Source organism: Myotis yumanensis, unplaced genomic scaffold, assembly GCF_028538775.1.
Source record: "Myotis yumanensis isolate MYYU_CA2020_CCGP unplaced genomic scaffold, mMyoYum1.0.hap1 SCAF_15, whole genome shotgun sequence".
Classification (NCBI taxonomy): Eukaryota; Metazoa; Chordata; class Mammalia; order Chiroptera; family Vespertilionidae; genus Myotis; species Myotis yumanensis.
The window spans coordinates 50,818,521-50,924,599 of record NW_027223766.1 but is presented as its reverse complement, the minus strand read 5'-3'; the positions used below and the strand labels follow the sequence as shown (position 1 = coordinate 50,924,599).

The following is a 106,079-nucleotide window of genomic DNA, read 5'->3' as shown; positions in this document are numbered from 1 at the left end:
GACGGGGCCTGGTCCCCCGCAGGTGCTCAGCACACATGACAAGTTGAACTTCTGATCACCAGAAGTGCCAACGGAGTGTAGGAGGAAGTGAATGCTTGGGCAACACAGGGAAGTCTTCTGCAGGGCCAGGCCTGGGTAGTGATGCATGCTCTGCCTGTTTCCCTGCCTGAAAATTGAGGTGCCTAGGACCTTTACGTTCCAATAAGATAAATGCATAACATCACGTAGGTCATCGATGTGTCTCTTCTCATCCCTGCTCATGGGAAGTCCTGTGGGTCTGGAGGGAAGGGGCTCACTGGGGGCCCAGGGGCGATTCCCCACTCCCGCCCTGCTCCAGGCTCCCTCTCAGCGCCTTGCTGGTCCCTCTGATCACCATGAATTTTGTGACTATTTTTCTCATCTCCTTGTTCTTCCACTTTGTGGTCTGGGTCCAAGTTCCCTGAAAGCTGAGACGCCACGTCTTTTTGTTCATGAGCGTATCCCTGCTGCCTGGCATGGCGCCAGGCCCCCAGTCGTGCCCACAGGTATTTCTTGAACAAGCGAAGGAACCATGCTTTTCCCAGAGGTCAGGGAGCTGAAGAGAACTTGCTAGAAGGGGAACTAAAGTAGGTCAAATATACAAGGACGTGTAAGAAGACCCGGGACAAAGCTGGGAATGTAATTCACTTGCACGAACTATTTCTTCATATTTATGAAGGGCCTACGATGTGCCCGTCACGTGCCAGCGAAGGGCAATTAGTTCAACAGCCCGGCCTTCTCTTTGGCCAGGACACGCCTACAGTGGGCTGCATATTTTGAGTATTGGCCCTGATACCCTTCTCCTTATGCAGTTAAACAAGACAAAGTCCTCGATCGATAGTCAAATGAAGAGCAATCCACACGGCCATGAATTACCACTTATCAGGGAGGTGGCGATAAGGTATTCTGGGGACAAAGTGTGACAGAGACCTGGGGAGGGCAGGCGGATTTGGAGGCTTCCGGGTTGGGGACGGTTAGTTCTAGGTGGACTTTGGCAGAGCCTGGAGCTGGCTGGGGTGGGGGGTGGGGTGGGAGGGGAGCCACAGCACGTGGGCAGGTAGGCCATGGCCCAGAGCTCAGAGAGGTTCCAGGCTGGGTGGGTGGAGATCGGTCTGTGATTTGGGAGGTAAACTGAGACGCACTTTCTCCTCCTGGTTGGCCAGGTCTTTCCGGCCGAGTGTCCGAGAGCCCGGGAGGCACAGGGCAGGGAATGGCTGTGCTCCACGTGGCCGTCAGAAGGACCCTGTGCAGGATGGGTTAGCCACGGGAGAGGCCAGCCCAGCCCAGCCCCACAGCAGGGGGGGGAGGAGAGGACCAATTCAGGGGACAGGCACAGACAGATGGGACAGGATGTGACCTCTGGTTGGATGGTAAGGAGGCGGCAAGAGGGGGAGACAGGTCTTAGCGCAAAAGAACGTGGGGCGAGGGCGGTCCCGTAGTGCGAAGCTTGGTGAGGAGGCGAGGCTGAGGGGCCCTTCGGGACCAGCTGGGTTTGCAGCCGCACCCGCAGAACATGCCAGAAGGGGATGTCCACCCACCCGGGCCCAACACTCAAGAAAGCAGAGGCGGCTCCTTCCAGGGGGAGCTTCGGGGCTGCCTTTGCCCCGGCTTCTTGGCCAGGACATGGCCTGGGAGCTCCGCTCCGTGGGCAGCCTCTCTCCCCTCGCGATTGCATCTGTCCAATCACCTCGGGGCCCCCAGCCCGCAGTCAGCCAAATGTCGGGCAGGAGAACAGACCGGTGCCCACACCCATTGGCTGGGTAACTTCCCGGGCCATCTATGCATCCTCGGACTTACACAAAGGCACCCTAGCTACACCCCGGGGCTGTGTGAAGCCCTCGGCCTTTTCTGACCCACTCTCCTCACGGCTCACCCTCTGGAGATTACACATGTCCTCAGCCACCCAGCAAGAACAGGGCATGTTCCGGGTGCCCCGCCAAGTGAAATGCAGATAGAGAGCCGGCCATAGGCACTGACTCCCGCCCGTGGGCCGAGCACTTGACAGAGATTATTTTATTGACTTTATTGTATTTGCTTTCTTGCAGCCTTCTTTTGTGTCGTTCCAGTCTCTTCTTATTCCACCCTCCGGAAATGAAACTAGAAGTGATATGGCCCTGTCCCCCGGCCAAGAGCGACAGGTAGGACTACAGTTCAAGGCCTGTTGGCTTTAGACCCCATGGTCTTTCTACTCTGAAGGGCGGTCTGTCCTGTTATTGTCTAAACTTTAATTCCCATCGGTTTCAACAATTAGTCTTTTGTATTTTTTTTAATTCTCACCTGATGATATTTTTTCCATTGATTTTTTTAGAGAGAGTAGAGGGAGAGAGGGGAGAGAGAGAAAGAGGGAGAAACACCAATGAGTGAGACACACAAGTATTAGTCGGACCAGGAGGGGTGGCAAGGTTACCTGTTATCATTAGAGCCAGGTGCCAGGCCCATGCAATGGAAAACTCACACAAGCAGTGGCTTAAGTAAATAGGAGATTTCGTTTCCCCTCACAAAGGAACAGAGCTAATGAGGCTCGATAGTCATCAGCTCGCGCTGTCTCTCTTTCTGCTTCACCGTCCTTGACCAATGGCCTCTGGCCTCAAGGTCACCTGTGGTCAAAGACGATGGCTGGTGTTCTGGGAATCGGGTCCTGACCTTGCCTCTGAAGTCCCACCAACCATACCTAATTGCAAAGGAGGCTGGGAAATGTAGTTTTTTAGCTGGCTACAAGAATTGTATTATATTGCATCGTATTATATTTTAATCTATTGGGCAGCCCCAATAATATAAGGGCTTTATGACTAAGGAAGAAATGGAGAATGGAAATTGAGTGACCAAGTAGTGGTCCCTGCCACAGGAAGATTAACTTTTTGTTAAGACTTTAAAAAAAAAAGTGTTGTTTTTTTTTGTTTTTTGGGGGGGGGGCGGGGGGGGTTTAGAGAGAGAGGGAGAGAGAGAGAGAGAGAGAGAGAGAGATTGATTTGGTGTCCCACTTATTTATGCACTCATGGCTTGCCTCTTGTATGTTCCCTGATTAGGGACTGAACCTTGGCATATCGGGACAACGCTGTAACCAACTGGGCTACCCGGCCAGGGCTTACCTGATTTTTGGAAATAGAGTTTCCTATTATCTGGCTCACTAACAACGCATGGCTTACGCTTTGAAAACCCCAGGTGGGCAAAGCGTTTCCCAGAGAAGAAAGGAACTCACTTTTCTTGGCACACAGCGCGAGCCCACAGGCATTTCACATGTTTTACCTCACGTCACCCTCACGCCAACCCCGAGGGGTACAGGACCACGCCTTCCCCTTGGCAAGAAGAGGAGTCCCAGAGGCGGAGGAATGACACCGAGGTCCAAATGTGCCCTTGTCACCAAGGGCAGAGCCAGGATCCTGATCCAGGTGTGTGTGGCTACAAATTCTAAGCCGCAGGCTCTGCGACCCTTTTCAGGATGGACGAAAAAATACACACATGCACACGAGTACATACACACACGCACGCACACACAACTCCCCCTCGTAGGATTCTCGAGTCCCTCATCTGGAAGGGGCTGTATTCCCTCACCCATTGATGAGGCTGAGAACCGCAAGCAAATTCCAGTTCTCCCTTCGCTTCCTGATCCCGGACAGCGGCCCTTCCCCAGTGGGCAGGCTCCCCACCCCAGGCTGCTCTTCCCCTCTAGAATGTCTTCGTTTCCCGGCAACAGGAATCTTATCTTTTCTTTTTTGTTCCTTTTGTTCATGTTCATGCCAACAGTCAGACAAAGACAAGAAGATAAACAATAAAGGAAATATTTTCTCCCCGCAGCCCCCCTTTCCTAACTTAAGTCTAATTCCAAAAGAGTGAGGACAAGATCAGAGCCTTCCAGAAACACTGGCTCCCTGGGATTTATGAGGGAACCTCGGAGGGGCCTACGGGGAGCTGTGCTCGCAGCCACGCTGCTGTCAGCGGCCAGCTGCGTGGGAAAACACGAGCGCCCGCCGCGGGCGTGTTCCTTGAAGCACTTTCGATCCCAGACGGGATGGAAAAAAACACGGGGAGAAGACACGCCTTCCGGTCCTCGCCAGCGGGGGCTGCATTCCCGGCCTCTCTGTGGTACCAAGATACAGTTTCATCCCTGAAATGCAAGCGTTCCTTAGAGGAATAGGAACTTTATTCCATGGTCCGTATGCAGTTGTTCACTTAAAAAATACATATATTATTGATTTCAGAGAGGAAAGAGAGGGAGAGAGAGACTGAAACATCAATGATGAGAGAGAATCATGGATCGGCTGCCTCCTGCACGCCCCACACTGGGGTCGAGCCTGCAACCCAGGCGTGTGCCCTGACCGGGAATCGAACCGCGACCTCCTGGTTCATAGGCCCACGCTCAACCACTGAGCCACGCCTGCTGGGCTTTTAAATTTTTTATGTTTTTATTTATTTTAGAGAGAGAGCAAGGGAGAGGGAGAGAGAGAAACATTGATTGGCTGCCTCATGTACGCCCCCGGGCATGTGCCCTGACCAGGAATCAAACCGTGACCTCCTGGCTCCTGAGCCGCACTGGCCGGCCGGCTGTCTGTACACATTTTATTACGGGATGGGTCCTCCCTCGGGAAGCCAGGGCTCAGGCCGAGCTTCCTGCCCGCGAGGGCCCGCTGAGTGCTGGCGCATGGCGGTGTTTCTCCACTTGCTCCGAGTGTGGAAGGAGTCAGCCTGACCCTGCGGTGGAATTCCTCCCGGCTGTGGGAACTCGGCCAGCCACTCCATTCCCGGCTGGACTTCATTATCCGAAATATGGAGAGGGTGAGGCTGTGTCTTCGCCTTTCCTGTCCCTGGAGACTCTAAGTCCTTAAGGGTGGGAGACAGGATCTCACTCATCTCTGGGCCAATCCGCAGTTGCTGTGAAAATCAGAGGGAAAAAAATGGAACAAAAACATTCTCCTTTTAGCTCCACGAAAGACTACTACACCCTCAGCCGTGGGGAACAGGGCGAGAGGCTGGCTCAGAGGCAGCGGGATGAGAACACGTTACTCCGACACGCACTCTGAAACCCCAAAGCCCGCGTTCCAACCCCAGCATCATCACCCACCTGCTGTGTGACCTTCAGCAGGTGAACTGACTTCTCTGTGCCGTGGTGTTCTCATCTATCGGTGGAAGTAAGGTTAGTGATGATCTCATCTATGAGTTGACTCATGAAAGGGCTTAGGACAGTCCTCATACAGACTCCATAAACACTGACAGATGTCCGTTACTCTTATTCATGAAGGGGCTCAGGGCGGATGAGGGCTCCTCCCGCACCCCATTCCCTCGGGGCAATGGCCACTTCCAGAGAAGGTGGCTGTTTCGCTGGCCAAAGCACCGAGTCCCAAGACCCATGCTGGGTCCCCACCCACCCAGGCGGGGGGTCCAGGAGGTGGCATGCTAACGGACCAGTGGCTCATTGGAAGACGGCTCGTTGGGAACACGGGAGTGGTGCCAGGACCCACCTTCACCTCCCTGTGCTCATGGTGCAACCTTAGGCTCAGACAAAATATCCACCGAGCGAGGCAAACGCCGTTCTCTCAGCAGGGAGGGTGTTGTTGGACGGAACTCGAGGTCCCAGGGCTAACTCAGGACACGGGAACTCGGGGCATTTACGGAGCAGCCTGCAGCCTCTCTCTCGAGCAAATCTGACTCACTGAGCTCCCCTGAGCACCGGGCCCCGGCAGCGACTTCCATATTTGATCCTCTCGGCAGCAACAGCCTAGGTGAACGTTCCGGTCAGTCCCGCATCAGTTAGTTACGGAGCACGCTGGCCCGGATGGAGCCTGGTGCTTCAGCTGGAAGGTTCTGGAAGCAGTCGGCTGGGTGTGAGCAGTGCCGGGGCGCCAACCTGCCCTCGGTGAGCCTTGGCTTTCTCCTCCATAAAGTGGAGATGAGACTGTGCCCGTGAGGATCAAATAAGAACATCCCTGCAGCGTGCTTGGCACACATCCAGTACCCCACGATGCCAGCGAATGCGGCCCTCACAGGACCGTGCCTGGATGGCCAGGCCCTGGGGATGAGAGGTGACAGAGGCCCAGCGCCTAGCCCCCAGAGGGTGGTCTGGGCAAAGGGGACAGAGGGAGCCTGCCTCCTCCCACAGGGCACACCGGGCCCCACAAGGCCTAGGACCCGCCCAGGGACCCCCAGGACACCAAGCAGAGGTCCTAGGGCCGCCCCCCAGTCAGGGCCCCTCCTCACACATATCCTCCACCCGCTCCGCCCCTCCCCCACTCCAGATCTCTCGGCATTTGGGGGAGACCCTGCCTGGTTGAAGGTTTGCTTCCAGCACCATCTCTGAGTCTGGGGAGCCCTCAGGGCGTGGCCAAGGACGTGGCCACCTGGGCTGGGGGGAGTCTGCCTTTAGCTGGAGGCCTCGTGTCTCGCACACCCCAGGGAGTGGGAGCCAACAGCCCGGTGCTGTGGCGGGGGCAGCAGGGGCTGGGGAGGCAGCGTGGGAGGAAGCTGGTGGGAGCCAGGGAGCCGGGCCCGGGTGGAAGTCTGAGAAGGGGACTCCAGAGACGAGCAGGGGACAGTTTCTAGCCGGGGCTGCAGCCAGGGCCATGCCAACCCCTCCATGCCCCTTGCAGGATGACCTGCGGCGTCCGAGCTACTCTGGGATGCTCGGCGTGTGAGTTTGGGGAGGGAACTGAGACAGGAGGGGGTAGGCGCTGCTGGGGGGCTCCTGCCAGCCCAGCACACCAGCGCTCCCTCACGCCTGCCTTCCTTCGGCCTTAGGACTGGCCTCTGCCTGCCCCTCCCGGCACTGCCTCGTCCAGCGGGACTCTAGGGGGGGATCTGTAAACAGGAGCCGAGACCCAGACCCGCCCTCAGGCCCAGCAGCCTGCCGCCTTGGGTGGGGGTGACCCATGGCTCCTGTTCTTCAGTGGCCCCACCTGTAGAATGGGCACAGCACTAGCACCCCCCTGAGACCTTCTTCTGTGGGTGAGGCCACGGGGACAGCTGGGGTCTATGGCCAAAGGAGGTCTGAGGGCTTGCTCCCAGGAAATCCCTGCGCCCTGACCACGCCCACACGCGGAGGGAGGTGGTTTTATGGCAGAGGGTACACTCCCGGGAGCTGGGAGCAGGCACGTGTCGGGGGAGTGACGGTGAATGAAGGACGATGGGGAGCTGGGAGCTGAACCGGCTGTGCAGAGGCTGAGTCTGGGCCCTCACCCGAGACCCGGGTTCCAATCCAGCCACTGCGGCTGCGAAGGCGCTGAGCTCTCTGTGCCTCAAGCTCCTCCTCTGGCAGCCAGAGCTGGGCCTTGAAGAGTCTGAAGCAGGTGGTGACATGCTCTGTCCAGGTGGCCAATTGTGTCCTGCCAGTGGGGCTGGCGGGGGGAATGCGTGCCAACCCCGGCACGGCGCCTGGGCCTTGGCAAGCAGGTCCTGACGGGCAGTCCCCGTGGGTGAGCAGTTTTGTCTCCCCACATTGTGAGCAGAGGGGAGGGCCCCCAGGTGGCCCCAGCCTGGGGAGAGAGGGGCGATGCTCCGGAAATGCTGGGAGCCCAGCGCCCCTGGAGGCGCCTGCCCCAGGCTGAGCCCCGTGGGAGGAAAAGCAGAAGAGAAACAGCCTGGGAAGCAAGCACACAAACAAAGGACAAACAAGGGATGTGCTTGTTACGGGAGAAAAAGGGCCCATTGAGCTCCGGGCCCTGGGCGCCCGCGCATCCTCCAGGCCCGGAGCTCCGGCAGCTCTCACATCTGTCCCGGGCATGGCTCCCCAGCCACCTGTGACCCTGCTGCCGCGAGGGCTGGGGGCCGAGTCCTGACCCATCCCCGAGTTAGGCCCAGTGAAAGCAGCTGCACGTTCCCCAAAAGCTCACATGCTCAGGGCGGACTCTGCCTGGGTGGCGGCTCCTTCTCACTTCCTCTTCCTCCTGCTCTTCTCTGGTCTCCCCCCTTCTCTTCCTTCCCCTTGCAAGTCCCAGACGCAAGCCGTGGACCCCAAGGCTAACACAGGGAGAATTATTCCCACCCTCTGGGGGGGCTGAGGGGAGGGAAAGTACTATTTATTGAGCACCTACGTCCTGCCGGACCCTTTCCATCTGGCAGAGGAGGAATCAAAGCTCAGCCTAGTGAAGTGGCTGACCTGCCCTAGACTTCATTTTCCTCCCAGCACAAAATCCACCCCACGGGACAGTGTGATGGTGGAACTAGGGCAGAAAAGAGGAAAGGCTACCATGAATGAGGAAGCATCCAGCACACAGAAGGTGTTCAGTTAAACATGCTTCGTCCCATGTCCAAATCCTGTGGTATGTGCTGAAGAGTTGCTTAAGGGAAGGAAAGAAAAAACGGCCACTCTAACTAGTTCATTTATTTCATTCAACAGAAATTGAGCACCTACTATGCGCCAGAAACTGTGTAGGGACCGGAATAGAGCAGCGACAGAGACAGGAAATGCCTCTGCCCTCGTGCAGTTTGCATGCTACTGTAATGTTAGGGAGAGGTAGTCCTTATCCAACACATAGGTGTTGAATGCCTACTATGCGCCAGGTTCTGTTCTCTGCCCTGTGTGTTTCTACCAAATTCTGTCAGGCTAGGAAGCCGCAGTGCCCTGTGCCACCAGCGCCTTCAAGGGGACTTGAGAAAAGGTGAAAAAATGGCCTAATTAATACACAAATCAACAATAACACTGCTCAGAAGCTACTAACGAGACCCTCCAACCCTAAAAGGAAGTCCCTTCTAATGAAAAGAATATTTACTAAAGGCTAGCATTACACATTCCCGACATCCCTCAGGCCTCCCGTGGGATGGTGCTATGGGCTGAACCGTGTCCCCTTCCAGATTCACGTGTTGACATCTAAACCACCAAGACCTCAGCGTGTGACTGTATGGGGGAGAGGGTCTTTAAGAGAGGTGATGACGTTAAAACGAGGTCACCAGTGGGCCCTGCTCTGACCTGTTCTTACAAGAGGAGGAGGCGAGCACCCAAACAGGTACAGAGGAAAGCCATGGAGAGCAGGGGGAGACGCCACCTACCAGCCAGAGAGGCCTCAGAGGAAACCAACCCTGCCGACACCCGGAGCTTGGACTTCCAGCCGCCAGGATGGTGAGAAGGTAAATTTCGGTTGTTTCACTCTCGCAGTCTCAGGAACTTTGTTGGGGCAGCCTTAGCGGACTAACACAGGGAGACACCATTTCCCAATAGACAAACGGATTCTCAGAGAGGCCGTGTAACGTGTCCAAGATCACGCCGCTGGAAGCTAAGAAAAAGGGGTGGGGAACTCAGATCTGTCTGATCCCGAGCCTGTGTGCTTAGCCACGGAGCACTGGGCAGGTTTCTCTTCTCTGACACGTTCTGGGCCTGTTTCAGAAATGCGTGTGTTTTTTTTCTTACTAGATCTCCTTTATTTTTATTTTTATTGTTAATCCTCACCTGAGGATATTTTTTCCCTTTGGTTTTATTTAGAAAGAGTAGAAGGGAAGAGGGAGAGGGGTGGGAAGAGAGAGAGAGGGAGACATCCACGTGAGAGAGATACATTGATTGGTTGCCTGATTGGTTGCCTCCTGCACGTGACCTGACTAGGGCCAGGGATGAACCTGAAACCCAGGTACGTGCCCTTGATCGGGAATTGAACCTGAGACCCTTCTGTGCTTGGGCCGGTGCTCTAACCACTGAGCACTGGTCGGAGCTGCTACATCTCTGCAGGGTAAGCATGTCAGGGCAGGGGGGTGGCAGTGAGCCCAGTTGCACACGGCAGACCCTGATCCTGGGAAGACCCTGCAGGCCCCTGGGCAGTGGGCTGTCTGCCTGGTAGCGGGGCCGAGCGGGAGGAATTCTCCATGCCTTCTCTTCTGTTTTCTAGAGTCCTTATCTTCAGAGGCAGCAACCTGTGGAGAAAGAAAGACAAATGTGAAGTATTCCGAAGACTGTGAGTAATCTGAAAAGACAACGCTAGATCAGGGAGATACAGCTTTTTCTTAAAGAGACAGACGATAAGTATCTTAAGCCCTGGCCAGTGGGCTCAGTGGGTAGAGCACTGGCACAAAGGGTCTTAGGTTCGAATCCTGGTCAAGGGCAGTTACCTGGGTTTCAAGGTTCGATCTCCAGCCCCAGTTGCGGCTAATGCAAGGCTATCAATCATGTGTCTCTCTCACATTGATGTTTCCCTCTCTTTCTCTATCTCTCCACTCCCTTCTACTCTCTCTAAAAATCAATGGAAAAAATATCATTTAGGGGTAAGGATTTTTTAAAAAATCTATCATCTATCTTTCTATCTATCTATCTATCTATCTATCTATATCTTAGGTGTGGCAGGCCAGACAGTCTCCATGGCAACTATTCAATTCTGCCATTGCCACTGGAAGTTGCCATAGATAACACGTAAATGAGTAAGCATGGCTGTGCTCCAGTAAAACTTTATTGATATATACAAATGTGCATTTGACATCATTTTTCCTGTCATGGAACTATTATTCTTTTGATTGTTTTCTACCACTTGAGAATGCAGAGCCCATCCCTAGCTCGTAGGCCTGTGGGCGAGATTGGGGGCAGCTGCCAGATGCTGGGGAGGTACCTGTAGTGAGCATTTCTGGGCCCCGAGAGCCTGGAGGGCTCGTGGACAAGGCCATCTGACCTTGGCCTATGGATGGGGACACCGAGGCTCACAGCTCCATCTCTGGTCTCCTGGTCTAAGTGCCTTCTCGACCCTGAGGGCGCGGGCCCCACCACGGGGGTGATGGTGTCTCTTTGCAGAGTGAGCACCAGACCCAGGGGCGCGTGTCTCAGCTCCTGATGGAGGCCCCGGCACCGCCACCTCCTCAGGCTCCAGTGCGTGAGTGAGGGGCGCACAGTGCGTGCTGCGTGCGGGTTTGCGGTGGGAACAGCACGCGTTCTCCCCACGAACTATCGGCCCGAGCAAATGCTCCAGGAGCAGCACGGCGTTACGTCTGTGAATCCTCGGGACAACCCATGAGGTGAGTGCTGTTACCACATCCGCTTTCAGGTGAGGCCTTCGACACTCAGAGAGGTGATGTCACTTCACCCCAGACACACAGCTCACCAGTGGCCACCCCCGGTCTCAAACCCAGGCCCAACCGGCTTCATGGCTGGGTGGACACTCAGTGGTGACAGCCCCCACCTCAGCCTGCTGCCCCCCCCCCCGCCCCGCCCCACCAGGCCAGGTGTTGGGCTTGGAGAGCCGGTCACCCTGCCCACGGGGCAGATGTAGCGAGTGCATTTCTGTTGCATTCACGGGACGCTTCTCAGAGGAGGCGGAGCACAGAGAACCAGGTCAGTGAGACACCCCCGGAGGCAAGAAAGGCCTGTCTTTCTGTCACCAGAAACTCAGATGTCATCGTCTCCGCTCCCCGCTCTGTTCTGTTCAGACCCGTTTAAAATCGGTCCTGACAGTCAGCTGCGTGGGGAGAGACACGCTGCCCGGGCGCCTGCTGCTGTGTGTGGGACGGAAGCCACAGCTTGAGATCAGCCCAGATGTCAAAACCAGAGCCGCGCTGAAATGCCGACGGTCAGTCCGTCCAGCGGCAGAGCCCTGCACGGCCGTGACAACCAGGCTGAGGAACTTTATAGTTATGGCCCCGGAGCGGTGCTCACAGCACGTGAAGACATAAAACCGACCATGCAATCACGCATCTGGTAAAATCTCCTGTAAGTGAAAAACATGAGTGTGCGATATACGTGCATGGAAACATGTCTGGAATTTTGTGCACCAAAATGTTAACACTGTTAGTGTGGGTTCGTTCGTTCATTCATTCATTCACCCAACTAACATTTATTCGGCATCTACTATGTGCCAGGGAATATACTACGTGCTAGGAACACAGTAGGAAATACAAGGGAAATTCCCGGATGTTGGGTGATTTAAAAAAATTTTTTTAATGGACTTTATTTTTTAGAGCAGTTTTAAGTTCTCAGCAAAGCTTTCCTTTGCACCCCCTGCCCCCATATGCACGGCCCGCCCCACTATTAACACCCCCACCCGAGGGGGACACGTGTCACAGTCCATGAACCTACATCCACACCATGACCCCCCTGACCCCCCAGAGCTCCTGGTTTACAGGAGGGCTCACGCGTGGTGTTGCTCCTTCTGTGGGTCTGGACAAGTGGATAATGACATGCAGCCGCCATCACAGTCTCAGGCAGAGCAGTTCCACTGCCCTAAACACCCCCTGAGCTGCCTCCTCATCCCTCCCTCCCCCTCAGCCCCTGGCAGCCCCTGATCTCTTTACTGTCTTCCTAGTTTTGCCTTTTCCAGAATGTCCCCGAGTTGGAATCGGACAGTCTGTGAGCATTTCCCGAGTGATTCCTTCCACGTAGGAATCGTATGCATTTAAGGCCCCGCCTGTCTCTCCAGGGCTTGGTAATTCATTTCGTTTCAGCACGAATATCCCATTGCCTGGATGGACCGCCATTTATCCATCTACTTACTGAGGAACTGATTGCAGCACGCGACCAATAAAAGACACCGAGGCAGTTCATATTCTTTCCTGACGCCAGCTCTATGAAACCTGGTGTGCATTTCATATTGCCAGTCTATCTCAACCCAAACGCTGAATTTTCGTCTGAAACACTTGATCTGTATGTAGATATCATAAATTTTGCAGTTGAAAAAGTAGATTCACATACCCATCTTGTTCCAAACACTCTTGAAAGTTTTCTGACGTATCAGTTTTTAAATTTTTATTTTCACTAATTACAATGAAACCAAATTTATAACTCAGTCCCTCAGTCACACTGGTCATCCATCCAGTGCTCAAAAGCCACTGGATGTGGCCAGTGGCTGCCATACTGGCAATAGGGTTCCAGCACTTCATTCATTCATTCATTCATTCATTTATTCACACATTCTTTGGGAGACCCTGTCCCAGCAAGCCACAGTGCCCACTCTGAGGAGGAGCAGAGAAGCAGCCAGGGTTCTGTCGTAAAAGAACATCATAGTGACCCTTTTCTCCCCCACCAGATACGTCTCTTCCCTGTGCCTCAGTCTTCCTTTCTGTAAAATGGGTAGAGAGACTAGAGTCTGTCCAGGATCCCCAGAGGGCCCACCCAGCTCCCCTCAGTGTGCTACATTGGGGTCAGACTGAGCTGGATCTGAATCTCAGCTCCTTGCAAAAGTTCTGGCCCCCTCTGTGCCTCAGTTTCTCCACCCACGCCTGGGGCTAGCTTTTGTTGGGACTCGAGCTCTGCAAACCACCGGCCCTGCATTAATGCCCTGGGAGTGAGGATGGTTGACCGGAGGACAGGAGGGACTGGGGGTCCCCGCTGAGCCAGTGGGAGGGGAAGGAGGGAGCTGCAGGGGTGGGCAAAGTCCAGGAAGCTAAGCAGGTACAGGTGGCGGGAGGCACACCTTCTTCACCTCCCGCTCCCCACCTGCCCCACTCCCTGGCCCTGCTCCTGGCAGGAGGCCTCGCTCACATGCTGCTGACTCACCCCTCAGCCTTGAGGGATTCCTGGGAGGGGTGTGAGGCTCCGCACGTCCCCACGGGTGGGCGGGAGGCGGGGAAGGAGGGTGGCTTTCAGCACCAGGTCCCCTTCCTAGCCCGGCAGCCCCAAAGGGGAAAAGACACCAGCTAGGGGCCCTCTTGGGGTTCAGGCACCAGGCCAGGCCCCAGCCCTCCTGGAGCTCACGGTCCCTCGTGGGAGACAGACGTGATTTGATCCCAAGGCCCAGGCATGTGGGTGCCAGGCGGCCACCAGCGCTGCAGGCTGCTGTTGCTGCTGTTTAATTGAGAGGTGACCGAGACGGAGACACAGGCACAGAATGTACATATCGTACGTGGACGTGCGATGGTTTTGCACCAGGAAACCACCATCCGGCTCAAGACAGAATGTCCCCACTCCCCAGGGACACCCAGGGCCCCTTCCCGGTCAGCATCCAGCCCTTCCCCAAGAGGCACCCAATTCTGACCTCCCCCCATAATCTGCCTTCTCTTGAGCTTCATAGAAGAGGGATCAAACAAGAGAGAGAGCGGGTGTCCTGGCTCTGTTCATTCATCCCCGAGCCGGGCCATGCTGCCCCCAACTCCTTCCCTCCCTCGTCCTTCCTCTTTCTCTCCCCTCCCTTCCCCTTCCTTTTTCTTTCTTTGCTAAAATATATTTTTATTGATTTCAGAGAGGAAGGGAGAGGGAGATAGAAACATCAGCGATGAGAGATAATCACTGATCGGCTGCCTCCTGCACGCCCCACACTGGGGATCCAGCCTGCAGCCCGGGCCTGTGCCCTGACTGGGAATCGAACTTTGACCTCCTGGTTCATAGGTTGATGCTCAACCACTGAGCCACACCAGCCGGGCTCCCTTTTCTTTCTCCTTCTCCCTCTCCCTGACCCTCCCCATAGCTCCTGCCCGCTCCTGCCCTCTCCCCGCTGCCTGTGCTCACACCCTGTGATTTTAAAACTGCCAGGGCCCTCCACCCGGTCGTTACCGGGGAAAGTACTGTTTGCAAACACCAACTGGTTTTGAAAACATTTCTCAGCGTGGGGAGCTGGGCAGGAGCCCTGAGGACTATAATCCAGGGCCTCGGAGATCAGACCCTCTGCTTAGGTCAGGGCCCTGGGCGTCTCCAGTCCCTGGGACAGACGCAAACAGGTGATTACGGTGGTGAGATAAGGGTTGTAATGGAGACTGTGCTCAGGAGAAGCCGAAAACGTTGCTCAGAGCCACGGGAAGCTTCCAGGAGGGGCCCTGTGAGCTGGGGCTGGAGGAGCTGGGGGGATGGGGGAGTGGGAGGTTGGGGGTGGGAGGGGGTCCACGTCCAGGAGAGGAGGGCGGGGGGGGGGGGTGGGGGCGGAGGGCAGAAGCACTCAGTGCGCTGACCTGACCTAGAAACAGCCTGAACTCCAGGTTTGCGGAGTCAGGAGGCCTGGGCTCTGTCTTCGCTGCCCTGGGCGTCCTGGTACCTGCCTGAGTGTCTGGGAAACGGGGAATGTTACCCATGTTCCACTGCCGGAGTCGGGGCCTGCTGATGGAGCCCCGCTGCTCTCAGGGCCTCCCAGTCTCCCCTCCCAACCCCCCCAGCCCCCCCTCTCCCCAGGAGGAAGCCCCTGGTGCCAGGGTCTCCATAGCCAGGGCAGGCCATCAGACGCACGCTAGCGTCCTGAGAACCCAGAGCCCTCAGACCCCTTCATGCCTTAAGGCCCCGTGACAGCCACCGTATACGGAGCACCTACAGTACCCTGGGTGCCCCCCCGCCTCATCTCTGACCCTCACAGCGACTCTGCAAATCGAGGTTCGCAGCCCCACTTTACAGACCAGCAAACTGAGGCAGGGACCCGAGCTATGTGCCTGGGGGTGCACAGCTAGTAAGGCGCCCAGCTAGGGTTCGAACCCAGACCTCTGCTTGCACCGGGCGCTGGGGAAAGTTGAGGACTGAGCGGCCATGCATAAAGGAAGAGAGGCGCACGCGGAGTTTGAGCATGAGGCCCTGTGGGTGCGGGGGCAGGAGACCAGGCGGTCCGATTGGCAAGCTTTCCACTGCTGATCCTTGATTCCCTTCAGTCACGGGGAGCTCAGTCAGGAGGCCCGAGGTCTGGGCCTGGCGGAGGGGTGAGGGGCTGGAGGAAGTCCCTCTCCGGCCTCACCTTCTCTCTGGGCCATTGTGGTGCAGGTCACTCCAGTGAGCAGGCCCTGCCCTGCGACGGGGACGCGTGAGCAAACATTTCAGTGTCAACAGGCTCCTATGGCCAAGATCAGCAAGCAGGAGTCCGTGCTGCCCGGGAAAGTGGGTCAGGGAGGAAGGAGCGAATTCCTGCTGTTCTGTTTTGAATCAGGGCGGAGAAGGGAGGGAGGGGCACCGTGCGGAGAGGTGGGTGCAGGGCACTGTGTGGAAGGGCAGCGGCCAAAGGCAGCTCTCCCGGATGCCTGGGCGGCCAGGGAGTGGGGGGAAGGCTAGGGGCTGGGGCTCAGGGAAAGAGGACCCGGTCTCTGCCTGCTGTGGAAACTTCCAGAAGCTCCCTGCCCCCACCACTGCAGGACGGATGGAAGTCCCATCCCTCTCCCCACTCTGCCCCTTCCTCCTCACTCCACTCTCTCTGGCAGAAGGACAATGCCGCGACCCCAGCCCTCCCCCGCAGCTCCATGTCTATGTCCTTCCGCCAGCTGTCCGGGCTGCCTGGGCCAGGCCCCCCTCTGCCCCTGGAGAGTCCTCCTCGTCCTGCCGCCTCCTCCAGGAAGCGCCCAGGGCTTCCTCTGACCTTCCCCTGTGCCACCTTCCAGGGCAGTGAGGCGTGTGTGATGCCTCCCTCCCTGACTGGGCCCCTCTGCCTGGAGGCGGGTCCAGGCGCCCTGGTCCTCCCTGAAGGTCCAGTCCCCAATGCCAGGGCTCAGGACACCACGGTCGCCACACGGGACCCTGGACACAGAGCAGCCGGTTCCAGGACGCCCCAGGCGGGGACTGTGCCTCCCCATGAGGACAGAGGCGCACCTGTCCCAGAACCACAGACTCCCCTGGGCCTGCCGTCCATGGCCCTTCAGCGCAGGGGAGGGGGTGAGGGTCACCCAGAGTCAGGCAGGGGTGCCCCGGCTTCATGGACTCCAGGCTGGGCTGGCTGCTTCTCTCAGGCCCGGGTGAGCCCATGGCTGTGACAGGAGAAAGGGAACCAGGCTCCCGCCGAGGAGGTGCCAGTCGACTCAGCAGTGAGTGGCAGCATCGTGTGCGGTCCCCTCGGACGCAACCCTCCCCCTGCCCAGGGCCACAGGGGCCGAAGGGGTCCTTGGGGACGTCCCCTGAGCACGTGACACTGGAGGCGTCGCCCCTTTCCTGTGGTTAAATGATACAATTTAGTGGAAATCTTGGAAAATCAGAGTTGCCCTCGAGCAGCCTTGAGGTTGCCCCCGACTGGCAGTCTGGGTCGGAACTCACAGCCCCACGCGGTGCGGCTCCAGGCCGGGGCGCCCTCCCTGGGGTCCCACAGCCTCCTGCTGCACCGGCCTCTCGGCGTTGCACATCCTGTGGGTCTGGACACGCGGATAATGACGTGCACCCACTGTCGTCTCACACAGAGGCCGGTCACTGCCCACAGCCCCCTCCGCCGCCTCAGCCCTCTCTCCCCGCCCCCAGCAGCCATCGAGCTGTTACTGTCGCCGCAGACTTCCTTTTCCAGAACGTCATGCAGTTGAAACCACAGAGCATGGAGCCTGTTCAGATCGGCTTCTTTCGCTCCATAGGCATCGACGAGTCCTCCGCGTCTTGATGGCACATTCCCTTTTAGCTGTGGGTCATGCTCCATGGTCTGGATGGGCCCCAGTTTATTATTTTATTTTTTATTTTTGGACCCCAGTTTATGGACCCACCGCCTGCTGAAGGGTGTGTTGGTGGCAGGACCTGGGTGACACCCCGAGGTGAGCCTGCTGCTCACAGCACGGGAGACGCGGTTACGCCTCACCGCACAGATCTGACCCCCGCCATTCCTGCACGGTCCCTACGCCGGGTGCCTTTCTTTCCTTCTTCTTTAAAATATATTTTTATTGATTTCAGAGAGGAAGGGAGAGGGAGAGAGATAGACACATCAATGATGAGAATCATTGTTTGGCTGCTTTCTACCTGCCCCACACTGAGGATCGAGCCCACAACCCGGGCATGTGCCCTGACCAGGAATCAAACCCTGACCTCCTGGTTCACAGGTCAGCGCTCAACCACTGAGCCACACCGGCCGGGCCTGGGTGCCTTTCTCACCAGCTCTCCTGTCTTGCTCTTATGTGGAGGGCCCCTAAAGTGTCATTTCTTCCAGAAAGTACTCCAGGCCCCCACAGTCTGAAACAATACCTCCCTTGGGGTGTCCAGGGGGGTACGTGTCCCACTGGTCCATTCTGGTCGGCTCTGCGATGCTCAGAGACCCTGAGCCACGTGCTCTAGGTCACACAGCCAGGGCTTCCAGGTGGGTCCGGAGACCTGGGACGGAAATGCTACTCCACGAGGCCCGCCCACTGTCAGGAGAGGACCCCGAGGGCTGAGAAACAAGCCCTGGGCAGGAACACACCTTGTCACCCTCTTCGCTCCGTCCCCGAACTGGCACCTCTTTAGGGGGCCCCGTATCCCAGCCCCATGGCGTGTGAGCTCCTGCAGCCCAGGCTCCCTCCCTCCCAGCCCCTGGCTCCAGCGGGCGGACAGGGCTGCACCGTACATGCTGCAGGCGTGACTGACGGGGCAGCCATCCAGCGCGCTCCCTGGGACAGACGCACGGAGAGGCACGCCACGTGGCGGAGTGATTTTTATCACATTCCCAGGAGCGACATCTTACAAACACATGTCTCTCCCGACCAAAACGGGGTTCTAAAAAAAGAACTGATAAAATTATTTCTCTCTAACAGCGAGGAAAAGAAGAAAAAAGAACGTGCGTCAAGCACTGTCCATCTGCCAGCACGGTGTTTGCTGCTTCTCACTTGTCATTCCTCAGCCCCTGGGTGGGTGTGCGATTGCCCCCGTGGAAGAGGCGATGCTCAGAGACCCTGAGACACTTGCTCTAGGTCACACAGCCAGGGCTTCCCGGTGGGTCCGGGGACCTGGGACGGAAATGCTATTCCACCCATGAGGCCCGCCCACTGTCAGGAGAGGACCCAGCGGGGTGAGAAACAAGCCCTGGGCAGGAACAGACCCTGTCACCCTCTTCGCTCCGTCCCCGAACTGGCACCTCTTTAGGGCGCCCGTATCCCAGGCGGTGTCTACCTTTGGGAGACGTCTCGCGTGGCCCTGGCAGAGACAAGCAGAAAGACTCCTCATTCCGCAGTCTGTTTCCCGGTCGGGCCTGATCTGGTCCGACTCCAACTGGGGTTCTAAGTGGAAGTCATCATGCAAGTGTGGCCCAGGGAGCCGGCTGGCCCGCTCGGCGGGGGCCAACTCCTCCACACGGCAAACGGCCAGGGGCAGGCAGCCCTAGACAGAGGACACGGACCCGGGCGATGCCACCGCTGAGCCTGCATTTCTGGGTCCTCGTGCACACACACCCTATGCGTGTGCGTCGTGCGGTGCATGTGAGAGGGTAAGTCTAGTGTTCAGCATGCCCGTCGGCTCAGCCGGTTGGAAGCCCAGGGGCCCCCACTCTCTATGGGCTCCGGCCTTGTTCTAAACCTCGGTTTCCTCCTGTGTGATGACAGCAGCAGGCTCCACCTCTGGGTGGCTGTGATGTGGGGACACAGTGCTGACCCCTGGCCCGGGGCCTGCCCTGGGGCGAGCTGGGTGCTTTTTTGTGATGCCATCTACCCAGTGTTGGATCTGAGCCAGGCTTTTCACACAAGCTGCTTCCAAATGGTCGAAGCCCAACTGGGAGAATCTGACTCCCAGGGCAAGAGAACAGGGTCGGGTGGCGAGGGGAGGTGAGCGAGCGCCCATCCCTAAATTCTGGCCCCTGTTCTCCCTCTGCCCTGCGAGGTCTCCCGCCCCACCCAGACTCAGAAGCCAGGATCACGCTCAGTAGAGGCACTAAATGCCCAGGGGCTGTGGCTGGGTCGAAGTTCTTATTTGGAATCCCAGGCCGTGTTCTATAGGATGCACAGCCTGCCCTCTCCATGTCTGCAGGGCTGTGGGCCGGGTGACACAGGGCATGGCTGAGGTGGCCGGAGCGCGCAAGTGCAAAGTTGGGTTCAGGTTCGAGCTCGGCCCCTTGGGCAAATCTCTTGCTACCCTGAGCCTCCCCGGCTTCCTTCCCTCCGAGAGGGGAAGGGGGGAAAGAACCCATCTGCTCGAAAAGGATCTACGAGGATGCGCCCACCTGCCAGGTACGGCGCAGGTGGGGGAGGGGCCACACGCGGCCAGTGACCCCTCCACTCAGGCCAGGCAGGTGGTTAGAGCCTTAGCCTAGGGTGTTGGGGTGGGAAGGGCAGAGCTGGGATTTGAACCCCACAACTGCCCGCTGGTAAACTCAGCTGCGATCCCCACCTAGTGCCCTGCATTCCACCCACCTGTGCCTCAGGCAGTTCCCAGCCTCCCAGGGACATGGCGGCTGCTCCCAGGTGGCTGCAATCCAGGTGGATCAGGCACCTGCAAAAAGCACGAGGCGAGAGCGTGGGCGACCCAGGAGGGGCAATCCCGCTTCTGAGGAAAGGCCCAGGCGTCCAGGCGGCGGAGGCGACGGCACAAGGTTGGTCCTGAAAGATGAGTGAGACTGGGGGGGTGGGGGGGCTGGGCCCTGGGGTGTTGGAGCTGACAGTGCCTTGGCAGTGGGGTGGCTCCGAGGATGGTCTCGGGGAGGTTGGCAAGGTCGGACGTGGCCACCTTGAGGGCTTTGGCAAGGCTGGGAGCCAATGTATGTGTTCCTTTCTGGATTCTTCCACACACCCCTCCTTCCTCCTGGCCCCACCTCCCCACCTTCTACCCTACACTGAGCCCCGGTGCCCCTGTATTGGTAGAGGAACCAACAGTTGTGGTGCCCCTCTTAGCTGGGTCCATGGATGGGTCTTGAATATGCAGACGGAACTCTGAAACATAAGGATTAGATCAGAAAAGGGAGTTGCGCCCTAATCGGTGTGGCTCTGTGGATAGAGCATCGGCCCGCCGACTGAAGGGGCCCGGGTTCGATTCCGGTCAAGGACGTGTACCTCGGTTGCAGGCTCGATTCCCGGCCCTGGGAGGCAATCAATTGATGTGTCTCTCTGACATCAACGTTTCTCTCTCTGTCTCTCTCCCTCCCTTCCACTCTAACACTCAATGGAAAAATATCCTCAGGTGAGGATTAACAAGAAAACAACAACAAAATGACAAATCAGAATAAAGCCAGCTGGCCTTCTTATAAGCCCTCAGTTCATTTAGGAAAAAAAAAGAAAAGGGAGCTGCTTGAAGTCACACAGATGGTTGGGGGCGGAGGGTTCCAGCTCCCTCCTCTCTGGTTCCCAAATCCAACTTCTGTCCCTTACACAGGCCAAGAGCCTTTGTGTGACCACAGAGTCTCAGGGAGGAAGAGAGGCTCCTTAAGAACAGCCCAGCCGATAGTCAGCTGCCTGTTAACAAACATCGATGACTCTTGGCTGGATACGCCTCCGAGGGTTTAGGTGTCTCAACTTCACTCTCACCGATGCCACCTGCACAGGAGGCACTATTGCTATAATCAGCCTCTATTTCACACCAGGAAACTGACACAGAGTGTAAGGGGCAGGTCCGAGGACACATGATTGACGGGCCGTGAAGGCAGCCTGGATCCAGCGTAGGGCTCTCAGTAGCACAATGTCTGAGGCTGGTCAGGCTGGGCCCTGCCCACGTGGGAGCTGAAATCCAGCTTGGGTTCTGCTCACAGGGGCTGTGCCGGCGGCTGCTCGGAGGAAGGGGCACTGGGTGTAAAATTCCCGCCCCGGGACCGCCATGCCAGGCTTGTCCGCCGGGAACAGCTGCTGGCCACCACATCGAGGCTGTTGTTATTCTCACGATAGATTTTTTTTTTTTTTTAAATCCTGACCTTCTCACAGCCATCTAAGAGCAGAGATAAAAATTGCAAATGTGAGAAGGCTGTGAAATGGAAGACCTGCCACCGGCCGCAGGGGAGAGGCGCTTACACACACACACACACCGCCCGGCTCAGACGTGCTGCCCCAGCCACGGGACGGGGGCGAGCCGGGCGGCGGCCTTTCCTGCGGGCGGCTTGGCAGCCCGTCCGGGCGGCGTGGCCACACTGTTGCCCCGGCTGTCCCTCTTCTAGGAATCGGTCTGGCTGACGTGCCCATCGGCTCTGCCAAGATCTCAGTAGAAGTATTGTCTGTCAGAGCCTCAGGGTGAAGGAAATTGGAAACCACCCCAAAAATACAAAGAGGAGGTGGGTCAGGCCCATCCATTACGGTGTGTCCGCATGTAAGCACCCAACAGACCTTGACAAGGAGGAGGTGGGTTTGTTATAAAAACAGCGAACGGCCCCGAGATTTGCTGGGAGGGAAGACCATTGAGTGCACCGAGAGACCATTTGGGTGAATACTGTTTGGATGTGGGTGTACGCACTTCATCATGGCGGAGGCGGCAGAGGGCTGCTGGTTGCAGTTGTTCTGGAATAAGACTGTGGGTGCGGGCAGAAATCCTGCACCCGCCGGGTGAGCATGGGTGCGGACGGCAAGCTACCTGACTCCCCCCAAGTCTCAGGGTGAAGGGCTCTGACCCGCAGCCAGGTGTCTTGGTTTTGCCACCTCCTTCCCGTGTGGCCTGGACCCAGGGACTCACTCTGGCCATGCCTCAGTTTCCCCGTGTGGACCGTGCTGAGGACCGTTCCTCGCAGGGCGGTTGTGAGGATTGAAGAAGTGCAACCAGGTGACCCTGTTTTTGCAGCCTGGAGCACGAGGAGCCCCCAGGCGTCGCGGGGACGCTGGAGGCTGGGAGAAAATGCTGGAAAATGCATGCAGCCAACGCCGGCCATCGGCTGTCGCTGTGGAGTGCTCGTTGCTGAATTCCCACATTTCATAATGTTGAGCATTTTTGGAAAAAAGGATGACTTTTGCATTCAGAAAAAGAAATCATTGATTTCAACAGAAGACACTTGCAAAGGCCCCGCTGGGAGAAGTTGCTGAATAGAGGCTCAGGCTGGGACTCACCGCCCTGCCCCCGCCCCCAACCCCCCCCCCCCCCCCCCCAGCACCCTGTGCTCACCACTGGCATTGTTCTGACCCCCTGCGCTGGTCCCTCTCCTGGTCAGCCGCCCCAAAGCCCGGGGAGCTCTCCCAGGACCAGACTGCATGGAACCGGTGTCTGCGTCTCCCGGCCTGGCCCACAGTAGGCGCCTCATGCGGGTGTGCTGAGCACTGGGTCTTGAATGCCTGAGCAAGCGCTCGCTGAAGGAAGTTCCGTCTCCAGCCCCACAGTAAACACGCTCCCGCTGACCCCTCAGGAATGCTCCTGGCGCTGGCTCCCCAGCCAGGCCCTGAAAATGAACACAGTGCGTTAATTACACAACAAAGCCGTGCCTTCTGGATGCAGCCTCCAGGCGGCCATGTGGTCAGCCAGCTGTCCCCCCGGGGGAGGCCCCTCCGGTCCAGGGCAGCAACCTCCGGGGCCCCGAGGCCTAGAGGGCAGACAGACCACAGACCTCGGAAATGAGACACCCGCTCTGCTTACTGAACAGAGCTGTATTTCCACCCGTGTGACGTGTGTGTGTGTGTGTGTGTGTATGTGTGTGCAAACAAAACAAACAAAAATAAAAAATATAAAAGAGGGACAAAAGGGAAAATTTCCCTTTCCTGCATAAAGCTTCTATCTGGCTTCCCCCAACCCCCTCACAAATATCGAGAACTATTCCTTCCTTATTCAAACCTTTAGAACAACGTGTTGCCAGGGCAGCTGACACAGCCTGGGGCACCGTGGAGGGCAGTGGGGCTGGGCGGGCTGGAGAGCCAGGTCCGGGATACGGACAGGGGCGGCCGACACTCTGCCAAGTCTGCCCTGCAGGAATGTGGGTCCAGGGGCACCAACCTCCCCGCCCCCCCCCCCCCGCAAGGAAAAACCTGGAGAGCTGGATTTTTGGTTTGTTTTGGAGGATAATTTTTCCATTGTCTTTTAGAGAGAGTGGGGAGGGAGTTGGGGGGGGGGGGGAGAGAAACATCAATGTGAGAGACAGAGACATTGATTTGTTGCCTCCCCCACAAGCCCTGATGGGGGAGGAGGGGAGGCTGGGAATTGAGCCTGCGACCCAGGTACGTGCCCTTGGTCTGGAATCAAACCTGTGGCCCTTTTGGTGCATGGGCTGGTGCTCTGACCACTGAGCCAGGGTGAGAAATGGATTTTTACTTAAAATGTACTGATTTTTAAAATTGCTGGTCGGGGGGCGGTGATCGCCAAGAGGGAATGGAGGACACGGTGTCTTTGGGGGCCACAAAAAGCCTGCGAGTTCACAGTTCCCGATGCTGCCCCAGGTTGCAGTTGAGTAAGGGAGGTGAGTGAGCAGCCGGCCCATGGCCCCTGGGCACCAGGGTGTGGTCCACGCAGAGGCCGGGGGTCTGCACACCTGCCTGCCCTCTGATCCCCAGCCCCCCCCCCCCCGCCCCCCCCCCCGCTTTCTAGAAACCCATGTGACAGTGGGTTTGTGCTCTACGGGCAGTTGTGAGTCCCAGCGGCACGTGGCCCACACTCCCAGCCCCGGGAGGAAGCCCAGAGGTAGGGCCTCGGGCCTTTATGGAGACACAGGTCGGGGAGATGAAGGCCTCTCTGAAGTGGGAGATCAAGGGCAGGGCCCGATGTCGGCTTTGGGGCGGATCAGTGAGATAATCACAGCCCAGGCCAGCGGGAGCGGCGAGGGGAGATCTCATCACGCCAACTCCGGAGGGCCAGCCCTTTGAAAGATATAAAGTGCTTCGTCCTGGAGTTTTCCACTTGACATTTTCCGATGGGGGTTGACCTCGGGTTACTGAAACCACGTCCCATGGAGCTGAATCTGCCTGGATCTTGGACTGCCCAGGGTGCAGCAGTATGAGGCGTGAATATTTGTTGTTCAGCCGCCCGGCCTATGGTATTTGGTTCTATAGCCTGAGCTGACTAAGGCAGGAGGACAGGCCCATGGCTGGGTGTCAGGAGACCGAGTTTTTGTGTCTCTTTGGCTAGTTTTCCCATCTGGACAGAAGCAACAATAACCTCAGGGGATGTCGGCACCCACGCCGACCAGCTGAGGGTCCCGATGAGGATGGGGCCTGCACCCGCCGGGCGTGGAGCTGCCTGGAGGCACCCAGACCACAGCAGGGGAGGGGGGAGGCGGCCCAGGCAGGAACCTCACGCAGCATTTTTCAGGAATGCCTGGTCAGCGCTGGGGCTGGGCTGTGCCGGTATGGGGAGCACGGAGGTACCGGTCCGTCCCTGGTTATACATTGGCCTGCTCTGGCCCTGTCTTTAGAGGCATTTGACCAGTCAGCCCAGCAAATGCACTCGGACATGGCCTTGTGCCCTCGTGGGCTTAGAGCTTAGGCAGCACTTTTGCTCTCCAGGTTTTTATTTAACTAGAAGAAAAAAAATAGAGACTCGCTCCCTGCCCCCATATGCCCCACTTAACTGCCCAGCTGACCTTGGTTCCGCTGAGGATCAAGGTCAACCAGGCCCATCAGGCCACACGTGTAGGGACAAGAGCGCCCGCCCTGGTGCCCAGGGTGCTGGGGCCAATCCTTGCTCTGCCGCTGGGGATGAGAATGGGGGACTCTTCTCAAGTTGGGGGAGGGTTAGAGAAGGCGATGTCGGTGCCATGGGGCCTGAGGAAGAACCTTGCTTCCTAAGATCAGCATCACTATTAATGACACCACCCTAGGCCCCTCTGCCTGCCCACTGCCCTCCTGTCGCATCCTCCCCTCTCCCCCACGCCAGGCTGGGTAAGACCCCGCCTCGTGACTGCCCTGGGCCGTGATCACCTCGATCAAGCACCCCTCACCCCCCCACCCCCATGGGCTTGATCATCATTTTTGCTTGTGATACTGTAGTGCCTCCCGGTCAGGGGCCCAATCTCACTAATCTAGAGCCCAGACCAACAGCCCTGGGTCAGCGCGGCTTTCTGAAATGAATGAGTAATTGGGTGAGTGGATAAATGAGCTGCCAATGACCTCTCCAGCTCCGTGGGGCAGCGTGCTCGGTCTTCACCCGTCAATAGTGATCTGTGCCCCGCTTTCTGGGTCACGCCCCAGAAAACGGTCGCCAGGTTCAGAGACATGACACAGTGTTCAGTGCACCCGGCCGCCTGGCCGGGCAGAGGCCAGAGGCCAGGAGGACACGTGGGGCAGGCCTGGGCGCACAGTGCACCCCACCGGGGGGCAGGAATATCTGTACCCTTTCATGCAGCTCACCCCAGGAGCGGGCTCTCGGGGCTCCCAGCCAGACCTGGGTCCAGTCCTCAAAGATGTTCCTTCAACTGCATCTGAGGGCCGCCCTGGGTGGGCCTGTGGGCTCACAAGACCAGGGTTCAGACCCGGGGAGGGAGGACAACCCCCCTGCCAGGCCCAGACCACCTGACTCTGCAACTCGGCCGGGACGGGGCTGCCCCTGCAGTACCACTAAGACAGGTGGGCATCTTCTTAAAGATGTTAAGCCAATACCAAGGCAGGACCCACAGCGATGGTCTCTCATTCTCCTTGGCACCAAGTGTGTGTGTTACGTTTTTTTAAAATATATTTTATTGATTTTTTTTTTTTTTTTACAGAGAGGAAGGGAGAGGGATAGAGAGTTAGAAACATCGATCAGCTGCCTCCTGCACACCTCCTACTGGGGATGTGCCCGCAACCAAGGTACATGCCCTTGACCGGAATTGAACCCGAGACCCCTCAGTCCGCAGGCTGACGCTCTATCCACTGAGCCAAACTGGCCAGGGCTGTGTGTTATGTTATTACTGTAGTTTTATTTGAGAACAGTGCAAGGATCATTCTCATACCCGCTTCCTAAGAGTCACATTTGCTTTTCTTTGCTGGAGAGTTTGAGAGTAAGACGCAGACCCCAGGGTCACCTACCCCTCCCTGCTGCCACAAATACCTTCTAACGCCCAGGGCGTTGCTCCACGAATCACAGCCCGTATCTCACCTGCAAACACTCACGACCCATCCCCAAAGTCATCGCTTACCTAGTCCACAGCCAAAGCTCCAGGATCGTCCCCCAAGTAACCTCCACAATGTTTTCTTTTTTTCAAGTCAAGTTCACGCCGTGCAGCGTGTCGGATGCAGCGGGAGTCGCTTTCAACCCAGAGGTGTGTCTCCTGCTGCGGCCTGTGTGTTGCGTGTTTGTTGTTGACCTTGGCCGCCGGTCAAGAGCAGGGCGCGCTCCTGAAGAAAGCCCCACAGCCCGGAATTGCCCACCGTCCCCTCAGCCACCTGCCACTGGTTCTCGCGGGGCCCGAGCAGGGCCATGCTCAGAGCTGGCTCTGGCTGGTTGTTGGTGAAGGGACTCCGTGACACCCTCAGAGGTAAAGGGAGGGCATGGAGTGAGGGCCCGGGGGACCTGAGAGGAAGGCGTCCCCTGGGGATGAGGCACCCTCATCCCGCAAAGGGAACCCAGAGGACCGGGGCAGGCGGCCAGGTCGGGATTACTCCTGCCCTCCCCACCCGGTCACCTGCGGTGCCCGCCTCCAGCAGCTGTGTTGTCTCACACCGTGTCTCCTTCCCTGTCCCGCCTGCCCACCCTCTTCTCAGCTCAGGTCCGGGGCAAGCGCTGGGCGCCCAGAGACGTGCCCTGTACCCCTGCCCTGTTCCATGTGACCCCAGGATGAAACCGTCAACATCACACAGGAAAATCAATGCAAGACAGATAAAGGAATACACCACACGATGAAACAGCAGCGGGAAGATAGGGGAGCGTTATTGCACTTCATTCAGGTGAGGACGAGCTTCACCCATGACATCAAAAGCTGGAGCAGGCTCTAGCCTGTGTGGCTCAGTGGATTGGGCGCTGGCCTGGGGACTGAAGGGTCCTGGGTTCGATTCTGGTCAAGGGCACATACCTTGGTTGCAGGCTAGATCCCTGGCCCTGATCGGGGAGCACATGCAAAGGCAACCCGTGGATGTGTCTCTCTCACATCGATGTTTCTCTCTCTGTCTATCCCTCTCCCTTCCACTCGCTCTAAAAATCAATGGAAAAGTATTCTCAGGTGAGATTAACAAAAAGAAAAGCTGAAGCCAGAGGGGCGGATTAATGTTCACACGCCCTTCTCGGACCTCGAGACACTCCACTGAGATAGGACTGGTCTCCCTCTCACAGCCGAGGACAGGGGCCCAGAGAAGTGCAGGGCCCCAGGGTGAGCCACAGGAGAGGACTCGCACCCAGGTCTCCCACCTCCCAGCGGCCACCTTCCCCTCTAAACGACGCACCACACAGCCCGTAGCCTGAAGAGCAAAGAAACTCATTCTAGAGACTTCCAGGGATGGCCCCCATGCCTCAGAGGCCAGGACGGAATTGCTGGGTGCGCATCAGGCGCCATCCCTGAGTGATATTTACGGGCCTGAAATTCCACCTCAACCCCCAGAAGGCACTTCCTCTTCCTGACATTCTTCTTCCCTGGAAAAACACGAACAGCTCCACGCGCCCTCCTGCAAGTAAACACCCTCTACTGCCTTGGAACCAGAGTCCTCGATGGCATGATCCGCTGACAGGCACACATGTCTAATTTCAACAAAACGCATGTGAGGCTCTGACTCCAAGGCGCAGGAGGAACGAGAGGAACGTGATGGAGTTCAGCCTGCAGAAGTTCGGGCAGGTCCGCCCCGGGAGCCGCAGGAAGCCGCCGGCGGCCTCCACCTCAGAATAGTCACCGCCGGGGTTACCAGGGCAGGCCCACGTGGGCGTGCTTTGCCGGTGACTCAAAGCGCTCCCTGGGGTGACGTGACTTTCCCCAAACAGTGAATGGCTCTGGAACACACCCAGAGCCAGGAAAGCACACTGCTCTCTGGTTTGCAGGCTGCAGCCTCCTAGGAAATTCAGGGAATGTGAACCCCGCACAAAGCTCCTTGGCGTGTCTGTGCGGAATGAAAGCAGGCTCTGGCCTCAGATCATCTCAGGAAACTGTTTTACCCGCGAGGATGCCCAGTGGGGGGTGTTTACGCCGGTGGGACGGGGGGTGGGGGGGAATCTTTGTTGTACAGCAAATGAGTGGACCACACAAGGTAGGGTAGCATGTCTATGTCCTTCATGCTAGTCAGACCATGGTGTATGTGTGTGTGTAGCGGGGGTGGGGAGGTGGGGGCGGGGAAGAGGGCAGAAGGTAAATAATGATAATAAAAATAAGCACTAATCATTTACTTGCATCATTTTTTTTTCTATGAGTCGGGGACTCTTCTAAATGCTTCTGAAATATTAACTAATTGAATCCTCACAATGAAGTTGGTCTTACTACCGTGCCCATTTTACAGATGAGGAAACTGAGGAATGGAGAGGTTACCACGTTTCCTTGAAGTCACACAGGTGAAAGGTGTGTTGCTCATGAGTACCTACTGTGTGCAAGGAATGTGCTAGGCACGGGCAGTGTGGAATTAATAATGCTTAGACTCCAAGGCAAGAGAACGAAGGTTTTTTGGACATCGGTTCTGTGCCGGAGGGCGCCCCAATAATTCCTCCGAAATGCACCCTCATCTCAGGAAGGCAGCCAGCCGGCCGGGGGCTTGGGAAGGGGGCCCCTGTCTTCAAGCCACTCCACCTCTTGATGGATGGGCAGTTCGTATCTCTCCACTTTCTCCCACAGAAACGCACGGGAGAGGCGATAGCATCAGCGATTCCTTCCCGGGAGGGAATCTCAGTTTGCGCAACTTTTACCCAAGAAGCTGGACCTGCACTCGTTGCTCCCTTCTAAGGCGCAGGCATGCGGGGGGATGAGGCTGTCGCGGCCCAAGGTCACCGTGAGCAGCGCAATCACACTGTTCAGCGAGCGAGCACCGACCACGGCTGCCTAGGTCCTCTGCTGGCCAGCCACGCGACCTAGACAGCGTCCTCCAGCCCCGTCCCTCCGGGCACAGGCAGCTGGGAGTGGGTCCTGGTCTGCCCTACCTGGGAGGGCTGCGGTGAGGATCCAGGAAGTTAACGCGTGTGTTTCATCAAACGGTTTTCATTGTCCCCCCACAGCAGGGCACATTTCGAACGTGCTTCCTATGTTATTATGACGCCGCTGGAACATATACATGCGTTACTGATACAGGCAGTTCATGCTCACCCCAGATCTGTGTGACCTTGTCGGCTCGTTTGGGACCCTAATATCGATTGCATTCCCGTGATGAACCTGGGGAGGCCCCTCAATCGCAGGGCCCCGGGGCTGGTGCAGAGAACACAGGTCTGAACACTCCCAGTTGTGTCAAGACAAGCAACCCCTGCGCACACAGTGCCCTGACTCAGCACCCGGCCTGCCGCGGCCTGCAGAGGGTGGCGAACGTGCTCCGGGCCTAAGCTGACCTGCCTGGGAAACACATCCCCCAAGGCGTTTTCCGACCACTGGGAGGGCCACCCAGCTGCCTGTGGCCAGCACCAAGGCGGTGTCCCCGAGGCCAAGCCAAGTAGAGGCCGAGGAGGCCCTGCGGTAACTCGGGAGGGCAGAGGAAGCTTCTGTCACTGTCTGTCCGCTGTCCTGCTCTGGGGCCTCACAGAAACACAATGGGGCCGCAGGGAAGAATCCGGCTCTGCCATTTAAGGCCACGTAAGTCCAGGAGTTGAGTAAACCCCTGGCAAGTCATGTAAATGCTCGGAAACTCAGTCTCCTAATCTGTAAAATGGGTATGCTTGTGCCTCGCTTGCAGAGGTGTTGGGAGAATCAGAAATAATGTGGGTATTTCTGTGCTCAATTCTGTGTAACTTAACCCGGGATCCATGTATCCACGTATCTTTCACGTCCAATTCTGCCTGGAGGAGAATGGTCACAGTGGGTAACAGAGCCTCAGAGAGCCCCAAACCCCAGGCGACACCAGGACAGTTCTCAGTGAGATGCACCAGTGGCTCAAGCACGTGGACTCTGGAGCTCCCAGCCTGGGTTCAAACCCCGACTGTGCACTGTGTCCCCCACAATGCCTGAGTGCAAGTCCTCACCCCGGGAGCTCAGATGGGCCCGTGTTTGAAGACACGGGCTTTAGAGCAGTAACCACGTGAAACTGTGGTTATGAGGGTGGGTCCTAATCTAATCTGACTGCTGTCCTTGTACGAAGAGTTTAGGACACAGACATGAACCCACAGAAGGAAGACCACACACAGACACAGGGCCATGACTAACAACTACCGGCCAGGAGAAGGGGCCTCGGAGGAAAATGACCCCGCTGACCCCTGACCCTGGACCTCAGCCTCCAGCTCAGGGAGAACATGAACGGCTGTAGCGTAAGCTTCCGCCCGGGGTGCTTTGTGATGGCAGCCCAGCCCTCATGCACGCTGTGTGACCTTTTCCCACTTGGACTCTCTGTGCCCGTTGTTTTTATTGGTGAAACAGGCGATGAGAATCTCTCCCTCATAAGTGTGTTCTGAGGCTTCCAATAGACAAAGCCCTTAGAAGGGGGCCAGGCCCGGAGTTGGCCCTCAGCAAGTGTGCGCTGTGCCTGAGACAACTGCCACCTGTCCACCTCCCCCACCGGCCTCGAGGGCAGGGGGTCTTCCTCCCTTCCTCACCTGTAGCATTCAGTGCAAGAGCAGCGTAGTTTGCTCACAGTGGGGCATATTGATGGACAAATGGGTGAATGAATGAAGGAGCGCTGTTTCATGTTTCTTAGGAGGAGGCAGGATTAAAATGCCGTGAAGGGGCCTGACTGACGTGGCTCGGTGGTTGAGGGTCGACCCACGAACCAGGAGGTCACGGATCGATCTCTGGTCAGGGCACGTGCCCGGGTTGCGGGCTCCATCCCCAGTAGGGGGTGTGCAGGGGGCAGCCGACCCATGATTCTCTCTCATCACTGATGTTTCTCTCTCTTTCTCCCTTTCCCTTCTCCTCTCTGAAATCAATAAAAACATACATATTTTTTAAAAGCCATAAAGGTATGTGTCAGAGAACACCCCTCCAACATCTCGTTGGAAATGCTTACAGACAAAGTCAGCGCCCACGTGTGAAAATGGGGATTTCTTTACTCAGAGGGAGGAGGGGCCGGGATGCGAACGGCCGGCCCCACCCCGCAGGTGAGCTTTGCCAGACACACCTGGCTCGGGGCCAGAGGCTTACCTGCCTCTCGGGAGGCTGACGCAGTGTTCGTGGAGGATGTGGAGGACGAGGGGGACGTGACCGAGCATGCGGACAAGCGCGGGCAGGGCGGAGACGTCATGGCAGAGCCGGGGAGACACCCGTCCAGGTGGACCACCCTCAGGAACAGACAGACACGCCTGTCAACTCCAGATGCCCCGCCCTCATCGGTCTTTTTCCTTCTCTTTTGTCTATTGACTGTCAACCCTCCCCTTCTCCAGGCCTCCCCTCCCCTGCTCAAGTCCCCTCCCCTTCCAACCCCCCATTTTCAGGTCCCTGATCTCTCAGCCTTCCTCCCTGTTCCACCAAAGCCAGTCTCGAATCCAAGAGAGCAAAGGAGAAATCTTGCGTCACTGCAGAGGGCCCTCTGGCGCTTAAATCCATACGATCAGCTCACAGCCGGGGATTAGGGCAAAGATTTCCTGGAAATGACCAGACTGAAACCCGGTTAATGTGGGTGATCCAAGTTGGCCACCCTAGCCAGCCTGGCGAGGCATCCATCCATCTGGTCAACCTTTATATTAAGTGTCTATTGAGTGCTAGCCAGGCCCAGGGTGGCGGGGACACCCCGTGACCAGGGGATTTTTCTCAAAGAGGCAGCCCCCAAAGAGAAGAGACGGATATCCACACAGCAAATAAAGCTTCAGTGTGACCTTTCCATCCCAGGTGAACTTCGGGGCACCACGGGGGGACGTGGGCAAGAGGAGACACTACCCCAGCGGCACCCTGGAAGGCCCCAGAAGGAGGGACCCACTGATGGGTCCCCAAGTGACCACAGGATCCCTCCTGGGGCCGCATAGAAGGCATTTATTTGCCTCAACACTCCTCTGTCCCAAGTTGAATTCCCTGGTGCCTTTTCCTGCTGACGCTGGAGGTCATGGCCGAGGTCCCTGAGGACCCATGCGGTCTTCCTGCTGCCGGGCAGCGTGGGGAACATCTGTTTCCCCGTGCGCCCGGGGAGTTGTCCTGTGTCCCGGATGCTGGAACCCTGTGCCGGCTAGTACAGCTGTCACTGGGCACACGGGACTACTGACTGCAGGGAAGGTGGCTGATTTTTCATCTCATTCCATGGGGATTCGACAGCGCGGGCCTCAGCACCAAGGAGGCCGCCCCATCAGACCCGCGTCCACTCCGTTTCCCGACACGTCTGTCCTTAAGGGGCGCTGTCCCCAGGAGCCGGGGCTGCACCCATGCAGGTGTGCAGACACACGAAAAATACCCATTTCCTTATTTTCTCAAAATTCAATGAAACCTGACGCGCAGGCCCCATTTTGCCAGCTCTGTGGGATGGTGCTGTGGGAATCCAGGCTCAGTGTGAGTGGGGCACCCCTCACCCCCCAGACCAGGCCACGCAGCGTGCCCAGGGTCGTAGGGAGCAGCCAGGCATTGGGCAATGCAAGCTTCCTCCTGGCAGGGGTGCTGCCTGGCCCCAGAACCCTCCGGAGAGGGTGGGTTTAGGATACTACAGCCCCTCCCCCTCCTCCAGGCACGGGGTCAAGAGTCCCAGCTTCTAACAGAACCCGAGACCCTGCCCCACCCCAGGCAGGCCAGTCTTCCTTTCCACCTTCAAGCTTCTCTCCTTCTCGCCAATATTCTTGGCAGAAAATCTGTCTGGCTTCAGGCTTTCCCCAAACAGAAGCCGGCGAGGGGTCTGTCTCGCTTTGGGCCCAGGAGCCCTACCGCTGGGTTGAGAGGGCTCAGAATGGCGGGGTTTGTTACCTAGAGGACTGCTGAGAAAACAGCAGAACCCCACCATTTAACACCGCAGTGAAGTACCCTTTCCCACAGAACCGTCCCTCCCCACGGGGAGAAGAGAGCGAGAGGCCAGGAAAGACACTTGCGCCCAAGGGAACAGCATGTGCAAAGGGACGGAGGCCACTAAGCCCGGACGCCACCAGCTGCCAGGCTCAGAGCCGCTAATGCTAGTGGTGGCGACTCACTGAGCATGCGTCACGCCATCATCCCAACGCGTGACGTCATCACGCCCAATTCGCAGATGAGAAAACTGAGGTTTCCAGAGGTGGGACAGTTGGGCCAAGGTCTCCTGGGATTGAAACCTGGCCTCAGGCACTAGGAGCTTCCGTTCCCACAGCCAGCCCCACAGGTGAGGAGCGAGGAGGGAGGTGAGGCAGCCATTGGCCTTGGGAAATGGGGGTGACCCAGACAGGAGAGGCCAAGCCCTCCGCCCGGGGATGAGTCAAGGACTCATCTGGGTAACCCCCGCCTAGACTCTGAGTCATCCAAGTGACTCCAAAAATCAGGAGACCAGGGCCGCCAGGCATCCCGAAGCCCTGGCCTGTCCCTGAACAAGCACCTTCCCCGCTCCGATTAATAATTAGCCACAGGAAGCCTTTCCTGGTTAATGAGTAAACACATTATCTCTCTTCCAGGGAATTCAGCCCACTGCCCTGGGGGGGGGGGGGGGTAACGGGTGGGGGGGGGGAGTGACATCACCAGCAACGCCCCCTTTCCCTGGGAGACGGGGACTGTGGTAAGACTGGATTCAGAGTCACAAGACTTGGGACCCAGGGCCAGGTGCTCACTCTCTGGCGGTCAAGGTCCTCCGACCACAGGGAGGGCCGGCTCCCAGCTTCGTCCCACATGACATAATGAGTGCATTTATTATAATTATTAGTATTTTAAATATTTTTATTGATTTCAGAGAGGAAGGGAGAAGGAGAGAGATAGAAACATCAATGATGAGAGACAATCATTGATCGGCGGCCTCCTGCACGCCCCACACTGGGGATGGAGCCCCAAACCCGGACATGTGCCCTTGATCAGAATCGAACCCGGGACCCTTCAGTCCACAGGCTGATGCTCTATCCACTGAGCCAAACTGGCCAGGGCGAAGAGGTTACTCGCCTGTAGAAGTTACTTGCATTCAGAAGCGACTTGGTCCTTCAGAAGAAAGAATGTGGGTTTGGGGCCCATCCAGACATGGTGGTTGAGGACAGACTGGGAAGGCCGGCTGCCTGGGTTGGAGTCCCAGCCCCACCACTTCCTCGCCGGTCCGTCTTGCGCAAGTGACTTAATGTGCTTCTGCCTTGGTGTTTCTATTTATACAGCAGGGATGCTAAAAATAGTGCCCTGCGTCTTGGAGATGTGGGGAAGGCTATGATTGTTACACGCACATGGCTTACAAGAATTCCTAGTACCTATGGACTCAATAAGCATCGGCTATTCACATCACCATGGGCCCCTGCCAGGCTCAGCTTCCCCATCTGCAACATGGGGGCAGAACCACTTCTGAGGATAGATGCTCAGGCACTGCAAGCCCCTCCCCTCAGCCTCTCCTCCCAGGAGCCCTCGGTGAGACATGCTGAGTGTCTACCCAGGAGGGCTCCCTGGGCAGGGGGAGCTCAGGGCGAGAAGGAGGTGAGGGAGGTGGTGACAGCAGGGCAGCGGCAGAGATGAGGACAGGTGCCAAAGAAAGGCTGGGCACTGCCCCATTCTTTTTTCCCCCCTTTTTAAATATATTTTTATTGATTTCAGAGAGGAAGGGAGAGGGACTTTTCTTGAATGGATGGATGTATCTATGGATTTAGTGCAATTCTGAATTGTCTCCTAGTTCTACAGGGGATATTTACTTCTGAAACATTTTTATGTTTTTATTATGTGAGGTACAACCATTTCTAGAACATTTCCTAGTGTAGACCACGCTCAAGATGGAACCAGGTCCTGCTGACACTAAATGACACTAAAGGGAAAGTCGCCGGCTACCTGGGCAAACATACATTTCAACCTGGTGGGTGCCAGGGGCTGGTTGCCTGTGTGTTTTGGGCAAATGGGGGACTGAGGCTCTACCTGCCCCAGGTGCGGTCGTGGGGGCTCTGTCCTGTGTCCCCTGTGTCACCTGGCAGGCTGGGGGGACTGTGGCAGCCAGGTTCCCTCTTCTCCTGGCACTCCCTGGCTGGTGCCTCCTCCTCCGAGGAGTCAGCCACTACTTGGATGTTCCCATGAGGTCCAACAGCCTTGTCATGTCACCAGCACCCTGTCCAGCTAACACGCAGTCTGTGGGTCCGTTTAGCTTCAGAAAGTGTCACAAGTAAAATAATAATAACAACAATAATCGTAATGAATAATGCGGTAGCTTTGCCAGGCCTGGGCCAAGGGTTGGGTTGCTTTGTGGTATTAGCCAAGCCTGGGCCTCAGCTTCCTCATCTGTGAAATGGGCCTAAAGGCACCCACACTGCCCACAGAACAGGTGGGACCTCCCTCTGCAAAGTACCTGTGCCCTGCACGGGTAGGAGAGGACATCACACACACGCCTTCCGACCGGCCAGGTGAACTCTCTGAACCGGGCCGGGTTTTAAGCACGGGCTTGTTGGTCTCCCCTCCCACCCCTCCCTTGTTGGCTTCGGATCAGCGCAGCTATGCCTTGATCTTCTTGGACCTTGCAAATAGCACGAACTCCTCCTGAGCCAGCCCGCCCTTCCCTGTAAATATATGCAGGTCTGTGGCCTGGTGCCCTGTAGCTTGCAGGGTAAATGCTTGTGCCCTGATCCCCTGTGGGGGTGGGGGGGGGGGGGGTGGTGTCGATTGCAACTTCCCCTCCTCCTGCATTTGATGCTGGTGGTGGGCAAAGGCACAGGCTGCTAGAATGCCTTGTGGGATGACAATTTCAGTCTCTGTCCAGAGAGAGGGAGCAGCAGCCCCTGCAGAACCTGTGCTGTCACTGTGCTGTGGCTTAGGAGGCTCCCAGCAAGGGTTTAGCTTCAGGGAGAATAATAATGATAATGATAGTGATAGTGATAATAATGTAGCCTTGCCTTCCTATTGGGCAGGATAATTTATAAACTAAGACAGAATTTTCCATCAGGTCCAGCAGAGGAGGGCTGATGTCGATTTAACTTAACACAAGAAATGCAAAGTCAGGCGACGGCCCTTCTCTGACCGGGTTGGGAGGTAAATGTCTTGGTGGCCACAGAATCCTTGTACATTTCTCCAGCCAGGTCCCTGGCAAGGGTGGACCAGAGCTGATGTCAAGAGCCTGAGGGCCGGGGGGAGATCTACTCAGATTCAAGTCTAGTTTCTCTCCTGACAAGGACAAGGGTCTGCTCAGAAAGCGCCTGTTGCCTCAGAGGAGAAAGGAGCAGGTCAATCTTGGGAAATGCCAGAGAGCCATCTGTCTCCTGAGCGTGATGAGCCACAGTAGCCCTAAGCGGATGGTCTAAGCGGAAGTTCAAATCTACGCTCTTCCTTCCCTTTCTCCCTCCTTTCTTCTGTTCACTTAGCAAACACCCAAGACAGAGGCGCTGCTGGCCCTGTCTGTAGGGAGCTCTCCCTGCAGAGCCCAGAGGCAGGGAGGCGCCGGTGGGACAGGGCGGGCAGGCAGGCAGGTTCAGCTGGAGGTGCAGTTGGTGTTGGTGGTGGAGACACGGTTAAGCCAGGGAGGTAGGCGGACCATGAGGGGCCAGTGATTTCCCAACGGGAGGCTGTCAGGCAGGCCTGCGGGCTCCTCAAAGCGCCCACGCACAGCCTCTCGGAGAAAATGAGGGACATTTCCTCGGGCTCTGCCCTCAGAGATGAGGAGTCTCTCTCGCTAACTGCCCTGGGATGACCTGCCGGCCTCTGATTTAATCTTGAAAGGACAGCTGAGAACAAAGCCAACGCGGAGTGAAACTTATCTGGGAGAGACCGAGAGCTAGAGAGACAGAGAGACGGAGGCCCGGGACACCAGGCCCTGGATCCAGCGGCGCCTGAAGCCATCCTCCTCTGGACTTCACTGCGGTGTGAGCCTCTAGGTATGCCTTGCCTTTTATTGCTTAAGCCATTTGGAATTGTATCTGTGCCACACGCACACGACAGAGTTCTCACTAATAGACAGGAAAGCATGCAGTGCATTGGGGATCAGAACTCAGCGAGGTCACGCTCACCCTAATCTAAATGCTCCCTGCTTCCAATATCTCTTTTCAGGAGGCCTTTCCATACCCTCCAGAATTGGTTAGAGTTTGGGTCATAGGGTTCCCTAGGACCCGATCTTCTTACTTACCATTTGCAACAATTGCAGTTATGTGGTCATGCCTTTAAGAAAAATTTGATTTCAGAGAGAGGAAGGGAGAGGGAGAGAGAGATAGAAACATCAATAATGGGACAGAAACATCAATGATGAGAGACAATCATTCATCGGCTGCCTCCTGCACGCCCCCACACAGGGGATCGAACCTACAGCCTGGGCCTGGGCCCTGACCAGCAATCAAACCGTGACCTCTTGGTTCATAAGTCGATGCTCAACCACGGAGCCACACCAGCGGGACAGTCGTGCCATTTTTTAATTCTTAGCACCTCACACAGTGCGTGATGGATTGTAAATGCTGACAACGAGGTATTGAATGAAAACCAGATGAATGCAGCTGGCAGAGAACCAGGGGGATTTCCTGCAGGAGATGACCTGGGGCCTGGCCGGGGACAGTGACTCAGGCAGGATGGGCCAGGTCAGGCTGCCGCCACAGAACCCTCTGAACCCCAGGGCAGCACGGTTTCTTTCTTCCCCAGGTCCCAGGTCCTTCTGGGGTCAGCGGGGACTCTGCCCAGGTTTCCTTCCTCCAGGTCCCAGCGGATGGAGCCCCTGCCATGCCATCCGAGTGTGGCTAAGTGGCTGTGGCAGGCGCCAGGAGTGTGCGGTGAATGACAGGCTGGCTGTTAACGTTCCCATCCGGACGTGACACAGATCACTCCCACTCCCCATTCATGGTCAATGCAAGTCCCACAGATATGCCTCCCCTTAGGAGGAGGGGCGGGCAGCGAGGAGCTGGGGTGGGTGGCCCGCGAGCCAGGGGCTCCCCTGAGGAGTGAGATCTCTGTAGGTGAAGGGGGTGTGGAGGGCTTTCTAGAAGGAGAACAAAGCCTGGCCAGAGATTCAGCAGTGAAGGCGTGAGGGTGTATTCAAGGGAAAGCGGCGAGTAACCCGGTGACTGGGCGGAGAGGAGTCTGGACACGTGCGAGGCCATCTCCATGGCCACACGGGAGGGCGTGGGCAACTTGGCGGGCGACAGGAGCAATGGCAGGTGTAGTCGGGCAGGACCTGTGAGCGAGGTGGTTCAAGGCGACAGCCAAGCATGGATGGGGAGAATTGGAGAGGGCGGCTGAGAAAATGGGGCAGCCGCTGGGGGCCAGGCAAGGGCCGGGGGAGCAGGCCAGTAAGTAGGTCCCTCTGTGGATGTGCTACAAAGATTTGTTCAGTACGTATTAACCAGCCCGGCGGCGTGGCTCAGTGGCTGAGCGTCGACCTATGAACCAGGAGATCATGGTTCGAGTCCCGGTCAGGGCACAGGCCCGGGTTGCGGGTTCCATCCCCAGTGTGAGGTCTGCAGGGGCCAGCTGATCAATGACACTCTCTCTCATCATTGATGTTTCTATCTCTCTCTCCTTCTCCCTTCCTCACTGAAATCAAGTAAAAATACATTAAAAACAAACAAAAAAAAGTTTGATGGTTCCACTCACCCACGTCCTCCGTGGGCATGTGGAGGAGGTGGATGCACAGAGAGGTGGGGTAGCCACCGAGGGGACCACAGCCCCCAGGTGCTGAAATAGATGTTCTTCCCCCTGAACTCCAGCTGCCCCTCGTGTCTCCCTCCGTCCGGTGTACTCACACATTCCGAGGAAGAGGGTTGGGAATCGCTGACCCCTCTGGTCCTTTCAGGTCAAACATCCTAAGATAAAAGCGGAGGTGTTGCTAAATAAAAATTTCTGGGGGACATTCGTCCAGAAAACTCAGCCTCACCTGTGGTGGATTTGCAGCACATGCACATGTACTAAGCGATCTAATTCCATTGCTGACCAGCGAGAATGAAGTAATTAAACAGCTCAGTGCAACCGCGCCTGCATCGGGCTCCAAGAGCGTTCGCTGCCTCTGCCGGCCTGGGCTGGGGACTGAGGTGTGGGCGCCTCTCAGTTCCCAGGGTGGGGGGGCCACTCCATTGAGTGAGCATCCTACACCTGGGTGTGCACCCAGGGTTGCCCCGAAGCCAGTCTTTCCTGGAGCATCGCCACACAAAAACGGCTGCATGCAGCACTTGGTGGGAGAAGCCACAATCCATCCCAAGAGGAAGAAGCTGGCTGGGCGGGGCCTAGGAGAGGGAGTGTGGGGTCCACGGGCACCGTGCACAGCACTTTTCCAAGCTGATTTGGACTCTGCAAGGGTCCCCTTTTCACCCGGGTTTTATTTTACTTTATTATTGTTTTTTAATTCTCACCCGAGGATATTTTCCCATTGATTTTTAGAGAGAGTGAAAGGGAGGGGGAGAGACAGAGAGAGACACATCAATTGTTTGCCTCCTGCATGAGCCCCAACCAGGGCCGGGGATCAAGCCTGCAACCAAGGTACATGCCCTTGACTGGAATCGAACCGGGGACCCTTTAGTCCACAGGCCACCGCTCTATCCACTGAGCCAAACTGTCTGGGGCTTCCCTGGTTTTAGAAAATCCTCCTTCACTGTTTTAATTCTTTTCTCCTCCCTGTGCTCCTGGAACCAACCCTCTCCTTACCTCTAAGTTCTCTGCTCATTGTCTTTTGGAAATCTGGGGCTCCTCAGCACAAACCCAGACTCCCACTGGGCAACTTGGGGGCCCCTGGCTGCAGTTGTGTGCTGCTCTGCCCCCAGAGACTTCCTCAAAGGGGCAGGAAATGACCTTGCCAGGCAGAGCGCCCTGCGCCAGCCCCCACACGGGTTTGCACGCGTTCCTGAAGGAGTAGGCGTTTGAACTCCACGCTCTGTACCTTGGGCAGGTAGCAAACCACAGGTGCTCAAGACATGGTTGCTGGAAGCCCAAGCAGTGGAGGTCAGTGCGATGGATGAATGTGAGGGGGTAGGAGCACGCTGCTAGAGAGGTGGCTAGGCATGGGAGGGTCCGCAGACAGCAGGTGGCTGTGGAGGAGGCACGCTTCCCGTCACCGCCCTGCCCCCAGGTCCTGCGTGGCGCCTGGCCAGCGTGGGTGCCCATCCAGCTCCCGAGTGAAGCGGCGTGGCGGCCCTCTCTGTGAGTGGGGGCATTGAGAACCAGGCTCTCGGCTGTGCCCCGGAAGGACAGGACTTTGCCTTTTCGGTGTTTTTCCCAGTGGCTGAGCACAGAGCCTGGCTCAGCAGAGGCTCCATAAATATTTGTGGAGCCCTAGCTGGTTTGGCTCAGTGGATAGAGCATTGGACTGCGGACTGGAAGGCCCCAGGTTCGATTCTGGTCAAGGGCACATGCTCAGGTTGCGGGCTTGATCCCCAGTAGGGGGGCGTGCAGGAGGCAGCCGATCAATGATTCTCATCTTTGATGTTTCTACCTCTCTCTCCCTCTCCCTTCCTCTCTGAGATCAAGAAACATACATTAAAAAAATATTTGTGGAATGAATGACAGGGAAAGTAGATGTCAGGGCCCAGGGAGGTAATGGGGCGCCCAGGGGAGAGCCAAGTCCCCAGCTCTGAGCAGAGGGAGGAGGTTCCCAATCGCGAGAGGAGGGTGGGTGGTGAGGGCACAGGAGCCTGCACATGCCAGGCGAGCAGGGGGCTGGGGACAAGGACTGTTGGTGACATCCCTTTCCTCTGCAATGATGTTCCTCCAGCGCCGTGTCTCTCCCCAGGGCTGCACATTAGAATGACCTGGGGAGCTTTTAAAACACCCCCAATGCCTGCTCTGCACTCCCTGAGGCGCTCCCCTTCCTACCTTGTTAAAAAAGATCCGCTGGGGATTCCAGTATGTGGTGCAGGTTGAGCACACAGAGGCAGCCGTTAAACAACAACCCCGCAGAGGCGGGCTAAGGCTGGAAAGGTGGTGGGGAAGTTCCAGGAACCAGGAGAGGAGCCTTGAGACTCCCCAGCCAGGCTGGGGGGAAGGGGAGGAGGCCTTGGGGGCAGCGGGGGCAGGTGGGTTTAGAAAGGGAGGCGGAGAGGAAGGGGCTGGCCAGGCAGTAGGATGGGGCGGGCAGGAGGGGTGAGATGACATGGGATCGAGGATTTCAGCGGAGAGCTGATGCAACAAGGAGGGGCCTGGAGTGAGAATGGCAGGGCGCTGTGGGGGCGGGGAGCACAGGAGGCAGCAGGGCAGGAAAGCCGCCACGTGGGGCTTGGAGCCGAGACCTGGAAGAAGTCGGGGAGTCGCCCCAGAGGGATGTCAGCGGGTAGCGCGACGGGACTCAGAAGAAGGAACTCTGAGACCGAGATGGGGGCCACTCTGTCACACAGGGACACACGGAAGTCCACATGCACATACATGAGCGCGCGCACACACGCACACGCACAAGCACACAAACGCATCCCCGTGCACGTACGCCCGCTGCAATCGGAGAGGTCCCGGCCTTGCGGGAGAGGGAGGGGGACGGCAGAGCCAGAGGTCCCGCCCCGCCCCGCCGCGCCCCTGCTGGGGCTTGCGCAACAGGCGGTGGATCCGGCGGCCGCTGGCCTAGCTGCCGGAGCCGAGGTGGGCGCGGGCGCGAGCGGGAGGAGCGGCCGGGAGCCGAGCGCGGGCGAGGGGTGTGTCCCCGCCGCTAGGGGCCCGGGCGGGGCGGGGCGGGGCGAGGCGCGGGGCGGGGCCACGGCGCCTATAAAATCTCCCTCCTCCGGGACATAAACAAACCTCGCCTGGCTCTCCGCTTGGTCTCCGGAGTGCGCGCACGCCCATCCTCGCGGTTCCTCTCCGTTCTCGCCTGGCACCGCCAGCCTCGCTCCAGCGCCTGTTGCCTCTCCCTCTCCCTTGGGTAAGCCCATGCCCTCCTCTCGCCGGGCAGAGGGGGTCTGTCGCCTGTGGGTGCTGCTGCAGCCCCTGGACCGAGCTTTGTGGTCCCAGGAGCTGCGAGTGCGCGGCGACCCCGGGCGCGGGTGTGTGGAGGGCTGTGGGGTGCGCGCACCTCCGGAGCGGGAGGCTTCGACTAGGGAAGAGGAGGAAAAAAGACGAGTCCCCGCGCTCCTTTCCTGTAGCTGGGGATGCGGGGTCCTGGGGGTCGGGGAGAGCCGGCGGGGAACACCTGGATCCCCCTTCCCAAGGTTCTCCCAGAACCACCGCTGGCCGCGCTGAAGTGGGAGCAGGAGGAGGGCCTGGGGGTGTGAACGCCTGTGTGTGGAGGGGGCTGTGGGGGTCGAGGCTTTGTCGTTGGAGAGGGGTGTCTGGGGAAGGAGGGATTGCGCGCGCGTGTGTAGAAAGGAGGTGGGTAGACGCTGGAGATGAGGCTGGAGAAGGGGTGTGGCTGTGTCTGGTTCCCAAACTGACTGAGCCGGAAAGGATATGTCTCTGCAAAACGGGGGCTGATTGAGCCTGGACGCCAGGGTGGGGTGTGTGTGTGTGTGTGTGAGAGAGAGAGAGAGAGAGAGAGAGAGAACAAGGTGTGTCACAGCTCCCACAACGTGCGCAGGAGCCAGTGTGTGCGTGCGCTGCTGGGCAGGGTGCGCCCCCAGAGGTGGCTGGGGTTGGAGCTGTGGCGGCCGTGATAGGTGACCTGGCCCGGAGGTGTCCTGCGGGCCCCTGGTGGCCCTGCGCCCGCTGGGTTATGAATGGCGTCATTTTCGCCTCCACCCACCCTCCCCCGCTTTCCTCCTTGTCCCTGCCTGGCCTGCCCGGCCTGCTCTCCAGGGGAGAGAACAGCTGGAATGGCTCCGACATCCCGGGAGCGCCTCCGCGGTCTCTGATTCAGCCCTGGGCAGTGCGCAGCGTGGTGGGGTCAGGAGAGAGGCGCCGTCCCCGATTCTGTCAAATGAGTAGCTGAAGCTGGGTTTTAGTGGCTGGTTCTCTTAACCTACCCCCCACCCCATCCCTCTACCCTCACCCCCAACATACAAGCTCCCCCCGCCTGCCCGCCCAATTCTGCTGTCTGTCGCCTCTGCCTCTGTTGTCAGACACCCCTTCGGGCAGCGGCAGCCCCCATCTGTGGCGGGGGAAGGGGGAGGTGCCTGGCAGTCGGTGTGGGGCAGCCTTTATCATGGCTAAGACCAACTCTTCACAGATGTCCTGGGCACTTGAGGTTGTTGGGTGCCGTTAGGTTCCTGGGAAAGATGGAATGTTCTAAGACAGTCGTTCTCAACCTTCTGGCCCTTTAAATACAGTTCCTCATGTTGTGACCCAACCATAAAATTATTTTCGTTGCTACTTCATAACTGTAATGTTGCTACTGTTATGAATTGTCATGTAAATATCTGATATGCAGGATGGTCTTAGGCGACCCCTGTGAAAGGGCCAAAGGGGTCGAGACCCACAGGGTGAGAACCACTGTTCTAAGAGAACCCAGCCGGTGGCCACAGGGAAGGGCTTCAGTCCCCCCGTACCACCCACCCGCCGTACCAGGCTTCTCAGCCACCTCGAAGGAACAAACGTCTAAATGCAAACCTTCCCGCTATGAAAACCCGGTTTCAGGGCACACCGCCCAGCCCCGCCTGCTCCTGTTGGCGTCTTTACTAAGTTTCCCGAAGGCGAATAGAAATAAGCAAGGCACAGAGAGAGCAAGCCCAGAGCCTGCCTGCAAGGGGCTCACCAGCCAGGGGAGAAGGGGGGGAAGCACAGACCACAGGCCTGGGTGCCCAGGGCTGGGGTGGCACAGGCTGGGGGCGGGGTAGGGAGAGTCAGGAATTGTGAGACACCTCCAGAGGAACAGGGATCTGGTATCAGGAGCGAAAGCTGGGGTGCCCCTGACCTGTGACCTCCAGGATGAGCTGCAGGAGGGTGAGGAGGAAGGCTGTGCTGGCCGCGCCCCGTCACCTGGCACCTGGCCCAGGGCCTGGCGTGGGGGAGGAGCTCGGGCACTGGATGCCCAGGTGGTCTCCGCGGACAGGACAGCACGGGGTTTGGCTTCTTCTGGGGCAGCCGGCAAGGCCAGGTCTGCCGGCCGTTGCTTGGATCACTTGGAATGGATGGAGCTACACATTCGCACACCTGGCTGGTCCCCCTTCTTCCCGTTTTACGGTTGGGGACTGAGGCCCAGGGACAGGGAGCAACTCGCCAAGGCCCAGGTAGCACTGGAACCCGCCTCTCCAGACCCCGCTCCTGTGGGGATTGGAGGGATTGGAGATGCTATCAGGGGGTAGAAGTCAATCGATCTCGAGGAGTTTCTGGTGAAGAAACATCCCGGACAGTATGCGGGCGGGTTTCGTGTGTTTCCGTGTGTTTAGTGTACAGCAGGTGTTCTTGAGTCACGAACAGAAGCAGTCTGGCCAGAAAGAGTGCCGCACGCCTCCCTCCTCCCTCCTCCCTCCTCCCTCCTCCCTCCTCCCTCCTCCCTCCTCCCTCCTCCCTTGCTACCCGCCCAGGGGTGGCTGCTGGGTCCAGGCTGCCCCCTCCAGGTTGGACTGAAGATCTGATCTGAGCTGGAGCCCCTGGGGTGCCCGGAAACTCCCGGCCTGAACTGCCTTGGTGTGGATGGGAAGGAAGGGTTCCATTATGCTTCTCTGATGGGACCCAGCTCCAGGGAACCCCATCCAAGGCATGACTCAAGTTCCCTGAGCCTCCCAAAGGAAGCCAGGGCGATGACTCAGCATCTAAGATTCCAGAGGGAGGGGTCGGGAGGGGCAGGACAACTCTCTGCAGGTCAGCTGCCGCATCCCCTCACCCCTAACGTCCTCGAAACAGCTCTGGTTCTGCCTCAGCCGCGTTGGCTCCACTGAATGGATGAGCAAACTGAGGCCAGGGCTTTGAAGGGACTCGCCTGTAGCCACGGGGCTCAGAGTGGGAGAGCCAGGCTTTGAACCCAGAGAGTCGGAGTTGAAAACCGGTGTTCTTTTCCCTGACACGTTGGGGTGATTGGAGAGCTGTCGGGGTGAGAGGCGTAGACAGGCAATTAGGGGCTCAATGCCTCAGTTTCTTCCCCTGGAAAATGAGAATCATACCCTTGGCCTCATGAGGACGTGTAGTATTAACTGAATTAATTCATGTTCAAGCGTTGAGAATAGGGCTCAGTCTGCGGGAACACCACGTAGGTTTCTGCTAATAATTCGCACACATGACCTTCTCAAGGCATCTCCTCGGCCTGCGTCCGGGCTAGGGACCTGGACCTGTCTTTGGACCATGGACCTGGTGCCCTGGTTCATTGCAAGCTGCCCTTCCTGCCTCCTGGTCTCAGTCTGGTCCCGAGCCTGCCCTCGTATTTGTCCCTTCTCTCTGCAGCTGACGACAGGGACTGCTGTGTGTCAGGCTCTGTTGCAGACCCGAGGATGAGTTCCCGAACGCTGCCCGGCCTCCCGCTGGGCCGGCGCAGGCTTGCTGAAGGGGGTGTGCACAGAGGAGGGGGGGCTTGGGTGCCAGTGGAGCCCAGTGATGCTCCGGATGGGTGTCCTGCGAGGAGAGACCTGTGCCCCTGGGTGCCTGTGTTGGCAACACGGAATGGAACAGATTACAGATTCGGGGCCACTGGCAGGTCTGTGTGGGATCCGGTCTTTGACTTTCCTTCCTGACAATTCCTGCAGTCCTGCCCACCTCTGGGGACCCTTCTGGAGACTTTTGCAGCTTCAGGGGGGGTTCCTCCAACTGAGGTGGGAGCAAACGAGACTCCGTAGCCGTCTGGAATGCCCGTGCCAGAGTTCATCCACTTTATGCTCCCGCCTCCTTAGGCCAGTGGAGACCTCCGAACAAGTCTCACAGGTACACCCAGGGGCAGCTCCGCTTACAGAGGTGGAGGGGACCGGGCTTTCATCCTGTTGCCCCATCCTGAGCCCTGCTCCACCCCCTTGGCTTTGAGAAGGTTCTGGGCAGCCCCCTGAGTGTGGGTACAAGAGGCATTCTTGAGGATGAGGTCTTTGTAAGGCTCCAGCCCGGGACCCTCACCCTGCCCCCGTTCATGCCATCGCCCGCTCCCTGCTCTTTCCAGACGCTGTCTGTCCTGCAGGCGGGGTTGGGCGCCCTCTGGGTCCCCATGTTGCCCTCCTTGGACCATTCTGGACTGTGTTTCTCTCCTCACCCCCTGGGGCCCGAGGGCCTTGCGCTGAGCAGGCACTCCGAGTGGGTCAGAAGGAAACCTCCATTCGAGGAGAGGCCTCGGGCCACTGTGTTAGGGAAGGTCGGAAGGGCCCCCAGACGGAGGGTGGAAGGACCGTGGCGGGGAGGGCGCTGTCGCCGTGGCGAGCATCCCATCTCGGGTCACGGGGTTTGTAGGAAGAATCTGGTTCCACTTCCTCCACGAACACTGGCCCCGTTTTTGTGCGTTCAACACACTACCTCCTGGGCCGTCCAGCGAGCTCAGCCTTGTCCCCCAGATTCGAAGAAAAACCCTGTAGCCTGACCCGTGGCCTCGGCTTCTGGTTATTACACGCGTCCCCTCAGACCAGGGGCGGGGAGGGCCATTGGGATGTTTATAACGTCATTCGAGGGCCGTACAAAATGATCCACTTAAAAAGCAGCCTGCGATATTTGGTCAAACATCGCGTTAACTCACCCTACTGCCTTGGCATGGCCAGACCACATGGTTTCGTGGGCCTTATGAGGCTGGCTGGTCGGACGTTCCCCACCCCTGCCTCAGACAGTCTGCCAAACAAATCATTCCTGCTACCTCCTGGCCAGTGTGGCTCAGTGGGTTGAGCTCCAGCCCATGCACCAAGAGGTCACGGGTTCGATTCCCAGTCGGGGCACATGCCCGGGTTGCCCACTCAGTCTCCAATAGGGGGTGTGCAGGAGGCAGCCGATCGATGTTCTTCTTGCATAGATGTTTCTATCTCTCTCTCCCTCTCCCTTTCTCTCTCTCTCTAAAATTGATAAAAAGATACTTTAGAAAAATTGTTCCAGCTGCCAAAACTCCACCGAGCAGCTGCCTGCAGGTTTCGGGGTGGCGCTGCAGAGAAGTGGGTGGGCAGTGATGACCACTGACCCTCTGCTTCCTGCTACCTGGGCCCAGACCCTCTCCCCGCCTCTCCGCGGTCCTGGGCTCCGGGGAGCACAGAGGAATGCCGTGCCAGCTCCAGCCTTGCACCCGGGGGACGCGTGCCGTCGGGGCGGCCTGCTGTGCAGCGTTCCTGCTCCGTTCTTGCCACACCAGAGCATTCCTTGAATGCTGCCGAGTTGCAGGCTCCGTGCAAAGCACCGGGCGCCCCTGGAATTCCTGGTCTGGTTGTCTTCTCAACTATCACTGCGTGGACTTTGAGAGCTTATTCTCCACCTTCCTTCCCCGAAACTGGAGGGCGTTCTCGAAGGTCCTAATTGTTGACGAGGTTGATTACATAAGAAAAAACATTGAGAGCCCAGCTGGCGGGGCTCAGTGATTGTGCGTCGTCCTATGAACCAGGAGGTCCCGGTTCCATTCCCGGTCAGAGCGCATGCCCGGGTTGCGGGCTTGACCTCCAGTGTGGGGTTTGTGGGAGGCAGCCGATCCATGATTCTCTCTCATCGTTGATGTTTCTATCTCTCTCTCCCTTCTTCTCTGAAATCAATAAAAAACATATTATTTAAAAAAGAAAGAAAAAGATCTTGAGCGTGAAGGCCCCGAGTTTCAAATGTGCAGAAAGCATCCAGAAACCCGTGAACGGCCCTGCAGCTTGTCGCCAAAACCTCTTTGGCAAAGAAAGGACAGGAGAACATATCCACAGCAAGGTGGGGGTGTCCAGGGCGTACCCCAAGGCTGCTTTCCATGAGGCCCATGGGGCCCCGGCCTGTTCTCTGGAACCTTCCGGGAAGATGCTGAGCCCCTCTCCCGCTCCTCCTAGCAGCGCCCAGTGAGCTAGAAAGAACTGTGGCTTGGGAGCCACGTGCTGCGGAGCGGACAGCAGCCGGGCTGGTGCTGCCAGTCACAGTCGATGCCAGTTGTCAGCAATCTCTCTCTGCCTCATTAGAGGACTCCAGGAGGCCGTGATCCCCCCCTCTCCCCCCAACCTCCCCCTCACACACACACACACCTGCACCCACATCCTAGGGGCAGTTTTCCATCTTTTCCCGTGGGGAGCAGTCAGGCTTTTAGGGAGTCACGTGGGCCTTTGCTCTTGAGCCTCAGGTCCCCGCCCCCCCCCGTGAGCTGGGATGATGACACCCACCCTCCCGGGCCTCCTTGCAGAATGAAGCCGTGGCCGCTCTTTCACAGTGTGGAGTTGGCAGTTCCAGGAGCCCTCTGAGTCCTTTGAAGGGAGAAGAGGGAAATCTAAGCGGTGGACTTTGCCTGAAGCCTGGCCTGCTCGTGGCGGCACCCTGGGGACTTTGGAGGGTGGGGGGAGATGCTGGTGAGCCCCCCCCAACCTCCCCCCAGCTCCCTTCCTTAGAGCATCCTACCTCGGCTAAGGTGGGCGCACAGTGTGTGTGCACATTTACTGAGAGTGGAGGTCATGGTCATCTGAGCTGTGAGGGTTGTTTTCACTTGTGCCAGCGTGACGCTCAGTGACCCGGGGCACATTTCCTACCGTCTCTGTGCCTCAGTTTCCCCATCCATGAAATGGTGCCTATTTGCTAGGGTTGCTCAAAGGGAGGGCAGAGTTCGGAGACCAGCAAGCCCCACAGAAGTCGCCCCTGTTGCTGGGATCATGGGCGTCTGTGTGGGTTGCTCCTGGGCCAGTCCTGCTGGGGTGGCCGCATCCTGGAGACCCCTGCGCGTGTCGGGGATGTTTCTCGGCCGGACACCACCTCTGCCCCCATCCTGGAAGTTCCAGGGGCCTAGGAGGGCTTGCTGAAGAGGGTGTGTGCCCCGAAGTGCCCTAGGTGGGTGCCTCTAGGTGCCCAAGCTGGAGGGAGGCTCCAGTCTCAGACAGCGAGGGGCCTGCGTCAGGAGCGGGACAGGGACTCCCAGGCAGATCCAGACAGCGCTGAGCTGGGCCGCGCCCTGGCGAGACGCCTGTGTCTGCGCCTCTTTGCGCAGCCCTGTCCCGCCTCGGTTTCTGTCCGCCCAAGTTTCTCATGGACCATGTGATGCGCATGGAGCACAGGCTGCCTGTTTTACAGATGGGGGATGAATGCCGTGGTCAAAGTCATGTGGCGAGAGGGTGGCGGCGTTCCCACGCCCGACTCCTAAGCCAGGGTTCCGGCTGCTCCGCCGCGGCTTTTGAGAATGGCGGGCTGTGTCCCTCTCTTCACAATTCCTCTGCTCTCAGGCAGCCTCAGCGTGCCCGAGGTGCCTCTGCCCGCTGCCCTCCGGTCCTCGGGGTCACCGTCTTGCCTTCTCCCGGCAAATCCCAGGCTTGGCTTCCCCTGGAAGCCAGGAGGCCCAGCTCCTTGCTGACTGTCCCCTGGGCCTGTTGGACTGGAAAGGGATCTGCCCAGCCCCTGGGCCTTCCTTACTCGGGGACCAGCGTCGCTAATGGAGAGGAGACCCCCGAGGTGGCACGTTGGGTCTGATCGTTGAAAACTCATGTGGTGTTTGCCAGGCATCTTCTGAGTCTCCCCACCCCCACCCCCCATCCTTGCTGGATCGCTGTGAGGCTAACGGCGTATAAAACACAGGCTGTGTCCTCATAGATGTCCCTGGTCTCTGAGGCAACCAGGAAGGGAAACTGCACTGGTTAATTAAGCAGCTATTTAGCAGGTTCTATGTGCCAGAGTTTAAGCCCCACTGGTACTCACCGGGAGCAGGGTTATTTATGCCCATTTTACAGGTGAGCAAACTGAGGCTAAGAGGTTAGATAACTTGTTGGGAATCACAGATCTGATACATGATGACGGCCAGGTCTGACCCTCCAGTCTTCCCCGAGCTCCTGGCCACCTGCCGCTGATCTGATGTTGGTTTTCTCTGAATTCCTTCTGGGAGGGCAGAGCGAAAGGAAGACGTGGTGACAGGAACCCGTCTGGCAGCTGGCGGGTGACCTGGGACCCGGTCTTGGCACTGAGTGGGTTTTAGTGGAAGGAGCCCGGGCCGACTAACTCCCTGTCTGGAGGGCCTTCCGCCTGCGCTTCCTGGAGGGACCGCACCATCCACCCTCCTGCCCGGTGGAGCGGGAGGCCCGGGAGGGGACATCTGGGCTCCTACCCACGGCGCCGCAGGTGGCCTTGCCCTGCACTCGGTCTGCTGAACGCTGACCTTGGCCCTTTTCAGCCCAACATTCTGGGCTGGGACTTTCCAGGAGGCGGCAGAGGGGGGCGGGCACTGGCATCCAGCGCTCGGCCTCAAGCCCAGGGGAGAACCTGCTGAGCCAAGCAGGGCCTTGAGCGGCGGGGGGTGACCCCTGGTGTGGGCGGTGGGGGGGCATCAGTAGAGCAGCCCCAACCAGGTAACCCCCCACCGCCCCTCCCTCCCAGCGAAGGTCAGCGTTGCCTACAAGGCAGTGTCCACGCGGGACCTGCTCCTTCCTGTGGGCCTCCTGGTCTTGGGGTTGTGCATTTGAACCCACAGCGAAACTTCTGGAGGGAGAGCGAGACGAAGCAGTAAGAGTGTGACACAGCATAGCGGCCTCTCGGCCCCGCCACCCATCTGTGCTGACCCATCTCAGGATGTGCCTCCAACCCCTGGGACTTCAGCCTTGTCCTCAGAAACCTGCAGCTGGCCAGTGTGTGAGTGTGTGAGAGTGTGAGTGTGTGTGTGTGAGTGTGAATGTGAGTGTGAATGTGTGTGAGAGCGTGGGTGTGTGAGTGTGTGTGTGTGAGAATGAGTGTGTGAGTGTGTGTGAGAATGAGTGTGTCAGTGTGAGAGTGAGTGTGTGTGTGTGTGTGAGAATGTGAGTGTGAGAATGTGAGTGTGAGAGTGAGTGTGTGTGAGAGTGTGAGTGTGTGTGTGTGAGTGTGAATGTGAGTGTGAATGTGTGTGAGAGCGTGGGTGTGTGAGTGTGTGTGTGTGAGAATGAGTGTGTGAGCGTGTGTGAGAATGAGTGTGTCAGTGTGAGAGTGAGTGTGTGTGTGTGAGAATGTGTGTGTGAGAATGTGAGTGTGAGAGTGAGTGTGTGTGAGAGTGTGAGTGTGAGTGTGAGTGTGTGAGTGGGTGTGTGGGCACAGGAGATAGAATAAGAGTCAGATCTACCATATACTCTGCATTCATACAGGAACCGCCCTAGGCCAGTGGTTCCTAACCAGGGCGGTTTTGCCCCCAGAGGGCATTTGGCAAAGTGCACAGATGTTTTCGGTTCTCACCGGGGGTGGGGAGGGTGGGTGTGTGCTATTGGCATCTGGGGGCGAGGCCAGGGGGCTGCTGACCTGCAGTGTAGCGCCAGCCTCCACCACCAACGATGACCCACCCAGGCCCCGGGTGGGCAGGTCGGGGTGGGGAACTGTGCCCTGGAGATACGGCGGTCACGGAGGCCACCTCCGCCCCAGCCTGCAGGACAGCGCGGCCTCGTGGGGCAGGCCCGTCAGGACTGGCCGGATGAGTGGGCAGTGCTGGGGGACCCCGGGGCATACCTGCCCCATGAGATGGGGCTCCGCGGGCCAAGACTGGGTCTGCTGGTTCGTGGCCATGCCCCCGCTTGTCACATGGTAGGGCCCCGTCCACAAAGCTGTTACGGGTGCTCCGCTCCGTGCTGGGCACATGAGGGCCTGGCCCAGGAAGCCACGTCCGGTTAAGTCACAGTTTGGAACTGAGCTTCCTGAACCCCAGGGGTCTTTGAGGCCAGGTCTTGCCTCATGGAGTAGGGGCAGGTGGGAGGGAGGGGGAACCTGGGGCTGCTGGGGGTGGCAAGCTTTTTTCCCTGGCTTCATCCAAAGCATGTCTGCTTCCCCACCCCCTTTTTTGGGGGAAGGGTGTATGTAAATCTGTTTTTTTATATTGAACTTCCTTATAAGATTTGCTTTAGACAAACAGCCTCAGAAATACACGTTTGCAGAGTTCAAGGCAACAGAGATAGGGCAAGTGTTGGCCTTCAACCGGCCCAGGTTGGCAGGATGGGGCAGCCAGCTGTCTCCCTGCCCATTGCCCCGGAGTGGGCAGCCTTGGGCATGTGGGCAGTGACCTAGATGGAGGGCCTGGCCCTGCCCTCCCTGCCCGGGCATTTGCACTCATTAAAGGCAGGCTGTCCCAGCCCTGCAGCGCCCCACCCCCAGGGACAAAGAGTGCAGAGGCTGCCTCTGCTGTGCTCCGTCTCCCTGCAGACTCGGGGTCCTGGGGCGCTTCCCGGTGTAACCAGGGTGTCAGCCTCAGCTGTAGGGGCCAGAGGACTCTGCTCGGGGACTGTGCTGTGCCCCGTCGGATGATTAGCTGATCATCAGCATCGTGGTCTCCATCCACTGGACGCCAGTAGCATCTCCCAGTCATGACACAAGTGTCTCCAGCCCGGCCGGCATGGCTCAGTGGTGAGCGGTGACCTATGAACCAGGGGGTCACGGTTTGATTCCCGGTCAGGGTACGTGCCCGGGTTGTGGGCTCGATCCCCAGTGTGGAGTGTGCAGGAGGCAGACAATGAGTGATTCTCTCTCACCATTGATGTTCTGTCTCTCTCTCCCTCTCTCTTCCTCCCTGAAATCAATAAAAATATATTTTTAAAAAATATCTCCAGCACAAGGCTGGGCTCCATGAGTCCCCTCCGGCTCCGTACTCAGCAATTCTCAAATATTTAAGGGAGACTGGCCAGTTTTCAGCCTCTGAGTTTAGCCCTAGGTGGTTTGGCTCAGTGGATAGAGCGTCAGCCTGCGGACTGAAGGGTCCTGGGTTTGATTCCTGTCAGGGGTACATGCCTGGGTTGCGGCTCTATCCCCAGTAGGCGGCATGCAGGAGGCAGCTGATCAAGGATTCGCTCTCATTATTGATGTTTCTCTCTCTCCCTCTCCCTTCCTCTCTGAAATCAACAAAAATATATATTTTAAAAAAGAGTGAATTTAAACACAGACCTTGCTATTAAGCTGCATAAACCCTGTTCATCCATTCAGCAAGCGAGTGGTGGCCCCACTTTGCCCCTGGTGTAATGGCAGGAGCCACAGGTGGGCCAGGTGGTCATACAATTAGGCTTCCCCTCCTCAGAGCCCACGGGGGTGGGGGTGGGGGCTGAAGAAGGCCTGGGGGTTGGGGGGGGGCTGAAGAAGGCCTGGGGGTTTTGGGGGGCTGAAGAAGGCCTGGGAGTTGGGAGAGGGGCTGAAGAAGGCCTGGGAGTTTTGGGGGGCTGAAGAAGGGCTGCTGAGCCCGGCCAGGGGACAGTGGCAGACCCCACTCTCACCCTGGTCCTGTCACTCTCTGCAGGAGGGGTGGCACTGCCTGGGCTTCTGGAAGGCTCTCTAGGCTGTGTAGGCGATGTGGCCGTGGGGCCAGAGTCTCGGGACCATGAACACGCTGAGTTAGCAGGGCTGTCCGACCTCGGCTTTTCATGCCTCCGGCCTCCGGGCTGGCCGCTGCCCAGGAATGCTGGCAAATATAAAACCGACTTTGTTTTCAGAATGTTCTGGAACCTGGACTCCAAAGGCTGCATAAAGGCATTTATGTGGGGCTGGTTATCGACTGGGGGGAATTATATGGGGCCCAGACCAGAGCGTCGCAGGGGATCTGCCCCCAGAATGCCATGTGTCAGCGCCAGGGCGGGAGGAGGCGGCTGGGCTGTGCTGCCGGCTGACCTCTGAGAGGCCTCGCCAGGAGGGTCCTGGGGGTTCTGGGAGCTGGGCCTCGGACCAACCCACCTGGTGGGATTTCAGAGGCTGCGCTCTCTCCGGCATGGCGCCGTGGGGCCCCGGGGAGCTGGGGGCCTGGGTTTCTGCTCCGGAGTATGACAATGGAGGGCCTCGCCGGCCTGGTCTTCAGCAGGTTGCCTGGTCGGTCCAGGATGCAGGAGGCCGGGTCTGTGAGCGGGGACCTGGATGCCTGCCGCTTCCTCCCTGTCCCTGCCGCCGGCTGTGGCGCTCACCCTCACTCGGGGACTGTGTGCCTAGCCCAGTGTTGGTGGGGGCTTCACTTGCCTTTATCTGAGAATAAATGTTTATATCTCCAGCTCCCAGACCAAGCTCCGGGCGTGTGCTCAGTACACGCCCCGCCCAAGCCCGGCTCCTGGGGAGTGGGTGTTGGCAGATCCACCTTCTAGGACCCTGTTCCTCGCCTCCGTCCTCTGCTCCTGCCGCGCCACAGCCAGCCGGGCCTCCTCTGCCCCCAACCCCAGCTGTTTTGGCTCCTTCTGTTTGAAAATCCCACCTCCAGCCTGGCAGGCCCCGGGCTGGAGGCTGCCCCTGCTGGGGACACTGGGAGGGTGAAGGAGGAGGAAGTGTGTGCCATGCCTGCACATGGCGGGCCTCCCGTGACCTCCTGTCCCCTTTTGGCTGTCAACCTGGGGATGCAGTTCTCCTTCTCAAATGCAGCGAGAAATGTCCTGGGTGGTGGGGGGTCTGGACTGGTTCTGAGAATCGATCTGTCTGTTTCATTAGCAACGTGGTTGCGTCCATGAGCCTCAGTTCCTGTCTCAGGGGCAAGGCTGGGATGGTGATGTGGGTATGAGGGCCCTTGTGGCCTGTGGGAGGGGCCTGGTGACCTGTAGGAGGGGCCTGGTGACCTGTAGGAGTGGCCTGGTGACCTGTAGGAGGGGCCTGGTGACAGGTACAGAAGGTAGAAGCTGCGGGGTAGAGTGAGGGCTCTTTTTTGAGCCTCGGATCTGCTTCCTTCAGGAACCATCTCTCAGCAGGAAGTGCTAATCTCCTGGCCTTTGTCCCCTCCCAGGCAGGTGACAGCAGGGACATGTCTCGGGAGCTGCAGGACGTGGACCTGGCCGAGGTGAAGCCTTTGGTGGAGAAAGGGGAGGTGAGTGGAGATGCTCCTGGTCCCCCCATCACATGCACAGTCATACAAGGACACACGTGTGTGCACAACATGAACACATACACACACGTGTCCACTACTTCCTTGTTTCCACAGGTCTCCTTGTCCAGGTGTGCAGAGGCACAAAGGTACCTGTCCCAGGCCCAGCGTGGCCACTACGTGCTCTGGCACTGTGGGCCGGGCCCCTGCCCACAATCTGGGCTTCTCTGCCCACACCTCCCTGATCCCATATGCAAAGGAGGGCAATGAACTAGAGCTCCTCTAGGCGCCCCCCACCTCTGACATCTGTGGTTCTGGGACATGCGACCGGAAGCCCACTGCCCACAGGCTCTGTCTGCCCCCTCGTTTCGAGGTGAAGGTCACACACATGCCCTGGGGCCCGCCTGCCTGGCTTCAGATCCTGGCCGTGACACTCGGCAGCTCTGTGTCCACCGCTGGCAAATGCGTCAACCTTCATGCTCCAGTTCCCCAGCTTTACACCAGTGACACTGGGACTCATGTCCTGGGGCCACAGTGAGGACGGAGTGGGCTGCCACCGCCTGGCGCAGAGGAGATAAGCTGTGAGCCTGAGCTCCTGCTGCTACAGCTCTTATCATCTTGTCGGCCAAACCTTTCATGTCAGCCAGGCCTCCCTGGGAAAGGGCTGGCCCTGCCCTGCGGCCGAGCAGGCAGGTCCCTCCTGGCCTGGCCTTTCTGACGTTGGCTTTACATTATGGAAATGTGACGAGCCTTCACATTTGCTGTAGAAGTGACGTCGTATTTTAAACCATGTTCCCTTCCCAGCTTTCACTGAGAGGCAACACTGCCTGTGATGATGCCTCTTTTCAAAAATGTAAAGTTCAGGCTCAAACAAAAGTGAAGTTACCCTAAGGCAGGGGTGGGAACCATTATTTTTGCCAAAGGCCACTTGGATATTTATCACATCATTCGCAGGCCATACAAAATTATCAACTTAAAAACTAGCCTGCTGTATTTGGTCAAGCATTTCATGAACTCACCCCTAATGCCTTGGCAAGGCCAGACCCCATGATTTCAAGGGCCTTACACGGCCCGCGGGCCAGACGTTCCCCACCCCCGTTCTAAGGTCAACCAAGTGCTTTCCAAGTAGGAATCAGCATGAAGACCAGGTCCTGCGAGCCTGGGCCACCGCGTCCCTCGGGTTCTCTTGTGCTAACAGCAGGATGGGAACTGGGTTCTGGGGTTGTTCCCGTTTGACAGAGAGGAAGTTGAGTCTCGTGGAGCGTAATATGTCCTCAGTCACGTAGTTACACTGTGGGCGGGGCCTGGAGCCAAGCCAGACCAGCTGCCCGTGGTGAACGGACTGCTCATGGGGCTCCTCGGTGACGCTGGGTGTGGCCGCTCTGGTTTAGCTCAGTTGAGTCACAGACTTTCCCTTCTGAGTTTCACAGACACAGACACTCATCTCTGATGGGAGGGGAGCCACCCGCGTGGGTGGCAGCTGCGTTTAGAAGCTGCCAAACCCTTGTTATGATTGTACATTCAGGGTCTGCAAGCGTGTTCTGTGAAGGGCCACATAGGAACTACCGTAGGCTCTGCGGGCCATACCGTCGTGGCAACCACTCAGCTTCACGATTACAGCATGAAGGCAGCCATAGCAACATGGGAGTGAACGGGCTTGCTGTGTTCCAATAAAACTTTACTTACAAAAGCAGGTGGTGGGCCTTCGTCTGCTGGCCCATGCTGTTCACCGTGCGTGCTCCACATCCGGATAGCTCTGGGGCGAGATGGGCTTTGGGCTGGAAACAGAATTGTAGGACTGAGGGAAATGCGTAGAGGTCTCTGTTCTCCGTGTCCACTCACGAGAGACTGAATTTTAATCCAGAAGATGGGCAGCCAGGGAAGAAATGTGAGGAGAGTGGCATGGTCGGGCCTGAGATTTAAAAGTGTAGCACATGGGTGGAGGTCAGGAGACCAGGTCATAGGTAATTACAGTCTTGTCTCTCACAAGCTTGTGGTCAGCTGAGACCTTCAGATCTTTTTCACACCGAGGCAGTAGTTAAAAAGGAACCCAGCTAATGTGTCTCCTTTCCTGCCGGACTGTTTTTTGAGATGAAAAGTCTCCCTTTGTGAGGAATTAGGGAGGCTCCGCAGAGGAGGGAGGGGGTAGATCCAGGCTCAGGGCTTGGAGAAGCAAGGAACCTTGATGAAACTGACCATCTCTCTCTTCTCTCCACAGACCATCACCGGCCTCCTTCAGGAGTTCGATGTTCAGGCAAGTAGAGGCTGTGGACGCCCTCCCCTTCCCACTGTGTTCTCTCTCCCTCCTCCTCCCACTGGTGCGAAGTAGATCATGGTTCAGACACTGGGGGCGAGGGGAGAGGGGGAGCTAGTTTCTCACACTTGGCTCCTCCCTGCAGAGCAGCTGGTTGGAGTCCTGGCCAGGGCAGCCTGTGGCAACAACTCCCCACGGCCCCCTGGACACTGTCGATCTGGGCAGAGCTGTGGGGGGCGGGGGGATGGGGAGCAGTGGGTGGGTTTGGGACCCTGTGATGGGAGGGAGCAGAAGCAGGCTCGATGTTCTCGGTTCTGCCTGGGCTCTGCCCGGGCTTCTCCGTGGCTCACTGGCTCCATCGCTGCTCAGGGCTGGCCTCAGGCGGTGGGAACGGCTGCCTCTTGAGTGTTGTCCGAGAACAAACGTTCAGGACAGTGGGCTGGCTCTCTTGGCTGAGGGGCGGCTCAGAACCTCAGGACCTGTAATTTCTGGACTCAATAGTGATCCCAGAGTTTGGGGGCCCCAGGCTGTGCTGGGCCCTGGGGATGGGACAGGAAGCCTGGGCACAGCGGGGCCCTGTGGGCTTCCCGGAGAAGAGGGAGGACAGGAGCAGATGCAGGTGGATGCACATCACTCAGTCTCTTGCCTCCAGCCCCTCTGAGCGCAGCGTCTCCACCATCCATTCTGCTCCCTTTCCCCCAGACAACTCCCCTCTTCCTCCTGGATCCCATATTTCAGTGATTGGCCCACCCCCTGTGTCCAGAGGCTGGGCGTCTGGGCATTACCCTTGGGTGAAGGGGAACGAGTGGCAGAGGGTTTGGGAACGTTGGCTGCTGTGAATAATGGGTGTAGAAGTGTCTACCTGAGTTTGACATTCAGGCAAGTATGGGTTTGCCCTTTCTGGGCTCTTTGATGCAGAGCAAGTTGCTTCACCTCCCCTTGGCCTCAGTTTCCTCACCTGTGAAATGGGGCAAGTCACTCCGATCTTGTTTAAGTGGCGGTGGAGACAGGACAATGACGGCGGGGACCCAGATATGATGTTTCCCACATCAGTGCTGGGTCAGTAACACCCCCTGTCTACCAACTCCTGTGACTGTCTTTTCCCTTTGCGTATGTGTGTGTGTGTGTGCAGGTAAGAACATTTAAAGTGTACCGTCTGGACCATCGTTCAGTGTACACTTCAGTGGGTGGCATTCAATATGCTCACATTTGGGGGCAGCCGTCACCACCACCCAGCTCCAGACCCTTCATCTTGTGAAACCTGAAGCTAAGTCCCCATTAGACACGAAGTCCAAGTGTCTTTCCCTGCAGTCCCTGGCAACCGCCATGCTGCTGTCTGTCGCTATGATGTTGAGACTTGAAGTGTCTCACGGAAGTGGAATCCCACACCATTTATCACTTTGCGGCTGGCTCCTTTCACTTAACGCAGTGCCTTCAGGGCCCGTCGGACCGCAGCACGTGTCAGAGCTTCCTTTCCTCGGAGGCTGGGCGACACTTCACCGTGTGGATGGGCCACAAGAGGTCATCCGCTCCTCTGTCAGTGGGCACTCGGGCTGCTTCCACCTTCTGGCTGCTGTGGCTAATGGGTGGACAAGTACCTCGCTGAGTCCCTGCTTCTAATTCTCTTGGGCACACGCCGGGAAGTGGAATTGCTGGGTCATGGGGTTAGTGTCGATTCTTGCCATCTTGGTTATTGATTTGGAAACTGGAACACATCGTTTTTCTGTTCCCTGGGAAGATCGTTCCTCACTTTTGTGTTGTTCTTGACAGTTTGCAAAGCCCAGCGCTGAGTTCCTGTCCTCGGGCACAGGGAGCTGGTAAGCAGAGACCAGCCTTCAGGTTGGCCTCCCGGGGCAGGGAAGAGTCAGGATGAGGTCCGCCCACATTGGGTACCAGCCTGGGCTGAGCCCTCTCAGTTAATCCCAGCACCATCCTGTGAAGTTGGGGACATTTTTGTCCCTTTAATAAATGTCTGCTTTAACCTACTTTCTAGACTGAGAGTTCAGCGTTAGTGAGCATGGAATGCACCCCAAGCTTCATTCTGAGTGTGTGACACCTTTTGCTTGAAATGAATCTTATCCCCATTTTACAGGTGAGAACCTGAGGCACAGGGAGGTCAAGTCACTGGCCTGAGGTCTCAGGGTTGGGAAGGGGTAGGGCTGGGGGGTGAACAAGCCGTGTGCTTGGCTGAAATCACTCCTCTGACTCCCTAGGAGGGGGAGGCAGACACACACATGAAAACTTAGGTGAACAAGACAATTCCAGCTCCCATACGGCGTGGAAGGTGACAGAGCGGCCGACGTGGTGTGGGTGGCCTTAGGTTGAGGGTCGGGAAAGGCTTCTGGAGGAGGTGACATTGAACCGACACCTGAATGACAGATGGAGCTAGGCAGGTGACCCGAGAAGATTAGGGATGGTCGGTCCATGCAGAGGCTACAGCATGGGAACGCCCTCGGCTGGGTTTGGAGCCAGCCTGGGGGGCGGGTGGGGAGTGAGCTCTCCCTGCAGCTGTTCATGGGCGCAGCCTTCCCGACGAGTCACAGCTTTGAGCTGAACGTGGCTGCTGAGGGACGCCTTGTCAACGCCAGTCCCATCTTTGTATAAAACAGTGTTGCTTCTGGTTTGGCTCCCAGATTGGGCTGACTCATGATATTTGTGGAAGTTCCCCCGGATTTCCAGGAGTTTCCAACATCTCGCCTGTGGGTCGAGTAGGGTTTCCCTCGGAAGATGCTGCACCATGTTAGACTGATGTGCTCTGTGCGCTACCGGGGACTGCTCACAGCGCTGGGGGCAGAGAGGAGCCCCGGTCCAGGGAGGCAGCGAGGTCCGCCAGCCCAGGGACAAAATGACAGTTGCCTGCCTGCTAGGACGTCAGCGTCCTCTGATGCGTCAGGCCAGGCTTTCCCCGGCTCTCCTGCTGAGTCATTCGGGACTTGTACCATCATCCCTCCTTTACTGATGGGGAAACTGAGGCTCACGCATGGCCTCAGTGAAGGGTCCGAGGCACCCTGCTCTACCTGACCCACCCCGTTCTCTCACCCACGAGGCGTCACTGCAGTGCGACACGGGAGGGCCCAGCTGGGCCTGAGGGCCAGACCTCAGCTCACCTCTGCTCTTCCTGTCAAAGGCCCTCTGCCCAGGCAGGCCCCCGGCACGGAACTCGGATGGACTGGAGTCCAGACGCCTTCATGGGGACCTGCTTACATCTATTCCTTCAGTAGCTTCTCACGGCCCCGTCCGGCCCGTGCCTTGGGAGTCGAGTTTAAGGAGTCAGAGCTGCCTCACGGGGTGTGTCTGAAAGCAGCCAACGTTACTTCTTGAAAAATATTTGGTGCCGACACAGGCGGACTCGTTCTTCCTTCCCCAGAGTAGTCGAGGATGGACGGACACATGACTCAGAATAGACAACGTATGGTAGCCCACAGCCCAGCAGCAGCGGGGCGCTGCAGGCGGGTCCGCGCCCAGTGGCTGGGTGGCCCGTCTCAGGAGACGGCGCAGCCGCCAGAGCAGATGGCCTCTCGCCTTATCGCTCCCGGCTGACATCACGGTGGGGTGGGCTGTTTGTTTTGGCCTGGGTGACGGTTTAAGGCGAATCGATCGGTGCCCGGGCCTGTGAGTTCTGCCGGTTGCTCCCAGGACCCCAGCTTGGCCCCTGGGAGCGCAGGCCTGGGAGGGCTGCTGGCCAGGGGTGCCGTGGCCGCAGGAAGGACGCCTGTGATCTGGTTTTGCCGAGACCATCTGGTGTCAGGTTCTGGGCAGTTGTGTTTGCCAATTTGATGAGGGGAGTCGGTAGGAGTATTTGGGTTCCGGCTTGTTTTCTTCGGCTGGAATTCTAGAATCCAAGCGTCCCCGAGCTGGCAGGTGCTGTGTGACTCAGCCCTCCCCCTCTGCTCCAGGTGGGGGGCTTTGTGGAAGGCCCCCAAGGGAGGGAGGGTGCGAGGGAATATTTGCATCCCACTCATCCCTCAGGCCTTGCCTGCCAAGCGGGAGGTGCCAGACCCGTTTGGAGAAAGTTGCCAAGAGGATCTGTCGAGCTAGTCCTCCATTTCGGCTCCTCTGACCCCTAAATCTGCAATAAGCACGGGAGCCGTTTAGCTGGTGTCTGTGCCCCAGAAACCGGGCTGACCTCTCTTCCTGCATCGTCTCCTGTAATCCGTAACCGCCCTTCACGGGGGAATTACTGCTGTCTTCATGTTATAGCTGAAGAGCCAGGCCCAGAGAGGGCTTAAGGGATTTGCTCAGTGTCACTCAAGGAGGAGACAGATGATGCAATCGGACCCGGTCTCCTCGGCCGGAGCCAAAGTCCATGTAACCAATGGGGGGCGGGGTGGCAGCGTGGAGAACAGCATCCGTCACTCTCCCGGTGCAGTGGCTGCTTCTAATTCCTTCCACCTGGATCTCTCCCTGTTCTGATGGTCTGATTTGATTTGGTTTCCATGGAATCTGTTTGCATCTCACCAGGGCCCTGCTGGCAGGGAGCCGAGTTCCTGCGGTGGAGGGAGCAAGCGGAGGGGCTGGGGCAGGAGGGCGGTGGGCAGTGTCCGCCGAGGTCTGGCGCCTCTCTGGACGGCCCTGTCTGGCGGAACTGGGCCAGGGGGCCACCTGATCCCTTTGGGGGCCGGGTGGGGTGGGGAGGCTGATGTCCTTCCCTTCACTTGGAAGCAGATCTGCTCCCGGGGAAAAGGGCAACGGTGACCTTTTCCTAATTCCTCACTTTCCACGCAGTCGCTGCTTGTTTTCCCGCCCCCCTGGCTGAAGCGGGGCAGGAGTCAGAGGCCTGGGCATCCTCAACCCACCCTTTCCCGGCCCCCACTCCGTACCCTCCCCCCCAGCCCCATTTCCTAGGAAGTCGCTGGGACTTAGAACGAACCCCGTGGCAGATGGGGGTGGCGCTCATCTGGGTCAAGGTGAAACCAGCTGCGCCTCCTCTGCCCTGCTCCGCAGTGTCCCGTGTCCTGTGTCCGGCACACCTGTGGCACATTCCGCAGTGTGGGCTAGAGGCAGGTTTGGGGAGCAGCGGAGGCTAGGCCTCTATCCTGTGTGCCCGTGTACCCCAGGGCGTGCCCGGAGCTAGCAGCTTCACGGGGACGCTGGGGAGACACAGAGCCATCCACAGCCCCATCCCGGAGGGACCTGCCACGGTGCATCCCTCTCTAGGGAGTCACAGTGCACGGGACTCATTAAAGGTCCCCTGTCTTCCCGGGCACCCAGCACAGTGTGCGAAACAGATGTCAAAGGCCCAGGCTCTGCCCAGCCAGTGTGGCTCAACGATTGAGCGTTGACCTATGAACCAGGAGGTCACGGTTCAATTCCTGGTCAGGGCACATGCTCGGGTTGAGGGCTCGATCCCCTGTGTGTGGTGCATAGGAGGCAGCCGATCAATGACTCTCTCTCACCAATGATGTTTCTATCTCTCTCTCCCTCTCCCTTCCTCTCTGAAACCAATAAAAATACATATTTTTTAAAGGCACAGGCTCTGGACTTGGGCGGTCTCGGGTTCAGACCCTGCTGCACCATCCAGCTGTGTGGCCTGGGGAAAGTTGCTTACCCTCTCTGGACTTCCGTCTCCTGGGGACAGTCAATACCGAATGGATCCCGAGCACCTGCTGTGAGCAGGAGGCTTTGCCAGGCCCGAGGGGGTGTGGGGGGGTGGGGGAGGTGGGGTGTGTGTAACTGAGCAGGCCGAGGCAGCCCAGCCTCTCAGAAAGAGTCGCTTCGGGCTCCACCGCTATATAAGTTCAAGGCCTCCCAAGTGATGAGTCAACATCTGTTACTCACCCCCACCCCTGGGGGCTGCCAGGGACAGACATCCTTGATGTCAACCTGGGCTGGGCGTCCCATACCTGACACCAAGATGGTGCCCAGGCCACCAGGTACTGAGAATGCCCTTTCCCACCAGGCCCCAAGCTCACCTCCTCTGCTCAGGAACCTGGGGGGTAGGAGGGGGCGTGGCTCACTGTCCTGTTATAGGTGCTGACCTGGGCTCAGGGCTGGGGGAGGGTGGCACTGGGTTTGAACCCTGGTGTCCCAGGCTGGTGGGGGCCTGCCTGGCCAGGCCTATTGTTAGAGGGCGCCCTGGGTCAGCTGGGGAGACAATGGAGAGTGTGGCCCCCACAATGGACCGTTGTTCCTGCAGCAGCTTCAGGGCCGGGCTGGGCGGGCAGATGATCCCCGGCCCCCACTGGGGCTGGGCCTTTGCTCCAGGGTCTGGGTTTTTCCAGTGTTTCCACAGCAGGAGTGCAGGGCTGGACACAGAGGAGATGCGAGGGGGTCAGGGCGGGTCAGGGCGTCTGGCAGGCTCCAAGCTCAGTGGCCCAGGAGCACCCCTGGGCTGGGGAGCTGGGGTTCCCCATGCTGTGCCTGTTTACCCCCATCAACATCAGGTCATAAGCACACAGGCTTCCCCTGCCACACTGAGGCTCCCTTATGGCCCACTTCCCACAGGCAAGGGCCCCCTTTACCAGCGTCAGGCCTGCCTGCCTTGGGGCCTCACAGGGTGGGCCAGGGAGCCCGTCACTCTGCCTGGGACTTGAAGAAAGTGGGTTCTTGTAAAAAACAGAGATGATGCCCTTTCCTGCTCTGGAGCGGGGGGGAGGGGAGGGTGGGGGAGCCTGGGAATTGGGGTTGCCTCCCTCCTTCTCTCCCTTCCTCCCTCCCTCCCTGCCTCCCTTCCTTCCTTCCTTCCTCCCTCCCTCCCTCCCTTCCTTCCTTCCTTCCTTCCCTCCCCATGTCCCTCAGATGGACAGCCATGGCTTCCACAGGATGGGAGCCTACCTGGTCCCCTCAGCCCAGCCCTGCGGCCTCTCTCGGGTTAAACCTCTTGCTCTCCATTGGCTACTGCCCCTCCCCCTCCCTCCCTGACCCTTGGGCAGGACTCTCTGGACCTCACTTTGCCGCCTGAAGCCCAGTGCTCTCCTGACCAAAGGCAAGGCCCTGGGCGCGTCCTCAGAAGCCGTGTTCTAGGCCGGGACGCTGGTGTCCCATCCGGTTTAAGCCACGCCGACCTGCACGCCCCGTGTGACAGCCCCTCCGCCTGCTGTCTTTCCCCAGGAGCAGGACATCGAGACTCTGCATGGCTCCATCCACGTCACGCTGTGCGGGACCCCCAAGGGAAGCCGGCCCGTCATCCTCACGTACCACGACATTGGCATGAACCGTACGTTCCGGGCCCCGTGCTGCCAGTGGGCCTGCTCCCGCCCAGGTGGGGGCGGGGGGCTAGGAAGGGCGGGGGGCAGGGAGTCCGGCTGCCTCCCTCTTGCTGGGCCTTCCCGGAGCTATTCTGGGAAGAACTCTTGCCACAGACTAGAAGATGCTAGAATGCAGTGCCCAGAGGCCCGGAGTTGTCTGTGTGCCAGGAGCTGCTGGTAACTCAGGGAGCCCCCCACGGTCCATCTGTGTGACAGTGACCTCTTTTAATGAAGGAATACAATGGTTTCCAGTGTTTGAAGAGTTGTGCAACCATCATCACAATCCATTTATGCACAGTATTATTCCAAAAAAAAAAAATCCTGTCATCTTACCTTTCACCCCAATTTCCAACACCCCCAGCCCCTGGCCACCACTGTCTACTTCCTGTCTGGAAGCATCTGCCTGTCCTGTCATTTTAGAGCAATGGAGTCACACAACACGTGGTCTTCCGTGACCGGCTCCTTGCACGCTGTTCTCACGGCTCATCCACACGTAGCACATGCGTCCTTTGCCAAGTGACCTTCCATTGTGCGGAGAGGCCGCGTTTGTTGCCCACTCTTCAGTCGTGGACATCGTTGCTTCCTCGGCTTGGCCGTGTGAATACTGCAGCTGTGAATGTTTAGACTGAATTTCCAAGATGTTACCCATCAGGGTTCCCCATGTTCCACAGACGGGCATGGCAATGACGCAGAGTAGAGCGACTCTGTGTTAACGTGACACAGATGGCGGTGAGACGCCCTGTGATGGTTCGGAAGGCACTTGCAGGCCGTCCTGGCCCAGTCGTCTCTGTAAACTTGCACGTGGCAAGCCGAACACTTGCTCGATTTTTGATTGGCAGACGGCCTAATGTACCTCCCCCTACAGTTTATTCATACCCTTGAGGCTGGAGCTGATGGCAGTCCCTGAAAACCATTGATGTTCTTCACCCTCAGGTCTCTTACCTCTCTTCTTCCCGGGTGTCCCCCGGGGCCATTATGTGTCAGCTGCTTGCTAGGTACTTTGATAGAGGTCACCTCCGTTCACCGCACCCCGGTGAGGGGATGGAACTGCATGTGGTGTGATGCACCCCGTTTTAGAGAGGCTCAGGGGTAGAGTAAGCCAACGGCTGTAGCAAAAGACCCGGAACTTGTGCGGCTTCATCCCATATACGATATTTCTCCCTCATTTAACAAATCAGTGGGCGTTCGGTGTGGCCCCTTCCACGTGGTGGTTCGGGGGCCCAGGCTCCTTCCAGCTGCGGCTCTGCCATCCCCTGGAGCCCCAGAGGCCTCTGCTGGCTCCTCTGCATCTGGCAGGTAGATGACAGAAGAGAGAGAAACCCAGAGGATTGGGGAGCAGGTGCATCACAGGCTATTGGCCAGAACCCGATCACGTGACCGCCTCTAATTACAAGGGAGGCTGGGAAATGTAGTCCACCTGTGTGGCCCAGGAAGAAAAACTGGCCATCTTTGCTTCAGACTCTCAACAGTTAGGAGACTCATCCACGGTCATATAGGAAGTGGGAGGTCTGTGCTTTATCGCCTATGCTCCTCCTCCGTGTTTGAAAAGCTCCTGTGTCCCCGATGTGAGAGTTTAGGGAACCGAGGGAGAAAGGGAATGTCAGTGGAGTAACCCCCCCCCCCCCCCTCCTGCTGGGGCTATGATGGCCATGAGTGACTGGGAAGAAGCAGGAGGCCCCTTCTGGGGTTAAACTGGAAGCTCATCCACCAGGGGGTACAGTACGGTTTATGGACCGTCTCCACCTCCCCGCGCACTCCCTTGCCGTGGCCTGTTCTTGCCTTTTATCGCCACAGGAAAGTGGGACAGGGGAACAAAAGATGGGCGTCCGTGCTGTGAGTCGTTTCCTTCTGCTGAATAGGAGGGAAACAAGCAAACATGCACGCGCTTTGCAGGGAGCAAGCCAGCTCATTCCATCCTCACTCACCCCCTCTCGCATCTCCCCGCCCCCCGCCCCATGCAGACAAAACCTGCTACAACCCCCTCTTCAACTCCGAGGACATGCAGGAGATCACCCAGCACTTCGCCGTCTGCCACGTGGACGCCCCTGGCCAGCAGGACAGCGCGGCTTCCTTCCCTGTGGGGTGAGTGGGGACCCTGGTGCCCCAGGATGGGGAGGAAGCCTTACAGGGTGGAAGCAGGTGGTGAGGGAGGCGCTAGACTGGCTCTTCATTTTTTTATTGCGATAAAATATATACTCTTCCGTGGAGCCAAGCCTCAGTGACAGTTATAATCTTTATATGGGGGGAGCATAGCAACCCCATCGAGTTGTTGCAGGGATTAAAGGAGCTTACAAAGCTCACCAAATGCTTGGGGTGGGGCCTGGCACACAGGAAGCAGTCGTAAAGGCTTACTTTACAAAGAGGAAGGTGGAGAAAGAGGGATGAAGACATTCTTGCTCATCAGAAAAGGCTGTGTACCCTGAGGGGTGTTCGCAGTGAGGGCCACAGGGGGGTGCTGTGGGGCGTCGGCACACCTGGGCCAGGTTGCCCATGGTCCCACCCCTTCCAGCCTGTTCCTGTTGACATTGTTAATTTCCTCGGGTCCGGGCTCTGGCTAACTCCTCTTTGTGGCTTCTCCCAAGGTACATGTACCCGTCCATGGACCAGCTGGCCGAGATGCTGCCGGGAGTCCTCCACCAGTTTGGGTAAGAGTGAGGGATCTGCTCCCCCCCCCTCCCCCCGCCCCCCACTTCCTCCACCCCAGCCTGCAGGGAGAGCGGCTTCCCGCGTCTGCTTTTCCTCTAGCCTCCATCTAGCCTGACCCTGACATAGGCTGCAGTTTAAATATATTTTTATTGATGTTAGAGAGGAAGGGAGAGGAAGAGAGAGATAGAAACACCAACGATGAGAGGGAATCATGGGCTGCCTCCTGCACGCCCCACACTGGGGATCGAACCATGACCTCCTGCTCATAGGTCGATGCTCAACCACTGGGCCACGCCAGCTGGGCCAGGCTGCAGTTTAAAGCTCAGGGGAGAAGTGCACTTGGCTCACTGTCCTCGCTGATTTCCGCTTCCTCTTTATTCCCACTGCTTCCTGCGAGCGGGGCTTTTCTCCTTGAGTGATGACATCACCTGATGCCAGGCAGCCCCCATCCTTCCCTGCTTTCTCTTCTTTCATTGCTTTCTCTTTCCCATGGAACGTTCTGGAACGTTCTGGGTTGCCTGAGCCCTCAGCTCCTCTCTCTCCAGGCCCCTCTTCCTCCAGTGCTCATTTCCTTCTTACGTGAGCCTTTGGTGTGATGATGACACCTCAGACTTCTTGCCCGGTTTATTTTCATGCCAAGTTTTCGAATCCAAAATAAAGCTTAGGAGCGGGAAGAAGCGGGAAGGTCTTCCCGTAAATGCCGGGCGGTCAGGAGAGAAGGGGGGAAGTGGGACGAGTCCCTCAAGGTCACGGCCTTCTGGGAGTCCATAGGCGTGAATCATTTCAGGTCTGGAGGGCCCAGCAGGGCAGCGGCTCCCACGTTGTCTCACCGGCTAGCCTTCCTCCGTGGCAACCCGGACAGACCCTGGGGGAGCCGAGGTTCCCCAGGGACAGGGCGTGGGGGAGGGCGTGAGGGTGTGCAGGGCTCCTGGCGCTCACATCTTCCGTGACATCAGCTTTTAATTTCTGCTTCCAGGGTGAAGAGCGTCATTGGCATGGGGACCGGGGCTGGCGCCTACATCCTCACTCGATTCGCTGTGAGTTCCTGGGCATTTCTAAAAAATTACGTTTTAGGTAAAATTAACTCAAGGTGAAGGAGGAAAATTGGACAAGCATCAAAAATCCCCAGAGGGAAAAAGAATGATCCATCATTCCATTTCCCAAGGGAGAACCATAGTTGTGTGGTTTAGAGTTGTGCATGCATGTGTGGTGTGCATGCATGTGTGCGTGCATATGTGTGTGTGTGTGTGTGTGTGTGTGTGTGTGAGCTTTTCTTTTTCCTGCACTGACCTGCCATCCTAGTCGTATTCTTCCATCATCGGCTTTGCTCACTCAGCAGCCGGCTGTGGCAGGTCCTGCCTCCTTGGGGGCTGGAGCCTCTGAGAGCAGCACGTGCTCTGGGGCCACGCGAGCCCTCTCCCAGTCCTGCTCACTCTCTGCTTTGACATGTGAAGTTCACGCTGTCTCAGGTTGCCGGGCTGTCTCTCACCTCGTGTCTGAATTGCAGCTGAACAACCCCGAGATGGTGGAGGGCCTGGTGCTCATCAACGTGAACCCCTGTGCCGAGGGCTGGATGGACTGGGCGGCCTCCAAGGTGAGCCTGGGCCGGGCCGGTGGGGTTCCGAAACGCAGGGGCTGGGAGCCCTCACCCCTGCCCTGAGGACTGTGGGACTGAGACCCCGCCTAGTGGCACCCTTTCCTGCGACTCCCCACCCCCAGAAAGAGAGCAGGTTCCTCTGCTTTGCTTAGAACAGTGCGTGACCCCAGACATCTGCCATCGGGCACCCATAGACAGTGCGGGCCAAGCCAGCAGGGTCAGGGCCAGCGGGTTCAGGGTCCCCGGGCCGGCTCGGACCAGCATCGTCTGGGTAGGAGTCTTTGCCGGGGACGGAGCATCGGCTGGGCTTTTCTCAAGATGCTGAGAATAGAAAGATGAGCAAGAACAATGCCTCTCAGCCCAGGACCCTCCTATTCCTAATGAAAAAGATGTGCATTTGGTACTGACCCTATGCCACTCAGTGTGACGACATTAATAATTAACTAGCATGTAGCAGGGATGGGGAACCTCCGGCCCGCCGGCCCTGTAAGGCCCCCGAAATCGTTCGGTCGGGCCCTGCCAAGGCATCAGGGGTGAGTTAATGAAATGTTGGATCCTGTATCGCAGGCTAGTTTTTAAGTTAATAATTTTGTGTGGCCTGTGAATGACGCTATGCATATCCCAATGGCCCTTGGCAGGGAAAGGGCCCCACCCCTGGATGGTTACCAGGTGCTAGTTCTGCTCCCTGTTGATATGTGTGCCTGGCCTGTTGAATCCTCCTGGGACCTTCAGGAGGTGGGGCTGTCATGCCATTCACAGAGGGGGAAACTGAGGCTCCCCGTGGGTAAGGAGGCTGTGCAGAAAGAGAACTGGCCGACTGGAGAGCCCTGGGCCTCCCTGCCTCCTCCCCAGGGCTGTGCTCACAGCTCACAGGCAGCAGGTGTCCAAGGCCCACCCCCTCCCCAGTGCCGCCGGGCTGGGCATAGAAGGGCTGGGCATGTCCTTCCTGGACACGGGGCGCCCTCATTGTCTCGGGAAGCTCTGCTCTCGCTGGTGGCCTAGGGTTCCTTGTTTATTTAAAAATGATGATTGTTTTTTTCATAAAAGCCCCTGTATTTGCCAAGGAGATGGGGAAACCGTTCTAATTGAAGCAGGACAGGGCCTTTTAACCAGGGGTGATCCTGGTGTCTCATTTTGACAGTGTGTTTTTGCCGATGTTGGGGTGGCCGGCGGGGACAGGAAGATGAAAGGGGTCGTGCGCCTCCCCCTCCTCCCACCGCGTCCTGGCCGGCCAGCCTGAGACTGCATTTCTCCCTGGAGCGCTGGGCCAGCAGGCGGGAGCCCTTCCCTCCGGCCTGCGTGACATTTGGGAGCGGAACACACTCCCTGTTTTTTATTTTATTTTCCAGCAAAGGAAGTGACATTCTACTCAGCCAGTTTGGCTCCTGGGTAACTGCTCTGAGCCAGACGTGGAGGGCTGGGGACATCAGCCATTGGCTGCGTGCAGCCTAAGGAATGTTTGTGGGGTTTTAATATCTGCACCATATCCTTCCTTTTCGACCCCAGCCCTGGAGAAAAAAGACCTACATCAGAGGTCTACTGTATGTCAGGCACTGGGGTCAGATCCTGTGACATGCGCGGTGGCTCCCACAATCCTCATCGTGGCCGGGCACTTTGAAGTTCCTGGCAGCCCCAGCTACCGATCGGCAGTCTGAGGTCCAGAGGCTTTGCAGCTGCCCTGGGCCACACAGTGGGGCCCTGGTAGTCAGCACGCATTTATGGAGCTGCTGCTGTCTATCTAGCACTTAGGGAGCCCCTGTGATATGCCTAGCATTTATGAATCTCCTGCTGTATGCCTAGCATTTTTGGAGCTTGTGCTGTGTGCCTAGGATTTATGGATCTCCTGCTGTATGCATAGCATTTATGGAGTTCCCACTGTATAGCTAGCATTTATGGATCTCCTGCTGTATGCATAGCATTTATGGAGCTCCTTCTGTGTGCCTAGATTTTATGGATTGCCTGCTGTATGCCTGACATTTATGGAACCCCCACTGTATATCTAGCATTTATGGAGCTCCTCCTGTGTACCTAGCCTAGCACTGTTGTTAGAGAGATAGAAAGAAGGTCATTGATTTCTTTAGTAACTGCAGTATATTCGGAGAGAGGCACGTGGCTTAGGGACGATGTGGAGGATGAGCTCAGCAGATTTGAGGTGTGGACTCAGGGAGCCTGTGTTGAGAGCAAATGCACGGGGTCCTTCCTGCTGACGACTGGTGCGCTCAGCGCAGGGAAAGCTGGGAGCAGGCGGGTCCGCTCAGCACAGCTGTGCGTGCACCTTCTGCGCCCGGGCTCCGAGCAGAGCGGTGGGTGGAGAGCCGGGCCCTGCCTTCTGGGGGCTGCAGGTCTGGAAGGTAACCAGAGGCTGTGACCAGTTCCCGTCCCTGGGGCATCCTCAGACAGAGTGCTGGAGCCCTGAGGGCACGGGGTTGGGCTGGCCTGTCTCGCCCCTGCAATGCCTTCCTCCTAATCCCCCTGTTGTCCTCCCCAGATCTCCGGATGGACCCAGGCCCTTCCGGACATGGTGGTGTCCCACCTCTTCGGGAAGGTGAGTAGGGGCCTGGACTCGGTCAGTTCTCCAGGTTCTTTGGCCGATCTTTTCTTTGAACAGCCTCTTTGTCACTTAAATGCTCGAAAGCGGTTTTGACAACAGCTCGGGCTTGACATCGGCCCCCTTCCTCCCACTCTGATCGCGGGGTCCATGACGGACACGTCTCCTCTTGCTGCAGGAGGAAATGCAGAACAACGTGGAGGTGGTGCACACCTACCGCCAGCACATCCTTAACGACATGAACCCGGGCAACCTGCACCTGTTCATCAACGCCTACAACAGGTACGGGGGCCGCGGCCCCGCACGGCCATTCCTACCGGGCTCCCTCCGTAGAGCTGGAGCGTGGGGGGGAGGCAGAGGGGGCTGTAGTAACTGTAGGAGAGGCAGCCCCTGAATTTGAGCACATGGAGCAACAGGACGGGGTGCCCTTAGCCAGGTGTCTCCTGGAGTGCTGAGCGCTAGGCCAGGAGCCGGGCTACCACTCCACACCCGGGGGAAGCCAACGTGAGTGAGACCCAGTCACACCCTCAGGGTTGGGAGTATGTGCCTGCGCCCATGGTGACCCTAGGAAAGGACAGGTGTGAGGACAGGTGTGGGGACAGGTGTGGGAACAGGTGTGAGGAAGGTGTGAGGACAGGTGTGAAGACAGATGTGGGCACAGATGTGAGCACAGGTGAAGACAGATGTGGGCACAGATGTGAGCACAGATGTGAGGAGAGCTGCAAGAGAAGCAAAGCACTGGGGATGGGAGGAATCCAGGGAGGCTGCTGGGAGGGGGTGAGTCATTGCCATGATACGTAACGCCTGCACACGGCCTCTGGCAAGGACGCAGGCCTCTTATCCATAACTGGGTGCCTGTCCGGAGCTCAACTGGAGGAAGGGCAGCTCGGGGCCACGGGTGCGAGCCCGAAGTTCTGGAACTCGGGGAGCTCGCTCAGCCTGCGGAGCCAGCGCTATCCGGCCCCTCAGAGGGGCCAGGAGTGAGCTCACGGGCTCTGTCTCCTCCTCGAATGGCCCATGGCAGGACCTCCTGGCTTTGGCTCAGTGGGAGGGCTTCCCCGGTGGGTGGGGAGGCCCTGCTGGTGTAATCATGGTGCTTTCTTCCGCCCTCGGTAGCCGGCGGGACCTGGAGATCGAGCGGCCGATGCCGGGAGTGCACACGGTCACCCTGCAGTGAGTTGCTTTCTCCCCCGTCTCTGTCTGGTTTGCTTGGCGCCCAGGTGCCCGCACGGCCTTCTTTCCGAGTTTGGCAGGACTCCCCTGTGCCAGGACATCGCCATCAGTGAGAACCGGATGTGTCCTCCCCCTCCCCCCATAGGGCAGGGCACGCCCAGTCTCACTCTTCTCCCTGTGCAGGTGCTCAGCTCCCGGGTGGCCCCGAGACCCAGGGTGGAGCTTGGGGCTCAGAGAAGTGCTGACTGCACTTTGGACAGAATTTATTGAGCACCTTCTTGACGTTGAATACTGTGCCTGCCTTGCCTCACAGCACCTGGGGGTAAAGGGGGTGCGGGACCCACCCTAAGTGCCCTCCTAAACCAGGGGGAGAAGACAGTCTCGGAAACAAGCAGCTGTGTCCCCCCGAAAGTGACTGTCATTGTTTGGTCCCTTGAGGGGGCAGTGTTATCCCATACCTGCACTCGGCACATGCTGTTTCCTCGTCAGCTTCGTCCTTGGCATCGCTGAGCTTGATTGCTGACCACGTCCTACTCAGCCTTCCTTGAGGAGAGGGTGTTTAAAATAGAAGAACATCAGAGCATAGAAATTCTCTGGTGAAATTCATACTAAAGTGTAAATGACTTACCGATCGATTTTATTCTAAGAACAAAGCAGAGGATGGAGGGAAATGAGCCAAGGGCCCTGGAGAAAACAAAATAATGTTGTGAGGACCTTGGCAGGCCTGGGAGTGTGCGGATCTTTCAATGAATCATGTGTTAACTCCCCCACTTCTCCTTGCCCCCAGGTGTCCTGTGTTGCTGGTGGTTGGGGACAGTTCTCCCGCCGTGGATGCTGTGGTACGTAGACACCGACCACTGTTTTTTGTGCTTAATTCAGCATCCACACCCTTCCCATCTCTCTCCTTTCCTCCGCCCATCCGGGCGGTGACATCTTCTAAATGCCACACTGGCCTTTGGGCAGAGGCCCAGCCACCAGCCTCTTTCCCTGGTGACTGTCAGCCTGGGTGCCTGACCGTGGGCCCTCCGCCTCCCCTCCTAGGCCCCCTCCCTGCCCATCTGCCTCCCGCCGGCTTGTTTCTATGAGCGTGTTTCCCCCTTGGTTTCCTGGCCAAGACGCTTTCCTCCCATTTGGGAGGCCTGGCTGGTGCCTGATTGTCTGGCAGGACAAGGGGCACCTGGGAGCTGGGCTTAGGCATGGTTTTCCGGCTTATTTCACCCTTTAATTCCCACCAGGGGACTGCAGAGCAGCATCCGCCGTGGTTCATGTCACAGAGACCATGCCTTTGTTGTCACTGCCCCAGGGTCAGATGCGTCCATAGAGGTGTCTTGTTCACATATGGGGAGAGGCGGTTCTCCCGCAGGCACTTGGAACATCACAGGGCACGAGCTGGCCTTCTGCCCGGTGCCCATGTGCTGTTAGGGGGGCCAGGACATGGAAGACGGAGCAGCTCGGTGCAGGGGGTCGCGTATGAAGAATGATGTTTGGACCTGGGGTGTCCGACCTAGAGACTCACCGGCCTCAGGTGGCTGAAGAAGGCCAGGCATTAGTGAATATTTCTAGAGCACCTTCTGCATACTCGGGAGTCTTCTAACCACCCCCAACTATATCAGCCTCCGTTTATCGATGCGGGGACTGAGGCTCAAAGAAGTGAAGTAACTTGTCACACAGCCAGTGACGGCAGGGCTGGAATTGAAAGCCACATCGGTTTATTTGATAGATATAATTTCGGAGAGGAAGGGAGAAGGAGAGAGAGAAATATCAATGAGAGAGAATCATTGGTGGGCTGCCTCCTGCACTTCCCATGCTGGGATCGAGCCCACAACCCAGGCATGTACCCCGACTAGCAATCCAACTGTGACCTCCTGGTTCATAGGCCCACGCTCAAACACTGAGCCATGCCGGCCGGGCAAAAGCCACATCTGTTTAATCTCAAAGCCCATGTTCTTTCTTCTATGCCCGTGGGAACACTGGAGTCCCTGAGGATGGTGGTGGAGGGGACAGGGGGTGGGGGGGAGGGGGAACAGAGGCGGGGAGAAGGTGGTGACTTGGGCTCCAGTAGAAAATTAACGGATTTCTCCTCCCTCTCCTTGTCCAGGTGGAATGCAACTCAAAACTGGACCCAACCAAGACCACCCTCCTCAAGGTACAGGGAACGTGAGGAGGGTTGGCACCGCCCTTAGAACTCCCGGGTTTTCTGCAAAAATTGAGTTGTGTCTGGTTTAGGCAAAGCTGGGGGTCAGACATGATAGAAGTAACGATTTACTATCTGTTCACACACTTCTCCTGGGTGCTGGCTGGTAAGGTGAGAGGTCAGAGGAGAGGACCCATCCGTGAGACCCCAGGAGTCTATTGCCCTTGGGATCTGACCTTGACCCTGGGCTGTAGGGTGGGCCGGAGTCACCCGCTCTCAGTGACCCCTTCCGGCCCGTTTCCCTCAAAGCCATCCGCGCGCTGCTGCTGGGGGCCCCTGGGCCAGGCCCGTTCATCGCCCTCCCGGGGACATGCCACACGTGGCTGGAATGGCTTTAAGAAGTGCCGAGGGCTTTAGGTTTGGGGATTTCGTAGCCACTTGGGGAGTGGGCATGTTTCCCAAGGGAGGCCCATCAGGAGCCCCCTGAGGCCGAGGTCTCGAGCCTGGCAGTCTCTTCCCGAGGGGGTCTGTGCAGGGCACGCGTGCCAGGGCCTCCTCCAGCTCCTCCAGCTCCCTCTGGCCCAGCTGCTGCCGCTCAGGTGGGACAGTGCCCCCCTGGGTTCTCGGGGAGCAGAGTAAAATGATCGATGGGCATATCAGAAGGTGCACGTCACGGGCCAAGAAAGGCAGTGCCGGGCCGATAGAAGTAAAAGCAGCCTTGCTGGGTGGGGCTGGGCGTTTGCCAGCTGTACTGCGCCAGCCCCCTCAGCAGCACAGGCAGCGGGCAGGGCGCGGGCAGGGAGGTGGGCAGGGCGGTGCCCATTTGGAGCCGGTTTGCAGAGGGGGGACCGTCTCCGCGGGGGCGATCGCACTAACCAGCCTCCTCTCTCCCAGATGGCGGACTGTGGCGGCCTCCCACAGATCTCCCAGGTGAGTCCCACCTGCCACCGCCCGGGTGGAGGCCTGTGCCCCTGAGACCTGCCGCTGCTTCCCCCTCCTTGCCTGGTCACCCCCCCGCCCCCCGTCCATGTCCTCTGATGATGCACGTTACCGTTCACACACAGCGCTTAAATGTGAGGACTCACTGACCTCCCAGAAGCCCCTGGGAGGAGATGACAGGGGCCCCGGGTGAGGCATTCGTCCAGAGGACACAGCTGGGCAGTTGTGGGCCGGGGTCTAGGTCTGCCCGACCCAGCGACCACAGGTTGTCATGTGCAGCTAGGAGTGACCCTGTGGGGAAGGGACCAGCTCTTCAACTCATGGGGCCCCGCTAACTTCAAGGGCTGTCAGATAGGAAAGGGAGAGTCATGCCCAGCCGGTGTGGCTCAGTGGTTGAGCATCAACCTATGAACCAGGAGGTGGCAGTTCCATTCCAGGTCAGGAAGAGGGATATCAGACCAGTAGAGGGGAGAGATTGCCCACGGTCTCCCAGGGGAGCCGTCTGGGCCCAGGCACCCCCATTCCAAGCCCACACTCCTGCTCCCCCGGGCCCTGCAGAGCTCCCTGGCCCTCCTCAGCCCAGCAAATTTGACTTTTCCTCCCTCGTCAGAGCTAATTTCGGTCCCTACGATGACCCATACTCCTTCCTGTACTTTGTGTGCGGTCATTGTAGGGACCGGAATTAGCTGGGCCTTCTCTCTTGGGCCCAGGTCATTCATGAATGTGACCACGGCCACAGCTCACGTGGCCATCCGTGACCCGGACCCCCGGGGACTGACTCCCCTGTCCTCTGTTTTCTCTCGCAGCCAGCCAAGCTCGCGGAGGCCTTCAAGTACTTCGTGCAGGGCATGGGATACAGTAAGTATGGCATTTCCCGGCGGGCGCCGGGCCAGGGCCGGGTGGGAGCTGGGAATGCGATGCCCCGAACCGGGTTCGGATGAGAATTCTGTGACGTCCTGGCCAGCGGCGGCTCCTGGCACACGGGCGGGTCGGGGAGAGATAGGTGCAGGGAGGGGAGCTGGGCAGGCTCCCTGGCACCACAGCGGCTCCTTCGCCCTCCGGCTTGAGCAGAGCTGTCTCACACCAGGGGGTGTTTTTAGCTTTAGGGGAAGCCTAGCCTTCTAGGCACCAAGACGACAACAAACAGTGCGACAGACCATGGAAACCTTTTTAATTCTGATGATTGCTTTCCTAAGGGACTTTCCGTTGTCGCGATGACGGTGATGATGAGGCTCTTGCTGCTGATGGTCGTGAAGGATTATTAATGAATCCTTCATTTTTTTTCCCCATTGAACCATCCCAGTAATCCCACGAGATACTCTAATTCTCATTTTACAAGTGACAAAACGGAGGCAAGGGGCAGAGCAGGGATCTGTGAAAGTTCTTTAAAAAATACAAAGCTCCAAAAAACAAAAACCACTATAAAGCTCTGAGTAAGTGGGTGATCAAGTTGCTGCTAATGAGGACCGAATGTGCCTTTGCTAAAACATTAGATTTGGGCCCTGGCCGGTTTGGCTCACTGGATAGAGCGTTGGCCCTCGAAGGGCCCGGGCTCCGATTCTGGTCAAGGGCACCTACCTCGGTTGCAGGCTCCATCCAGGCCTGTTCGATGGATGCGTCTCTCTCACATCAGTGTTTCTCTCTCTGTGTATCTCCCCCTCCCTTCCACAATCTCTAAAACAAAAAACAAAAAAAACCCAGTGGAAAAATATCCTCGCGTGAGAATTAACAACAAAAAACCCATTAGATTAGGGAGTTGAAGGGTACACAGCGGCATGATTCAAGAATGGCTGCTTCCTGTGTCATGTTCACGTGTATTCATCAGACACGTAAACTCCTTGTTGGAAAGGCAGTCCAGGACCCGGACAGACAAGGCCAAGGCCGAGCACCCCACCGGGCCGTCCTGCGGCTGGTGCTCGGAGGGGCATGGGCTGCGGCCTGGCCCGAGGTGGCGTCTCTGGCTCTCCTGCCCACTGCTCGGGTTATAATCCACGTGCCCATCTGAACAGGGGCGTCTTTGTACGTCTGATGTCGTTCACTTTTTTCTCGGAGGCTTCAGCTGTTTGCTCGTTTAAAATAGTCACGGTGCGTCTGACCACAGCTCCAAGGCGGGCCTCAGCCATGCTTGGTGTCTGTGAGGCCGAGAGCGGCTGGACGAGCTGACTTCTAGGCTGTGGGTGGGGTCCGTGTCCCCAGGTGCCCTCTGCCAACAGAAATCAGCTGTCCTCGGGCCTGAGCCGCTCTCCCTGTGGGAATAGGGCCGCCGCCCGGCTCACCTTGCAGGGTGCGAGCCCGACTCCTTTACCTGGGCCTCCACTGGGCTCAGATTTTTGCTCTGAAAGTGAATTCTGGCCCTGGCTGGTTTGGCTCAGTGGGTTGAGCATCAGCCTGCGGACTGAAGGGTCCCAGGTTCGATTCTAGTCAAGGGCACATGCCCGGGTTGTGGGCTTGATTCCCAGTAGGGGGCGTGCAGGAGGCAGCCAATCAATGATTCTCTCTCATCATTGATGTTCCTCTCTCTCCCTCTCCCTTCCTCTCTGAGATCAATAAAAACATAGAAAAAATAAAAGATGCTCGGCCAGGTGGGCACAGAGCAGGCTCCGAGGCTGGCGTGTGGCTGCTCCTCGTGTCCTCCCACCCTAACGACGCTCTCCTCTCTCCCCAGTGCCCTCTGCCAGCATGACCCGCCTGATGAGGTCCCGCACGGCCTCTGGCTCCAGTGTCACGTCCCTGGAGGGGTCCCGCAGCCGCTCCCACACTAGCGAGGGCACCCGCAGCCGCTCCCACACCAGCGAGGGCACCCGGAGCCGCTCCCACACCAGCGAGGGCGCCCGCCTGGACATCACCCCCAACTCCGGCTCCACTGGGAACAACGCCGGGCCCAAGTCCATGGAGGTGTCCTGCTAGGCGGCCTGCGCACACCGCCGCCCCCTGGACTGTGGGACCATAGTAGCTGCCCCCTCCTCCCGCCCTCCCCAGCCCCTGCCCGCCATACCGCACGCAACTCGGTATTAACCCCAAGCTAGTTTTGTACGAGGGAGCTCTGGCCATGACTTTAGATGGGATTTGTCCAGGGCGCCCCCTCCAGGGCCGGGCGGGGTGGACCAAAGGAACGTAAGCATCTTAGTGTCCCCTGTGCATTGAAGAGTGGCCTGGTGGCCGCTGGCTTCCCCTCCCTCCGAGATGCCAAACCGCCCCAAACAAGAAACAGCAGGAAATAGGTCCTAATCCAGGCCTAGGCCGCCCCGGGCATCCGGGCTCTCAGGGGCCTTTGGGGGAAGTCAGCCCACCTGCTTCTGTTTCCTCTCCTGCTAAAAAGACAAACCCACCCAGTTTCTGGAAACAAAACCCTCCTGTGGTTTGGGGAGGAGGGAGCAGCGAGCCCCTGTGGGGGGTCGGGGGTGGGCTGGTGTAGGCAAAACAGGCCTAGGGAAAAGAGGCGGAGCTTACTGGGAGGCTCAGAGCGTTTGGGAAAGCAAATCTAGGTAGCTCACCTGAAATCGATTTTTAAAGTTCGCGCATGCACACACTTTGCAACGCCGACGCGCGCACGCAGACCTGCTTTCCTGACATTTGTTTTTCATGAACACAAAGGCGGAGACAGATCCTCCTGGCTTTGCTGCAACAACAACAAAACCCGTCGGCAAGTGCTTGGCATCATGGATTTAAAGCTTTGGCTCTGCTCTCTCCTCCTCCCCCTCAGCCCCTGCTTCCCACCCCCAAGACATGAGCGAATGGTTATTTCCTTCATGGAGAAGAGCCTCTAAATATGGGGGTGCTTTCCTGGAGATGGAGGGGACATTCCCAACAGCTGTGCCCGCTGCCAGGAATCTCCATGCTGTGGGGCATGGCGGGGGCGGGGGAGGGGGTGGGGTTTGGGCACCAGATGTAAATAACAGACTCCTGTGGTTGGGATGGAATCCAGGGTAGTTGTGATTTCTGTGGATCTCCTGGTTTTGAGACCTTCTGTGATTGAGTTCAATCATGGTTGAATCTGAGCTTGACGGCCCAACCTTTCTGACCCGGTTACATTCCCGGATCTTCAGATATACCTGTTGGCTTTTGTACGGGGTGGGGACTCCGGGGGGCAGGGGAGCAGATGTAAGGGTTCTAGAATGTGTATCCCCTGGGATCTCCTTCCCTCTCCTGCCTCCCGCTCCTCCCTGCACCCCTAACCTCCTCTCTCTGAATGGGGCGGCACCACTGACATGTTTGGGTCACGTTCCCATACTACTGCCTTTCGATTTTCATCCCGGCTAACCATGCATCTGCTAGGGAGTTTGATCAGAGGGAATGGGACGTTGTGAATCGGCCGCTGGGACCCCGTGGTCTCCGGGACCCTGGAGTTGGTGGAAGGGAGTAATCAGGCCTTGCAGGCAGCGTGAGGGGTCATGAACGAGTCCATCCACCTGCCGCCTTCTATGGGAGGTGTCCCCTGACCTCGAGCAGAGGGTCGGGGGTCAGGGCAGGAGTGGCTGGATCCAGACGGAAAACTGCTGTGTACACGTCTCTCCAGAGGAGTTTCTTAACGAGATATTTGTATTTATTTCCAGACCAATAAATTTGTAACTTTGCAGTGAGGTGTCCTTTTTCTCTGCGGAGAGCGTTCGTGCAGCGCCGTGGTTTAAGGGCGGCCTTTCCTTCCTGGGCCCCGGCCACCGGTCCCTCGCCTGTGGCTTCATAGAGCATCGCTGCCCAATAAAAATGCAACGTGACCTTCCCATTTTCTTTTTTCTATTTAAAATAAATATTTTTTAGTGATTTCGGAGAGAAAGGGAGAGGGAGAGAGAGAGAGAGAGAAACACCAATGATGAGAGAATCATGGATCGGCTGCCTCCTGCACAACCCCCATTGGGGATCGAGCCCACAACCCAGGCATGTGCCCCTGACAGGGAATCGAACTGTGACCTCCCAGTTCATAGGCCGACTCTCAACCACTGAGCCACGCTGGCTGGGCAGCGTCCCATTTTCTCGTGGCCACATGAAGAAAGAAAGAAAAGGTGAATTTAACTTTAGCAGTGCATGTAACCCAGGGCATTGGAATACTCCCGTTCCAGCGTAGACTCAGTGTAACAGTTATTCAGGGGCGTCTTTCTTTTCTTTATGCTACAAAACCAGCGTGTAATTCACACCACAGCAACCCCAGGCCAGCGCCCAGCAGCCTGGACGGCGCAGGGGCGGCGGGTACGGTTCCTCGACCTGCACGGACGGGGGAATAGCCCTTTTACAGTTTCTTTTCCTTTTAGACATGTCTGTGGAAAGGCCACCCCTTTCCTCACATCCAATAACAACCACTCGAATGCGTGTTTCTACTGAGAAAGAAAAAAGTAAATACAGCAGGTTTTAGTACCACCTCTCATTTTTGTCTCAACTTGAGATCAGTTTAAAATTCACAAAACAGTGACAAAGATAGCACGGTGAGCTCCCGGAGACCCCGGTTAACGCAAGAAACATTCAAAATGTTAAAACATTAAACGTTTTTGTGAGTTTATTGGAGCCAAACTGTCGACAATTGCTGGGAAGCAGAATCTCATTGCATTGAGAGAATGTTCTGGAGAAGGGCGGTTTTGCACCACGTTCTATCCATTGCAATCAAAGGAGGAGACCTTAGTGGGTGAGATGAGCTCCATTGGTGCTAGAATAGGGAGGTGGGAGAAAGCAAAGCAGGGCACCTCTGGGATTGGATAAAAAGTGAAATGACGGACACATGCTTCCTTTACTCGGGTGCAGGACAGTTAACAGTCAACAATGAACAGGATAACAGGGAGGGAGTTTGTGGTCCCCGCCCTAGCGCCTTGGCTGTGCCCTGAGGGGTCCCGGAAAAGGGAAGTTACAAGTTACCCCGACATTCCATAGGTATGTTACCTTAGATGCAGAAAGACCATAGGCTCATAGTTGGTCTTTGTCAGGGAAGATACTGGCCTAGGACATGACTACCCACTATAAACTTTTTAATTTCTAAAGTTTTATTTTTTTTATTTTTTTTTAAAAATATATTTTATTGATTTTTTTACAGAGAGGAAGGGAGAGAGATAGAGAGCCAGAAACATCGATGATAGAGAAACATCGATCAGCTGCCTCCTGCACATCTCCCACTGGGGATGTGCCCGCAACCCAGGCACATGCCCTTGACCGGAATCGAACCTGGGACCCTTCAGTCCGCAGGCCGATGCTCTATCCACTGAGCCAAACCGGTTTCGGCAATTTCTAAAGTTTTAACGGCAGACCATCCTTTAGGCCTCTGAGTTTGCAAGGCCGCCCGCAGGCCCTCCCTGAGTTAGTCAGGTTCTCACGTGGCCCGTTTTAGTCCACGCCTCACACTCAGTTTCCCTTATTATTTTTAATTGTATTATTATGTTTAAATTGAGAGAGAGAGAAGCATTGATTTGTTGTTCCACTGACCCATGCATTCCTTGGCTGCTGCATATATGTGCCCTGACCAGGGGTGGAACCCACAACCTTGGTGCATCAGGCCGATGCTCTAGTGGTCGGCAAATTGTGGCTCAGCAAACCGCGGCTCGAGAGCCACCTGCGGCTCTTTGGCCCCTTCAGTGTGGCTCTTCCACAAAATACTGACTTCTGTGCATGGGCCACGAAGTTTCAATTGCACTGTACCTGTGTGCCCGCATGTGATATTTTGTGGAAGAGCCACACTGAAGGGGCCAAAGAGCCGCATGTGGCTCGCGAGCCGCAGTTTGCCGACCACGGCTCTAACCAACCGAGCTACTCTGCCGGAGTCCCCTTGTTCTTATTAATGTCTTAGGTTATTGTGGCACGTCGGTCACGACTAAGAAACTGACACTGATACATTATTATTAACTAAGCTCCACGCTTTATTGGGATTGCACGAATTTTGCCCCACTGTCCCTTCCGGCCCCAAGACCCGCCCCAGGACACCCAGGGCCTGTAGTCACGCAGCCTTAGCGCCTGGCCTGTAACAGCTTCTCACTCGCTGTGGTGACCTGGAGAGTGTGAGAAGCCCGGCCAGGCTTTGTGTGGGCGGCCCTCCATGGAGGCGTGCACCATGCTTTCCTCTGGTTCCATTAGAGTTTGCGTCCTCGGAATGAAGGCCCCGGAGGCCCTTCTCATGATGGGTCAGCACCGTTTATCGCCGATGAGCTTAACCTTGATCACCTGGCACAGGTAGCCTTTGCCAGGTTTTTCCGCTGTCCTTACCTTTTCCACTCCCCTTTCCAAGCAAGGCACCAAACGCAGCCCACACTTAAGACGCCCTCCCTTTTATTTCATTTTTAAATATGTTTTTAATTGATTTTTAGAAAGAGAGGAAAGGAGGGGGACAGGGAGATAGAAACATCATGAGAAAAAAACTTACCAATCAGCTGCCTCCTACACGCCCCAGCTGGGGGAGTTGAGCCCGCAATCCAGGCATGTGCCCTGATGGGGAATCGAACCGGCAACTTCCTGGTGTTCAACCCCTGAGCCACACCCGTCGGGCAAGTCACACACACCCCCGCCCCCCTAAACAGCGCCATGCTGTTACTCATTCTGGTTTTTCTTCACGTGCCCAGAGGAGTGTCTGAGTGGGTCATCGGCGGTAAACACAAAGCCGGCCGCGTGGTGCGGAGTGGACGGGCTGCAGTCCGGCCGGTGGCTCAGGAAATGGGTCTGGGAGTTGCGGGAGTTGCTGACTCAGCGCAGAGGGTGAGACAGCATCCCAGCCGGGGGGCCCGCGTGCACGCCAGCACGGAGGGTGGGAGGCGTGTGCCTGCATGAGAAAGCCGTGGTCCAGACCCGGGCGGGTGATTGTGTGTGTTTTATGTGGCCAGAAGCAAGGCAGGGAGAGGGTTAGACGCCTAAGATAAAATCCCTAGGATTACAAAAGCAACCACTTACAGTGAAGGAGAACTGCCCAAGTGTGGCAATCGGGGGACATAGCAACACGTACTTCTTTTTGCTTTTCTTTTCTTTTAAACATTTTTATTTCAGAGAGGAAGGGAGAGGGAGAGAGAGAGAGAATCGTCAATGGTGAGAGAGAATCACTGATGGGCTGCCTCCTGCACGCCCCCTACTGGGGAGGGAGCCTACAACCTGGGCGTGTGCCCTGACTGGAAATTGAACCTTGGTGTCCTTCCTAGTTCAGTGGTCTGCAAACTCATTAGTCAACAGAGCCAAATATCAACAGTACTTCTTCAAAATACAGTGGGGGCCTTGACTTACGAATTTAATTCGTTCCGAGACCGAGCTCGTTAAGGAGCTCGTTAACTCAAATTACTCTATCAACTCAATGCAAAAAATCTGCTGAGAGACAGCTGGTATCTCAAAAAACTCATTAGTCGGGACACTCGTAAGTCAAGGCCCCACTGTAGACTCTCCCAGGCCGAAAACCGACTTCTGCGCATGGGCCACGGAGTTTCAATCGCACTGTACGTGCGCCCACATGTGGTATTTTGTGGAACAGCCACACTCAAGGGGGCAAAGAGCCGCATGTGGCTCGCGAGCCGCAGTTTGCCGACCACGGTCCTAGTTCATCGGTCGATGCTCCACCACTGAGCCACACCGGCTGGGCTCAACACGTACTTCTTTACGAACAAGTTAGATAGTAACGAGGAGGCGGGCTCCGAGGAACTGCCAAGCGGTGATGCGCACAATACCTGGGGTTCCCACCACAACTGCTAGGAAAACAGATGTGACCTGAGCTGGTGAGGTCAGGGTTCGTGTCTGTGTGGAGACAGAGCGAAATGTTCAATGGCAGCTAGAGGTCAGTGAGAACCAGGAGGCATGTTCTCCCGTCCAGTCCGTGGCCCCTGAGTTCCCTCCGTGGATTCCTGGTGGGAGGCCCCAGGTGAGGAAGCCCGGCTCCAGGCCCAGGTGGGCAGCGCGCAGGCTCCTGCGGATTCAGCACTCACAGTAAGGGCCTGTCCTGTGTCCCCTCCTGAGCGGAGCAGAGGAAAGGCCGGTGATGGGAACACCAGCGAGTGCTGGGCAGTGCAGTGGGACACACCAGCTTTGGGGCGGAGCCGGCACAGACACCCTGGACCTGCCTCCACCAGCTCCCCGGGCTCAGGCCTCCACGGAGGGAGGGAGCCACCGCCGGCGTGTGCAGGTGTTTGCTATTTGGAGTCGGTGGCCGGAGGCTGTTTTGCCAGCTGGGCTCCACCTTTGTTCTCCTGGCTGCCGGTTTTGGTTTCGTGCCCTCATCCGTGGGTCTCGGCAGCAGCTGGAGACCCAACCCTTCCCACCCACTCCGGGGGTAACCCCCAATTCCTCCCACCAGGCTTCCTGTGACCCCGGGAGCTATGATTTGTTTCCCAAACTGGAGTGCCTCTTCAGGGAGAACGGAGCTCTTGGGTCTCGGCTGAATTGGGATCCCCGTCACGGAATCTGTGATTGGTAGAGGGCAGGTGAGTTCCCCCTGAGAAAACCCGGCACGGCCCACACAGACTAGAAGAGATTACTCATGGGATCAGTTCTCCTCACACAGAATCCCCCCCCCCCCAATAACCCATTTTCCAGGTCTCCGTTCCTATGGCCCTTAAAGGAAGAGTCAGCAGATAGAAATGAGACCGTCACACACGTGTGGAAGAGGAGAGCTTCTGAGTAAAGGTAGGAGCACACGCCGCTTCTTTTATTCACCAGCTGTGTGCGCACCACAGGATGCCTGGCACGGCCTAGGCCAGGGGTGGGCAAACTTTTTGACTCGAAGGCCACAATGAGTTCTTAAACTGGACCAGAGGGCCAGAACAAAAGCATGGATGGAGTGTTTGTGTGAACTAATATAAATTCAAAGTAAACATCATTACATAAAAGGGTACGGTCTTTTTTTTCTTTTAGTTTTATTCATTTCAAATGGGCCGGATCCGGCCCGCGGGCCATAGTTTGCCCACGGCTAGCCCAGGCACTCAGGAGGCCCCAGTGCGGGGGACACAGTCTGGCCCTTGTGTCCTGGTGGGGAATCCCTCTGCAGGCCACGCGCATCATACAGTGTGCAGTGCTGGGCGAACCACGCCGCCTGTGAGTTCAGGGCCCGGTTCTGGGCCGCAGGAGGGACGGTCTGCAGGGGAGGCGTGGGATTCTGCCCATCTCGTACGCTTCTGGGCACTCGGCACCTCAGTGACCTGAATGCCAGGTTCCCCTCTCTTGGAAAAGGCTCTAGAGCAGCGGTTCTCAACCTGTGGGTCGCGACCCCTTTGGCTGTCAAACGGCCCTTTCACAGGGGTCGCCTAAGACCATCCTGCATATCAGATATTTACATTACGATTCATAACAGTAGCAACATTACAGTTATGAAGTAGCAACGAAAATAATTTTATGGCTGGGTCACAACACGAGGAACTGTATTTAAAGGGCCAGAAGGTTGAGAACCACTGCCCTAGAGAGACAGTGAGGAAGGGCAAAAAAAAAAAAAAAAAATGAGAGTGAGGAGTCGCTGACTTCGACGTGTTCTCCTGCCCTGATGCGCTTGGGAGCTCTGAGAGGAGGAAAGACATCGGGGTGATCAGGCCAGTCAGTGGGGGTTGCAATCCCGACCCCCACGGGCCAGCTGGGCGGCTGTGGCCCTGTTTCCTCGCGGCTCTGAGCTTCCAGTTCACATTTGTAAGAGCAGGAATCGTAATGGGCACCTTTCAACACAACCCTGGCGTGTCCGTGAGCTAGCGCATGGGAGGCACCGAGATCATGGCGCGTGGCAGGTACAGAGTGAAAGAAGGTAACGGTAGAGAGTTCTAGTTCACCAACAAAGTGAATACTGGCCTCCTTGCCACGGGGACAGCCTTGTCGTGCTATTAGCTGCAACCCCATTGGCTCTTGATCCCTGTGAAGTAGGTTTCTGTTTCTAACCAACTGGTAGACCTCTGTCTTGTGGGTCAGAACGGGGTCATGTGGGTCGGCGGAGCTGAAGTCTGTGACATGCGTCACTGAGGCAGGAAGAGACGGTGTGTCCTGGGCCCGGTGGCCCTTGCCACCCAGGCTGATGCAGGCTGGACCCACCCCCTGGCCTGACCCACTCCCGGCCTGGACCTCAGCCACTGCAGGAGGGTCTGGCCTGGAGGTCAGTTGAGGTCCCTAAGTGCAGAAGAATGTCCCAGAACACCACTCTCAGGGGTGAGCGAGGCCATCCAGGGGCTCCCCCACCTCCCCTGAGGCCCCAGGCCGGTGGGGGTCTGGCTTTGGGGAAGAGCCTGGCCCATCCCCCGTGGACGTCCTGGTGGTCAGCAGCGGATGCCTGCTGCGTCCGTCGCTCCTTCGGAAAATGGGCTGACCTTGCTCTGCCCTTGGAGTCCTGAATAGGGACTTTCCCCAGGAACAAGAATGAAATTGACCAAATGGCATTTCTAAGGAAATGACCCCAACGTGTACCCCTCACAGCGCAGGAGTGAGGAGGAACTTAGCCTCAGCAAGGCCCGGATTCATGGACACAATTCTCCGTGAAAAATCCAAGCCCAGGAACCATGGGCCTCCCGTGGCAGATGTCTGGTGACTTCGGGGTACGTAAATCTTTGGGATCAGAGCTACTTTGGGGTGCTGTGGTCAGAACTGTCTATTACAGGGCCCCTCGGCAGGGCCCGAGCAATAGACTGATCCGTTGTCCTCAATCCCATCGCTCCTGTTGCGTGGACCCAAGGAGTCTCATGTTTGGCATCTCAAGGGGGGACTAGCGAGATCGGATGTCCAGCTGAGTCGCTGCCAAGGACGGGACCCACAGCCAGGGCCAGAGCAGCAGCCTAGTGGGCCATGGGGTGGTTGGAGACAGGGAAGGGGCCAAGGGTCTGGGTCAGGGTCACTGGAAATGAACGGGAAGTGGACTAGGGAGGGCTCAGCCGTGGGCCGCCGAGGGCTGGCTGCTTGGCACGCGTTGGGCCAGGCCCGAGCCCTGCGTGTGGTACCCGCCTAATTGGCGATTTCTGAGAAGTCGGGGTAGAGGTCCAGGTCAGCAAAGATGTCGTTGGGGTTTCTGCAGCTGAGGTTGCAGAAGCAGGCATTGATCCACAGGACCTGGCGGGAGAAGCCGGGCCCGTCGGGGCACTGGAAGGAGACGTCGATGGTCTTGGACTTGTAGGGGATGCAGCACCTGCTGTCCGTGCAGACCCCGCAGTACTTGGGCCTGTAGGCGCGTGTGCTGACGCAGCCGGCCAGGGTGAGGTTCACGGGCGCCTCCGGCTGGTACACAGCCAGACACTTCTTCCCTTCCTGCGGAAAGGGGTGTCGGTTGGGATGCTCAGGGGACGAACCACCACCTCTGCCCTCCCAGCCTCATGGCCCCTTTTCTCTCGCCCCCTTTCACCTCCTTCCTTTTAGATCCGCAGCACCTTCAAGATGGGGAGGCCCTCCCCCAACCCAGCAAGACCCCCCCCCCCCGTGCGACGCAGGAGTCAACTGAGGCCCACAGACCGGAAGGCTTTGCTCAGGTCATGCCTCGCAGTCTGCAATTTCCCTTCTTCCCTCCATTTCTGCCTGCCCCCTGCCCACAGGACACCGCTGCAGCTCCCCCATCATCCAAGTGCCCAGCTAACTAGTGACCGGGTACACGCTCTACCCTCCCTCCCCCTCCTCTGCTCCCCACAGCCTCTCACACCAACTTACTCAACCGAGTTGGTGTTATTTAAAAGTAGCTCGACCAGCTGGTGTGGTTGAGCATTGACCTATGAACCAGGAGGTCACGGTTCAATTCCCGGTCAGGGCACATGCCCGGGTTGCGGGCTTGACCCCAGTGTGGGGAGTGCAGGAGGCAGCCTATGCCTGATTCTCTCTCATCATGGATGCTTCTCTCTCTCCCCTTCTCCCTTCCTCTCTGAAATCAATAAAAATGTATTTTAAAAAAAGTTGCTCTGTCTCTCCCTCGGGCCACTCAAGAGCAGGGCTCTTTCTGGGCCCCCGTGGTCTAATTCCGTGCTGGCACATGGCAGGCACTGGACGGGAGGTCTGGGGCCCCAATACGTTATGGACGGGGGGCCTGGGGCACAGCGATGGGGGACATGGGCCACCGTCACGTGCAGTCAGCAGCAGGCGGGCATTTGATGCCAGTGTCCCCGGCCCCGTCTAGTACTCCTGTCACCCACATGGCTGGCGTGAGGTGCACACGGGTGGCGTGAGCACAGGGGCAGAGGAGAATGGCGGTCACGAGGGTCCCCCAGAATCACCAGGGGACCAATTCTGAGGGTCCCTGGGTTCTCTCCAGAGAGACCCTGATGCTAACAACATAGTCACCACGATCACTCCGTTCAGTGAAATTCACAAGACGCCCACCCGGTGACACACGTTACCCCGATAACGGTTAGGAGGTGGGCTTACTTACCCCCATTTTACAGCGGCCCCCTGAGGAAGCTGGGGAGCCAGGCTCAGAGCCAGCTCCCCTGTGGAGCGCGAGACGCCCGCCCCGCCCGCCCGGGGAGGGGACCCACCTTGATGAGCGGACCGATGTCCACGTCGCAGGGCCGCAGGGCGCAGAGGCGGCTCTCCTGCTCGGGCCAGCAGCGGGCGTTGGCGTTGGAGACCCGCGTGGAGATGCCCAGGCCGCAGCTGGTGGAGCAGGGGCTCCAGGGGCTGGTGTGGGCTATGCAGTTCCCGTGCCAGGGCTCGGCCTCGCCCATGACCGCTGCGGACAGACACCAGACCCCCCGTGAGTCTCCAGCCTCCGTCACCCCAACCCCTACCACCGCCACCTGAAACTCAGCCAGGACGGAGGTGGCCACTCGGCTTCTAACAGCCATGGGTCCCCAGGGACAGCAGGCCTTGCTCTGAGTCCCTCCTCTTCTCTGGAGGGAAGGCCATCTTTGGGGACAGGTGGGCCTGCGTTTCAATCCCGCTCGGCCACCTACCACTGTGGGACCTTTGACATCTCGGCCGGGCCCGCCTCCTCACTGAGACAGTACCAGCGGCCTCGCGGGCTGGGCGGCCATGAGGGTAATCTAGACACTGACTGAGCACGTGTCCGGCGTCTGCTTGGGGCTGGGATAAATCCACGGGACGCTGTTCCTGTCCTCAGAGGTCATGTTTATCTGGGGGAAGGTCAAAGGCCAGTGGCTACCCCCGGACCCAGCATTTCCTCTGGGTGAGGCTGAGGGCACGGTGCTCAAGGGGACACACAGGCTTCAGAGGGAGCGGGTGGGTGCAGCTCTGAGCAGGCCCACCTGCCCTGGGTGGGGGGGTGGAGGTGATGGTAGCGCCCCCTCCTGGGCTGTGGGTGGAAAGGTGGGCTCGCCCCAGGCCAGTGAGCCCTCAGGCGATGTGAGCTAACACGGTTTCCTAACCACCGGCCAACAAACACCAGCTCTCGGGTGGGTCATTAATGTTTCTCTCCTGGCATCTAGAATGCTCTCTGGCGGCCTGAGAAATGGAGAATGCCGTGAGCTAGGGATGGAGGCGGGGGCACGGAGGATGGGCCGAGGTACCCAGACCGACCCCAGGAGGAAGCCAGTCTCACCCTGCGGAGCAGGAGAGAAAGGAGCAGGCAGAGGGGAGCGGGGAAGACAGATGGAGAGAGAGTGGAGGGCGGGGGAGAGGGAGAGAAAGGGGCTGGGAGAGGAAGGTGATAAAAATGGGGGAGGGAGAGACAAAAATAGGAAAGAAAAGCCATTTAATAGGATCAGAAAGGGGAATGGTGAGGCCTCATACCCAGCCCCTCAAGGCTAAAGGTGTGCAGGGAACATTGATGCATGAATGAGGGATGGATGGGGGATGGATGGGGGATGGATAGGGAGAGGAGGGGAGGGGAGAGGGAGGAGGAAAAGAGGAGGACAGAGGAGGGGTGGGTCTGGGTGAGCTGGGCTGTGAGGTGGAGGGAGGAGCAGAGGGGAGGGATTTGCCTGAGAGGATAAAGGGCTTTGGTTTCTGGGTCACCTGCTAGGCAGGCAGGGGCTCTGCTGGTGTTTGGTCAGAATGGGGTCACTGGGCCACACACAGCGGGCAGACAGCCGCCCTCCCCTACCCCCCGTGGTGGGACTGCTGCCCTGGGCTTGCCAGGGACACACCGCTCCTGTTACATCCTCCCCACAGGGACTGCTCCTTCCTGGGGCTGCCTCAGCCCCTGGGGCACCCCAGCCCCACCCACAGAGGCTGTGTGATCCTGAACCCCAGCAGGGGGTGGGGGGGACCTCCTGGGGTGGCCCCTCTGCACCTCGGCTCTCCTGCTTCCTGTTTGTTCTCTTCTGGAACACTCTCTTCTCTTGGCCTCTGCAAACCCTCCTGTACCCGCCTGCCTCTGGGATCTGCCGCCCTCAGCTTCCCTCTCTCCCCCTCGCCACACACACATGGCGGTGGCTCAGGGGACCCTGTGTCCCCCAGGTCTGCTGGCCTTTGGGGCTGTTACCACTTGAGTGGCAGGTGCCATGGGCATCTGGTGGGTAGGGGTCGGGATGCTGCTTAGTATCGCACAGTGCACAAGGCCGCAGCCCATCATGAGGAAGGATCTGGGCGGAAGGCCTCGCCCCCTCCACTCCCCTCTGCACCCTCACCTGGTCTGCACGTGGGATCCCAATGAGCCGCACCTGCCTGGCTTTGCTCTCCACAGAGCCCTCCCTCATGTCAGTCTCCGAGGACCCCGTGGGACAGGCAGAGCCGGGCCGTTCCCAGGTTACCCCGGGAAGGGGGTCCAGAGGAGACAGACTCCCCCAGGCCCGCCCTCCCACGCCCATGCTTGGCGCCCACCCCATGCGCAGCACCCACCTAGGTCCCCCGTGTGTCGCGGCGCCGTCTTGCGCAGCCTCCGGGCTCCGTCGTCGCACACCCACTGCTCACAGCAGCGGCCGGGCAGGCGGACCCGCCGCGGGTGGCGGCACCAGAGGCGTGGGGGGCGCACCCGTAGGCACAGGGGCGTGCAGCCCACCGCGCCGTCCACGCACGTGCAGTTGAACTTGCAGCTGGGCTGGAAGGACTCGCCGTTGCCGTAGCGCACCCCGTCCAGGACGCAGCCCACGCCGACCACCTCTGCGAACACAGGGCGCCGTCAGGCCCAGGGCCCGCCAGGCCGCCTCTCACGGTGCCCCGCGCCTGAACCCACCAGGGGCGGGACGCAGGGGCAGGGCCCAGGCCCAACCCGTGAGGGGCTGGGCAGAGGGCGGGCAGTGCTGTCACGGCTTCAGCTGCTGCTGGTTGAGTCACACCTGCTGCCAATGTCAGAGGGTAAAGCATGGGGGAAGGGGGGGGATCCGGGCAGCCACTCCCGCTCCTGCCCCCAGCACATGGCACAGAGCCTGGTACTGACACGTACGTGTCCCTGAGCTCCTGGCTGTCAGCGGGGCAGACAGGGAGAACCGATCGGGAACACTTGGAATCAAAGGTCCCACTGAGTCCACGCGTATTGACGGCTGTTCCAGGCGCTGAAGATCCAGGAGTGAACCAGACAGAGGAAACCCACAACTCCCAGAGGGTGACATTGTAGGGGGGGGGGGGGTGACCAGGGAGAACCAACAGATCGTAGAACGTTGCTGGGGATCGTGCCAGGGAGGACGGTGAAGCAGGAGGGAGCGTGGGAGCTGGGCAGTGCCTGAGTTACATGAGGGGGGCAGGCAGGACCTCCCAGAGGCAGGAAGGTGTGGGGTGAGCGGTCCAAATGCTGGGGGAGGAGCCTCCTGAGGTGGAGCAGCCTGGGGCCTGCGGGGGTCGGGGGCGGGAGACAGGGGAGAGCGGCTTCCCTGCAGGTGCACCAGAAGGCGCACAGCGGTTAGAGCCTAGAGCCTAGAACGGTGCCTGGTGCACAGAGGGGCTCAGGCCACTGTTGACTCCATGAGATGAGTTCCACTTGTGGGGAGCACCCCTGGAGCTGAGGACAGAGGGGAGATGGTAAGGGGGTATCAGGAGGCTGCCCCAACCATCCAGGTGACAGGGGTGATGCTCGGGCCAGGGAAGGACCGAGAGCCGCGAGGAGGAGGGTCCTCGGCTTTGGAGACATTTGAAAGGAAGAGCTGCTGGGCCTCTGCCCTGTGTGAGGGGCCGTGGATGGAGGAGGCAGTGCCGGGTGCCTGGGAGCCCTGGCACCATGGTTCCCCCGGCACTGCACCAGGCCCCACTGGGGAGCTCTTTAAAATTTGAATGCCCAACAAATAAAAATAAAAATAAAAAATACATACAAACAAAAGAAAAACATAGAGAAAAAAGAAAAAAAGAGAGAGAAAATAAAATTCAGATTTCCATGCCATGGCCAGATGGTGGGGGTGGCCTGGACTCCGTGTTTTGACACCTAAAGAGAGAGGCATGATGTGTCACTTTTCCCTGGAGAGCGACACTTACAAGGTTACGGGGCTAGCCTAACGCCGTCATCCCGGTCAGTTCTGGTGCCGGAATTCGAACTCAAGTTCTCTAGCTCCAAAGACCATGCCTGGCGAGTCTTCTCCTCCCTCCCCCTTCGCACCGGGGAGTCTGAGCCTGGGCCCCGACCGGCCCCTCCTCCGGGGGTGACGGGGGCGGGGCTGAGTGACCGCCACCGGGAGCGTTAAACCACAGTGAACAGGGGCGCAGCCGCTCCCGTCTGAGGCTTCACGGGCCGCACGGGCTGGTTTGAACACGCTCCGCAAGTGACGTGCCCAAGGTCACGTAGCAGGCGAGCCGGAGCCAGGACGCAAAGCCCGAGTCTGCCTTGGCCTCCGATCCCGGCAGCAGCCGCCCCGCCGGCCAGAGCGGCCACATCACAGGCCCAGTGTTTGCACAACAGAAACTGCCAGGGGCACCCGGGGGCGCTCCCTGCTCGCAGCCGCGTTTAGCTTGGCGCCCGGGGCATTGCAAACATCTTCCCTGACACGCGCTGCCAACATGTACAAATTATACCCACATCCGGGCTTTCGGATTTTCTTGAAATCGGAGCAGAGCGGCCAAGACCGGGCTCACTTTTCTGCCGGCCACGGTGGGGTGGCTGGTGCCCAGGATCCGCCGCCACAGCCTGCCCTGGCCACCCCGCTGCCCCGCCACCCTTCCTGTGGCTTCTCTGTCCCAGGTGGCATGTGTTTACGGTATTTTTACCTCCCGCCTCGTCCTGAACTAGTTGTGGGCACGTCTCCAGGGCAGAGTCAGCCTCTGGGGATGCGCGTGGGTCGAGCCGACCACCTGACGGATTTTTCTGTTTAGGGACCTGCTCCTTCTCTCTCTCCCCTGAGGACCCTGGGCCGCCCTCTCTCTCACGGTCAGACCCGGGCTCTGCCTCCCTGGACGAGGCCTCATGGACTCAGGCACCAGGGCATCGCTTCCGGGAGGATGGTCGGAAGAACACTAGTGAGCTGTGTGTGTGTGTGTGTGTGTGCCCACACTAGTGTGCATGTGTATGTGAATGTGTGTGAGTGTGTGCACATATGTGAGTGTGTGCATGTGTGCACACATGTGTGCATGAGATGTATGTATTGGTGAGTGTGAGTGTGTGCACATATGTATGCATGAGATGTGACTTGTGAGTGTACATATGTATGCATGAGATGTGAGTGTGTGTACACATGTATGCATGAGGTGTGTGTGTCTGTGAGTGTGTATGTTCATGTGCACATATGCATGCATGAGATGTGCATATCTGTGAGCGTGTGTGTGCACACATATGTATGCATGAGATGTGTGTGGACATGTGTATGCATGAGATGTGAGTGTGTGTACACATGTATGCATGAGATGTGTGTGTCTGTGAGTGTGTATGTTCATGTGCATGTGCACATATGTATGCATGAGATGTGCATATCTGTGAGCGTGTGTGTGTGCACACATATGTATGCATGAGACATGAGATGTGTGTGAGTGTGTGTGTGTTGAGGTGGGTAAAAATCTGCCCCGACAAAAGAGTTCATTGTGCAAACAAGTTTGAAAAGCAAAGGCTTCTGCCGACAGCTCCCCTTTGGGGTGTGCCCAGGGCATGGGCGTTTACAGCTCTGAGCAGGTCTCTGACACGTGTTGAACTTGATTGCTTCCACCGTCTGCAAACCTCCATGACCAGGGAGCCTTGGGGAGTGAGAGGCCTGTGAAAGTCCCCGCAGACCCGCTCTCTCACAGCCGCAAGGAGGGAGCGCAGAGGTCGAGGTGGGGAGCTGGGGCTGCAGTGGGGGCAGTGGGGCCTGAGAGATGCAGAGGGGGTTGGGGGTGGGTGCGAGGGTGGCTTCCAGGCCCCTGGGGCGAGGGGCAGGCAGGAGAGGCAGTTGGGCTGCACAATCTCTGAGTCTGAGAGAGAATGTCTACAAGGCATGTGCCTGGCACCTGGTGAGGTGTCCGTGCAGCTTGAGAGATGAGTGTGATCACGGAGAACTGAATAACCTGCTAATGACCTTGAAGAGCAGCCATGGAAGCTGGGGGGCAGGGGGAGGAATGATGTATGTGAGTCTCCTCTGCCTGGAGGGTCCTGGTGCAGGAGGCTCAGCCATGAGCTCCACTGCTTTGGGGAGAGTGTCGGACTGACTGTATTCAGTAGCCCCCTGTTATCCACGGATTTGTTTCCCACAGGGTCAACCATGGTCTGAAAATATTCAATGGAATATTCCAGAAATAAACAATTCAATGAACAGTTCATGCGTTTTAAATTGCAGGCTGCTCTGGCTAATGTGATAAAACCCCACGCCGTCCTGCCCCTCCCACTCGGGACATGAGTCACCCCTTTGTCCAGCGTGCCCACGCTGTCGATGCTGCCCTCATGGGAGCACAGGGCTTGTGCCAACTCACCCTGATTTCACTTAATATTACCGCAGCCACTAACTTCCATTTCACACCGTCTAGTGCTGTGATTGTTCTATTTTATGATCACTTATTATTGTTGATCTCTGACTGCGTCTAATTGTAAATTCAACTTTCTCAGAGGTAAGTATACACAGGAAAAAACAACACCTATAGGGGTCGGCACCATCCGTGGTTTCGGGCATCCATGAGGGGTCTTGGAACGTGTCCCCCACAGATAAGGGGGGGCTATTGTATATCAGCAGTCTCACACCTGAGCGTGCACAAGAATCACCTGGGAATCTTGTTAAAGGTGTGGGTCCCACCCCCACCTCCAGAAGTGTGGGGTTCAGGAACAACAGCTTTAACCAACACACAGGTGATCCTGTATAAGTTCTGATTGAACACACTGTTTGTGGGGCTAACAGTGAGTCTGAATGAAAGGAATGAAAGAAGAAGGATGAGAGGGAATATCACTGATAAAGCTAAAGACACATGACTTGGTATGAAAGTGGAAGCGTGAGCCAATGATAAAAGAGCAGGAAGTGCTCATGAATGAACCATGAGGTTCCGATAGGCTTGTCTGACTTGGATTTGTGTGCACAATCCATCAATTACCCCACCTCCCCAACCACCACCACCGAGGAGAAGCAGGGGGTTAGGTGAGGTGAGAGGCTGCGCTGTGTGTGTGTGAGTCATGGCTGCAGGGAGTGGGGTTCGGCCCTCAGGGGAGAGGAGGTTCCGGGGTTTATGAGGCTTCGTGGAACTGTTCAGGGGCCAGGCTGCTGTCACAGGCCTGGTCCCCCCCCCACCCCCCCCACCCCCCCCCCCCCCGCATCCTGCTGGGTCAGTGTCTCTGATAAATGCTTAGATGGTTCAGGCTAAATGAATACCAGTCCAGATCGAAGCAGGAGATCAGAGAGTCCCAGACAGCAGGTCTCCGGGAACAAAAAGGACATGATGTAGCACGTGAAGAGAAAACAGACCACAGATACCACAGCCCTTCCCCACGTGAGGATATTATAAAGTCCAAGAGGGAAAACAAACAAACAGAAGCAAAGGCAACTAGAAACTCCAGGAAAAACAAAAAGGCTGCACAAGAAAGGAGATTCAAACAAGTGCACACCTCCTGCTGCGTAACAACACTGACGCACTGGGAATACTGTAAATGGTGGTGACTGTATGAACAACAATATGACAACGACATTGGGCGTGGTCTCAAGGAGCTGAGTCATTAGCTAGCAGCTGTCATACACGATCAGGGACAGGTGACCCCAAATCGATATTTCAAGCCAATCGAGATGTAAGAATGGACATGTATTGTGTCGTCCTAACCACCCAAAGAAAGGGCGAATGGTTAACATGGACCGTGGTAGCTGGAGGAACGTGGGTGGGAGAGCGGAAGAAATGGTTGCAGGCCTCTGGCTTTTATCCTTCCAAGGCCACTGAATTTTTAAAGTCTATATTATCTTAATTTATCATATCACTAAGATAGCTGGAGCTCTGCAGGGTCCCAGTGCCCCAGAGGCCATGGGCATCCTGCGAGGGATCCTGCCACTAAGACAGGGGTGGGGAATGTCCAGCCCACGGGCCATATAAAGGCCCTCGGAATCATGTGGCCGGGCCCTGCCAAGGCATGAAGGGTGAGTTAATGAATGTTTGACCCGCTACAGCAGGCTAATGTTTAAGTGATAATATTCTGTGGCCCCCGGATGATGTTATGCTTATCCACATGGCCCTGGGCGGAGACAAGGCTCCCCACCCCTGCATTAAGGGAATGAAACCAGGCTGAGCTCTCCCTGGAGTCTGGCATGGATGTGCCCCGGGTCCGAGAGCGAGCCGGATGCCAGGTCCGGAGAGGAGAGGGCAGCAGGCATCCGTCCCTCCTCAGGTAGCCCCGCCTCTGGCCGCTAAGGATCGGCTGAGGCTTGTGAGGCACCCCCTCCAGAACAGGGGCCTGGCCAGGGGCAGGCTCCAGGTGAGGGCCCGGGACCGGGGCTGGAGCTGGGGGTGGGGGTGGCGGGGAGAGGAGGGTGGCGAAGTAGGGAGGGGTCACTTACGTGCACACACTCCTATTGCGTACCTCGGGCGGTCCCCGCTGTAGTCGCAGTAGAGGCCCCGGTGGGGGTCACAGACGGCGGCCTCGGTGCAGTTGTCCCCGAGCTGCTGGGCGCACACCTTGCAGCACTCGCAGCCGTCGGTGAGGAGGCTGACCCCCAGCGGGCAGCGCGGCGGGGACGGGGGGCACTCGCACGGCCACTTGCAGAACTGGGGGCGTGAGGACGTGTCCTCCAGCGGTGCTGGGGTGAAGGCCATGGCCGTGGGGGCTGCAGGGAGGGCCTGCGGGGGGGATGGCAGAGATGAGGGGGGCTGCCAGGCGAGGGGCAAAGCCCAGAGGGCGGCCATCACCTCCCATCTTTGTGGTGTTCAAAAGGCTCGCAGCAAATTATGTCCTTCTAGCATGCTTTCCCCCCACTCGCCCGAGGATATGCTTTTAAATCGACTTTTAGAGAGAGAGAGACATCAATGTGTGAGAGAAACATGGATTGGTTGCCTCCCATATGTTCCCCAACCAGGGATTGAACCTGCAACCTAGGGATGTGCCCTAACCAGGAATCAAACCCACGACCCTTCAGTCCGCAGGCCCGATGCTCTAACCAGCTGAGCGAACCCAGCGGCCAGGGCCCCACTTCATTCTTTGAACAACAGATGCTGAGATATCCAGGCAGATTCCGCCTCCCTTCGCTAAGGAGGAAACCGAGGCCCAAAGAGACAGAGGGACAGCCCAGGGTGGCACAGTCCACGAAGGGCGAGACGCAGACTCTCTCCACTCCCATCTCTCCCCGCTCTGCCTCCTCCGGCCTCCCAGCCACGCAGTGGCGTTTGCACAGCGAGTCCTCAGTCTCACTTAAGCATTAGGCATTCCAAGAGGAATCTGAAAAATTCCTGCGCCTAAGGGACCCACAGCTCAGAGGAGAGGCCGACAGGAGAGGCGATGTGTTACAACGCAAGGCCAGGTGCGGGGTGCTGGGCCTCCCTGGGGAGCCCCGAAGCTCCGGGACACTCCGTGGGACTGTCTGCCTGGTGAATGAGCCACCCTGCGCGCTTGGCTGCCGGGCCCAGAGGCCCGGAGAGATGATCTACACTGAGATGCAGGTCGGCTGGGCTCATTTTCGGGGCCTGGCACATCGTAAGTACAGTAAATATTGATTCAACAGGCACAGGGCCCTTGACAGTCAAAAGACAAGCCTTGATTTGAGGTTGGGCCCCCTCCAGGCGTGGTCTCAGGCAGGCTTGCTGGCGGGAGCAAACTGCCCTGGGGGTTGGCGATGTGTGGTCACCTGGGAGGCAGGTGTTCGCCCGCGCCTGTTTGCTTTTCCTCAAAAGCACAGCATGACCTCAAACCTCAAATCATTAAAAGCAACCACAGCCCGGCCAGCGTGGCTCAGTGGCTGAGCGTGGACCTATGAACCAGGAGGTCACAGTTGGATTCCTGGATGGGGCACATGCCCGGGTTGTGGGCTCCTCGATTCCCAGTGTGGGGTGAGCAGGAGGCAGCTGATCCATGATTCTCTCTCATCATGGATCTTTCCATCTCTTTCCCTCTCCCTTCCTCTCTGAAATAAAAATATTTTTAAAAAAGATGCCCAGAAGGAAGCAGCAGAGAAGACCCCTGGACAGAGACAAGCGGTTAAGGGTCCCCCTGGCCCAGTGGAGGGCTGGGCTGGGCCCACTGAGCCAGGCCCTTGCTGTTGGCGCCATCTAGTGGTGCAAAACCTCCCAGCTCACACATGCATAGGTGCACACACACAGAACATCAGCCCTTGAAAGTCCAGGGGGCGTGGCCGGTCCCCCTGCCCTTCCCCTTGGTACAGGGACCATTGCCATAAAAACATGGACTCTCCTTGTTCACCCTAAAAGCAGCAGGAGAAGCGTCTCGGGCCAAGAACAAAGACAAGAGGCCCCAGCCCCTCTGCGCATTGATTCCCCGAAGTCAGCCAGATCCTAAGGCCCCTGCTCCCTGGCCCTTCCCGCACGGAGGCCAGCGGCAGCACCGCCCTCGGCGTGGGGGCAGGAGGCCCTGTTGTAGCGCGCACCTGTGCTGACCTGGAGCGGGTGGCCCGGGGCCCTTGGGTAGTGTGTCCCAGGTCACTCCAGCACCCCGCATTAGTCCTGAGGAAGTGTGAGCCTCAGGTCAGAGCTGCGGCTCCGCAGGTCACCCCGCGGTGTCGCGCCCCCGCCGGTGGAGCCTGCATGGAAGGATTCAGTCACAGCCACAGCCACAGCTCGGGCCTCTGCCGCGTCCCATCTCCACGGACAACAAGAATGAATTCCCGTGACTCCCTGCTTTTAAGCGAAAAGCAATACACCTGTTCTTGTTTAAGAACTAGGTACCTCGCCCGGCCAGTGTGGCTCAGTGGTTGAGCATTGACCTATGAACCAGGAGGTCACGGTTGGATTCCCGGTCAGGGCACATGCCCGGGTTGCGGGCTTGATCCCCAGTGTGGGGCGTCCAGGAGGCAGCCGATCCATGAGTCTCTCTCATCATTGATGTTTCTCTCTCTCTCTCTCCCTCCCTCTCCCTTTTTCTCTGAAATCAATAAAAGTATGTATTTTTAAAAAAAGAATAGGAAATAGGTACTTTGGCAAAACCCATAAGCCCAGAGGCTCCCTTGGGTGGGCGGTGACACGGGAAGGTCTGGAGGAAACTCGGGGTCGCCAGCAGCAACAGAGGAGGTGGCCGGGCATCTACCCAGAGGCTCCCTTCCCCAGCCTCTCCAAACGGGTCTCCTCTGGGGAGGGAGGCACAGTGCAGGGTCACAGGACGCCTGCCCAGGGGTGCGGGATCGGCCCAAGCTACCGGGGGTCCCCGGAAAAGGACACAGAGCCTCTGGGAGGGCTTTTAAGGGGCGAGTTGCTCTTTCTGGCTCTTCAGTGCCCAGCACTGCGCCTGGCACGCCCTGGGCAAGCTCTCCCAGAACAGCAGGGGAGGCCCCAGCACTTGGCTTGTCCCAGTAGGGGAGGCCGCACCCTGATTCTCCACAAGGGGGCAGCATTGAGACAGAAACTGCCCCAGCGGGCCCAACCCTGCCAGGGGGCTTTAGGAAAGGGCTGCCCTGTCTGGAAGCGGGGTGAGTTCACCCCTTTCCTGAAATGAGGGGCCCTGGGCAAAGCGGGGGAATGTGACCCACCCACCCTCCCCATGCACTTCCCTGCTTCCTTCTCACTGTCCTGGTGGAACCGACTGGGGCAGCCACAGTATGAGAAGGTAGGCACTCCCGGACACCTCTCTACTGAGCACCCCCTGGGTGAGGCCCTGGGACCTCTGCCCGGGTACCGGGGGGTGCCCTCGGGTGCCCAGCAATGCGCTAGCTCCCCTGGTCCTCTAGCGTCCTCTACTGTTCTGCCCGATGGGTGGGGCTGTGAGTGCCTGTTCTCCGAATGTTCCTCTGCCTCCTCTCCCTCAGCCCACCCCTTCCCCTCCCCCTCCAGCCCTGGGCAGGCTCCCAGCCTTCCCTCACTCCTAGACTCCACACGGGGATTCCCAGAGAGCCAGGGGGACTCGCCCTCCCTCTCTTCTGGGCCTGCCTCCCATTTTCTCCCACTTCCCCCTCTACCCCCACTCACCCCCCACCCCCCACACCAAAGCCTAGCAGATCCACAGTCTCTCTCAGCCTGGACTTGCCTCCGGATTGGGGGCCTTGGGATGGGCGGGCACAGCTTTTATCATCCCCTGGAATGTCCATTATTCAGGCCTTGAGAAGCCAGCTCCTTCTCCAACCATTTCATCTCCCTTACCCTCCACCTCCTTCCCTCATGGAGAGACAGGGGAGGAGGGGGAGGAGAAGGGAGAGGAGGAAGAGGGGGAAGAGAGTTGGCAGGTTAAAATGATCTAATTTAAGGGTTTTTAAGTCAAGCATGCATAACAAATCTTCAAGGCACCCCTTCATGTGCCGGTACCTGGGAGTCACCCCAGGAATTCAGGCTCAGGGCCCTGGAATTGGTTCCCCCCACAGCACTCTGATTTCTCAACACACTCCTCTCTGCTAGAGTAAAAATCCATCTCCAACCTGCGAGCCTTCCTCCACGGTGGGGACAGAGCCAAGCGTCGATCACCACGTCTCCAGGACAGGAAGGGGCTGGGCACATAACAGGGCTGAGGGCGTCCATGGGAAACGTATATGGATGGGCTCTGAAATCCTCACATCATCCGGGGACCTGACTCAGGGTTGTAGGACACAAGTCTCACCTACAAGAATCATTATCACCACCAACACCAACAGCACCACCATCATCAATACCACCAATACCATCAGCACCATGCGCACCATCATCATCATCACCATCAATACCATCAATACATCATCACCATCACCATCAACACATCACCATCAATACCATCAGCACCATCAATACCATCAGCACCATCATCACTATCACCATCCACACATCATCATCAATACCATCAGCACCATCACCATCAGATATTGTAATGAGAATTTTTTTTGTTACTCCTCACCTGAGATATTTTTTCATTGATTTTTAGGAAGTGGAAGAGAGAGGGAGAGACAGACAGAAACACTGATGTGAAAGAAACACATCACTTGGTTGCCTCCTGCACGAGCCCTGACCAGCGGCTGGGCCAGGGAGGAGCCTGCAACCGAGGTACGTGCCCTTGACCAGAATTGAACCTGGGACCCTGTGGTCCGCAGGCCGGTGCTCTATCCACTGAGCAGACTGGCTAGGGCCACTGTAATGAGAATTTGACATTCTCGTATTCACACCGAGTCTCAGACATCCGTGTGTATTCCCTCTTCCGGCGGGCGGCTTCGGGCGCCTGTGCCATGCCCAGGAGCCTGTCGGGGGAGGAGTGGCTCGGACTGGAAGCGCTGGTCTAGACTGTCAGGATGCTCTTGCCTCGGAGGCGTGCGGTGTGCAAGTGAGCTGATTAATGCGGAATGCTCGGCCCCTGGGACATGGAATGAGTGAGCACCGTGTCTGCACCCCCTCCGCCGCCCCGCTCTTTAGACATCGGCAGGATGAATGACACGATGCTATCGAGAGCCCTTCCCTTGATTTCCGGGCTGCAATTGGCATCCGGCCTGGCCCCTCCCAGGTCCCCACCTGGGCCAAGTGGAACCCACTGGGGCCACCCAGACCGGGGTCAGGGTCAGGTCTCCCCAGGCCCCCTTTCCAGAGGGCGAGGCTGCCAGGGCTGTGCCAGGTGGAACTGTGTGCCATCCCTGCCAGGCTCCCAACAGCGCCCCAGACAAGCTGTGGGCAGAGGGGCCCCGAGCTGGGAGCAGAGTGGCCAAGTGGCGGGAAGAGGCTCCAAGTGGGGGCTCGTCGGTGTGGGGCTGCGGTGAGGTTTGAAACGCTCGCTCAGGTCTAAACTGTGGGCAGGAGGTGTAGCCAAGCCTATTGTTCCTGTTATTGCTCATTCATTCATTCATTCATTCATCCATGCATTCAAATATCACTTTATTGATTTCAGAGAGGAAGGGAGAGGGAGAGAGAGAAAACCAATGATGAGAGAATCATTGATTGGCTGCCTCCTACATGCCCCACACTGGGGATCAAGCCCACAACCAGGCATGTGCCCTTGACCGGAATTGAACCCAGGACCCTTCAGTCCAGGACGACGCTCTATCCACTGAGCCAAACCGGCCAGGGCCCATGTTCTCACTCCTTTAAAAAAGGGCAATGCCACATCCTGGGGTCCTCACCTTTCTACAGGGGATCCTCGGAGGGGAGGGCAAGTTTGCATCTCATGCCCGGCGTGCCCTCTTCACGCACTCACACGCACCATGGGGATCTGTGCCTCAGACAGGCTGCAACCTCACGCATGCCGTGCACACACGTGCCCCTGTGCACACATGTGCTCCTGTGCACACCCCACGTACATTTATACGGGAGAAGTGATATGGGCGACCAGAGACCTAATGTTTGCCCAGGAATTTATGAGCACAGTGTTGGTCACCCCAGTCCCAGACCCCTGGCCCCCGAGGGTGCTGTGTTCTCACCCCCGCATCAGGGAGCTGGGGGCCCCCTGAGCCAGCGAGGACAGGGAGGTCCAGAGCAGTGAAGGGACTGGCGGCAGCTGGAGCAGCCAGAGCGGAGCTGCGCCAGCCTCTCTCCTGGAGGCCACCTCTCCCTGTCGATCGCATCCCAGGGCGTGGGTGGCTGTCACCTGCCCCGCTGGCCCGTGAGCCCTTCTCGGGCATGTGCTTCTCTCTGCAAAGTGCATGGACCACGAAGGCTGCAGCTGTCGTGCCAAGAGCTGGACCGAGGTTCACTGAGTGTTGGCTGTGTGACCTCGGGCAACTGACTTAACTTCTCTGAGCTCCAGGCTTTGCATCTCCAAAGGGGGACGGCGACATTGCGTAAGGAAACTGCTGGGAGGACTTTAGGGGGCCCTCCCTTCGTAACTGTCCGGCGGATGGGCTGAGGATGGGCTTAGCCGGACACGCAGCGCCTCTGGCCCAGGACTTGGCAGCGCGCACCAAGTTCAGCCCCTTCCTCTTGGCACCTGGTGGGCGCCGAACCCCGCAGAAGGAAGAAAAGCACGAAGAGAGGGAGGCACCCCTTCATCTCACCGCGCTCCCGAGTCTGCGTGGCTCAGGTTCACACCCGCCGCCCCATCTGGCTCGTGGAGTTCTCTCTTCCTCCTTCGGTCACAGAACCTTGAGAGAACGTCTCGCCCTCAGCCCCCTCACAAGCCCACTTCCTCCCAGCGTTCCTGGCAGTGTGCTCGGGCTGCTCCTTCCATATGAACGTCCAGCATCACTTTTTCCGTTAGCTTCCCGCTGGGACCCCGCTCGGACTCGCCGTCCGCTGATGTGTTAGCGCCTGGGGTTTCGCTAGAAAGCAGGGCCGGCTGCCATGCGTCCCACGGCCCTGGAGGGCGGGGAAGGAGCCCCGCGGGCCCCAGCGCTGGGCTTTGTGGGGAGCTCCTGCCTGGGGAACAAGTGGGGACTGGGTCATGTCGGGTTCCCCGAGGAGGTCCCCAGGCAGGGGCTGCACAGAGGGGACACCTCGCCTTCCATCCTGCTGTCGGGGGGCTGTCCGGACTTGTGGGTCCTATGCGTGTCCCCTCAGCTCGGCGCCCCTCTTCCCGGCACCCCTGGCTCGCGGAGGCTCCTGGGGCTCCAGTGTCCTGGGACACCCCCCTCCGGCAGACTTGAACCCCCCCTTCCCCCGTCAGGCTCGCTGCCCCACACCCTCACCTCTTCTCCATCCAGCCCCTGTCCTCCCAGCGGGCTTGGCTCTCCCTGGTCTGCAGGAAATGCTCATTTCCCCAGACTTGGAAAGCTCTGGAGAAAGCACGGCTTTGGCAGGAAAAGGTCTACGTTGGAGCCCTGGTCACCGCTTCACTAGGGGGCCCTGGGCCAGGCCCTTACCTGCTCTGTCTCCATTTTTTTTTTCTCATTTGTCCTTTTCTGTAGGACAGGAGGCTCTGTGCAGGTGCGGGGGACTGAACAATGAACCGGACCGACGCTCCCCTCGCTGGGGGAGCTCCCATCACCCAGCTCCTGTGGGGCCGCTGGCCAATAGCTGGCCATCAGCTCTCAGCCCCAGATCCCGTTCAATCAGAGCCCACAGGCAAGCTACTTGCTCCCCGAGCCTCAGTCTCCTCATCCATGAATGGGGCACATGGACCCCAAAGGAAGCTGGCCGTGTGAGGGGCAGAAACCCCTCGTGCCCCCCTGCCCGGCTTTCCCTCTGGGCCTGGGGGAGTGGATTCAGAGCTCTCCCCTGCCCCCTGCCCCTTGCCCCCTGCCCCCTGCCCCTTACCCCCCTGCCCCCCTGCCCCCCTGCCCACCCGCCTGCCTCCACGCCCAGCCCCAGCGGGCTGGCGCCGTCTGCCACGTATCTTGCTCCCCTGGCTTCTTGGAGGTGTAGACCTTCCTCCGGCCCTTGGAGGTCTGTGCAAGCCCAGGTGGCAGAGGTTAGAAAGCATCGCAGGCGCCGTTCCTCACGCGGCCCTGGTGCTGAAAGCTGGCATTTTCCTGTCCAGCTTCTCTTGGCATTTTCCACGTTCCCTTCCTGAGTATACCCAGCCCCTGGAGACTCATGTTTTCCAAACCTCAAGACTCAGGAAGTCAACTTACAACTTGCTCACAGTCACGCTGCTCAGAGAGGGCGAGCGACTACCCCAAGGCCACACAGCCAGTCTCGGCAACGCTGGGTCTGGAGCCCGGGCCCCGGCTCCAGGGCCCCTTTCCTCCTGTGTGGCTTCAGGTGTGAAAGGAGGCGGCGGGACCCGCGAGCGTGTTTCTGCAGGTGCTGCCCCGGCTCTCGCCCTGCCAGATGCCGCGGATCCCAAGCAGCCCTCCTCCTCACCCCGGGCCTCGCCCCTGCCCCCCTCCAGCCCCTCTCATCCAGCCGGTCCCCTCTCCGAGCCCCTCCAGGCGGGACTCACCGTGGCCAGGGCGCTGCCCGCGGTGGCTGCGGTCACTACTGCCAGCGTCCAGGGCAGGAACCACCTCATGCCTGGGGGTCAGTGGCCAAGGCATCGACAGAGCAGCCGGGGAGATGTCCGCGTCTCGGGGAGCGGGCCCAGACTGGCGGCCCATCAGGAGCACCAGCGCTGCTCTTCCCGCCGCCCTGGGGGGTTTTATGAAAGCGAGATCTGACGTCAGGGGTGAGGACAAACCCTGCATTTTCCTCTGAAAAAAACTTTTCCTGCCTCTCGCTCTCTCTTTTTCTTTCTTCCCTCTGTCCCCACCTCCAGCCCCGCTTGGCCGCCGCCCCGGCCCTGACAGTCTTAAAGGGAAAGTTGCCGGGCTCTGATTGCAGGCGGGGGCCGGGCCGCAGGTTCCCACAGAGGAGCCGGGTCACCAGGGGGGGGGGGTCCCCGGGGGGGTGCCGGGCGGAGGCGGGGATCCAGTTACCCGTGGGCGGTGGGGGCTTTGAACGCTCTCCCAGTGGGAAAGGAACTCCCTCTCGTTTCTGCCGGCTGCGCCCACTTCTGGTTTTCATCCGTCACCTTTCACTCGCCCGGCTGC

General features: G+C 58.0%; 2 protein-coding genes and 1 long non-coding RNA gene across 6 annotated transcripts; 1 reads left to right on the top strand and 2 right to left on the bottom strand.

Moving 5' to 3' along the window:
- Nucleotides 1-9,198: 9,198 nt before the first annotated feature.
- LOC138993214 (uncharacterized) lies at nt 9,199-22,625 on the bottom strand. Its single transcript, XR_011468248.1, has 3 exons — nt 22,529-22,625; nt 19,870-19,948; nt 9,199-9,846 (listed from the first exon to the last, which is right to left on the bottom strand). It is a non-coding gene; the product is annotated as an uncharacterized lncRNA (long non-coding RNA).
- A 19,471-nt stretch (nt 22,626-42,096) lies between these two features.
- On the top strand, nt 42,097-80,077 carry NDRG1 (N-myc downstream regulated 1). The gene is made up of 16 exons (XM_070392375.1): nt 42,097-42,207; nt 54,946-55,026; nt 57,242-57,277; nt 64,328-64,433; nt 66,426-66,546; nt 67,047-67,109; nt 68,087-68,147; nt 68,618-68,704; nt 71,196-71,252; nt 71,434-71,537; nt 72,372-72,428; nt 73,216-73,267; nt 74,527-74,574; nt 75,457-75,492; nt 76,308-76,359; nt 78,167-80,077. Exons 2-16 carry the CDS (start codon nt 54,964-54,966, stop codon nt 78,406-78,408), a joined length of 1,185 nt encoding a protein of 394 aa, XP_070248476.1. The 5' UTR covers nt 42,097-42,207; nt 54,946-54,963; the 3' UTR covers nt 78,409-80,077.
- Nucleotides 80,078-85,257: 5,180 nt separating this feature from the next.
- Nucleotides 85,258-105,563, bottom strand: CCN4 (cellular communication network factor 4). 4 transcript variants are annotated; one of them, XM_070392372.1, is made up of 5 exons: nt 105,494-105,563; nt 97,131-97,410; nt 91,123-91,383; nt 88,856-89,053; nt 85,258-87,644 (listed from the first exon to the last, which is right to left on the bottom strand). In XM_070392372.1, exons 1-5 carry the CDS (start codon nt 105,560-105,562, stop codon nt 87,349-87,351), a joined length of 1,104 nt encoding a protein of 367 aa, XP_070248473.1. In that variant the 5' UTR covers nt 105,563; the 3' UTR covers nt 85,258-87,348. The 4 variants fall into 4 exon arrangements, with proteins under 4 accessions (XP_070248473.1, XP_070248472.1, XP_070248475.1 ...); XM_070392371.1 differs by having other exon boundaries at nt 85,258-87,648; nt 88,860-89,053; XM_070392374.1 differs by lacking the exon at nt 91,123-91,383.
- Nucleotides 105,564-106,079: the final 516 nt, after the last annotated feature.

Excerpts from the sequence above, each read along its gene's own strand:
- CCN4 (XM_070392372.1), bottom strand. The coding sequence starts at position 105,562 with ATGAGGTGGTTCCTGCCCTGGACGCTGGCAGTAGTGACCGCAGCCACC. Across the intron at positions 89,054-91,122 it reads GCGACACACGGGGGACCTAG|CGGTCATGGGCGAGGCCGAG; the intron begins GTGGGTGCTGCG and ends GTCTGTCCGCAG. Across the intron at positions 87,645-88,855 it reads CGGTCCGCTCATCAAGGTGG|GGAAGAAGTGTCTGGCTGTG; the intron begins GTCCCCTCCCCG and ends TTCCGCAGGAAG.
- NDRG1 (XM_070392375.1), top strand. The coding sequence starts at position 54,964 with ATGTCTCGGGAGCTGCAGGACGTGGACCTGGCCGAGGTGAAGCCTTTG. Across the intron at positions 64,434-66,425 it reads CCACGACATTGGCATGAACC|ACAAAACCTGCTACAACCCC; the intron begins GTACGTTCCGGG and ends CGCCCCATGCAG. Across the intron at positions 66,547-67,046 it reads GCGGCTTCCTTCCCTGTGGG|GTACATGTACCCGTCCATGG; the intron begins GTGAGTGGGGAC and ends GCTTCTCCCAAG.